The following is a 144179-nucleotide window of genomic DNA, read 5'->3' as shown; positions in this document are numbered from 1 at the left end:
TATTGCATGAAATGTTCCTATTCATTAATATGTTTTAGCTGCTCATTACTGTTTTCTTGAATACCAGTCATCATCCTTCAGTAATTTTTTTCATGAGTTAAAGTAGATTTTAAAAAAGTAAACTTTTAGGAGTTCCCAATGTAGATCAGCAGTAATGAACCCAACTAGTATTCATGAGGATGCAGGTTTGATCCCTGGCCTCGCTCTGTGGGTTAAGATTCAGCATTGCCATGAGCAATGATGTAGGTCACAGATGCTGCTCAGGTCTGGTGCTGCTGTGGCTGTGGTGTAGGCTTGGCAGCCACAGTTCTAATTCTACCCCTAGCCTGGGAACTTCCATATACTATGGGTACAGGTCTAAAAAGACAAACAATAAAAATAAAAAAGTAAGCTTTTAGCCATTACTAATTGTGAAATACATAAGTATAATACCTTGAAATTCAACTTTGTACTTTATAATTTATTAATTTTTAAGGCTTCTAAAAAGACAAACAATAAAAATAAAAAAGTAAGCTTTTGGCCATTACTAATTGTGAAATATGTAAGTATAATACCTTGAAATTCTACTTTGTACTTTATAATTTATTAATTTTTAAGGTTTCTTGTTTCGTTTCTCATATTTTAAGATAATCTCTTACCTGTTTTTACATTTATCTCTTTTCAACTTACTCTATGTGTTAATTGTAGCATTTGACTCTGGTAACTGAATGTCTACATCTCCTGTCATCTATTGCTGATCTTTGCTATTTCTACTGACTCTTATTCAGGGTATTTACTAACCCATGCCTTTTCTTTTTTAAACCAAAGACTTGAGCTCATGTTTATTTGCTGTTAATTGGTAGAAATCAGGATGGTCAAGTTTGGAGGCTCTTCCATTAGAAAGAAACTGTTTTTCTTCTACTGAGATGTTATTCTGCGGTGTTATAGTCAGTAGCATTACCTTAAGTAATGAAGATGTTACATGTATACATTTGGCCATTGTGATTACTTAATGTTCTTAATTGCCCTCTAAAATTCCATCAGTCATATTTTATAATTTCCTGGCATAGGGAGTTAATTAGAAGTAACTGTATAAGGTATAGATTCTGATTTATATTACCATTTTAAAGATAACATATGTGTAATATATGTTCTTAGTACTTATTTGAGAAAAAATAAATAGGTAACTTCCATTTTCAACTGGTATTGTATAAAGGAATATTGAATTCAGTAAGTCTGGGTATCATAGTTTTCTTATTCATAGACATTTGTCCATTTACTTTTGTAACAATATTTTGAGGAAAAAATTAAAGGCTAGCATGAACCTCACTAAATAATTCCTTATTGATGGCCTCCCCTTACAATAATCATCATTTATTAATTTAATATTACATAAAATTACATAAAATTGCCTATATATACACTTTTATTCTCTTATTGCCAACATATCTATAATGATCCAGTAATAGGCGACATAATTTATTCTTTTAATGGCTGCACCCATAGTGTATTCCTGGGCTAGGGGCTGAATTGGAGCTACATGTGCCAGCCTACACCACAGCTACAGCAACGCAGGATTTGAGTTGCATCTGTGAGCTATGCTCCAGTTTAGGTAATGCTGTATCCTTAACCTACTGATCAAGGCCAGAAGTTAAACCCCTGTCCTCACAGAGGCAATGTCAGGTCCTTAACCCACTGAGCCACAACAGCAACTACCAGAAGCCATATTTTAATCATAGGTTTAATAGTTCAAATCAAAGCAGGAATTTTTAAATGTCATGAAAATGGTAAAAGATGTGGTTTGATTGATGATGATGTTAATGCTGTATACAGAACGTCATATATTATAGATTAAAAATTAACATCAAATGGTTGAGAAAACTAAAAGAAATCTCTACCTGTAGGAGTAATGTAATCTTATATACATTTAACATGATTCCAAATCTCTTATATTTAAAAGACCCACAACACTGGGTTTTCATGCTTTCAATCTGTTCCTAGGTTTGGTTGAATAAAATAAAATTACAAAATTCATACTGTAATATTTCTTTCAGAGAAACTTGCCAGCGAATTTCACAATTAAAGTATATATTAATATGTCTAGAGTAGCATGAAAACCTATAAAAGGAGAATGATGTGTGGATGTGTTGCTTTTGCTGAATCTTCTAAGATAAATTGCTAAAGTGGAAGTGTCAGATAGGATCACATATCTAAAGGTCTAAAGAACAATACATTGTCACCAGGGTGACTTCTGAAGCCACATTTTGAAGTTGGTATCTTAGAAAAAGCAAAGAAGACAGAGTGGCTATTACATAGATATCAAGGGCAGTACAACACAAGGTCAAGCTACTGAGAAAGCAAGAAACAGACTAAAGTTTTTTAGGCTTTTGAGGAATTTTGCCACTAATTTTAGAAAGTGTTTTTAAGTATGAAAACTATCTAATGTCCTATAACTGCATATTAAATAGACAACTGCATATAATTTGTACATACAAATTATTGCCTGTAATTTAAGACATTATTTTCTTCTTTTCCTATACCATTAAATGTATTCATTGAACAAGATTCTTTTCCTGATTCTGTATGAAAATTCTAACAGTCTTGCAAAATTTCTAACTACTGTTATGTTAAAAAAAGACTACTGTCAATTAATATCACCAAATGTACTCTGAATTCAGATATCCTGCCTTGTTAAAGAGTAATACTTAAATCTTCACGGGCAGGTGAATTTCTCTACTTAAGGAAGGTCATTAAGCAGATAAATGCAGAGCAGTTCCGGCTAAAGCAGATGGCTGGCTGCCTAGAGTTCTGCTCGGTTGACTCTGGCCTTACTCTCAGAGGTGACATAGAGACACCATAGAGGAAGTCACGGTAGAAAGTTTGAAAATACTAATATGGAGGAAGGTATAAAGGGAAATATTAAGATAAGTACAAATTATCTCATAATGTCCTTGCTGTATGAGTAATGAATTACGGAATGAATGATGTCTGTTAACTGTAGCTAATCCTGGAAAATAAACTGAGAAGAAATACTCAGAAAAGCAGCTTTGACTCCCATCCTAAACTGGCTGTTAGACTTTTAAAACTCTGGATGAAGTCCTTTTTGACATATTTTTAAAAATTATTCATCCTCTTCTCATCGATGAGATGGTATGTTCCTTGTGTATCTATTTCTTATACCTACTGGTTTTTATTTCATAACCATTGACTTGATTGTATTTTACCTCTAACTGGCTACCCTTATTCCAGTAGTGTCTTATTATAATTCTTGTACGTTTTATATGTATTTTAACATCGAGTAGGACAAATCTGTTTCAGTTGCTCTTAGGTATAAGAACTCATTTTTATTAAATGATTTATCCTTTCTGGAGAATTTCTCTAAGGTCAAAAAAGTGCCTGGGGTTTTCATTTGACTTACATGTCAACAAATACATTCCTATATATTAAGTGTGAAAGCATTTGATCTAATTATAATGACTTGATTCCATTTTAGAAACTGATATATGTCCTTATTTACTTGGTTAAACTGATTCTAAGATAGTTTTTTAAATAATATCCCTATACAAGGATGAATTTAAAATGAAAGCCATTACCATTTTATTAGGTTTTGGGTTCTATGATATTAGTAGTATATAGAATAATGGTGCCTCTCACAAAAAAAGTGCTTTAAGTAAAATAAAATGAGTAATTTCTTTCTTAATTTCTGGAAAGCTTTACAATTTTGATCCTATCTTCTATCTTCTACATAGTGTTTACATTTTCCTCTGCATTTATACTATCATTGCTACTATGAATAGAATCTAGATATGTGTGTTTGTATGTGTGCATGTGTGTGTGTGTGTGTGTGTGTGTGTGTGTGTGTGTGTGTGCAGGCATCCACACACAGACAGCAGTGGATTCTTTTTGCTTATAGTTGCTTTGAATCCTTTTAACAATATAAATTAGACATTAAAAATCTTTTACATTTATTTTCTCACTTTATCTCAAAAGGACACAATCTTCTCAATTCTGTATATTCTGAAATTTTTAATCAGAGTATTTTAAAATATCTCTTGAGTATTTTCTCTGCAGAAATTTTGGGGCAGAATATACACATGTGTTCATAATGCCATCTTGACCAGTTTTTTTCAACAAGAAAAAGAAATAAATATAGCCAACTTTTTTCTTCATTTTCTAGCATGGAGTTAAGGGTTGCTGTTGTTTACCTCACAACTGAATGAAATTGATCTAATAACTAATGAGACCACCTCGTATTTATAATCTCAAGACAGGGGTACTGACTGACATGCTTCTATTCCAGCATGGTGAGTGTCAAGGGCTTCCTTTTGGCAGTGTCTACTTACATATTGGTCTTGTCCGGGTCTTGTTTGAGAATACTATGGCAACTGTGTGTTTCTATTTTGTGTCCTAGTGTCAGTATTCTTCTCTCAGTGCTATCACCCAGAGATTAATGCAAAAATGCACTCACTCCTCTCCATTATGTCACTAGGCAATGGAAAGAAAAAGCGATACGGTCCCCGTGAAAACAGGTTTACATTTCTTGCTGAGTAAGTTGTGTAAAGTAAGATTCTTGAAACATTTCTTCTTTTGTTCCTATAAGTTTAGAAGCAGTCATGATAAAATAAAACATAAATAATGTGCAATTATATGGTGATTGAGAGAAACCCTAAGATAGGTTTCTTCTTTTGATGGACAGTTACTCATTTAGAGTGGGTTATCACTTGACCAGTGCTTATGCTGCTATTGGCAATAGCATTAATGATCTAGGTGGTGTTGGTCCATTCTTTATTAATCACAAATTCAAACACCTATGCCAAAATTACTACGAGATGTTTCTAAATGACTGAAGAGAGAGAATTTAACTAAACTTCAGACTATTATAGATTAGAGACTAGCTAGGAACTCCCAGTGCTGATCTCCTTCAAGCCGAATAAACCAAGTCTCTTATGGAATATCAGTTTGATTTATGGAAAACAGGAAATTTCTACTCAGTTTAAACATTCCAAGTTCCTTAAACAATTGTGATCAGGCAAGGTGTGTGTTGGAACTCTGTCTTTTTGGTTTTGTTACGCGATTTGATTTTTATGTGGCTTTAGCCTCTCTGTAGTGGATCTGGTATTCGGTGTGCTTTGACCATAGCAAGGATGTTATGCTATTATGGTCCCATCATTATGTCAAAACTCCACAAATAGAAAAATTCGAAAAAGCAGATCAACAAAATAGTGTTCAGTGAGAGTTTGTTGTGCACATATGAATGTTTTGTGAATTGGAAGTTCTCAAACCAACAGAGGAATGAGGCTGAGAGGTACACTGATATAGTGAGGTTTATACAGTGAAATTGCAAATCGGCCAATTCTTTCCAAAGATTGGTTGTAGCAATAAAGTAGGAAAAGCTTAATTTTATTTCATTATTTTCAGAGATCTTTAGAAGAAATAACTTGAATTTCATTTATGTTCACGAAATAAGCTAAATTTAGTTTTGCTTATGTGGCTTAAATGGTTTTGTCTACTCAGAGAATTTTCAGGCCTGGTCTTCATTTTGCATTTAATTTTTACAAAATACTGCAGATTGTCTTACTTTTCTTTTCTTTCTTTCTTTTTCTTTTTTCTTTTTAGGGCCATATCTGCAGCATATGGAAGTCCCCAGGCTCTGGAACCAATCAGAGCTGCAGCTAGACCCTACACCCCAGCCACAGCAACGTGAGATCCAAGCCAAATCTGCAATCTGTGCAGCAGCATCAGATTCCTTAATCCACTGAGCAAGGCTAGGGATTGAACCTGAATCCTCAGGGACACTATGTCAGGTTCTTAACCTGCTGAGCTATGACAAGAACTCCTTTTTCATGCTTTTCTGATTTATGGTTTACTTTTTCCTTGATAATAGCCTTGCCCTGAAGCCCGACCTTCTTTATTGATCCTGGAAGCCTGCTTGGCTCTCCCTTTTTCCCCATTCCCCATAGTCTCAGCCTAGTTTAATTTTAAGTTGGAGCCTTATCCCGGTTATGTTTTTGATCACCACAATGAATTGTACTGCCACCCATCTTACTTTAGTATTGTCTGCTGACCATAATTTCCACTAACCTCTACTTATTAAGCCTACTGGATATAAATCAAGCAAAAAAAGTCAACCAAAAGTACCAAATCAAGAGGTGACAAAGTGGAAGTAAGATTTATACAACTTAAAGTCCAGCCCAAGAGTTGGTTTAGTTCCTATAATCTCAATTCTTTCTATTCCTAATTTTTCCTCTTTTCATGTCTAAATGAGGAGTCCCAGAAATGTTTTTAGTCAAGGACTGGTTACACCTCTTTTTTGTATCTTTTATGTTTGAGAATATTAATTCCATGGCCCCTATCCAGAGCCCTAATGTTCCCTCAGTGACTTTCCAATGTGTGACATAAAATTTTCTTATCGTTTCTTTTTATGTTTTTACATAGCCTACCTGCAATACTATACAATTCTTACAGTAAATGTGTTGCACATAAAAACTGCAACATAGTAACTTAAGGTTTTTTTGTTTTGTTTTTTAACAAATAACAGAAACAGTTTATGGATAAAATCTGTTTTTTAACATTTACAAATGCAGCCTATACATGTTTTATTTGATATCACATTTATTAACAGAAAAAAAATAGCAAGTATAAAATATGATGATTTTGTAATTTTATTTTACATTAAAAGATGAGAGAATAAATCTGCAAGCTTTCATCCATTCACTTATGTCTGCTTTTGAAATTTATTTAGGGTCTTTAGTGATGTGGATCAGGAGTTAGGGAAATCCAGAGCCCCAGTGTTACAATTTTTAATCTAGATCTTTAATAGCAGAATATCTATTCCTCTATTTGTAGTCATAATTGGTTTTAATCTTTTGGCCAAAGGTTCTCTTGTGATTTATTTCTGTTACAAATAAATGTCCATCCTTTGGCATCTTCATCCCTCTGAACACAACCCAGAGTTGTTTTACAGTTTCTATATATCAGTGCATTAAGAGCATGCAACCTGGAAAATATTAAAATTTTAAAAAAATGTATGTTTGATTCATTCTCAAGACCATCAAGCACCATCAGATTTTGGTTTTGTTTGATGGGTACATTTAATTAATAGAAATATTTATTATGAATACATCTTACTTGTAATATTTCAAAAAGAGAACATTTTTGTTTCCATTTAGAGATTCACTTTAATCTTGACAGATAATTTTCAACCAAATAACCCAAGAGTACTGAAAATGACAACATAGATTATGTATACTATATATACAGCATGTGTATACATATTTTTCTTTCAGTTTTATTGAGATGGAATCTATATCTAGCTCTGCATAAGTTTAAGGTGTACAGCATAGTGATTTGATTTACATACCTCATTAAATGATTACCACCATAATTTTAGTGAACATCCACCATCACAAAATGAAAGAAAAAGGAAAAAAAAATTTTTTCCTTGTAATAAGAACTCTTAGGATTTACTCTCTAAACAATTTACATGTATAACAATACAGTAGTCATATTTATCATGTTGTACATTACATTCCTAGTATGTATTTGTCTTATAAGTGGAAGGTTATATGAGGTTATCTTAGAACATTTTGACCACCTTCATCCAATTCTTCTCCCCAACCCAGGCCCACACCCTGCCTCCGGTAACCACAAACCTGATCTCTTTTTCCATGAATTTTTGTTTGTTTGTTCATTTGTTTGTCTTTAAGGTATGATTGACCTAGAATACTATGTTATGTCTTGTATGTATATTTAAGATGAGAAACTGACAAAGGTGTTTTTAATAAAATACCACAAGCCAACTGTCTCTCTCTATATATATCCAAATATTTAATGTAAAAGGATTAAATATAAGAAATGATTAAATATTAGCTAATTGATTTTCTATGGGGTCTCCTCTATAAGTATTTTTACAAAGCATACTCTATAAATTAAATCTGAAAATACTTATATATTGTAACAGCAATTAAAAAAATAATTAATTGGAGTATAATTGACTTGCAAGGTTGTGTTAGTTTCAGGTGTACAGAAAAGTGAATCAGTTATACATATATGTCTAAAATAGCAATTTTATTTTATTTTTTTTGAAATAGCAATTTTATATCAATGCTTCATCAATAAAGGTTTTTGTTTGTTTGTTTTTTTGTCTTTTTGCCATTTATTGGGCCGCTCTTGCGGCATATGGAGGTTCCCAGGCTAGGGGTCTAATCGGAGCTGTAGCCACCGGCCTACGCCAGAGCCACAGCAACACGGGTTCCGAGCTGCGTCTGCAACCTACACCACAGCTCACGGCAACGCCGTATTTTTAACCCACTGAGCAAGGCCAGGGACTGAACCCGCAACCTCACGGTTCCTAGTAGGATTCGTTAACCACTGTGCCACGACGGGAACTCCCATCAATAAAGTTTTCAAGAAAAAAATTTAGGGCGTTCCCATTGTGGCACAGCGGAAACGAATCTGACTAGTATCCATGAGGATGCGGGATCTATCCTTGGCTTCACTCAGTGGTTTAAGGATCCAGCATTGCTTTGAGCAGTGGTGTGGGTCGCAGATGTGGCTTGGATCCCACGTTGCTGTGGCTGGGGTGTAGGCCAGCGGCTGTACTGCCAGTTCAATCCCTGGCCTGGGAACTTCCATATGCTGCAGGTTCGGCCCCCCAAAAAAATAGATTAAAATGCTCTATATCATTCTGTTAAGTGAAAGATAATATGATATATCTGCATTATAACATTTCTAAATGAATCTAACATAGGTTAATTTTATTGATCTGCTTTTAGGTCTTAGAATTAAACTGGGGAATATAAAATATCACCTTTATTTTCTTTAAGTTGTAAAAATTACAGTGTTTCTAATGCACACTGGCTATGTGGTAAATCCCTTTCTCTTCTATTAAAAAATCTGTTTTGTAGCACCAGGGAGCTACTTTCATTTACATATTAATTGAAAATAGTGGGAAAATGTTAGCAAGATGATAAAAAGAAGCCTATTTATCCCACCCAAACTTAGGTGTCACTTGCTCATTCCAGTTAGATAGAAAAATAACAAGACTATCCAATTAATTACTCACATAGATTGCAATTTTGCAGCTATCTCCTGGCAAAAATGAGAAATCTATTAATCAATGAAAATAGAATGAATCATAAGCTCCCCTGTCCCTTACACACAACTTTAATTTTTGTCTGATATGGGCTAGAATTTTTGTATAGATTTGCAGATGAATAAGCTCATTTATTTAGACAGATTTCATTCATCAAATTGTTCCATTCGCCTCTGCCATTATGAAATCAAAACTATTCTATAGAAAATCTAGTTTAGTTTTCAAGATGACAGGTTTGCTATTCCCAAAGAATGTCTAGAATGCTGTGATATGTTTATAACTCCCTTGTTTTTAATGTAATTGAGAAAATACTATTTAGAAAGCTGAGGGAGCCATATTACTTTACATATTTAATCATATTGAAAAATATCTGGTGAAAATTAGAGTAATATTTCCTAGTCAATAAACTTTGAGTGAGAGAGTAGAATAGCTAACTGTTTAGCTAAAAAAAAAAAAAAAACCCTATGTATTAGTTTTATTTTTGTGGGAAAATATAATATTTGTAAGAACATACTTATTTTAGGTTGATTGTCTTCTAGACTCCTGCATATTTTTTTCTTGAGTTTTGGGATTATCCGATCAAATGTCTCTTATTCAAATCCGTAGAGGATACTATGCCTGATTGAAATTATTATTTTAATATTCTATAAAAATAATTAAACTACATACTTATGATTCATTTTAAGTGTATTACAAAAATCACTGGATTGAGAAAGGGGACAAACAAGAAAATACCAAATTTTTCCACTGCATTAAAAGTAATATTATTAACTTAAGCAAACTGTATCAAAAATCAAGTTGAGAGGATAATGGATAAATATTAGTTGTCATGAAATAAAATTTGAATAGTAGTATTAAATTTCTATCTTTATAATTTCATAAAAACATATTAACCCTATATCTAAAAATAGATTTTTGAGGTTTACATTAAACCCATTAGGAACATTTCCACAAACCAGACATCTGAACTCTGAAGGAGTTTTGAAATTTAACAGCAATAAGGAGGAAAACAATTGCAAAATCATTCCCCAGTCATTTCATCCTATATCATGGAAAATTTTATTAAGCCAAAACTGGACGAAATGTATCCAGCTCTACTTAATACTAATAATAACACCTGAAGAGGTTTTCTGAGAAATCCATTGCCTCGCGCCTAACTCCTTCATCTCCACCATCAATCCAAAAAGATCTCAATGGGATTCCCTTTATTGCACCCCCTCTGCCTACTTCAACTCTCTTTGTTATTTCTATGCTACTTTTTAAGCTTAAAACAATTCTTCTAGCTGAGGATTGGTAAGCCTGTGAGGCTAAGATCTGTCTTCATAAATGCATAATAAGCCAACTTTTATCTGAAATCTCACTTTATCCTCAGAGCTTTCATTCCTGTAATTGGAATAATATCCTCTGTTTCAAATTTCACAAGAGCTTCTACAAGTTTTACTTACTCCTTGATGTTTGGTCTGTGGAGTAGTATAAAGGTTTCTAACTCTGATACTACAATATAACTCTCATCTGTCCATTCATCCATCTATCTATCTATTATTTTAACATTTTTATTGAACATCTGCTGAGTGTTAAGTAGTGTCCCTGGTACAGGGAATGCATCATTAAACAAAACAGATAAAGCCAGAGCCACCACCGATCTCCCATTCCCAGGAGTTAAGAAACAAATAAATCAAGTGTATTGTGTAGTCATATGATGCCTGGTAACAGGGACGGGGAATCTTGGGTAAGTCTGACTATTTAACAGAGAGTAACCAGGAAAAGTCTTTATGGAAAATTCACTAGAGCAGATAATGGAGAGGAGTGTGGGGGTGGACATCTCCCACATGATTTCAGGAAGAGGAAAGATCAAGTACAGAGGACATGATATCGGAATTTGCTTGGCGTGTTCAATGCCCATAAGGGAAGTCAATCTTACTGTAAGAGAATTAATCACAGAGGGAGAGGTTGAAAATGAAGTCAGAACACCATATATGTGGTTGGGGGAGATCACCTGTAGCTTTGCACACACTGTAAAGACTTTGACTTGTACTCTGAATAAGATAGGAAGACATCACAATGCTTCAGAAAGTCTGTTGATAGGATTTCATCACGTTCCTTTGTGGAGACTTCATGCTGGAATCAGGGAGAAAAGGTAAGAGAATATTGAAATAATCCAGGTGACATGTTATTTTTAGATTTACCAGAGTAGTGGGCATGATTTGATTGTGTGTGTGTGTGTGTGTGTGTATGTTTGTGTGTTGTAAATTTTAAAGGAAAAATTTACTAGATATTAACATGGAGTGAAATATATGGATACAGAGTGAATAAAAAAGAGAGAAGTGAGAGATAGATGCAATTTGTTTGTGTTTGTAACATGTGCCGCAGAAACTAGTTAATGCAGTTTTTATCAACTGAAGTGGTAAGAGAATAGTTTAATAGAAAAATGTATCTTTTGTTTTGGATTTATTAAGTCTGAGATAAGTTCTAAATGGAAATATTATATTTGCAGTTTGACATAGAAGCCTGGGTTTAAAGGGAAAGTCTAGGTTAAAGATATAAGTTTGAAATACTCATCATGTTCATGGTATTTAAAACCATGAGCGTAAAACTTTTTGTGTCGAGTGTAAATAATGCTAACCTTTCCACAGATAAAGAAACTCACGGACTTGGAGAACAGACTTGTGGTTGCCAAGGGGAGGAGGAGGGGGAGGGAGTTGGATGGATAGGGAATCTGGGGTTAATAAATGCAAACTATTGCCTTTGGAATGGATAAGCAATGAGATCCTGCTGTATAGCACTGCGAACTATATCTAGTCACTTAGGATAGAGCATGATAATGTGAGAAAAAAGAATATATACATGTATGTGAGACTGGGTCACTTTGCTGTACAGTAGAAAATTGACAGAACACTGTATACCAGCTATAGCGGAAAAAAATAAAAATCATTACAAAATAAAATAAGTAAAATAAGAGAAGCACCTCTTTCCTAGCCTTAGACATCACTAATATTTAGAAGCCTGAATCCTCAAAGTTGGAAAATGATGCCAACTAAAGAATGCCACTCGTCATGTGTTTCTGCAAGAATTCGATCTTTAGCTACCACAGTCACTGCTTTCAATACACCCTGAAAAATATTTAGGGTAGGGACCAGGAATGAGGCCCTTAGTGCTCTGGGGAAACTGGCAGACCAAGCCTTCAGATAGGTAGATATTTTTAGGAGAAATTTTTTATGAACATGAATTCTTGCGTTTCCTATATTTCAAAAGCACTAAAACCATTAACTAAGATGTCTTTTTTTTGTGACTACTAGCAGCTTCCTACCAAGATGTGTCCTTGGTTTCACACACCTCTTCATCAAAATCACACAAATACTAACCTCTCCACCTATCTCTTCAGAGTTTCTCAGTGCTATCTGATAGACTGCCTACCAGGCTATGGTCCTCAGTATGACACTGAATAAACTCAATTCACTGCTTCCATGTTGTGCTTTTTTTTTTTTTTTTTTTTTTTTTTCAGTCAACACTGAGTAGAAGTTACTCATGAGACAGAAAGAGAACCAAAAGAGACTAGTATTCCAGAAATCACATGAAAAAAAAAAAATCAAGAAGGAGGGAGTGATGAACTCCATCAAATGCTTCTTATAGTTTAAGTGAGACGAACACTAAAAGTTTTGCATCAGACTTGGCAATATAGAAGCCACTTGTGATCGTGACAGAAGCTTTCTTTGAACTTGTAACATGAAAGTCTGATGAGTGAATTCAGGAAATAATTGTAGTTGAAGAAATGGAGTCAGTGAGTGTGACAGTGTTTATCTAGGAATTTTAGTTTCAAAGGAGAAGGAAAAATGAGATAGTTACTAAAGGGGAATATGAGATCAAGAAGTTATTTTTTGGTAAATAAAAATGTTATAGTATCTTTTGCTGTTATGTCTATAGTATTAGTTTGTTCTACCAGAATGATACACTAGAGAAACAAAATGGTGGATGAGAAAGGCTATCCTACCTGGAGAAATATCTTTGCTATGCAAGAAGAAGGTTGGCCTTGTAAAGGACTATAGGAGTTTACTCATCTAACAGAACAGCAGTTAAAGCACTTTAGCTGGAAGCAAATGTTTTTACCTATGAGTAGAAGAAATATATTTCTTTTGATTGCTTCTGTTTTCACCGAGAAATGGCAGCATTTTCATCTATTGATAACTTGGAGTTGGAAGAAGAACTTCAAGAGTCTTGAATAGATGAAGAAAGTGGAAAAAGGCATCTAGGAAAGTGAAAGTGGAGTAAGAAAATGTAGCTGCCAAGTTGGAAAACGCTTAGAACTTAATAGACATCAGTGGTCCTGAATTTAAAGTGAGTACAATAATTAAGCTTTATGAGTTTTTAAAACATATACACCTAAAATTCTGATTACTAACTACCATGTCTAGAGGGGTTTTCCCCCACACTGCCAAGAAATTCACCCATACCACCTGGTGTCCTACAATTTAACTCAATTCTGACACTCTCTATCCAGAGATACCCTGAGATTCTACAGGGTGAGGACTTAGTCCTACAACACTGTCCCCCAACACTCACACTTCAGAAGCTGGTCACAAGTCCAGGGTATCACCTGGATTTCTGGACTACCTGCTATAGATAGGGGATTCCAACAGTCATCCTTGGGTTCAATTAATTAGCTGGGGAAGATCACAGAACCCAGAGAAACATCTTACTTACTAGATCATTGGCTTACTATAAAAGGATATAATTCAAGAACGGTCAGATGGAAAAGATGCGTAAGGCAAGGCATGGGGAAATGGTGTGGAGTTTTCGTGTCCTCTCTGAAAGCATCATTCTCCCTAAATCTCCATATTTTCACCAAACCCAGTCTTTCTGGGTTCTTATAGGGATTCACTACACAGGCAAGTTTTACCAAATGACTGGTCATTGACAAGGGGTTTGACTTCCAACCTGTCTTCCCTTCCAGGGGAACTTCCTTGGGGGAGGGGGTGAGATTGAAGTTCTCTAATCATATGATTGGTTCTTTTGGTGTTTTCCAAAAGTTACCTCATTTACATAAACCAAGTATGGTGGAAAGGAGGTTATTATGAATAAGATGCCCATTTCAACTTACTGATTTTTTCTGAAGATAGAATTTCTGTTTCCCTAAATTTGGATTATCTTAAGGTCGATTGAAGCAAATAATAATTTCCCTCAGCAGACTTTGCATGTAGGGCTAGAATATCTGCCTATATGAAATGATTAATTTTATGTGTCAACTTGGCCATGATGGACAGATATTTGGTCAAATACTATCCTAGATTTTTCTGTAAAGGCATTTTTTAAATATAAGATTAACATTTAAACCAGTAAATTTTGAGTAGAGAAGACTACACTTCATTTGTGATTAGGTCTTGTGAAACAAAGAATGTTCCCTGCAGTGAAGTCATTAGCCATTACAATCACTGACCTATAGGAATTCAGAATGAAGCATTCTGTGCTTTGGATATATGAGTCTCTAGATAATTAAGATGCATATCCAAGGAAGAATTTCAGTAATCCCGGATTCTTGTGTCTGCATGTACATAAAAAGCACTAAAATGATTAACCTGAGATATCTGTTTTCTGACTAGAAGTAATTATTTTTATGCCTGACTACATGTATGTTTATATCAAAATATCAAAATCTGCTTGGTCTTTTTTCCTTTTTTTTTTTTTTTTTTTGTCTTTTATCTATTTAGGGCTGCACTCACAGTATATGGAGGTTCCCAGGCTAGGGGTCCAATCTGAGCTGTATCTGCCAGCCTACGCCACAGCCATAGCAATGCCAGATCCGAGCCAAGTCTGCGAGCTATACCACAGATCCTTAATGCCAGAACCTTAACCCACTGAGAGAGGCCAGAGATTGAACCCGCAACCTCATGGTTCCTAGTTGGATTTGTTTCCACTGCGCCTTGATGGGAGTCCTGCTTGGTCTTTCATAAAGCCCCTTGTCTAAACTTGACATGACAGAGAAAATAATTATCTCCCTTTATCTATTGTGAGACAAGAGAGTATATCATACAGTTGTAATATTTACCAAAAAATTCTAAAATTCCAAATTCTTGAGACTTAAATTTAAATAATTTTATATCCATAATCTGAATGAGCCATTAGGGCTATGAAATATAATTGTTTAAACTAAGTGAAACTAAATGTTTTCTTTTGATATTTTCTGTTTTCCTCTGCATATCTCTGTTATAAATTCTAATTCTAATGATATAATACATAATTCTAAACATAAATATTTATATAATCTTTTCTATTCCAAATAAGAATACTAATTATAAAGTATTGCTGTTGAGGAGATTTTTTTGGTGCAGATTTCCTTTTTCTTTTTTTGCTTTATAGGGCTGCACCTGTGGCATATGGAGTTCCAACACTTCAGGTTGAATCAGAGCCATAGCTGTGGGCCTACACCATAGCCACAGCAATGCAGGATCCAAGCCAAGTCTGTGACCTACCCCATAGCTCATAGCAATGTAGGATCCTCAGTCTACTGAGTAAGGCCAAGGATTGAACCTGCATCCTTATGGATACTAGTTGGATTTGTTTCTGCTGCACCACAATGGGAACTCTTGATTTCCCACTTTAGGTTTGCTCATTTTGGGTATAGAATTAATCTCCTTTATTCCTTTATGATTTAATTATGCAACTCCATCAAGCAGTTGAAAGAAAAGTACATAAATACATAATGAATTAACTTACATAGTTTAACAATTGTGTAAGGATCCTAATGGTTTATGCTGATGAACTGAAGTTTGGATGAACCCAAATGAGTGACTTCCTGGCCCCTCAAATAAGATAATAAATGTGAAGAAGTTTACATGAACAAAGATTTGTATTCATTAACTAAGAAATTCAGAATGAATCTTTGTTGGATTCTAAAATGAACATTTCTTTTTGAGTGTTAAGAATATGTTTTTTTTTTTTCAGAAATTTTCATACAAATTTTTGAAAGGATTTTTTAACCAGGGACTTTTGGTGCCTACATTCCCTGAAACTTATTTTCTTATTTCTTTGCTGATATTTTAATGGAAAAAAATTCTCAGTTGAAGAAAATCACTAATAAAATGTATTATGAACATGATCTCTTAAAACAAAATGTAGTTGTTTGCCCTCATAGCCTGTATTTTTATGAGAAAGTATCCAGATGACTTATGGTGTGAATTTCCTGGAAAGACAGCCTGTTTGTCGACCACATTGCTATGTTAGTATCAACTCCTACTTTCCTGGTATTTCGAGTTTTGACAGTAATATTAGTATTTAATTTTTTTTCTTTTCTTTTTAACAAGAAAAAAAAAATCAAATTGTCCAACCCCACAGTCATATGCCATATCATTGGCTGCAATCTTCTCTCTGTCTCACATTTTCTTTCTCAAAAGTAACCACATTTTATTTTTTACTTTTATTTGTTGCTTTTTAGGGCTGTACCTGTGCATATGGAAGTTCCCAGGCTAGGGGTTGAATTAGAGCTGTAGCTGTCAGCCCACACCCACAGCAACGTGGAATCCAAGCTGCATCTGTGACCTACACCACAGCTCACCACAAGGCCAGATTGTTAACCCACTGAGTGAAGCCAGGGATCAAATCCGCATCCTTATAGAAACTAGTCAGATTTGTTTCTGCTGCACTACAAAGGAGACTCTAAAAGTAACCAAATTTTCATTTTGTCTTATGATTGATCATTTAGTGAGGATCTTAGTCTTTGTTCCATGTGGCTTAACAGAAGTATTTCTTCACAGTACATGCAATGCTTTCATCAAGAAGAATTCTAATAATAAAAATATCCTTGCCACACTAAAGTACCAAACAACTACAATATGCAAGAATCATTTTCAGTCTAGCGGGGTACTGTGGTCAGTACCAGTCAGGGTTCTTGCTTCCAAGTCACAGAATTTAACTCTGGCTGAAGTAAGAAAAAAAGTGGAAAAATATTGTGTCCAATCAAAATTAAATAAATTTTACTATATGCCAAAACAAATGGAATGATAAGGTTTGACGACGTCATATCTAATAATTGGTGACCATTTTCTTCTATTGGAATATACTTTCACTGCATGCATGAATATATCAAAATCTCAGAAAAAGAATGGGAGAAAATGCAAATCACAGAAGAATGAGCACTGCTTAAATAAATATCAAAAAATGTCTCTCCAAACCCCACACAATACTACATTGTTTAGGAATTAATAATCCAAAACTATGGGAAATGGTTAAGGAGGAAGTAAGATGCTTTTATGGAAGGGCACAAAGAGTACTTTAAATATTATTTTTAATGCTATGTCAGATACTTGAGTTTTGTTTTATTAGTGGACTTTAAACATTAAAGATATGTTATATGGATCATTTTGTATTCATAGTACATTTTAAAAATAAAATGATAAAAGCACAATATACAATCATGTTTAAGTATGTATATTTCTTTTTATATAGATGCAGTAGCCACCATATAAATATGCACAAACACAAAGTTTGAAGCCTGTTAGGATTAAATCTCTAATATACCTCTCCTGTTATACAACAAAATCTCTATACTGCTTGTGAAAATTTCCACTTCTCTTATTGTTTTCTATGAATAAAATTGTAGGTTGAAATACTTTCTATCAAAGAGTGATTACATTTACTTCAGAAGGCTTGGGATCAAGGCCGGTTGTGCCCTCTTTATAACTTTTTCAAGTTGTTTAACCATCCTATCCAGTTCTGTTTAATGAAGATTAAAACCTATCATACCTGATTGTTTTGAGGAGTAACTAAGGTTATTGGAAAGTGTATGAAATGCATTAGAAAAAAATGTGCTGGAGTTCCTGCAGTGGCTTAGCAGAAATGAGTCCGACTGCATGAGGATGAGTGTTAGATCCCTGGCCTAGGGGGTCAGTTGGTCTGTGATCTGATGGTGCTGTGAGCTGTGGTATAGATCGCAGATGCAGTTCCAATCCCACGTTGCTGTTGCCTGGGACCTCTAGCCTGCGAATTTCCATATGCTGCTGGTGTGGTCCTAAAAAAGCCAAAAAAAAAAAAAGAGTTCCTGTCATGTTTCAGTGGTGAATGAACCCGACTACACGACTAGCATCCATGAGGATGCAGGTTCGATCCCTGGCCTTGCTCATTGGCTTAAGGATCCCGCATTGCTGTGAGCTGTGGTGTAGGTAGCAGATGTGGCTTGGATCACACTTTGCTGTGGCTGTGGTGTAGGCCAGTGGCTATAGCTCCGATTAGACCCCCAGCCTGGGAACCTCCATATGCTATGAGTGCGGCTCTAAAGAGTGACAAAAGCCAAAAAAATTGAAAAAAATTTTAAATGTGCTACTTTATTTGCTGTTTGTTTTCCAAAATAACACCCAGCAATATGACCTATATGCTTTTCTGAAGTAAATCCTGAAATTGTATTAATGTAATTTGAAGCAAGAGCGTGGTTATTCTCTGTCCCTCTATAATAAAAACAAGCATTATCTCATAGCATATGACTTAGTCATTTGCTAAACTAATGATGACACAGTCAAAATAACACAATGTGCTAGGAGCTTTTCCACATAATGTAGCTCTCCTATCCAACATGACCTGCCACAGACAATTTAAGATTATGATTAATGACAGTGCCAGAGAATATACTAGAAATATCAAATTAAGTGTTTCATGCCATCATTGGATCTTTAATTAAAGTATGTAATTACTAAATAGAAAATGAATCAAAATTATATTTCAGTTTTCAAAAATATATATTCAATGAAGTAAATATACAACCAAGTATGATGATTACACAATATTTTAAAATGAGCTTAGTTATTTCTTAGTCAAATTCAAACCAGGAGTGCAAGATCCTATGACTCTGAAATGTCTTCCTGATATCTCTTCATATACAGAATTGATTAATTTATAAAATACAGTATAAATTGACATCAACTGATCCAGTAATCTAAAAAGCATATCTTAAAAATTAGCCAGGCTCTCCAAAGTTGACATGAAAAGTACCATAGAATAAATACGTGAGTCTGGGCAGCATGAATGTACAATGAATATGTTATTTTACTGATGTAAAACTTTAACACTTTATGTCACATAATGCCAAGAGAGACCAAAAACGCTTCTAGGCTGAGCACATAACGGAAGCACATTTTAAGAGAAAACACCAAATATCAGTTTACTAAAGCAGCATCAGTATACTAGTTTTTATGCTAAAAATATATTGTCACTTTGCAAAAGGTAAAGAGTCTCTATAGTGCTTAGAAAAAGTTTTATTCCCCCATGTGTTCCTTATTATGTCAGGTAGTACATTTATTTTCCATTCTATATTGATTATAAATATTCATGTCAATATTCTATTCAATACTACTCTTTATCAGAGTAACTGGATTAATAGATCATTGAGTTTTGCAAATCCAGAAAGCATCAATGTGGAGAATATGAAATCCTGAAGAATGGCATAGGTTGATTTTTATTATAAAGATGAGTATTTATAAATTTGACAGAAGTACTATTATATGGTTATGACATGATTAGGGGAAAATGAGAGCCTGTGAGACTTTGCATTAAACAAAATATGCATAATTTAGTTGAAAGAATAGTCTCCTGATTACTAAAAAAATTTTTTCAAGAATTGTGACATATATACATACTCATTTTTATTATTTGAACTGTTGCTGAATGCATTAGCTAGTCAGTGTTTGTTCTCAAGACTGGGATCGTCTGCATGTATGCTTTTTCCCACTTACTTTTCTTTGGAAAATTCAAGATAACTATTTAGATTGACAACCAAGAAATATTAGTTATTCTATATCATCCTCTTGCATAATATATCCAACCTGCAGAAACAAACAAAAAAATATCCTAGAAACATTGAAGAAGAGCTTCTGGTCTAAAAGTTTTCCTAATGTAGAGGTAAATATATGTATGTTTACATATGCATATATCATTGTGCCTCATGTCCACTTAGATATTGATAGCTAGCTACAAAACAAATACATTTTTTTTGTCATTTGTTTATTTAGGGCCACACCTACGGCATATGGAGGTTCCCAGGCTAGGGGTCCAAACAGAGCTGTAGCCACGAGGCTACACCACAGCCACAGCAACACGGGATCCGAGCCACATCTGTGACCTACACTACAACTCACAGCAACACCAGATCCTTAACTCACTGAGAGAGGCCAGGGATCAAACACGCAACCTCATGGTTCCTAGTCGGATTTGGCTCCTCTGCGCCACGACGGGGACGCCTCTTTTTTTAATTAGAGTTGACTTAAAATATTGTACCAATTTCCACTGTACAGCAAAGTACTCCGCCATATATATATATGACTCTATATAAACTTTGAGGTCCTAGTGGGCAGGTGAGGAAATACACTTATCTGTGTGTCCACCAAAAAAATGCGTCTAAGTAAATTCCCTTACTTTTTAAAAGTGCCACCTACCAATCTGGAGTGGCCTACCTTTTTCTTAGGTTTTTTTTCTATTCTCTGAATAGTGGAGCTGGTTTCAGGTAATATACAGAAAGATCCCAGAAGTTTTTGAGGCAACACTCAGCATAGTGCCTGGCAAAGAGCAGGTGCTAAATAAATATTTGTTGCATAAAGGAAAAGCCATAAAACAGAATAATGTTATTTAGAAAGTGTGCATGGAGAAAACGAGAGTTTTTGGACTAACACAAGGGAAGAGTAGCGGCATTTAGGGGTTCAGGAAGAATTCTAGAAAGAAATCCTTGGGACACCATGCAAGTGATAAAAGAACAAAGGGAGATGAAGTATCAGAGGCCAAATATTGAAAATGCTTTAGAGATTATGAGTTAGTCTCTTAAACACTGCAGACTTGTTTGAAAACTAAAGACTGAGAATGGAAAATTTCATTTATAAGAAGCAGGGAGTGGGATAAGGATTTCAGATAAAATTTGTAAGAGTTTCTATACAGAGAGGAACATAGAAATAAGGGGTAGTTAGAAGACGATAAGGGGTAAAAAGATGTTGCTTATTTTTTAATATAAGGGGTATTATGACATTTATAGACTGATATTAAGCATATTACAAAAATATTAAAATGATGATACAGAAAACAAAGGAGTAATTGCTGGAACAATGTTCTTCATTAGCAAAAGGAAATAGGGGTTCAAGAACAATTGGAGCCTCTGACCTTAGGTGCAAGGTCAGTTTTGCAATATGAGTGCAAGGCAGTAGGAATCAATGGTACAAAGGCAGGTTTATTGGCAGATGTGAAACTTCTTTTACCACTACTTATATTTCTTATTGATATGTGAAGAAAATTCAACAGCTGAGAGAGAGAGGAGTGAGGTAAAAGTGTTAGAAGAATTAAAAAGAGGAAGTTTCAGACACTCAGACATGTCAGGTAAATACAGATGTGTAGGGAGTAGGTGGCGTGTCTATTAGCCCTTTCCAGTCTTTCATTCAGTTAAGGAGAAAATAGGTGATTTTATAACATAATAATTTTTGTTAGCTTTTATTATTAAGAAAACTTTTTTACTTTTTTTTTTTTTTTTTTTTTTTGGCCGCAGTGTGCAGCAGCTTGACTTGATGTGGATCTCAATTCCCAGACCAGATATTAAACCCAGGCTGCAGCAGAGAAAACACCAAATTTTAATCACTAGGCCACCAGGGAACTCCCTATTTGCTTTTTAGGGCCACACTTTCAGTATATGGAAATTCCCAGGCTAGGGGTTGAATCAGAGCCACAGCTGCTGGCCTACACCACAGCCACAGTAGCACTAGACCTGAGCTGCGTCTGCAAACTACAGCACACTCATGGCAATGCCAGACCCTGACCCACTGAATGAGGTCAAGGATCAAACCCGCATCCTCATAGATACTAGTCAGATTTGTTTCTGCTGTGCCACACAACAGGAATTTCCCCTAAGAAATGATTTTTATCTATAGTTCAATATATATGAATATTTTCACATTTGCATATATACATATGTGCAGTTTTTCATTAGCATTTAACTTTCAAAAATTTTGGCTTACTTTTCAGTGACTTTTCATTTTAACTGCTTTTAAGGTCAATGGGCGTAAAAGTAAGATTTGTTAACAAGTTAATAAATATGAGAGTCTCTAGTTCCATCCATGTTGCTGTAAATGGCATTATTTTGTTCTTTTTATGGATGAGTAGCATTACATTGTGTATATATATCACATCTTCTTAATCCATTCATCTGTTGATGGACTTTGAGGTTGTTTCCATGTCTTGCTCTTGTGAATAGTGCTACAATGAACATAGGGGTACATGTATCTTTTTCAAGGAAAGTTTTGTCTGGATGTATGCCCAACATGAGTCAACATGGATGGAACTAGAGACTCTCATACTAAGTAAAATAAGTCAGAAACAGAAAGACAAATACCATATGATTTTCACTTATATCTGGACTCTAATATATGACACAAGTAAACCTTTTCATAGAAAAGAAACTCATGGACTTATAGAACAGACTTGTGGGTTGCCAAGGGGGAGGGGAAAGAGTGGGGTGGACTGGGAATCTGGGGTTAATAGATGCAAACTATTGCCTTTGGAATAGAAAAGCAATGAGATCCTGCTGTATAGCACTGGGTACTATATCTAGTCACTTGTGATGGAGCATGATGCAGGATAATGTGAGAAAAAAATGTATAGATGTATGTATGACTGGATCACTTTACTGTACAGTAGAATATTGACAGTACGCTGTAAAACAACTATAATGGAAAAATAAAAATCATTTAAAAATAATAAATATAATACCTGTTTGATATATAAACTTGAATAATTTAAAATAATGTTAAGAGAAACATACTTGTTTATAGAAAGATTTTAAATTATGTTATATCAATCAAGAATTAAATAATAAGCACATTAATATTCATCATTTAGCAGATAATCTATGTGATATTTAGTACCAAATCTTAGGGTCTTTATAAAATCATCCTACAGATTTACTAAAATTTATAAACAAAAGAAGAGAATCAAGAGAAATAATTCTAAAATTAAGAGGAAAACGGTGATTATTTTTACAGTATCTTTTTCATAGTTCCTGGTATAAGGTACTGGTGCAACACAAAATTTATAGTACTTTCATATAATTATTTATTTCTAAAACTTATTCAGTGTCCTCTATGTGTAGACTGCACTAAAATATAAATGATGTAATGTCAGAACAGTGAAACTCATTTCTCTGAAGACGAGCCAGGAAACAAAGCTACTAATACATGTATCAGGAGGTTAAGAGTTGCAGGATACCATAGGGCCCTGGAGGAAATCTCTTTATTTTGTTCATTTAATATCATTGCAAATAAGAAATATACTTTAAATTAAAAGCTTGTCTCCTTATATATTTTCCTTCATTTCTTTTGAGTCATATAGTTTGAGATTTTTCATTTATAACAAAAATATTATTTATGTACTTACAAGGTTGAAGATTAATAATAATAACATAATGAACATCCTTCACCCAGATTTACCATTTTTTTAAATTGTATGAATATATCATATTTTCTTAAAACTATCATAAAGTTAGTTTCAGACATGAAGGCTCTTTCTCCCTAAATAATTCCGCACTTATTTCCCAAGTACACTTTCTTTCATAACTACACTAAAAATTATCCAAGTTGGCACTTTAAATATTTATACAAAGATATTATGTAATACACAGTTCAATGTGTCTTAAATTATCTCAAATTCATCCTTTATAGCATTACACAAATTTCTACCTGACCCTGCATTCAATTGGGAAGTAAATACAAATTCTTATTCATATTTCTTTAGTCTTTCTTCATCTGGAACAGTTATTTAGTAATTCAGTTATTTAGAATTTTGCAGAACGTAGTTCAGTTTTTTTTGCTTATTTTTATATTTTCTTATGATTAAAGTAAACAATTAGTTTTAGAAGGAATACTACAGAATATATCATTCTCATTATATGATATCAAGAGTTACAATATATTAATTTATCATATTTTGTTGATGTTAATGTAGCTCACTCATGGTGTTCTTGCCAGAAAAAAAAATTAACATGATGTTAGCAAAATGGTATTTTTTGGTTCTGTTATTCCTTATTAGTTCATGCTCTACTGTAAAGAATTGACCACTCTTTGCTATTTATGTGATTGCATAGACCAATAACAGAGGTAATACAAAAATTTCTGAATTTCATATCTTTCCAATATATTTCTTAATTCATCTATTGCCAGTATCTTCTATCAAGAGACAGATATGGCAGAGTTTCAGTATGACTATTCCTGACTGAATCTTTCTTTGCTAATGTAATCAAAGGAATATTCTGGTTCCACCTACATTCTTACCCAATGCTGATATTCACTGTATTTAGTAATATAAAACTATATTTTCCCATTGTTTTTATACTGTCTTAAACATAATTTTTATATTGCCATATTTTTGTTCATTCATTAAATCGCATTGAGCACCTACACACTACACACTAGGTAGTGTGCTGTATTCTTTCAAAAACAGATTAAGATAAATCCTAAGGTTTGAATAAAATATAATTCCTTTATAAAACTGTGTCACATATCAAATCAGAAGAAAAAATAATATGACTTTCAGTATGTGCAGTTTCATTTCCTTATATGGTAAACAAACTGATCCTGTGGTGACCTATTTCAGTCCTTAAGGACATTATGTAATTCTAGGTATCACGATGGCCCAAGTAAATTCCAGAATGGCTAGGATGTAGGAATGGCAAAAAAATTGACTAAGGGTGCAAATTTAGAGTGAATGAAAGTCAGAGAAGCATAGCCTATGTATCTGTTAAGGTACTAAGACATCTCACAGACACACACACACACACATATTTGTAAGCATAAATATACGAGCACCTACATGACATTGTGTTTGCCATTGAAAAATGTGTCTATCATTTTTCAGTCACAATTATGTGTGATTGTATATGTGTGTATGTGTGTGTGTTGAATGATTTTAACTATGTAATGATAAATAACAGACCCCTACATATACACTTAGCTCAGTATGTGCATCCTGAAAAGTGATGCTGGACAGTGATTGAGACCTGAGACTGTTTGTGACTAGTTATGTCACTGTTCGACTACATCACTTTGGTCAAGTTACTTAAACCTTTTGTACCTCAGTTTCTACATCTACAATAAAAACCATCTTAAATAGCTGCTACATGGATATGCACTGAGCACATTGTCTGAACCACAATAAGCTTCACATGGTCATTTTCTGCTATTCTATGAATGCCAAATACTTCACTATGGGCATCATTTTATTGTTTTCCAAGTAGATTAAACTTCAAATCTCTTGTGGCATAAGGCGTATAAAAATGAAATTATCATAGCATTGCAAATGAACTATACTTCAGTAAAACTATTAAAAAATGAAAAAAGGTATGAAAATGAAAATGACATGACAATCCCAGAGAATCATAAGACTAAATAAAGTTTCAAATACTGATGGTCGATTTCTCTGCTTCCAGGTGAAAATGTATTTCAAACAAATTATTTGAAATGTGCATTAAAAACCTAAATAAACATAACATTACTAAACTTTAAATTATGCGGGTAAAGAGTTACAACCCTTATTCTGTTTTTACTTTCTCTTTGTTTTCTCTCTGATGTTTTTAAGTTTTCTTGAAAATCTATGAAGCCAAAGAAATGTACTGGCCTCAAATCCCGACTCCAATGGAAAAAGAATCTGTATATAATAAAAAATGAATAAACTGAGGCTTTTTTTTTTTTCCAAATAGAACCTTAACTTTTTGTTTGACCATGATTTCTTCATACCTTAGCAAAGGAGAGCTAACACTGCATAGGAAGTGTGTGCACTTGTTTCTAAATATATAGATCCCGAGTATTGGGATTTTGTTCTTTCAACATTGAGAAAGAAACTCTGTGGTCCACAGCATTCATGGAGATAAAATGCTGAAAGGAGGAGAAACAGGCATGGCCTAGGCTCCCAAAATAAAGGGCAGCATTTGCCAGCACACATCAGAGAACAACTGCAAAGGCCTGGCAGACTCTGGGAAGGGCAGGCTGGAAAGTCTGGAAGCCCTCCAGGGACGATTCAGAGAACACAGTGCAGCACACTAGGAAAACTCAGTGTGTAATCAAGGAAAAATGAGGCAGGCAGAGCGAAGTTAAAGGCTAAGATTGAATGGTTTGTGGTGAGTTTGTAATTGACATAAATGGCTCAAAGAAGACATTTTGTTAAATATTCAACTCAAAATTAAAAAACAATAAAGGACAGAAATGGGTAGTCTGTTTAAAACTGAATAGGAAGTAAGTTCTGTCACCTCCTTTTTACTTTTCTTCTTCTGTGGTTATTTTTTATTCTTTTTAGGACTGCACCTACAGCACATGGAAGTTCCCAGGCTAGGTGCTGAATCAGAGCTGCAGCTGTCAGCCTACACCACAGCCACAGCAAAGCCAGATCCAGATCCAAGCCACATCTGTGACCTACGCCTCAACTTGCAGCAATGCCAGATCCTTAACCCTCTGAGAGAGGCCAGGGATCCAACTCGCATCTTCATGGATACTAGTCAGATTCTAACCTGCTAAGCCACAACAGGAACTCCTCAATGGTTATTTTAAGTTTACAAGAAATTTGAATGTTTTACATACAAGATGAGACTATGCTTTCTTTAATTAAAGAAAAAGATTCAATATCAGTTCAACTGATTTGGTTTTCAGGAAACCATTCAATTTTACCATACTGTTACTGAGATAAAGAGAATTGCAATCTGGTCTAATTTATTAATTAATAATAGTATCATAGGATTTCACAAATCATTTTCACGAACATTAACAGTACAATAATGTGAGGAAGAGACTATAATGCAGGTCTTATTTCTATTTCTCGTTTTTTTTTTTTTATTATGGCTGATATTAAACAGCAAACAAACTTTTACATATTGCTTGGAAATTATAGTTAGAAGGATCATTACATAGCACGTTGAGAATCTGCTTATTTCATGAATGATACAACTAGTATTAAGAGAGGTTACTCAGTTTATTTAGTATAGCACAGCATACACTGCCAGAGTTTGACCAATAATCTACATCTCTGAATTTAATTCCAGAGTTCTTTCCGTTAAATTTCAGCTACGTTTCTTTTCAATAGAGCAACTATTATTTATCTATAATATGGAATGATTTATTCATCATGTTCGGTGGTTGTTTTAGATCAACTATCCTAATCTGTTGGTGAAATATGTAAAACCAAAACTTTTTTTCATTGTAAGAACACCTGTTTTTCTCTCCTAATCCTTTCCTCGATTACAAGTAATTTATTTCATGTAACCAAAATAAATATTCAATTATTGTATACAAGTTTTCAATTATTATGTATTAGTTGAAATGTTAAAATCAGTGGTTTCAGCCACTCAGTAGTTTCAGGACTTTAAGAAGCTTAGGTAACAACTCAGTATATAAAATATTCTTTTGGGAAAACTCATATCCTTTGGAGATTCAGCAAATAATTTATTTTCACATTACTAAGGTGTTTTCTATCTGCCTTTAGCCTGTTGATTCAGAGCCCATTTCATAGCTCATTGGTATCACTAAAATTGAGAAAACTGGAGAAAAATAAGACCACATAAACTTTCAAGGGGAAGAGGATAATAAATATACTTGCAGATATTTTAGGTAGACAGTTAAACTAGGATAGAACTCTGCCCATCGGTGTGGTTATTATGAGTAAATTTGATTTTCTAGTGAAGCAGTGCTATAACCATTTATATTTGGAAAAATAGAGAAGAGGACTGATCTGAATACTTGAGTCAGGTGGATGGGGTAATGAAAAGCATAGAACTGATTTTGGGAGGCATAAATCTGATTTTGCAGAACAGCATTTAAAAAATACATTATATACATATATGAATGCCCTCCATTTTTCAGAAACTTCTCTATTTACTTAGTAGATATTGTTTTATTATGTTTCTTAAAAGTCTTTTGAAATTCATGTTACCAAAATATGATAGATAATGGAAAGTTTGATATTACATAACTATTTAATTATGACAAGGAACTTCTTCAACCCACATTGTTTCCACTAAACAATATTATCTCCTAGACACATATTATTTGTTTATATATTTGTCTAGGTCCAAGAAGAGTATACTTTGATATTTATTTTCCTATTCTCCTCCAACCTTAATTTCCAAAACTCAAAATTTTTGTACCTAATATTTAAGACTTTCTGATGAAAACTGATCAAAAAATAGCCATAACAAGTGTTTGGTTTTTGGCTTACTATTACTTTCTCTTTCACCCACCTAACTCTGTTTACTGTCTTCAAGGATATAATTTGGAACAGATTAAAAACATGGTTCTTATCATGAGGTTCTTTCTATTATCAATGGTAGTCCAGAGGATGCCTTATTGTGAGATCACTGATTAGTATCTTAACTTCAAGAGGAAAATTTATTCATATGATGATTTATTCATCCAAAAAACTATGTTGAGTACTTACTATATGCCAAGAGTTATGCTATGCCTTGAAGGCAGTGTGATGGACAAAATTAGATCCAACCTTTGCCCCACAAATGTGGTCTAGTTAAACATCACAAACATGTATGGATGATTACAATTTCCATTACGTGCCTAAAGTAGTGACAAACAATGTAAATATAGAGACAATGTTATGAGAGTAGTTCAAGTATATGAACTACCTCTAGAAAAATGTCCAAGAACAATTCATGTAATGATGGGCATAATGTCCTTTCTTTTTGTATTTTCCATCAATTCAGAGCAAACGCATATCAATTCTGGAGATTCCAAATATTATAATCTATGAGAATATTCATTGTTAACATTCAGATGTTCAAATGTGAGAGACTATGATTTCAAAAATCCATAATGCAATTTTGGAAACACAAGGAGTATCTATCATAAAAATTGAAGTAAGGAGTAGAAGACCATGATTAATCCCTGAAATACTGAAGAAGGACAGAGTCAGATGGCCAACATTATCAGACATCAAGGCTTATTATGAAGCAGCCATAATAAGGACAATCTGATGCTGGCAAAGGAATAGAGAGATGTATCAATGGAACAGAATAGACAGCCTAGAAATAGACCCACACAAGTGTAAGCTAGCAATTATAGGCAGGCCAATGGAGAAAAGATACTTTTTTCAACAAATGGTACTGGAGCAGCTAGATACTCACATGCAAAAAAGAAAGTGAGTATATTCACAGACCTTTTATATTTCACATAAATTAACTCAAAGTGGATCACTGTACTAAATGTAAAATAAAAACATACTGTTTGTAGAAAATAAGACAGCAAAAGCACAGTTCATGAATGAAAAAAATTATGCATTGGACTTCATTAAATTTTAAAACTTTTGCTCTGCAAAAGATACTCTTAAGAGAATCAGAAGACAAGCCAGACAGGAAAAAGTTATTTGGAAAACACATATCTGACAAAGGGGTTATATCCAAAATATAAAAAGAACTCATAACCCAACAGTGGGGGGGGGGGAGGAAAGCAATTATAAAATGAACAAGAAATCTGAACAAACACCAAAGATGTACAAATGGTAAATAAACATAAAAGGTATTCTACATAGTTTGTAATTAGAGAATTGCATATTTAAACAATGAAATACGAAGTTCCCGTCATGGCTCAGTGGTTAACAAATCCGACTAGGAACCATGAGGTTGAGGGTTCATTCCCTGGCCTCACTCAGTGGGTTAAGGATTTGGTGTTGCTGTGAGCTGTGGGGTAGGTCACAGATGCAGCCTAGATCCCTCATTGCTGTGGCTCTGGCGAAGGCCAGCGGCTACAGCTCCGATTAGACCTGTAGCCTGGAACTTCTGTATGCCATGGGTGTGGCCTCAGAAAAGACAAAAAGACAAAAAAATAAAAAAATAAATAAACAATGAAATACCACATCATGCCTATTAGAATGTCCAAGTTCCAGAACACTGGGTAATATCGAATGCTGTCTAATCCTGTTGAGGATGAGCAACAGGAACCCTCATGCATTGCTGCTGGGAATGCAAAATGGTAAAACCTCTTTGGAAAGCAGCCTAACAGTTTCTTACAAGGCTAACCAGAGGCCTACTATTCAATCTAGCAATCATAATTTTGTTAGTTCTTTTTTTTTTTTTTTTGTCTTTTGGTTGTTGTTGTTGCTATTTCTTGGGCCGCTCCCGCGGCATATGGAGGTTCCCAGGCTAGGGGTCCAATCGGAGCTGCAGCTGCTGGCCTACGCCAGAGCCACAGCAACGCGGGATCCGAGCCGCGTCTGCAACCTACACCACAGCTCACAGCAACGCCGAATCGTTAACCCACTGAGCAAGGGCAGGGACCGAACCCGCAACCTCATGGTTCCTAGTCGGATTCGTTAACCACTGCGCCACGACGGGAACTCCGATAATTTTGTTAGTTCTTTACCCAAATAAACTGAAAATTGTATCCACTCCAACTTGAACACACATGTTTATGGCAACAACCTAGATGTCCTTCAACAGATAAATGAATAAGTAAACTGTGTTGCATCCATATAGTGGGGTAGTGTTCAGTGATGATTAAAAACAAAAACAAAACAAAAGCTCTCAAGCTATGGAAAAGTATTGAGGATCTTTAAATGCATGTTGTTAAATGAAAAAAGCCAGTCTGAAAACACCACATACTGTATAATTTCAACTAATAATATTCTGGAAAAGGCAAACATATGAAGGCAGTAAAAATGTCAGTGGTTACGAGGAATTCAGAAAGAGTGAAGAGAAGGATGAATAGGTAGAGTGTAGGACATTCTCAGGCCAGAGAATATTTTGTATGTTATCATGAAGGACACACAAATTTATCCATTTGTGAAAACTCATAGAACTATAAAACATAAAGACTAAACCCTAAGATAAAGTATGGACCTTAATTCATAAACATGTATCAACGTTTATCAATTGTAACAAATAGTTCACACTAATACAAGATAGTAATAGGAGATATATAGTGTATTGGGAGGGAAGAAATACATATATGGGAATTCTGTACTTTTAATTACTCAATTTTTATATAAACTAAAACTTTTTTAAGCCTATTAATTATTTAAAATTATTTCATAAGAAGCAGCATTTCAAACAAAATAAATTGAAATGAGTAGTTCCTATTGTGGCTCAGTGGTAATGCATCTGACTAGTATCCGTGAGGATGCATGTTCAATCCCTGTCCTCACTCAGTGGGTTAAAGATCCAGCATCACTGTGAGCTGTGGTGTAGGTTACAGATGCGGCTCGGATCCTGCATTGCTGTGGCTGTGACGTAGGCTGTAGCTCTGAGAACTTCCATGTGCCAGAGTTGCAGCCCTAAAAAGCAAAAAAAAAAAAAAAAAAAAAAAGAAAGAAAAAAGATAAAATATGAATTGATATGCTCTGTCAAAAAGAAATGAAAAAATGTGAGGGTAGGAAAGATGATATCCTAAGCACCACTTCACATTTTACTATAAGTAATTGCAATTGGAATAAAGATTCCTGTTTTACACTGTGTTGTTTTATAATAATTTTCTATTCTAAATGTATTTTAAATTTCAATCTGGTTTAAAGTACTATCGTAGGTCTAGTGTTAAATAGTAATTCAAGGTGTTATTTTCATTAAAATCTATTTAGCAATAACCTTATAGGTCCACCTTAGCAGATACGAAACATTTCATTTTTAAAACTACTTCAAAATACAAAATGAAATAACAAATAGCACAATATCGGAAATGATTTTTATTATCTTCCAAAATTTTTAACTTAGTGACAAGCACAGATGAAAATCTGTAATTTTCTCCTTTCAAATAATGCAATTTACAGCCATTTTTTCTTTCTCCACTCCTTTTGTGTTGGTATGTATTTACATCACACGTTTTATTTTGGAATAAATTTATAAAAATATTGAAAAGCAAGTACAGAGGGTTTTTTGTGTATTTTTCACCCAGTTTCCCCTAGTTCTAACATCTTGCATAAACAGTTTTTCTATAAATTAATTTATAAATTTATTTTCTCTTTCAGAAAACAAGCAGGATACCACCTTGCATTTTCTACTAATGTATTTATATAGTCTCTTTTAATCTGTCACATTGCCTCAATTTTTCCTCATTTTTCATATTCTTGAGAGTTTGGTAGAGTACTAGACATTTTTGTAGAATGTCCCTCAGTTTGTGTCTGATGTTTTCTCATGGGTAGACTGAGGTAGTTCACTTTTGGAAGAATACCACAGAGGTGAAGTGTCCTCACCTCATGATATCAGAGGGTACATGATATCAGCATGACACCTCATGATGGTATTAGACTTGGCCTCTAGTTAAAATGCTGTCTGCCCTGTCAGTTTTCTCCACTATAAAATGCTATTTTCCCTTTCCATTTACTGCTTTTTGTAAGTGTGTCACTTAACTGAAACCCACACTCAAGGGGAGACCATCTATACACACAGTTTGGAATTCTTATGTATGAAAATTTCCACCCTTGTCCCTATTTATTATTTATTCAATCATTTATTGATAACATTATGGACTCATGACTATTTATGTTGTTCTTTGATTTAGAATCCTTTATCATCAGTATTTAATTTCTTACTTTCTAATGTTGGCAATGGGAACTCTTTCAGTTTGGCACCTGTGTCATTTGACTATTCTATTTTTTTATAGAAACCATCTCTGAAGATGTATGGGTTGCACCGTTGGTTATTTTAATATAATGCAATATTAATTTAACTCAGCATGCAAGCAACAGACATCATCCTGCCTATACCTTCAAGTTACATTTATTGATTATCTATTAGTTTATTATTTATTTAATGCATGTGTATTGGACACCTACTCTGTGACAGAACACTGTGGATATATCAAGGGGTGAGATCAATATAAAACAAAGTGCTGATGGTGCAGAGCCTTGTGAACCTTTTTGGAGAACTTTGGCTTTTTCATTATATATAATAGGACTCCCCAAGCAGTGTGTTGAGCAGACCATTGCACTACCTGTTTTAATATAAAGACTGATTACTTTAGCTTCTGTGTTAAAAAGAGACTAGAGTTTGACCACTGTTGACACAGGAAAACTAGTTTGGAAAAGCAATACCATGAGAGCAGTGCTTTGAAGGGTAGCTACAGGGATGGTGATCCAGTTATGTTTCGGTTTTCTGATGGATCAGGTCTAAGATGTGGGAGAATGGGAGATGTTAAGTATAATCCCAAGTATGGAGTCCCAAACCACTGGAGCGATAAAGCTGATACCACGTGTGTGTGTGCATGCACATGAACACATAAATACACACATAATACCTATATTTTAGTTTTTCTCTATTAACTATTGGGTGTAATGATGGTCTAGAGCATGAAAATAGTAATTAAACATTTGTAAGTGAATCTCCAGTGCATAATGCTAAATCCAAATTAAAAATAAATATTGCATTTGTTTTTAATCAGAAAAGATTAGCCTCATATAGAAATATAGATTTCCCCTTCTATAATTTTAGCCATTTTCCTTTCCATGTTTTCATTAACATCCAAGAATATTTTCCTATAATAAATTTCTTTGAATCAGTTACAATATACTTTAGATTTTTTTTTTCAGTTATTTCTTCACCAGATTTATAGGGTCTGAGGGTACTTGGAGACTTTTTCACAAGCCCCTCTTTCTAGGTTGTTCATCATTTTTTCATTGTTCAGTCAGATTATCTGAATTTGCAATAATTTAGTCTCATAATACTAACTTTGTATATAAATTTAATGATTTCTTAATGATATAATGTGTGTGTATAAATGTTAAAGTTTACTTCCTTTTCCTTAAGCTATAAAATTCCTCTCTACATATTCCAATCTCATAGGTGATTTGCCATGTCTCTACTCCCTATATGGAATGAAGAATTTATCCATTTTTTCTCTCCGATGTATATGTATGTTTTTAAAAACATTGCATAAATATTTATCCTAGGAAGTATTTACAAAAAAAAAGTTGTTATGTAATAATGTACTAAGTATTGTTAAATTTAACTGTAAGATAGCACTGTGCTAATTTTAAATACATCTGCATGTGAATGTGTGGTAATAATATATGTGTTTGAAGATTAGGGCACACAGAATTCAGAGATAATAAAAAACTCTAGTCTATTCTTTTCTTGCTTTGGAATTTCAGATACTAGTGGCCATATTAAGAAGCAGAGATAAAAGGAGAAAACAAGAAATAATTGGAATGCTGGTAAAGTAATCTACATTGCAGCGATTCACAATAGTGTGTTATATATAGAAATAGATCAGTCATTGTTTTCAGCCCTGCTAAATAAAACTGAACTCTTGGAATGGCATGCCACTTGACCTTCCCAGCCTTCACCAGCAGTATTTAACTGGTTCGAAGGCAACACACTTGTGTCTCCTGTTGACATGACAGATTCTCCTGGGAGTTCACACAATGTTCAAAAGGCACAGGTCCCTTGCTTCAGAACGCAAGAGAGAATTAATTTCCCCAGGAGCTACACGGTCCATGCTGAAGAATGACATGAGAAATTTTCATTCTTTGTCGCAATTTATACTCTCAGCAGGCCCTCTAAAATCAATTCCAGCAGTTAAACATGCAAAAACTATTCACTTTGAAATTGAAATACTTGATGCTCAAACCAGAAAGCAGATATGTATTGTGGATAAGGTGAGTTTTATTTACTTTTTAATTTAAACTTCTCTGTTTTGTCCCCAAATTATTGAATACTTTATTAATGCTGATAAGACTATACCAAAATATTTTCCTGGATTTGAATGTTAATTTTATGATGAGTAGAAAGGACTCTCTATAGTATACTTTATGGAGTTTGTTTCAGTAGAAAATATTCACTGCATCTTTCATACTCAGTTTAAATAATAACTAATAATTATTAGGTTCTAGGTTTCCTCTTAACATTGGCCATTGTTAGGAGTTAAGATTTCAGTGCTCACCTTCTCAGCCTATACCACAAAATGTCTAGCTTTTCCTCTTCATGTACTTCCTTACATATTCAAATTTTTATACAGTTTTACTAGTGTTTATAGAAAAAAGCAAGCAAAAGGCACCCAGGTTATTTAAAATTAAATGTTTAGTATATATGCTGAAATCTAATTATTTAAAATTATTTATAAGGATTTAATTGTCTTGAAATATGAACTTGTCAATTTTTATGAAAAGTGTACTTATTTTAAAACTACAGTGCAAGAAGTTCCTAAAGAGAATATCTTGCTTAATATGCTATCCCTCTATAGGCATATCCCCAATGCTTCACTAAGGAGAGATGAGGTATGTACTTCCTAGATAGAAAGTAAACACACAAATACATGTGTACATTGCAGATAAACATGTATATGTACAAAATTACAATCATTTTCAGCTTTTATAAAGTTTGAAAAACACCAGTAGTTCAATTTATTATGAGATGAAAAGATGGACATTTTTAATAAAAACATTATTTTGCTTTACAGACATGTAGAATAAGTTTTTGCTGTGTTCTAAAAATAAAATTCAGTCACCAATCACATTTACCTATGCTCTAGTTGTGTCTCTAGATAAGAGGGAAACAGAAGAAATTGTTTACTTGCTTTTAATTGTCAGAGATAATATATGCTTCTTTAATTAGTAATTATAACACCGTGATCAGTAATTATAATACTATTAGTTGAGTAATATTACTTTTTATTAGCAGATGGAAATGAAAGTTAGAGAAATTTAATAAGTTCATGAAAGTCATAAGTGGAATTATGAAATTTAAAATCATTTCTTTGCAACTCTAAATCATTACTTTTCTGTAGTACCACTGGGACCATATATAAGTGACAAATATGTATTATATACAATAGAACTTTAACTTAAAATTGTCATGCGTCTTACAATTTAAGCATCTTAGTAAATTTCTTTGAATGGTTTTATATCATACAGGAATAAAATAAGTCTAAAAAATAAAATTATCATCCAGAAGTTGTTGATGTTTGAAGTATATCTCAACTGAAAATTTAAAATTTACAAAGAAAATACAATGAAATCAAGGGGAATAAAACAATAAATAAAATGGATATAAAATTGGACATGGATGTCCTAAGACCAATATACTAAAATGAGACTGGTCATTAGGTCTTTCTGATATGTGTCCTGAAATCCACCTTAAAGTATATGAGATGTTGGGGTCCTAATCATTTTCCTAGTACATTTAGTTTTTTGTTATTGAGGTTGTTTTTTTTTTGAAGCTAAGACACGGAACTTTACATTTTTCAGTGTTAATGAAAACTACACAAAATTTAAGCATGCAGAAAGCCAGCATTCTTTAGAGATAAGGATTTGGTTTCAGAATGTCACATTTGAACTGCAAGTGTCCTGGTAATTGTATCTTCAGTGTCAAACCTTTAGGGGAACTCAGTAGGCGAGATAGAGGATTAATTTTGGATTCCTCACACTCTTTATTGCACAATCAACACCATCTGATGTGCAGCTTACTGCTTCCAAATCTCTGACTTGTCAGTAGGACTGGATTTTGTTTTGTCTTGTTTTAGTTTTGTAATTTGGTAAATTATCTTGTAATGATGGTAAGAATTTAAAAGAAAAAAATCTGGATTAGTTTACTTTTTTTTCGCTATTTTTAACAGTTTAAACTTGTAAACATGAGGAAAAATTGTTATTTTGTTTGTTGTTCAGTATATTGTTTTATTCTTAGACAAGTTAGCAGCTATATTAACAGTAAGGTTATGTTAATTGCTTATCATTAATTGCTCTACTCAATATACAAAAGTAGTACTGCTTATAACTTCGTCCCTCAGTAAGCATAGTGCTATAAAGTAGTAAAAGTTAAAGGTCATATACTTTGGGATTCTTATTTAGAACATAGGTTAATAATATCTATTTTGTAAGCCTATAGTGAAGAGTCAAGATTAAGATATGTAACACACTTAGCATACTGTCTTGAACATGATAGGAAAATGTATTTTTTTAGTTTAATAATCATTTGGATAGTAAAATTTAATGTGCACAGAATCCAATAAAAAAATAAGTGATGAACCTTGTGATACTGGCAGTCTGTAAATTTGACTCTTAGTTACCCATTGATATGATTTGTCATAATGCTTAAGTTAGATATTAATTTCAAATATTTTGAGTAGGATGTATGTATCTTAGTAATATATGCTGATCCCTAGTGTAAACTTTGTTTGCATATTGATATTATGTTTACCTTCAGAATGGACAAATATTTTCTTAGGAGATTCATAAGGCAAAAATATCAAAAGAATTCCTTGTATTAAAGAAAATATATTACATTATGTTTCCTCTCTCTCTCTCTCTCTCTCTTGCACTCACGTGTGAACACACAGACACCCAAAGAAACAAAAATCCTTCTATTGCCTTCATTATCTTCAGCTTCTATCTCATTCCTTGTTGTTTTCATCCTGTTCATGTTGTCTGCCCACATTTTCCTCTTATTCTATTCCAAACTCACTGCATTCAGGCAGTTGCCTACCACTTCTCAGAATATGAACTTGCTGAGGTCACCAGTGAGGCAGAGATAAATACTTCGCTAAATCCAAAGGTCAATCTTCATGCTTTACTAGGTATATCAGCAACATTTGCCACTATTAAGCACATCTTCCTCCTGAAAAACCCTTTCGCTATTTGAGCATCAGGGTAATACATGCATTATTTTACACCCATTTCATTGGCTTCTCCCTTTTCTCCTGCTGCTTCTTTATTATCTGACTTACTAGGTGTGGACTGTCACCAACTCAGTCATCAGAATTTTTTTCCCATGTTTAGTCATTTACCTTATGGAGTCCTGTAGCTTAAAATATCATCTGCCTATTGATGACTCATAAACGTGTAATTACAGCTTATCCTTTTCCCATGAAAGGCAAATCCATTGATCTATGTATCTACGTGTGTATCTGTGCATTTATCCACGTATCTATACATCCATCCATCTACCCATCTATTTGGATGTTTGCTAGGCATCTCAAACTTAGTATATCTAAAGCACTTGGACTTCCCCTCAAATTTTTCCACAGAGTTTTCCAAGTCAATCTTCAAATAGCTCAAGTCAAACACTAGAGGGATCATGACTCATCTCTTATTCTCACGGCCCATATGCAATCCGTCTTCAGGGTGATACTTCCAAATACATCCAGATTGACAAATTTTCACCACCTCTACTACTCAGCACTCATAAATCCTTCCTCTGCTCTGTCCTTAGCACGGTCAGTATATTCTCTATATAGCAACCAGAACTAGCCTGTTCAATCATGTCAGATAATATTATTCCCTACTCAAAACCAGTCAATGTCTTCCTTTATGTCTTTACTTACTTTAAACTTTTTCCTCAGGGCATTTCTTGACCACCTATTTAAAACTGCAAAATCTGCCAATATTCTCTATGACTTTTCCCTGTTCTCCTTTGCTAGTACTTATGGTCACCTAACATCCTGTTTATTTTCCTTTTTTTCAATTGGTTTAATATTTGGCCTATTATGCTAGCTTTACAAAAATCAGGGGCTTGAGTTTTTTCTCTTGTCTATCACCAACATTTAAAACAGTGCTTCGCCCAAAGAAAGTGTTCAACCAATATTTGTTGAATAAATTAATGTCTGTTCAAGGGATATGTGGGTTTGATATATTGCCCATGTTTAGCACTGATAGTTTGAGATGGAGAAGAATAATATTTGAAAATACAATTTACTATTTTCTAAATCTAAGTATCTATTAAATAAATTTAAATATATTCACAGGAAGAGACAATTAATTAAATCATTCCACGGAAAGTCCAAATTCCTTCTGGCTTGCTACCAATAAAGATGTACAGAATTTAACTTTGTATTAGTGTATAATTTACTAACAAATAGTCATATTCTGATTAGAAAAAAACTTTTCATAAAGAAGGCAATGCAGATGGGGATGTTTAACTGATTTATTTATTTCCCATGAATAATTAAAAATAGTATGACTATTAAAGATGATAAAATGAAAGGTAGATTATTCAAATATTGTTAGATATCATCTTAATTATTTTTGGAACATTAAAAAATACATGAAAAATACATTTTAAAAAATTAACAATGAGTAATTTCCAGTTGCTAACTATTCCTGTCTTGCTTCTATATTTTAAAATGTCAGAAACTTATCTAGTGACAAGTGGATGATGCAAGAGCAAGGAAAGAACTATAAAAAGCTAGGGTTGATAAACATTTCCAATATCACATTCTTTTTACTTTAATCTTTCTCCGAGGAACTTGACCTCAAGAGCCCTCTTTCTTCTATTGTTTTATATGCTCTATGTCAAAATTCTCAAAATCTTTTTACAGACCTCTTACAAATAAAGTAGTCAATCATTCTCTGATCCTTCTAATGGTAAAAATACCGGTATTTACCAGAAAACAGGAGAGACAATTATAGGGTAGTAAGATTTCATAAAAATTGTACTTTTAACACTTCAGTTAGAAAACTTGAGAATCCTTAATATGTAAGTTTTCCAATTTTGATATTTACCTTGGGTATGCAAGTTAGCATATTTATGTCTTACCTTGCTCATCTGTAAAGTGAGAATGGCACCTGCCTTAAAATGCCCTAGTGGAAGTTTTCAGAATTTCACATACATGCAAGTGACAGTATCTTCTTTCTCCTGGTTTTTCCTCTTCTTTCTCCCTCTCTTCTGTTTTTCTTCTTCTCTTCTTCCTCTATTTTTTAACTCTCTTCTTCCCATTTCTGCACCTTTTTCCTGTCTCCTCCTCCAGCCCTTTACTCCTATTTCTTATAATGTAGCACAATATAATTGAAAGTTTATAACCTTTGAATTCACACATACCAGAATTTTAATATAAATCTGGTCTACTTTCTCTTTTTCCTTGGACATGATCCAATATCTCTTCCCCTTATTATCCTTTTCTCTAAAAGGATTTAGATATCATTATTCCTCCCCTGTATAGAGGAAGAAAGGTGGCACAGAAAAAAGGAAAATTTAGTGTGTGTTAGAACCAAGCTTTGAGCCTGGCCAATACACATTCTGTGCCTTGCTCTTAAATATTATACACTATAATGTGAAAGATGAATGACTTTCATTAGCCAAAATTCTCATGTTCTATTTAATTTCATGACTGTGGCATACAACTCCCAATACAATGCATTTCATGGAAGAGATCCTATTTTAGAAGGATGTCAACTTGCCCTTTGACTTAAGACAAAAAGGAAAGCTTTAAGCATTGTCTTTTATACACATTGTAGACTCAAAATAGCATTAGTTAATATTCAAACCAAAAAATTAAAATATTTTAAAGTCTCTTTAATAAATTAAAGAGGAGATGTGCTCAAGAATGTTTACATCATTAAAAATTTAAAAATTGAAATGAATGTTTCCTCCATAAAGAGGTAATTAACATAATCTTTTTCTTTGTACCCAGATGATCCCCAATGCACACCCCACTTTTTTATATTCTTGAGAATTCCATAATACAGCATGTAATTGTAAGTTTAAAAGGATCAGTGTTTATCTGCCCTGACTTAGATTTCTCTTCAGAAAAGGTACATCTATTGCATATTTTTGCTCATGATAATAGTCCAAATATATAATGAAATTCTGAGAGACAACATGGTGCTCTGATATTTGTGTCTGCATTTGAGCTTTGAAAATCATTAATATTTTATTACCTTAACTTGATATTTAACTACTCTGATTTTTGGTTTTCCAAGTAGGGTAAATATCAAATCAAAGTAGGGTAAATAACTATCTTCCAGGAGTAACTAAGTAATTTATCTTTATATGCAAAATGTAGCACCAGGTCCACCACATAGTTATTTTTCTGTAAATGAACACTGCATTTTAGAGGGTGGAGATACATTTTAAATATAATTACTCCACTGAAGTGGGAATATAACTGAATTGATACTTTTCTATTAAGATTGTAAAAAATCAGGTATTTTTAAATTATATTATTATTCTTTTGAGAAATGATTAGGAAGCATTCTAATTAGAAAGCATTGTCACAGGGACCATCTTTGGAGCATCAGTTTCTAGAATTCCATACCCAACTCTCATACACCAAGTAATATGCATTGGTGATTTATGCCATGTTATACTATTAAAGATGCCAGTTCCTAGAGAAGCTGAATGCCGATTTAATAGTAAAGAAAAGTGAATGTACTCTAGAAAATTTTTAGTGAATAACATTTACAAAACAAATATATACTATTACATATAACCAACAAAGTTATTTCTACATTTTTTTCCATATTCCAATTGTATCACCATGGAGTTCCTGTCGGCTCAGTGGTTAATGAATCTGACTAGGAACCATGAGGTTGTGGGTTCGATCCCTGGCCTTGCTCAGTGGGTTAATGATCTGGCATTGCCGTGAGCTGTGGTGTAGGTTGCAGACGCAGCTCGGATCTGGCGTTGCTGTGGCTCTGACGTAGGCCAGCAGCTGCAGCTCCAATTAGACCTCTAGCCTGGGAACCTCCATATGCCAAGAGTGCAGCCCTAGAAAAGACAAAACAAACAAACAAACAAACAAACAAAACTGTCTTTTTTATAGTTAAGCTAAGAAGATGTCATTTCCACCTACTAATATATAAGATGCAATGATCCTCATTTAAGAGGTCAACATGGATGAATAACTTTTAGAGGAAGCCTCTAGATAGAAAAGAGTTGAAATTTACTAGATTCATTGGTTCTCCAACTCTCTATTTTGACATCCTATAGTGTCACGATTATTCATTCAAAAGGTATTTGTTGAGATATTTATCCAATAGTCTATTATATGTTTGAGATCATGTATTAACATAGGTACAGTTTTTATAATTTTCATAGATTTTATTCTCTTCTATGGAAGACAAGCACTGTAGAAGTAATTTTAGGTGCAAAGATGGGGAGGGTGGATTGAGGGTTTGGGATTGCCTGTGCACACTGTGGTATATGGAATGACTGGCCAACAGGGATCTGCTGTATAGCACAGGGAACTCTACCCAATAGTCTTTAAATTATATGGTTAAATCTGAAAAAAGAAGGGATGCATATGTGTATAACTCAATCACTTTGTGGTACAGCAGAAATTATTACAACATTGTAAATCAACTATATATCAATAAAACTTTAAAAAATGAAAAAAAAGAAAAGTAGGAGGATTTTTATCAGAAATTTAGGAGGTAGAAACAACAGGACCTTTTGGTTGGTTGTAAAGATTGAAAGACAGGAAGAATGCAACTAAGATGTTAAATTGCTATTTTAACAGCTGTAGATCCTGAGAATGGTACAATTTACTGAAATGTTTTGTGGATTTTTATGTTTATTTGTTATTTGTTTGCTCCCTTATTTTTGTTGCAGACAAGTAGTAAGGCAGGGAAGAAGCAAATACTCAGTTTTGCTAATTTTAAGTTGGAGATCTTTATGAGATATCCAGTAGGCATGTGGGTGTAAAGATCTGGGACTCAGAACGGTGGTCATGATGAAATATGCTGAGTTGGAATTTAGAAATATAAAGGTAGTCCTTGCAGCCAGTAGAGCAAAGACAATAAAATTCAGAAAGAACAGTGTGGTAGATGAGAAAAGAACCAACTGCAGAAGCCTGAGGAATTCCAACATGCAAAGGTTTTAAATATAAGTGAGATGAAAAAGAAAAATCACTAGAAAGATCCAGAGAGACAGAAGAAATATAGCAAACATTGCATCACAGAAGCCTAAGAAAGAATATTTGAGTTAGAGGTGAGGGGCCAATAGAATCAAATATGGCCAAGAAATATAGAGAAAGACTCTTAAGTATCCCTTTGTATTAAATTTTGAGATGTTTATCATTGAATTTAATTATATCATTATAGGTACACTGATTCTAGGGAAAATCCAGTATGCAATGGGGGATAACAAGCCACAGGGAATAAGAAATTTGAGTTTCCTGGAAGACCCTCCTTTTGTAGGTAGCTAGAGCCTTGAAAAACTTACTTGTCCCAAAAGAATCTTATAATTTCCAAGCTTTGAGTTTTGTTCAAATATGATTCCTCTGCCCAGAGAGTTCTGTCACAATCTTATATCTAATCTTATGACTGTGGGGTCATTCTTCATAGTCTAGTTGAGATGGTAACCACTTCATGTGCCACTAAGACCTCCTCTAAGCAGATATGTTCTTTGTACCAGTAACAGTTGGTTGAAATCTCCATTATATATATGTACATTATATAATCTAGTAATCAGGAATGAATATTTGTCACCTATCATAAAAATGCAAAAGGGTAAATTTATGCTCATTCAATCCAATCACCTTTTTAAAAATGAGGATTATATTTGGTATAGCAGTATTTCATTTTGTTCTAAAAATTTATTTTCATTGTAGTTGACAAATGCATTAGTCCACAAACAGGTGAAAATTTTTCAAAAATGATACTTTATATAATGTAGTAGTCAGGAATGAGTGTTTGTAACCTATCATAACACAGTCTGGGAAGCACTAAACTAGATGACATGAAAATGATCTTTTCAGCATTGCCACGATTCAAACAGATCAAATAAATATATGTTGGATACAAAATCAGAACATGCCATATCCAGGCTTCTCTTGGATTTCATTCTAAAGATTACATTTTCTTGAAAGGCAATGTAAAATAATAACTCTCAAAGGTTGTGTTGTAAATATTGACACATCTTCAGACAAATCAAAGAGGATAAATCATGTTTTCCTTGGAAATTGAAAGATAAGGAGAAAAAAGAAACGCTAACCCTTAAGGGAAGAAAATCAAGAGGGTTATATTGTTCAATTAAAAAGAGCCTACTTCCAATTAAGTCAAGACTAAATGGAGAAAGTTAATAGTTTGAATCACATGTTTAAAAATATAAAAGATTTATTCAAAAATGTTCTGTGTAAAGAATGTAGCTAGCTGTGAAGAGGTGACCAAATGTCAGAGAGACATGGAAAGTTGAGAGGGTTATGTGTATTTTATTATTCAAATTAGACAAATAGTTACTTTATGAGTGGCTACTATAGGTTACATGGGTTTGAAACCTAAACACATCTTAATCTGGTATGCATGAATCAAATCAGAAAGAACAATTACATATTTTATAACAAATTATAATATGTCAAAGAGCATCGGAGAGTTTAACACAAACTATATGAAAAAGACTAGGAAAAATACTTTTTTTAATAGAGGCTTAGGCAGGGGGATAAGAAACAAAGCAGAATTTGGTAGAAGGAGGGGTTCAACAGGATCTTTAAACTTATGTAATATAATACATTAGTGTGGGCAGGGTACAAGAGCACCCCTGGAAGGAGGATTAGCCTATCAAAGGCAAAGAGGAAGAAAAGTAAGAAGCAAGGTTTCCAGGCCTGATGTAATTAAGTCCAGGATGTGATAATGCAGAATGGAGTCAACTCAGAATAGATGGTGTGAGTGGGAATGGTGTAGGGGTTTATATGCCTTGCAAAGGCGTCTGGAATTTTTCTTCTCTTTCAAACTAGAAGGGTAGTGTTTGAAGATCTGCCATTTGGGAAAATAAATCTTGCAAAGCCATGATGTGTGAAAAGTAGAAAGCCTGAAGACTGAAAGTTCAGAAAATCAGCAGCAAATCTGTTGTGTGTCTGTTCAAGACCAACACTTTGGGAAGCATCATGATGTCGTGGGGTCTGCTGAGGCTTTGAGGACACTCAGCCACCTCTCACACTTAACCAGCTTGTAACATTGGGCAATGGCCTTCTTTTCTTTTCTTTGATACGAGTTGTCTCATTGGAGGCCACCTTCCATGAGGAATTTCCACAAGGAAATGCTATGGTCTGGAGCCTTGAGTAAAGCAGGAAACAGCTACAAACCTTGAAAATTTAATAATACTCTAAGTCTCAAATCATTAAATACATTAAAGAACTCTAAAACGAATGAAGTTTAACAAACTATTTACATTGCACTAAACATACTGAAATTAAATTATTTTTTCCTGAATGTATGTGTATATAGTCCATGTTTGAGGAATAAGTATAAAACAATTCAAATTAAATACAGATCATTAGGCACATCTTTAGGACACACTTGAACTCTTAAGTAAATATATGTATATATTTTTCTAATGTATTTTCTAATCTATACTGTATACCATGTATATAATGAAACAGAATAATTATTTAATAAATAGTAGTTTCTAATAAGTGTATTTACAGCCCACATAGATCAGACCAATAAATGTATCCAGGTTCTTAAAATAGAATGTGGTATTACATGTGAAAAGAATAACCCATTACCATTTAATTTCATTTCACTGGGACTTTGCTGTTCAGATTTGTAATGAATTAGGGCAATCTCTCTAGATATAAACCTGCTATGAATTTGTCAAATTAACACTTGCTAAGTGGAGCACAGGGTGCCAGATGGTAAGCCGAGATTCAACCACAGACCAGGAGAGATACTGAAATAGAGTTTATTACAGGTCCTGGAGGAAGTATCTGGAAGGCCTTCAGGGTACAGACAGAGAGAGACAGGATCTGGAGAACATGCCTTCATTAGGGTCCATAAATGGAGTGCTTTCAGGTTTCTGGGCTAAGGCCAGATGGATCCATTCAAACCACAAGAACAAGATTGTGGTAAACCCTGAGTCCAGGAGTACATAAGGAGGAGGCCTTGGCAGGCAGAGGCAACTGTGATCATAAGAGCTGCTGGGGAATCATTTCAGAAGCTTACATTTACTTGTGGCTCAGGGCTACTGCCCAGGCATCAGCTTGCCTGGGGGGCAAGTCAGTTTAAGGTCACTGCAGGCTGCTTGGTCAATCAATAGGGAAGTCAGGCAGTGATACCACACGTGGATGGCTTAGCTAAACTCCACAAAACCTGAAGATATGCATGCTGTACTATTAGAAAGTTCACAATGAAGGAATTCTTAGTTCTTTCATAATCTAACAGTTAAAACAAAAAAAAAAAAGAGAAAGACTGTGCTTACATAATGTGATTTTGTGAAGTATTTTTGGTGTGACCTTTTTATGCTTGTGATTTTTTTTTTTTTTTTGAGAAATTAAAGGAAATTGTATGTTAAGACTGTACCTTGTCTGGATGAGCATTTTACTGTTCTTTCTGGTAGCCTGACAAAGAATTCTCAAAATCATTATCTAACTTGTTGCTGTGATCTCAAAGTTACTTAAATCTAACATACTTTTTTTTTTTATTGTTCCTTGTACTGACCTCAGTGTTCCAAGTTATCTAATACAACTTTTCTGTAACTATCCCTCATAATGTAAGTATTTAACAAATGAGTGGTAATGTCAGGCAATGTTAAGAAATAAACATTCTATATTTTAGATATATTTTACATTATTTAAGGGATAGAGGACTGAAGGCACAATGCTGCAGCCAGTGGAAACTGATATTTATATCACATTAAGACGTTTAATATCCTCACAATGCATGTTTTTAGCCACATGTTTGTGCTCCTGAAGTCTTCAGTTTGCATTGTTAGAAACATAGGAGTGATGAGATTTATATATATATTTTTTGCTAGAATATGTGTAATGGCAGTATCTAGGCACCACATAGTCCTAAATTATACATAAATGTAGGTGATCTTAGATTTATGTATATTGATATTGCATCTTACTGTCTGCTGTAAAAACTATGCTATTTGTATGACTACATAATAAAAGCTCAAAGGACTGAAGGCAATCATTGTTTGAAGCATTGTTAAAATGCTTTCAATTGATTATTATTATTTTATTTTATTTTTTTGCAGCATATGGAAGTTTCTGAGCCAGGGATCAAACCCTAGCCACATCTGCGAGCTACGCCCAGCTGCAGCAACCCTGGAGCCTTAACCCACTATTCCAGGCTGAGAATGAATCAGCAGTGCCAGAGACAAGCCAGACCATTAACCCATGGCTCCACAGTGGGAACTCATTAAACTGATTCTTACCAAGTAGCCACAGGAATATCTTCCAGGGGCCTGATCTTGAAACACTGCCTACCTTCCACTTCTCTCCTTCTTCCTACCCTCCTTTTTCCCTGTTTATTTTTCTTCATATGCATTGAAAAATATGATCTTCAGTTGGTAGGCCTTGTAATACACACTAGGCAGCATAAACACCATACCACACCTAATCTGTTCCCTCCTCTTCAGATGTTTCCCATATTGTAATGGATAATCGCATGTAAATAGTCCAACACAAGATCACATCAGCTAAAATACACGCAAGGACAAGGTGCTAAACCCATATGGATTTTGTTTTTCTTTTCTTTTCTTTTCTTTTTTTTCTTCTGCTTTTTAGGGCCGCTCCTGCGGCATATGGGGGGTTGCCAGGCTAGGAGTCGAATCAGAGCTGCAGCTGCCAGCCTACACCACAGCAATGTGGGATCCAAGCCACATCTGTAACCTATACCACAGCTCACAGCAACACCAGATCCTTAACCCACGGAGCAAAGCCAGAGATCAAACTGCAACTTTAAGGATCCTAGTTGGATTCGCTTCTTCTGTGCCATGACAGGAACTCCAGATTTTTTTTTTTTTTTTCCTACTGTACAAAGCAGCTCTAACAATTTCTTCCAGTTACAAACAGTCCCAGAAAACTGAAAGATCATCCTGGGGCTATTTCTACCAGTAAATGGCAATTTCTTAGAGCAGAAATTATCTCCTGCAAACGCCTTACATCCTTGGCTTTTCAGGGTTTAACTGAAGGCATATTGCTATAAAGACACCTCTGGAGAATTTAGGAAGGCAGGCAAAGATGAATTCTCTACCTACTTAAGAGTCTCAAATGTGCACACTTTTCAGACTCCAGACCATGATTATATTGTATTTTATTAGTAAATTTTCAAACTGACAGTCATCAAATAATTTTCAATCCCTACTGATCTACTGGGATTCAGCTAAGTAACTTGAGCCAGTCAGTCTGTCACCACATAAAGCCTATGAATGTCACACATATTTATTTTCCTATGAGAAGTTAGTTCTCTTTTAGACAGACTTATTTTGAACTGCTTACTGCATCTAGATAACACATATTTTATTTGAGAACTGATCTTACTCTTTAATCAAGGAATGTTGTACCTCTGCCTTCTTATAAACTCATCATTCTAACATTATTTTGTCAAAACAGTGAATTATTAGCTGTCTGTTCTTACTTATTGCAGTTTTAGTGTTCTCATTACACATTTTTACTGCCTCCCAAATAAACATGCAATATTATTTCATGTTTGGGTATTTCTGATTTTGTAATTATCGGTTATTTGGCTTTTTAAAAGTCAAAATGTAATGTAGTTAGTAATTTCTTTTCATGAAATATTTGATGAATTACTGCCTGTCTAATTGAGCCTTTTATTTGTCAATACTGGTCTGTGTGCCATTGAATATATATTTATTACCTACATCTCCTAAAGTTCATTTAATAAAATTCTGATATAGCTTGGAGTTAATTTAATCAAGACTTTACCATAGAATCCTCAGGCAATCATTCAGATTTATGCTACTCCTTTTTTTATAGATACAGAAATTTCAAAAAGCTCTCACTCTAAAATTCCTGAGAAACTACTCTTATATAAAGAGCTATTTTACATAGAATTCTTTTGACTCTTGACAGAAGAAAATAAAGAGCAAGAATAGTGACAAACATTGAGGTGTTGATTGATAAAATAAAAACTGATTTATTTCAAAGGGAGAAGAAAAAATCAAATAGTTTTTAAAAGTAATATATATATTTTATTATATAAATTTACTTAATTTATAATTACTTATTTGGTACATAAATTTACTCATTTGCTTTTATTTTTCAATCAGCATTTCTGGCATTGCATAGACACAATATCTTCCTAAGCCTTTGTTGATAATAGAATCTAATAACTTAAATTAATGGTCCATATGTGTCACAGTTTAACTATGTAAGTACAATTTGGCTAAAATACCTAATTTTTTTCTAGTTAACTGATGTTGAAGCTATACTGTACTATAACAGAAAAAGATCTGGACTTGATGTTTAGCTTTGCTTTTGTACAGAGAAACACCCATTTCCCCTGTGCCTGATTGTGTTTCCTCTAATTACATACACCACTCACCACCACATCAGTCCTAAAAAGAGAATCTGATGTCTGCGATTCTGTAACACATAGTGTGTATATAATGAAATGTGCCATTTTTTTTCATATCCACTCATGTTGTGGGCTCAAAGTTACTCATTTGGGAGGCTGAAGAGGCCAACACTCCACAATTGACTGCAACGTGATCAAAGTGTCCCCATCAACAGAGATTTCACCTATGAAGATAACTGTTTAATGAATAAAGTCTCAGCTTAGACAGTTTATCAAGCTGCTGAATCTCTAGAATCTCTCCCTCTTTATACTACATCCAATCAATCAATAATTCATTTCATTCTGTATACAATTTGTCTTCTCACTGAACTGTTACCACCCTAGTTTAAATTAGCATCACCTCTAACATATGGGCTGATCTGCACTCTACATGGGTCTTCACTAAACACCCACAGTGTATGTAGTGAAATAGAGTAAATATATAAATACTTTTAATTATACTCTAGTTTCTATTAAAGGTAGTTACAGCCCATATCGTTTCTGCAATATCACCAGGTGAAATAGAATTTGGAATTTGTGGAGTTCCCAATGTGGCTCAATGGTAACAACCCAACTAGGATCCATGGGTTTGATCCCTGGCCTTGATCAGTGGGTTAAGTATCCAGCGTTGCCATGAGCTGTGGTGTAGGTCACAGACACAGCTCACATCTGGCATTGCTGTGGTTGTGGTGTAGGCTGGCAGCGACAGCTCCAATTTGACCTCTATCCTGGGAACTTCCATATGCCATGGGTGCAGCCCTTAAAAAAAAAAAAAAGGATAGAATTTGGAATTTGTTATTACAGGAGAAATAGTTTTGTTAATTGCATTATTGCTTTGTCACCTAGAGTCTGTCTGTTCAATTTATAGAAACCAGAAATCCAGAGGTAGAATTTCTCACCTGGGTCACCTATGTCATACTTCTTGTATCATAGTGTATTTAATAACAACACTTTACTTTTAAAATTGTCTTAAAGAGGACCTTGAATTCTTTGGTTGCCTTTTCTACATTTAAGCTTGTGAGATGAGTACACTCCAGAAGCTTAAGCTATGCACAGCTACTGAAGACTAATTTTTCTACTTTCAAAAATGACTGACAAAAGTTTCTCAAAAATGCTAGCTGCTCAGCATTGAGGAGAATGATGTTGTTATCACGCTTAATAGCTGCCACTTCTGGACTAAGCTGCCTGACATATGCAGTGGGGGAGGGTTTATTGATTATTTGCAATCATAAAGCCAAACTGGTAATGGGAGCAACTTCGTAATTGAGGTAGCAAAACAGTTGATCTTCTATTTATTTAACAGCAGATGTGCTGACCATTTTATCTCTCTCCCGTGCCCATGAAACATGTCTTTATTGTTCAGGTATGGAAAGCAGATGTCTTACTTAAAAGAGAGAAAATGAAATATGTTTAATATCCTATCTCCCCAACTGAAAAAAATCTAAATTTTCCAGCCTCTCTTTATTTATATCTATATATCATGAGAGTAAAATGGCATGCATTGTGTATGGCACTTACTTAAAAGATATAAATGATAGGAATAGTGATATTCTAAAAAAAATTTTAATCATTCTTGAGAATCTGACTTTAGAAACACTAAAATTATTTTTGGTTCTTCAACATCCATGAGCAGGAAGTGGGCTCTTGGAGAGGAGATATCTTGTTTTTGTGTTCATAGGTCTCATATAGTATTTCAAATATTTCAGACACTTTGGACTTTGAGACTGACACCATAATTGAAAGGAATTTTTTCACTGCTTGCATGACATGTATTGTACACTGAAAACACACAATCATGGGTAGAGAATAGTGGATCAAATATTTGCTCAGAAGGGTAGCCTCTGGTGTTGTTTAATAAGATTTTTTTCTGGTTCTCATACAGGAATATAGTAGAATTAAACCTGCCTAACTCTTTGAAGTAACTTGTTTTGTGCTTGGAAATGAGAGTGAAAGGCATGTACTTATTTCCTGATGGAAGCTTTAAGAACCTAATCTAATTTCACCACCATTTCTCCTAGCATCTGCCTTGGAAACAAGCAATGTTCCAAATGATGTCCACTATGTCAGTATAGATCATAGACAAAGGAAAAGGCACAGTAGTTCCACCAGTCAACCTGTGATATACATGTAGTGTGTGTGAAAACATACATATGCTGTTTCAAATCAGTGTGTTTTGCAACATGACCTAGACTGTTCTAACAGGTGCATTCAATGAAACTTGAATTAAAGATGAGATTTATGATTTTGTCACTTCAGTATTAGAGATACTTTCATCATTAGAAAAACATAACAAAGGGACAAAGAGAAAAAGGGGAAGACACATATATATGTTTGTATATATATGTATGGGTGTATATACATAAATGTAATTTTTCCTCTATAAGGCAGGGTTACATCAAACTAAAAAGCTTCTGCATGGTAAAGTAAATAATAAATAACATGAAAAAACAACCTATGAAATGGGATAAAAATTTGCAATCCACCTATCTGAGAAAGCGTTAATATCCAAAATACAGAAGAAGCTCATACAACTCAATAGCAAAAAAATAAATAACCCAACTTTAAAATAGACAAAGGACTAAATGGACTTTTTTTTCCCAAAGACATTCAGATGGCCAGCAGGTAAATGAAAAGGTACTTGAAATTATTGTCAGGGAAATGCAAATCAAAACCATAATGAGATATCATCTCACTCTTGTTAGAATGGCTATCGTCAAAAAGACAAGAGATAACATGTGTTGACCAGGATGTACAAAAAGGGAACCCTGTGGACTAGTTAGTGTGGATGTAAATTGGCACAGTCACTATGGAAAACAGTAAGGAGGTTCCTCAAGAAATTGAGAATGGAACTACCATATAATCCAATAATCCACCTTTTGGTTATACACCCAAATGAAGTGAACATTATCTCAGAGAAATATGTATTCCTACTTTTATAGCAGCATTGTTTACAACAGCCTAAGTATGGAAACAACGTGGGTGTCTGTCTGTAGATGAATGGATAATGTAAATGTGTGTGAAAAAAATCTATATATTACATAACACATGCATTGCATATATAGTCAATGAAATAGTATTCAACCTTTAAAAAGAAGGAAATTCTATCAATTGCAACAGCATGGATGAAACTGAAGAGCATTATACTATGAGAAATAAGTCCAAGAAAAATACTACATGGTCTCACTTACATGTAAAATATTTTTTTAAGTTGGAAAATTAGAGAATAGAAAAGTGATTGTGGTGGATGAAGGTTGGTGGAAATAAAAAGAGGTTGGTAAAAGGGTACCAACTTTAAGTTATAAGGTGAATAAGGCCAGAGGGTCTACTGTATAACATGATGACTATAGCTGAGACCATTATATTGTAAATTGAAATGTGCCAAGAAAGTAGAAGTGTTCTCATCAAAACCAAAAAAGGTAAATATGTAAGATGATGGATTTGTTAATTAGCTCAGTGGGGACATCCTTTAATAATATATATGTATATCATATCATTATACTGTACATTTCAAATATCTTACCATTGAAATTGTTAATTATACCTCAATAAACCTGAAAAATTAAATAAAATAATCTAATAAACATATGTAAAAAAACTGTAAGACAGGTTTATAAAATATTTTATTATGCATATGATTCAATAAATTGATTTTGTTACTCCATCTATCCATTGGATATTAATTTCCAATGGATAATGAATATCCATATATTTAATGAATATCTAATATATTTCTAGTTATTGGTATTGAATAAAATAGGCAGCAGAAGGGAGATGATTCTAAATATAAGATGTTGAATTAATAGAAATCTGAGATTTCTCAGATAATGAGGTTGAAATTCATATTTTCTATAAAGACTCTGGTTTAAAAAACTGTTTGAATATTGGTGTCCTTAACATAGTAGAAGTAGTTCTTGGCTTAACTCATATACCATTCAGTTCTGGATATTTAAATTTGTGACTGCTATGAGACATCCATGTAGATATGTTAAATATCCAGTTGTATATATAAGTTTGCAGCTATGAAAAATGTATGAGATATAAACTTGAGGGCATGAAAATATATGGCAAAGTCATGGGAATACATTAGATTAGCTTTCCAGGTAAAGAATGACTTATTTTTATCCAGGATGTAAAGTGGTGCAATGAAGGTGTTGAAGCTTCATGGCTCATTTAACCACCAACATTTTTCAGATTTTCAGGCACATTAAGTAATAAATTTTTCATTGTTCTAAGATGAAAAATACTGAGAATTTGTTTAATTGTTGGGGATGTATTCGTCCGTGAACATGCCATACACACAGTGAAATTTGAAAAATAATGCAATCACTCTCAGTAGCTGGCACTATATAGTAGCATTTATGAGGGCAGTGAGCCAGTGAAGCATAAATAATTGTAGCATCTATCTCTGTGGTTTGATGTCAAATAATTAATAGTACAAACTTTCTAAAGTTGGTTTTTCTCTAATTACTTTTGCTTAAAGCTGATTTCACATTTTCCATATTTTAAAAGCTGTAGCGTAACTCTTGAAGTAGATAAAAAGAAATGTATGACCATCACTTAAAAATTTGAAGTAATCCCTGATGTTTTGGAAGTCATTTTAAATCTATCTATCAAGGTTATAAGGTATGAGGTCCTTTCACATCAATAGGTTTAATCTAGTTATCTAAAAAAAAAAAGTTCTACCAACATATAACAAATAAGAGTAACTTTGAGTCTAGATTAAGCAATGACTCCAAATAATCAATGGTGGACAACTTTAAACAAATTTTAATTCTCACTCATGGCATGCCAATGTGGATGAGCTGTGCCTGTGCTCTGAGCTCCCAGTCCTGCAACCAGGCTGATGAAACAGCTCTTGTCATTGTCATGTCAGTTTCCACATAGAGTGATCAGGGAAGGGGTATTATAGTCAGTTTAGGCTGCTATAAAAAGTGACATATATGGGGTGCCTTTTAAACAACAGAAATTTACTTCTCACAGTTATGGAGGCTGAAAGTCCAAGTTCAGGGTGCCAGCATGGTCAGATTCTGGTCGGGACTCCCTTTAGGGTTGCAGGCTGCTACTTTTTCAGTGTATCTAGAGAACTAAGGGCTCTGCAGCGTTTCTTCTATAAGGACACCTATTCCATCATGAAAACTCCACCTTCATGAATTAGTTACCTCCCAAAGACCCCTAGCTCCCAATAACATCGTATTGTGGATTAGGATTTCAACACATGAAATTCGCAACACACAACCATTCAGTCCATAACAGTAAGTGAGCAATACTCTGGCTCTTAAAACTTCTGCTTGGACGATAAATACATTTCACTGGTTAGCCTGTGTCAGGCCTGAGTTTAACAAGGTAGAGATACCAATTATTCCCTCTAGGAGGCCTGACCAACGAAAGACAACAAATATTTTGAACAATTATAAATCCACCAGAGTAGGCATAGACTCTTTGCAATGAAGTTATTAACTCCAAAATTTATGTCCCAAAGTTCATTCACTTTAATCATATATGGAACCCTAATTTCTCAAATACTCTTAACTGATTTGCTTAGTTGAAAAAATCGTGGCTGCCAGCGTTCTAAGCAAGAAAGACACGTGTCATCTTTGGCAAGCACATGCAGGGACAAGTCCAAGAAATGACAGCCAGCTTCCAGAACATATACTCATCATGGTGGAAATCAGTAGCTCCCAGATGGTTATGGGAAAGCTCATAATGCCTCTTAAGATCTAAGTCTTGAAATGGACATTGCCTCTTCTGTCCACATTCCATTCACCAAAGTAAGCCAGAGAGCCAAGGCCAGCAGCAGTGAGAGAAGAGATGATGAACAGAACAGATATTTACTAAAATTTGCCACAGATCTTCAGTTCCCAAGAACTATTTAAATTATCCTTCTCTTGGTGGGACAATCAATACGATATATTCAAGGAAGAAAAATATTCAAATTAGATGGATTTAAATATGTGATGCCTAAAGATGTAGGTAAAAATCCTACATTTTTAGAAAACTGGCTAGGCATAATAACTCATTTCCCAGGAGATATTGCAAATCTTAAAATAGGGATTTCCTTGAATCACTAGGGGAATAAACCTAACATTTTAAGATCTTATGCATTATAAATTTTGGTTTTGTTTCTTGTTACCTTTTTTTGGCTGAAATTCAGTTTAACTGCAGTATATACCTTTCAAAAGCAAATGCTGAGTATCTTGAATATTAAGGTTAAATATTTATGTGAGTTACAAATAGCTTAAATTTTATTTTGAAGTTAAATATAGGACATAATTCATAGTGGAACCATGTTAGTTTCATTTTTGCACGTAGAATTTGAAATTTGAGTGTATTATTTAAATGAATCAATATGTCTTTAATATCATCAGTAGAAAAAGTGTAAAAAATCAATGACACAACACAGTTAACATCTCAGGTGATTTACAAACCTGACGTAAATTTTTAAACATTAAACACCACTCTTCTGAATTCGTTTATAATCCTTACAATTAAATGATTGAGCTTTGTATTTCTTTTCCTTGTCCTTTCTCAAGATTAATGTCTTTAATAGTTCTTTACCACTTGAGAGCAAATAATCAAAAACTCAGCAATTAAAACAAAGGCCATTTTTTTATCTCACTATTCTATTATGGGTGATTTAGCTTACAGCTTCTCAGTAGACCTGTTGATGTCTGCTGGGCTCTCCAGGACTTGCAGCCCATTGCCAGGTAGCTGAGTGACTGATCCGGGAGAGTTCTAGGAAAGGGTGCAACAGAGCCATATGTCTGTCATTGCTTGGGAAGCTAACTCAGGCTTCTTTACCTGATCAAGGGTATTAACAGAAAGAATAGAAAAACATGATGTCTTGAGTCTTAGATTTACAACATGCACAGACTCACTTTCAAGTCATGCTTTGGGTTAAAGCGAATCACAAAGCTAGCTTAAACTTAAAATCTGTGGACATAAAATCTTTTTGTTGGGACTTGCAAAATATTGTGGCTATTTTTACAACTGTCACATTAGTACAGGATAAAACATACTCTTATTACTAATAAAAAATATGTATCCATCCATACATACATATACACAAAACAGATTGATAGATACTAACTTATCACTTTCATATTTTCACTATATTTGAGCCTTTATTCAAAATGCATTTTATGGCAATAGTAATTGAAGTATACATAAACGTCACCTTTCCGTTTTACAACTGAAGACAAAACAACTTTGGTAAGTATCCTAATTCACTGTCACTGCAAATCAGTAATTGAAAAGCAATTATGTTTTAATCAATAATTTTTCAATAGATTATAAATTCTTACTTCTCCCAAGAAAGCTTTTGTATTCTGTTTATCACTCAAGATTATAAATTCTTACTTCTCCCAAGAAAGCTTTTGTATTCTGTTTATCACTTGAAATATTTTATCAATTATATTTAAGAACATTCAAACTGAATTTAAAATATATCAGTGACTTTTTATTCCCCATTTAATTTTATTTGCATTTAAATTTTGATGAACTGTGTTATTGATATAGAATTTTTGTATTTATGGAAAAATAACCTTTTTCAAATAAGTGAATATAAGTTAATTCAGATTAAGCATACATAGTCTTTAACCTATGATTATGAAGCTGAATGATAAACCAATAGGTAATAGACTATCATTCATTGGTTAACTATTTTATTTACATAGCATTTGGTTTCATGCAATAATACAACTGACTATTTGGAAAAGAAAGTAATTGTCATTCGATCACTACTGTTTATAACAGATTTTTTTTCTTAATGATAACCTATTAGTTTTCTCATAGATAATACTGTTTTAAGTAGTTCATAGAAGCCACTTCATGATTTGGACTTCATTTCAGTAGTATCAGGTTAAATGTAAACTTTCCTGAGTGCAAGGATTATTTTCTTGAATTCACAAACTTACAATAGGAATGATAATCAAAGTCACCACAGAGGTAATCATAAAAATTAATTTCAACAGGCTTGCTTTTATTCTTAAAAGCATGTTTTCAATTCTGTGGTTTTCATGAGCCTCTACAGTCCTAAAATATTCTTACCTAGGTATAACCTAGGTATATATATAGATTCTAAAAACATTCCAGAAAGCCTATTCACCATGGAAATTTTTGTGTTAAAATCAGAGTTATTTTCTAATTTATAAAACATTTTTATTTATTTTGTTAGAATACCAAAACAATTTCAATTTAAAACTTTTTTCATATTTTCAATATGTGAAAATTTCAAGTTACAAAACTGAAATCAAGTATATAGAAAAAGCCATTTATTCAATAAATAATATATAAAGACTACAATTTTCATATTAAATTGAAATGGCTTGGTGATAGGTATCACAAATAAATATTCTAGTCACTAAAGCACATTAAAGTTTATTGAAAGATTACAAAAGTTAGGTATTAGTCTTAGAGTGGTTATTGAAATCATATTTATTTATATACATCATATTATAATAATATAATAACTATAAAATTATATTTGGTAATATTAGCTATTCAAAGTAATATTTTAATCATATTTCCCTCAACTCTGATATTTATAATATTATATGATCTATATGAACATGTAGTCAGAAAATAATATTTAAGCTGTATCTAAATAAAATTTATATTTGCACATAATTTACTGGAAAGTAAATTATTTATTAAAAAGCTTATTATCCAGATGAATATATTTCTATGGTGAAAATTTTAAATAATTTATGTATTAATGTTTTTTATTTTTGAATTAAAATGGAATTGCCTACATGTGTTATTACAACACATAAATAACCATTTGTTATGATACTAAAATGTGAAATATATGTATATATATATTATGGATATTATTTTGACATAACAAAAACTCATTTAAGATAATTTGTTGTAGTATATAAAGATATAAAATTGATGAATACAAAAAAATTCTAATTTCTTAAATACTAAATGAAATTGTTAGATTTAAAACATTCATAAAAACAAAAATAAACAAATGGGAACTAATTAAACTTAAAACCTTTTGCACAGCAAAGGAAACAAACAAAATGAAAAGACAACCCACAGAATGGGAGAAAATCTTTGCAAATGAAGAAATTGACAAGGTCTTAATCTCCAAGATATAGAAACAGTTCATGCAGCTCTTTATCAAAAACAAACAACACAAACAAAAAAGTCAGAAGATTTAAATAGTCATTTCTCCAAAGAAGACAGATAGCCAAAATGCATGTGCAAATATGCTCAACATCACCGATTATTAGTAAAGCAAATCAAAACTACAGTGAGGCATCACCTCATTCCAGTCAGAATGGCCATCACCAAAAAGTCTAGAAACAATAAATGCTGGAGAGGGTGTGGAGAAAAGGGAACCATCCTTCACTCTTGGTGAGAATAAAAATTTGTGCAATCACTGTGGAGAACAGTATGGAGGTTCCTTTAAAAACAGAGCTACCATATGACCCAGCAAAACCACTCCTGGACAGATAACTGGAGAAAACCATAATGTGAAAAGTTACATGCACCCCAATGTTCATGTCAGTGCTATTTACTATAGCCAAGACATGGAAGCAACCTAAATGTCCACTGACAGCGGAATGAATAACAAAGATGTGCTACATATATACAGTGGAATATTATTCAGCCATAAAAAGAATGAAATAATACCATTTGCAGCAACATGGATGAACCTAGAGATTACCAAACTGAGTGAAGTAAGACAAAGACAAAAATCATATGCTATCATGGATATGTGGAACCAAAAAAAATGATAAAAACAAATCTATTCACAAAACAAAACAGACTCACAGATGTCAAAAATGATCATATGGTTACCAAAGGGGAAACGTTTGGGGGGGGATAAATAAGGAGTTTGGGATTAACATATGCACACTACTATATATAAACAAGATAATCAATCAGGACCTACTGTATAGCACAGGGAATTCTACTCATTATTCTGTAATAACCCATATGGGAAAAGAATCTGAAAAAGAATGGGCACACACACACTCACACATATGTATATCTGAATCACTATGCTGTACTCCTGAAATTAATACATTGTAAATCAATTATACTCCAATATAAAATAAAATTTAATAAAATAAATAAAAATACGTTTTAAAATTTTAATAATAAAAATAAAACATTTAAACCTTATTAAAACTGATATTTCTATATATGTATACTGTTGTGTCATTTTTTTATCCATAAAGAAAGTCCTCGATATTCTACAAAATCACCAAACGTTCTAAATTCGTTAAAGTGTTAACAAAATAGATTGCTTATTTGTATTTTAGTTACAATCTGAAGGTTTTGTTTTGTTTTTAATTTATTTTTTATTGTTATTTTCCCCAACAGTTTTTTTTCCGACTGTACAGCATGGGGACCCAGTTACACATACACGCATACATAACTTTTTCTCCCATTGTCTTGCTGTTTTGTAAGTATCTAGACATAGTGCTCAGTGCTACCCAGCAGGATCTCATTGTTAATCCATTCCAAAGGCAATAGTTTGCATCCATTAACCTCAAGCTCCCAATCCCTCCCACTCCCTCCCCCTCCCCCAGAGCAACCACAAGTCTATTCTCCAAGTCCATGATTTTCTTTTCTATGGAAAGGTTCATTTGTGCTGTATATTAGGTACTGGATATGAGTGATATCATATGGTATTTGTCTTTCTCTGACTTATTTCACACAGGATGAGAGTCTCTAGTTCCATCCATGTTGCTCAAACGGCATTTCGTTCTTTTTTATGGCTGAGTATTATTCCATTGTGTATATATACCATATCTTCTTAATCCAACTGTCTGTTAATGGACATTTGGGTTGTTTCCATGTCTTGGCTATTGTAAACAGAGCTGTAATGAACATGTGGGTGCATGTGTCTTTTTTAAGGAAAGTTTTGTTTTGTTTTGTTTTTGTTTTTGTCCTTTTAAAGCCATACCCCTGGCAGATGGATATTCCCAGGTTAGGGTTCAAATCAGAGCTGTAGCTGCCAACCTATACCACAACCACAGCAATGCCAGATCCGAGCCGTGTCCGTGACATATACCACAGCTCATGGCAACACGGACTCCTTAACCCACTGACTGAGGCCAGGAGTCTAACCCACATCCTCATGGATCTAGTGAGGTTTGTTTTGCCTGATCCACAATGGGAACTCCCACAATCTGAAGAGTATGTACTAATAAAATAATATTTGTTTACTCAGAAACCTCCCTGCCTGTCCATTTTAAGTAATGTATATGCAACTATATATTCTATGTATCTTTGTTTTATATATACTGCACATTCTCTCTGTGTCTTCAGTAGACACATTTCTTTACAAAGTTTACTAACAATTTTTTTTCTTTTTTTTGTCTTTTCTAGGGCCGCACCCCTGGCATATGGAGGTTCCCAGGCTAGGGGTCTAATTGGAGCTGTAGCCGCCGGCCTACACCACAGCCACGGCAACGCAGGATGCTAGCCACATCTGCGACCTACACCACAGCTCACAGCAACACCGGATCCTTAAGCCACTGAGCAAGGCCAGGGACTGAACCTGCAACCTCATGGTTCCTAGTTGGATTCATTAACCATTGAGCCACGACGGGAACTCCAATTTTTTTTTTTTTTTTTTTTTTTACTAACAATTTTTGATTTGCAAATGGAAATTACTCTGTCAAAAAAATTCAAGTTGTTTTTCATTACCATTTAATTTTTATTCTGCTAAGCAGGATAAAGAGTATTCTTGATATATCTGTTCATTTCAAAGAGTTACTGATAAAATGGCTTAGACATTTAAAACATAGTAACAGTGTAATTTTTGTGAAATATTGCAGTATATTCACATGTGGCAAACTTAAGCAAACCCAAAATTTTATTTAAAGTAAAAAGCCTTTTGTAATTGCATCAATTTAAGTGTTGAATAAAGTAACAATGACCCAAAATTGAACTATGATTAGTTGAAATTTAGAAGTAAAATGTTGGTTCAACTAACAAACATTATTTACCTTGTCTACTTAACATTTTAAGATTAATTTCCTTAGATAGGAAAGAAACATTAAAGAAGAGAATGTCAGTATTTCTGATATTGGAATACTTATTTCTCCCATCTGCCACAATTAATTGTGGTTTATAAAAGTGAATAAATTATTATAATGGTAGCCTATCCTTTTAAAGTGGTTGTAAAACCAGCTAAAATGTAGAAGTTATTATGAATAATAAACTTCTTGATGAAGCTACAGAGACATCAATTTAGCAATCAGAAAGTCTCATGTGCTCTGAGACTTTAGGTTAGTTATCATCTTTTCCTCTCTTTGTGCTCTGAGTGTACATAAAGTACTAAAGAGCAGATCAAGCACAGTCTGGTGGCTAATTGAGCAACACTGTCTGAAACATTTAATGGTTAATTACATTTTTTTCTGCTGTATTTGACTAAAATTGCTCCAGAAAGGGCAATTCTCAAGGATTTACTCAAAATCAGCACTTTTTTTTAACATGTGAAAGTCAAATGTAATTTTAGGAAATAAAATATAAATTAAAAACTTTGTGAAAAACTTGCAATAACCCACTTCCCACATGTAGGTTTCTTTCAGGATAGCATAGTCTTGGTTTTGAAAGTTTGCAAATTCAGAAAAATATGCATATGTCATCTTAGAAATTTGTCATTTAATATATTCTAGTTTGGAAAGAAGCAAAAGACTTGACCATATGAAGTCTTTGTCTACTTCTGAACAGATCTTCATAACAGATCAAGATGCTTCTATCTGTTTTAATGGGACTTTTCACTCACACCTTTATTTTTAACTTTAACAAAAGTGATTTAATACTTATTATATGTTATATGGTGTATTAGATGTTGAAATGCAAATTACAATACACAAGGTCATGGTCTTCAAGGACCTCACAGACCGCTGGGACCACCAGCACATAAACACAAGATCATGTGCTCTCATAAAACTGAAGCTGTGAGTATAGGAAAGTCTAACTGGGGAGTTGTTAGTCATGAAAATTATTATCATTTTTTTAAAATTAGGTGGCCCTTGAAAAGACTGATGGGCAGTATTTGTTACTCTAGAGAATAGCATGTGGATTTTAGACATCGCTGTCAGAAGATGCAACTTATAATAGTATTTTGTGATAAAATAACAGTGAGATAAAGCAATGAACATTTTTAAAGGAAAGCATCACATTTTAAAACTATAAATCAAATATCAAAGTTCAATGAGCAAAATTAAAATGAAGGATTCTATGTTCAAGAATACAAATATATATATATATATATGCATATAAATACACTCTCTAAAAACTTTTTCAAGTATTTCCTAACATCTTCCAGAGAAAAACAATGCTATGAAGCATTTAAAATGTTATACTGAGAGAATCATTTAAGATCCTTTTGTTATTTACAGCATAACACAAATGGAACTTAATATCACTCCTCAGTGCTTGAATCTTAGAACTTTCTTGGTTGCGAACTATACACATAGAAAAATAAAAACTATTTTTTCTGAATGTTACAGCACACACTTGGTTACAGGAGGGAGGGGAATATAGTAAAATAAGTGTGTTTATTGTTATACTTGTGGTATATAATACAATATTAAATGTAACATAATAATGTTAATAATAATTGCCTGGGAAAGTGCCACATATAATCCTTTTATGCACTTTTTTCATTTTAGCCATTTTAACATTGCAAAAATATAAAATAAATCATGCATAAAATATTTTATATAGGTTTAGAGAAAGGAAATAAATTTTACTTGCATGATCATAAAAGTGTCTTCGATGTGGAGGACTGTTGGGTTTTTCATAAGCCAGTGGAAGGAATCAGAGGTGGAGGGGGAATTCCAGTTTGCAAGTTCGATCTGAACAAAGTCAGAAAGTCAAAAATTGCTGTGTGGCTTGAGGCATTTGGATAGAATCCTTATGCTCATGAATTTTCTTATTTAGATGAAGAAACAGTTCTTTTATTCACTTTTCTAACGTTAGACAGAGTTAATTTAGAGTTCCTGTCGTGGTGGAGCAGAAACAAATATGACTAGGAACCATGAGGTTGTGTGTTCGATTCCTGGCCTTGCTCAGTGGGTTATGGATCTGGCATTGCCGTGAGCTGTGGTGTAGGCTGCAGATGCGGCTCTGATCCTGTGTTGATGTGGCTCTGGTATATAGGCTGGCAGCTGTAGCTCCGATTGGACCCCTAAACCTGGGAACCTCCATATGCCGCAGGTGCGGCCATAAAAAGCAAAAAAATAAAAATAACAAAAATATTTAATTTTAGTAGATTAGGCTCAAATAATAATAATATACTTAAAGAATCAAAGCATATCTAACATATTTTGGATCGACCTATGGTATTTTTGAATGGAAGTTTTAAAAACATAACTGACTAGGGTACATAGATTGGATTTTTTTTTCTCATACTATTCTGAAGTAAACATTTCTCTCTTTTGTTCATTAAATCAATTTTCTATCCCTGGGCTCCTCTGATAAATTTTTACTTTTTGTCTCTCTTGTGTATTTACTCACCCTTTTCATTGATGGCCTCATTATTTTGGAGATAAAAATTTGGATAAACTCACAGAATTACAGTAGTATTATCACATATAAATATAAAACTGGAAAACTCTATGTTGAGACAATGTTTCAAGGCTGTCAAAGCAGTAGTGATTAAAGAGCTAAACAAAACAAACTGGCTATTTTATACTTATTTTACACTTTAAACAAATTATGTTTTTAAACAAATATATAGCAAACAAATGAACACTTTCTCCTTATAATTCTATCTTCTTTTTTTTTTTTTTCAGGTGACACAAAAGTCTACTATTCAGGATGTTAAACAAAAATTTCACAAAGCATGTAAGTTTTATATACATTTTCAACCTATACTCTTTTTTTCAAATTGGTTCATATTTTATCTGTGAGAAAAAGTTAAAAATTATGATGGAAAGGGTACCTGGAAACCATATCTTTATGTGGAACTCAGAAGTAATATGCTAAATATCTCTTCATCATAACCTTTTCATATCTAACTAATCCATGCTTTAACTTCTTTCAGTTTCTTTCCTTCTGTCCTCCTTTTTCTTCCTTCCTTCCTTCCTTCCTTCCTTCCTCCCTCCCTCCCTTCCTTTTTCTTTCTTTCTTTCTATTTTATTTTATGGTCACACCCACAGCATATGGAAGTTCCTAGACCAGGGAGTGAATCTGAGCCACGGCTGCAACCTAGACAATGCAGATCCTTTAACTCACTGCATGGGGCTGGGGATGGAACCTGTGTCTCTGCAGCAACCCGAGCTGCTGCAGTTGGATTCCTAACCCACCGTGTCACAGCGGGAACTTCAATACCCTTTTAGTTTATTTGAACATGTTTCATTCTAACAAGAAACTTCTTATATATGAAAGGCATTAACCAATACAAAGGTAGTTATTTTTATTTAAGCAAATATAGAGGAGTTCCCATTGTGGCGCAGTGGTTAGCGAATCTGACTAGGAACCATGAGGTTGCGGGTTCGATCCCTGGCCTTGCTCAGTGGGTTAAGGATCCGGCGTTGCCGTGAGCTGTGGTATAGGTCGCAGATGCGGCTCGGATCCCGTGTTGCTGTGGCTCTGGCGTAGGCCGGTGGCTACAGCTCCGATTAGATCCCTAACCTGGGAACCTCCATATGCCGCAGGAGTGGCCCTAGAAAAGGCAAAAAGACACACACACAAAAAAGCAAATATAGAGCAAAATTTTTACTTCATGTGCTTATACTTGTCAAATATCTTCCACACAGGAATTCTTCATACAGTGCACCTAAATTATGTTATTTAATTTTCTAATAGTTAAATTTACCTCATTAAGTGATCTGTTATTATTTATAGGGAAATATTCAATGTATATTAAATTTATAAATATGTTTGGGAAAATCTATTGAGTTTTTAATAGGAACATAAGGCATATGCAGGATGAAAAAGAATTATTTGAAATATGCTAAGCCAGGTTAAGATTCTTGAGGATGGTATATTCTGATATTTTACCCTAAAGACATTTAGGATTTGGATATGCAGATAAGAACCAGAAATGCATTATAGTAGAGAAAGAAGAATAAAATAAGAGAAGCAAAGAGATCTGTCATGGATTATTTCTTTAACTTTTAGTATAGTAATTAAATTCTCTGTATATTTTTGTCAATATTTTCTAAAGCATTGAAAGCTCCAGATTTGTATCTTACTACATAATTGATGTGAAAGAGGTTACCCTGGTTATTTCCACAAGTATTTCCTGTTTATTCATATTCTAAAAGCATTTGTTCTGCTAAACTAGCAACTCAAATGCCATCCTTGGAAAGACACAATAATTTTATAAAGTGCTTTCAGAAAGTTTAGACTGTAATAATAAGTGTGAAGACATTTGGAAAAACTTTTATACTATAAAGTAGAAAGGTGAAAGAAAATGATTTCATTTCAGTTAATAAGGACAGTATAAAAATATATGATTTCTATTATTATCTGGAAACAAGGAAATTAACCTAAAGCAAATGCATGTGTTAGAAAGAGTGCAGTCAACTTGATGTATGACATTATCATGATCTTTTGTATTTTTTTTTTTTTTTTTTTTTGTCTTTTTAGGTTGGCAACCGCAGCATATGGAGGTTCCCAGGCTAGGGGTCCAATTGGAGCTGTAGCTGCCAGCCTACTCCAGAGCCACAGCAACGCGGGATCTGAGCCGCATCTGCGACCTACACAACAGCTCACAGAAATGCCAGATCCTTAACCCACTGAGTGAGGCCAGAGACCAAACCAGCAACCTCATGGTTCCTAGTCGGATTTATTTCCGCTGCACCACAACGGGAACTCCTGATATTATGATGATTTTTATGTTCATTTGTATCTATATAGACATAACAATTATATGGTGACTCAACATTTTAGATCCAGTTCTACATTTATGTGGTCCAGAGCCTATTTCTAGTAATTAAGACAGTAAAGTTAAGTAGCTTGTGAAAAATACTAGAAATATCCATTTTCAGAACTGGACAGTTGAAAATATGACAATAAAGTGGTTATTTTTAATACATATATCAAGACAGGAGTTTCATGACACCTATTATTTGTTCACTTTTCTAGGCACAGTTCTAAACTTTAGCAGCTTTAAGTCAATTGTAACTTTTTCCACTTTTCCAAAATTACCTTTATAAAGTATACCCATCACTTAAATCAAAATAATATTCAGAAAGTTTTGCATTTATTGTAATGTATTTCAAAAATTGCATTAGTCTTTATGTTTTACAAAGTACAGAAACACAAACACATTTTGCTGTATAGCATTAGAGGGAAGTATCTAGAAGCAATTAAATTGGACATTATGCTTAATATATTTGCCAAATGGTGAAAGGAAATTAAAAATATATAATTATACCTAACAATATGTAATTATATATAATGGTTAAAAAAGAGGTAATGATTGCCTTAACAATTTAATCTTTTTAGCACATTGTAAACTTGGGCAACATTGAATACTTTATTCAAATCCATACATTTTTTAAGCAATAAAATATGTGTAATATATGTGTTTATATTCTTATACCTATATTTGTTTCATAACTAATTTTTTATAGTTACTTCTTTACTTTCTGACATAAGATCATTTTTTTTTATTATGTATTTTCTGATGCTGTTTATTTTTAAGCCCTGGAGTTAACACAGTAATTTTTTTCTTGTAAAAAAAAAATATATATATATATATATATATATAAAACTCTTATCAGACGATTGAGTTTCCTGAGGGGAAAATTCTCCTTACATGTCTTTTATCTCTAGCCTTTGTTCTCTCAGGTGTTCTGACTGATCATGATTACTTGTCTTCCTCCTATTTTTTTGACTTGTGTCAGTTTAACATCTTTCTTAGCTCTATTTGAGAACTTTATTTACTGTGATTTTTCTTGTCCTATAAAATGACTATCTTATGCTCTTCTAAGGTTCATAATTTTTCAGTTCTGTTTTGTTATGAGTCATCTTTTAAATTATCCTGGTGACACCACAACAGGCAGACTGGTGAAGAGACAGAAAGGGGGGAAACTACAACTACAACCTTAGCTGCTAAGGCAAAAGGGAAAGAGCAAGGTTTTCATGACAAAGAGATACCTATAAAACTACAAACTATACACATGCGTGCACACACAAATACATACTTTTGCCCATTTCTCAAAGCAAAGGCCTAGTGAATATGCTCTTTCGGGACTGTGTCATCACTTGTTGAAAGCTAAGGAACTTCTAACAGAAATTGAAAAATACCATTGTTGCACAAAGTTTTATAGAGCCAGTATTTCATCTCAATTTCTTTTTCTAATTTTTAAAAATTTCTATAGGTGTCATAGTTAAATTGGGTTTGCAAACACAAGAGAAGGTACCTGAAAGGCATTCCCATACCATGCATAATATCTAAAAAGGAAGCAGCCGCCAACCAGTTATTATGAATGTCCACTTTATGATTGTTTAATGGAGTTAAATACCATATTTTTAAATAAAACCTCAGTTTTATAGATGGGCAAGATATAAATTCCTATGAATGTTTCAAGAATATTTAATGAGGTTCACTCTTTTTATAATAATAGGTTAACAGGTCATATAACATTTACTAAATATCTTCAAAGTTATATATAACCTTACGCTTTCAAAGTTTATATCAAAGCTTATACATATTAGACAGAATTAACTGTGAGATTCTGATGAGTACATGGATCAAACACTTCCAGAATACATCATAAATATTCTGAATCCTTATCTGAGACAAAAGTACTCTATTTTAGAAATTTTTAAGTAGTAAATATTTATTTAGTGTTTTTAGGTTGTATTTCTTTTTAAATTATCAAAATATATGAGGGTACTGTGATATTACAATTTATAATAAAATATATTTAGTCTTTGTCCATTTTTTCTGGCACAGAGCTCCTAAAGCCTTCAAAATTCCCTAAGTGATAACAGCAGTAAAGGTGCTTTTGTCATGTTAATGAAGTGAATTTTGGACCACAGCAAAAAACGGGGGCTGATTATCAGGCTGGGATTAGAGTGTTGGAACTTTCAGAGGGGCTAGAGATGAAATGGAGTGCCAAAGTCTCGTGATTTATTCAATCATGCCCATATAATGAAGCTTCCATAAAAACCCCAAGGATGAGGTTCAGAGAAGTCAGTAAACAAGTGGAGATTAGGAGAGGAAACATTGATGAAACTCCACTAATTTTCCCTATACTTCGTCCTTTGCATCTCTTCCATCTGGATGTTCCATTCTTTTATAAGAAACCCATGATATATTAAGTAAAATATTTGAGTTCTGTGACTTGCACTAGCAAATTAATTGAACCCAAGGAGGGGGTCATGGGGACCTCTAAAGTTACTTGGTCATAAGTATAGGTGAGAATCTGGACTTGCAACTGGCATCTGAATGGTGGGGGGCAGTTTTGTAGAACTGAACATTTAACCTGTGGAATCTCATGCTATCTCTGGGTAGATTGTGTCAGAATCGAGTTATATTGTAGTCCACCATGGGGTGTTCTGAGCATTGCTTCTTGGTGTGGGGGGAAATTCTCTCCTATCACACACTTGTTGGAATTGGGTAATGTCAAAAGAGATGCTTAACTGAGAAACCACCCCCAGTTAAACCAACAGGAGATCTCACCTAAAGCAGTCAACAATGAAACAGACCTCTGCAGTCTGACAGACTTGGAGTTCAAAAGGGAAATAGTGAAAATACTGAAGGAATTAAGAGAGGATATGAACAGTAATGCAGATGCCCTCAGAAAGGAGATAGAAAATATAAGGAGGAGCCAAAAAAACCTAGAAAATTCATTTGCAGAGATACAAACTGAGCTAAGGGCAGTAAAAACCAGAATGAATAATGCAGAAGAAAGAATTAGTGATATGGAAGTCAGAATAATGGAAATCACCCAAACAGGACAACAGACAGAAAACCAAATGAAAAAAACATGAAAGCAATATGAGAGACCTATGGGATAATATAAAGTGGGCCAATCTTCGCATAATAGGAATTCCAGAAGGAGTAGAAAAAGATAAGGGGATGGAAAATATATTTGAAGAAATTATCGCTGGAAACTTCCCAAATCTAAAGGATACTGATTTCAAGATACAGGAATCACAGAGGGCCCCAAACAAGTTGAACCCAAATAGACCCACACCAAGACACATAATAATAAAAACGGCAAAAGTTAATGATAAAGAGAGGATCCTAAAGGCAGCAAGAGAAAAGCAGAATGTTACCTATAAGGGAACCCCCATAAGTTTATCAGCGAACTCTACAGGCCAGGAGGCAATGGCAAGAGATATTTAAAGTGCTAAAAAGGAAAAAATATGCAACCTAGAATACTCTATCCAGCAAGAATATCATTTAAAATAGAAGGGGAAATAAAAATTTTTTCCAACAAAAAAAAGCTAAAAGAATACAGCAATACAAAACCCAGGCTAAAAGAAATATTGAAAGGGCTTCTCTAAACCAAAAAGAAAGGATTGAGGAAGCCACAATCAGGGAGCAGTCACTCAGATAAGCCAGCATACAGATTTAATCATGAACATGTTTAAAACAAAATAAAATTAAAAAAGAAAAAAGAGTCATCAAAATCATAAAATGTGGGCAAGGGATGCGAGGAAATAAATAGACTCTTTTTTTAGTTTTTTTTTTTCCTTTTTTTTGGTCTGTTTCTCTTTTTAATTTTAGTATAGTAATGAAGCGTTAGAACCTACAGGACCATCAGGCTAAGACACATAATTATAGGAAGGGGCTAGCATACTTAAAAAACAGGGCAACCACAAATCAAAACAAAACATTGCATTTGTAAAAAATGAAAAAAAAAAGTACTCAAGCAGAAAATAATCGGAGACCATCCAACCAAACAAAGAAAGGAAGAATGGAGAATCATAGAATCAAGTGGAACACAAGGTTTAAAATGGCAATAAATAATTATATATCAATTACCACCTTAAATGCCAATGGACTGAATGCTCCAATCAAAAGACACAGAGTGGCTGAGTGGATAAAAAAGCAAAAACCTTCAATCTGCTGCCTACAAGAAACCCACCTTAGGACAAAGGACACATATAGATTGAAAGTGAAGGGGTGGGAAAAAATATTTCATGCCAATGGACAAGACAGGAAAGCAGGAGTTTCAATACTCATATCAGACAAAATTGACTTTAAAACAAAAGACATAAAGAAAGACAAAGAAGGACACTATTTAATGATTAAGGGATCCATCCAAGAAGAGGATATTACAATTGTCAACATATATGCCCCAAATATAAGAGCACCCAGATACATACAACAAATATTAACAGGCATAAAGGGAGAAATTGATGGGAATACAATCATGGTAAGAGACTTTAATACCCCACTCACATCAATGGACAGATCCTCTAGACAGAAAACCAATAAACCAACAGAGATCCTAAAGGAAACAATAGAAGTGTTAGACTTAATTTACATCTTCAGGACACTACATCCAAAAAAATCAGAATACACATTCTCTTCAAATGCACATGGAACATTCTCAAGAATCAACCACATATTGGGACACAAAGCTAACCTCAACAAATTTAGAAGCACAGAAACTATTTCAGGTATCTTCTCTGACCACAATGGTGTGAAACTAGAAATCAACCACAGGACAAGAAATGTGAAAAAACCTACTACATGGAGACTAAACAGCATGCTACTAAAAAACCAATGGGTCAATGAGGAAATCAAGAAGGAAATTAAAAAATACCTCAAGACAAATGATAACGAAGGCACAACCTCTCAAAATCTATGGGATGCTGCAAAAGCAGTGCTCAGAGAGAAATTCGTAGTGATACAGGCCTTTCTCAAAAAAGAAGAACGATCTCAAATTGACAACTTAACCCACCACCTAAACAAATTAGAAAAAGAAGAACAAAAAAGACCTAATGTCAGCAGAAGGAAGGAAATTATAAAGATCAAAGAGGAAATCAATAAAATAGAGATTCAAAAAACAACAGAGAAAATTAATAAAACCAAGAGCTGGTTCTTTGAAAAGGTAAACAAAATTGACAAACCCCTGGCTAGACTCACTAAGAAGAGGAGAGAAAGAACACAAATAAACAAAATTAGAAATGAAAAAGGAGAAATCACAACGGATACTGCAGAAATACAAAATACCATAAGAGAATACTATGAAAAACTATATGCCAACAAATTTGACCATCTGGAAGAAATGGACAATTTTCTAGAATCTTGCAGCCTGCCAAAACTGAATCATGAAGAAACAGACCAACTGAACAGACTGATCACTAGAAATGAAATTGAAGAGGTCATAAAAACACTCCCTACAAATAAAAGTCCAGGACCAGATAGCTTCACAGGTGAATTCTACCAAACATACAAAGAGGATCTGGTGCCCATTCTCCTTAAACTTTTTCAAAAGGTTGAAGAAGAAGGAACACTCCCAAAGACATTCTATGATGCCACCATCACCCTAATTCCAAAACCAGATGAAGATACCACCAAAAAAGAAAATTATCTGCCAATATCTTTGACGAATATAGATGCAAAAATTCTCAAAAAAATTTTAGCCAACCGAATCCAACAACATATCAAAAAGATCAGACACCATGACCAGGCAGGGTTCTTCCCAGGTTCACAAAGATGGTTCAACATAGGCAAATCAATCAACGTCATACACCACATTAACAAACGAAAAGTCAAAAACCATATGATCATCTCAATAGATGCATAAAAAGTATTTGATGAAGGCCAAGGATCAAGACCCTCGCCAAAGTGGGTATAGAGGGAACATTCCTGAACATAATCAAGCAATTTATGACAAACCCACAGCAAATATAATACTCAATGGAGAAAAACTGAAAGCCTTCTCACTCAAATCTGGAATAAGACAAGGATGCCCACTCTAACCACTGCTATTCAACATAGTTTTGGAAGTCCTAGCCACAGCAATTAGATGAACAAAAGAAATAAAAGGCATACAAATAGGAAGAGAAGAGGTAAAACTGTATCTGTATGCAATCAACATGATACTGTACATAGAAAACCCTAAGGACTCAACCCAACAACTACTTGAACTGATTAATAAATTCAGCAAAGTAGCAGGATATAAGATTAACATTCAGAAATTGGTCGCATTTCTATATACCAACAATGAAATATTAGAAAAGGAATATAAAAATACAATACCTTTTAAAATTGCACCTCAAAAAATAAAATGCCTGGGAATACACCTGACCAAGGAGGTAAAGGACCTATATGCCGAGAACTATAAAACTTTAATCAAAGAAAATAAAGAAGATGTAAATAAATGGAAATATATTCCATGTTCCTGGATTGGAAAAATCAATATTGTAAAAATGGCCATACTACCCAAAGCAATCTACAGATTCAATGCAATCCCTATCAAATTACCCATGACATTATCACAGAACTAGAACAAACAATCCAAAAACTTATATGGAACAACAAAAGACCCAGAATTGCCAGAGCAATCCTGAGAAACAAAAACCAAGCAGGAGGCATAACTCTCCCAGACTTCAAGCAATATCATAAAGCCACAGTCATCAGAACAGTGTGGTACTGGTATCAAAACAGACAGACAGACCAATGGAACAGAATAGAGAACCCAGGATTAAACCCTGACACCAATGGTCAATTAATCTTTGACAAGGGAGGCAAGAACATAACATAGGAAAAAGAAAGTCTATTCAGTAAGCATTGCTGGGAAACCTGGACAGCTACATGCAAAGCAATGAAATTAGAACACACACTCACACCATGCACCAAAATAAACTCAAAATGGCTGAAAGACTTAAATATACGACAGGACACCATCAAACTCCTAGAAGAGAACATACGCAAAACACTCTCTGACATCAACATCATGAATATTTTCTCAGGTCAGTCTACTGAATCAACAGAAATAAGAGCAAAAATAAACCAATGGGACCTAATCAAACTGAAAAGCTTTTGCACAGCAAAGGAAGCCAAAAAGAAACCAAAAAGACAACTTACAGAATGGGAGAAAATAGTTTCAAATGATGCAACTGACAAGGGCTTAATCTCTGGAATATACAAGCAACTTATACAACTCAACAGCAAAAAAGCCAATCATCCAATGGAAAAATGGGCAAAAGACCTGAATAGACTGTTCTCCAAGGAAGATATAGAAATGACCAATAAACACATGAAAAAATGCTCAACATCACTGATTATTAGAAAAAATGCAAATCAAAATTACCATGAGATACCATCTCACACCAGTCAGAATGGACATGATTAATAAGTCCACAAATAACAAGTGCTGGAGGGGGTGTGGAGAAAAGGCAACCCTCCTGCACTGTTGGTGGGAATGTAAGCTGGCACAGCCACTATGGAGAACAGTTTGGAGATACCTTAGAAATCTATACATAGAACTTCCATATGACCCAGCAATCCCACTCTTGGGCATATATCCAGACAAAACTCTGCTTAAAAGAGACACATGCACCCGCATATTCATTGCAGCACTATTCACAATAGCCAGGACATGGAAACAACCCAAATGTCCATCGACAGATGATTGGATTCGGAAGATGTGGTATATACACACAATGGAATACTACTCAGCCATAAAAAAATAACGACATAGTACCATTTATAGCAACATGGATGTAACTAGAGACTCTCATTCTGAGTGAAATAAGTCAGAAAGAGAAAGACAAATACCATATGATATCACTTATAACTGGAATCTAATATCCAGCACAAATGAACCTTTCCACAGAAAAGAAAATCATGGACTTGGAGAACAGACTTGTGGCTGCCCAGGGGGACAGGGAGGGAGTGGGATGGATCAGGAGCTTGGGGTTATCAAGTACAACTTGGAATGGATTTACAAGGAGATCCTGCTGAGTAGCATTGAGAACTATGTCTAGATACTTATATTGCAACAGAAGAAAGGGTGGAAAAAAAAATGTATACATGTAAGTGTATCTTGGCCCCCATGCTGTACAGCAGAAAAATAAATAAATTAAATAAAAAATATATACTTAAAAATTAAATAAAGAAAACCAGAAATAATACCACCATGAAATTAGAAGAAAAATCTATGGCATTTTTCTATTCACAGAGTTTATGTGGACTAGCAACATATTTATCAAAATTGATGAACATTTGTGTATAAACCTGGGGTAAGTAGATGCAGTATTTTGCCTTTGGGATGCATTATCAATGGGATCCTGCTGTGTAGCACTGGGAACTCTGTCTAGTCAATTATGATGGAACACATAATGTGCGGAAAAAGAATGTATACGTGTATGTATTACTGGGTCACCATGCTGTAAAGTAGAAAAAAATATATATAAAGAAATTTTAAAAAAACAAACAAAAAAGAAAATTGGAAGAAACCATTAAGAAGAAGGAAAAGTAATATTTTTGCCTTGTGACACTTGTCTTATGGTTTACTATTAGAGCCAACATCAAATTTGAACATTTGCTAGGAAATACTGTGCCTTATAATATATTCATATGTCAAATTCTAGCTACCTTGCATTAACATTTATAATAATAAAAATAAATATGGTTAGCTTTTATCATCTGCTTCTTGTCATATGTGTCCTAAGATATTTCCATTAAGCAAAATTTTAAAAATAATCATAGCAAATCTGTGATGATCTAGTAGTATTACAGTTTTCATTTTTCAAATGAAAGTCTTTTAAAAAAAGATTGGATGGCTCACCCAAGGTCACAGAGTTATTAAGTGGCTGATCTGTAAATTAAACTCAAGGAATATGACTAGATACCCTGTACTCTATCCAGGAACTTCCACTGCCTCTATTTTACTGAGTCATAATTTTTGTTAATTTTTTCAGGGAGAAATACAAATAATACTTATTTTACAAGGGGAAGGCTATTGCCAGTCGCCATTTGCAAGTAGAGAACCACCATAAAGTTAGTTTTAGATATTAGGTAATATGGAGTTCCCATCGTGGCTCAGTGGTAACGAGACTGACTAGTATCCATAAGGATGCAAGTTTGATCCCTAACATGAATAAAAGGAAAGGATACAAATATGCTTTGAAATTACTAATAGAATTTTCTACTGTGAGACTAAGAATTAGTAGCATATGAACTAAGGTAAAACAATGAATGCCAATCAGCTGACTGGCACTGACTCTATGTCACAAAATTAGTTTCTGAAAGAAAAAGCAAAATGACTTTGTCCAGAATGCTTTTCTTAAAAAATCCCTCTACTGCTGACTCAAGAAGCAGCTAACATTCTCTAATAGTCTCCTTGGCAAAAGGAATTATGAGCCCTGTCAATAATTTAGATGGAGAAATGGAATAATTTGGCAGGTTATTTATTCTTTGGTAACAGTCAAGGTTACATTTTGTGAAAGCTATGGGAATTAAGTGGCTATTCACCTTCTAGAAATTTAATCACTAAGGTTCTGTAGAATCCTATTAAAAGTAGGCAACAATACCACCAATTTTTTCATATTACATGTAGATTTCAAGACCAATATATGTTGATAAAACCTGTCAGTGTTGATGTTTTGTTCTCTGAAGATATTCTTTTTTTGAAGATATTCTAACAAATGTGCCACTGGACAAAGAGAAAATGGACTATACGGGCCCCCCTAAATTCAAAGGAGATCTGTCAGCAGCATTCTTGATAACCTTCAGAAAAATATTTCAGTAAAGAGTAAAATTTCGTGATTTATATTTCACCCACTTAAATTTTTTTTCTTTTTTCTTTCTTTCTTTTTTTTTTTTTTTTTTTTTTTTTTTTGCCTTTTTGCCTTTTCTAGGGCTTCTCCTACAGCATATGTAGGTTCCCAGGCTAGGGGTTGATTCAGAGATACAGCTGGGGCCTTCAACATAGACACAGCAACCTGGGATCCGAGCCACATCTGTGACCCACACCACAGCTCACAGCAACGCCGGATCCTTAACCCACTGATCAAAGCCAGGGACCCAACCCGCAACCTCATGGTTCCTAGTCTGATTCGTTAACCACTGCGCCACAACGGGAACTCCTCGCCCACTTAAAATTTAACAGAATTTTAAAAATACCTCTTCTTCATTTATCATACTGTATGTATCTTTTACAATTTTAAGCCACGTTTAACTTGTTACTTTTTCTTTGGTTTTAGAGAAAGGATCATTATTTTAAAGCCAATAGCATTAGTAATTTACAAATTCTTTTTCACAGATGTTTTATGTTTCTATATGATTATCTCACAACATGATAGTTTAAATTGTTTATAATTTCAATTTTATCATTTAAAAAACTACTCAAGCAGCAAAAAATACTGATTTAATTGAATTTAATTAAACAAATACTCATTATCAAGTTAAATAATCATAAACTATGCTAAACTAATAAAAAGATGAGTATGCATAGTCTAGCCACGGTAGGCAAAGCAAGCATCTGCTTACCCACATGAACACAAACACACATAAATTGAATGACTGTCTTGAATTTACTAATATTGAATGCATTATGGAAGTTTTACTTTACATTAATGTAAATCAAATTTATTCTTTGGCCACAGATCCTCTCTTGATCCTCAAAAGCAGTTGACAGGATTTTTCTGGCTTTCTTAAGCAAATTTCAGTACAGTTCAATAATGTGTACATGTTGGGGAGTTCCTGTCGTGGCTCAGTGGTTAACGAATCCGACTGGGAACCATGAGGTTGCGGGTTCAATCCCTGGCCTTGATCAGTGGGTTAAGGATCCAGCATTGCCATGAGCTGTGGTGTAGGTCACAGACATGGCTTGGATCTCAAGTTGCTGTGGCTCTGGTGTAGGCCAGTGGCTACAGCTCCAATTAGACCCCTAGCCTGGGAACCTCCATATGCCACGGGAACAGCCCTAGAAATGGCAAAAAGACAAAAAAAAAAAAAAAAGTGTATACGTTAATAAAGAGAAATGCTCAATCTTTTTTAAAAAGTGATGCTCAGAGTACTTGTCATGGCTTAGCGGAATCTAAGCATGGACTAGCATCCATGAGGACACAGGATCGATACTTGGCCTTGCTAAGTGAGTTAAGGATCTGGCTTGCCATGGGCTGTCAGGTAGGTCGCAGATGCAGCTCAGATCTGATATTGCTGTGGCTGTGGTGTAGGCCAGCAACTACGGGTCCGATTTGACCCCTAGCCTGGGGATTTGACTCCATATGCTGTGGGTATGGCTCTAAAGAGACAAAAAAAAAGTGATGCTCTATGAAAATGGCTTTCCTAATCTTGAAATTGCAGGGAAATTATGATTTGTTTGCTCTTAAGATTGGCATTTTGAGATTAAAAAAAAGCTAAATAATGTCTAGTTTGACAACATGCTAAAAACTGCAAACATACTTAAATATCTTGAGAAGAAACTACATTTCAGATATATCCTATTGTGCTATGTAATACACATTCTGTAAGTCACAAATTGTTATTACAATGTGTAATAACATATTGTTCAAAACATGTTTCTTTACAATGCCTCATTAATGTTTTCTAATGAGGGTACAGGGACAAAGAGCAGTACAGGGACTTCCAACTGTGGTGCAGTGGGTTAAGAATCCGACTGCAGTGGCTCTGCTCAATGCTGAGGTCTGGGTTCAACCTCAGCTTGGTGCAATGAGTTAAAGGATCTGGTGCTGCCATAGCTATAGCATAGGTTGCAGCTGCAGCTCAGATTCAATCCCTGGCCAGAGAATTTCCATATGCTGCAAGTACAGCTGTTAAAAAATAGTAATAATAATTTTGTTGTCTTCAAGTCTTCTTGACTGACTAAAAGGACTTTGCCATAAGTTCATCTCTTAAAATCCAGTGATTTCTTTGTGGTTTCAATCTAAAACACAGTATAAACCACTGGCACATATTAATATCCCAGGTATTGAAAATGGACCTCTTCTCATTATGGCTACTTTAAAGTACTGGTCAAATTTACGCTGCTCTACAGTTAATGTCATTAGATACTCACAGAAGTGTTGAGGAGTCTATATATGCATATGATATAATTTTTTGTGGAATCTTATATCAAACAGTTAGGAAAGGATAGCTATTTTGTCAGTCAAGGTTCTTGTAATTAAACTATCATAACTAACAGTAATTCAAAAAATGCAGAAGTGTGACCCTGTGTAAATTGTTTTGTCTCTCATTATGATGCAACATTTAAAACTATATATAGCTATGCAATGTCAGAGTCATTTTAATTCATCTTTCATGACATGCTGGTGCCTCCTGAGCCTGATATTATGAAATATTTTCTTTTATAATCCCCAAGTACTGAAATGGTTGAGTTAGCCATATTTGATCTTCAGCAAGTACCTACATTATAGACATACCAACTATTAGAAGAAATAGTCTATCTATAGCAAATTATTGATTTCTAATTTATATTTGAATATTTGACTATGTGAGGATATTTGAATTTCAAAAGGAGAATCATATCTGAACAGTGACAAGATTGGTTACCATATGCAAAGTAGGAATGCTTTCTATAATACAAATCCAGAAAGCATGCAAAGAACTAATACCACTGATACAAAGTCAAAGATCATCTCTCAAACTTTAATGAACATGCAATTTTCCACTTTTTCCTTTTTTTGTTCATTTTTTAAAACTTTGTTTTGTTTTCAGCAGCATTTCTGACTAAAATGTATTCATTAGCAGGATTATGGAAATACTATAGATAAGTAATATAAAAAAGCAGGATTATGGAAACAATGTACGATAAGTAATATAATAAAGCAGGGGACTTATTAAGTCATAGCTCAGAAGAGCATTACTCTTCTCTCTCTCCTGGTATTTTCTTCCTAAAGGAAATGTTCCAAAAGATTGGGAATTGAGTCACTGTGAAATTCTATGTAAACAATCTAAAACCACAAGAGCTTTTAAAATGTTTTATTAATGATGTTTTCTTATTGCAAGAAAATGTCATGAAGTTGGTTATTTTTTTCTTAAACATTTTCTCATCTATCTGGTTGGTTAAAATATATTCCTTTTTTAACCTAAACCAGGTCATATGCAGATACTCAGATTCTGTTATAAATCTCTTGAAAATTTAATCTAATTGTTACATTCAGGTATGCTAAATACTATAGCACAATACCCTTTATAATCTCATAGATATTAGTGTGCCAATGTCTCAATTTCATGTATGATTTGTTGTTTGTTTTGAATATACTTTGTTGTAAAAATAAGAGATTCAATAAATAAGATTTTTGCAAGATAATAATATCTTTACCTTTTACTATAGTAAAATTATGAATATATAAGATGAACTTCCAAAAACACAAAAACTTAAAAAAATAAAGCATTATCTACCTTTCATTAACATTTTCACTAATATGATGCAGATACTTCTCTATGTCTACATACATAATTTCCCATATTTTACACATTGTTCTCTAATAGGTTTTTTCTGTCAGTATATTTTATAGATAAATTTTTGTGTAAATAATTTATGATCTACATGGTCAATGCTATTGGAGATACACTATACTTTGCTTGGATGAGCAATACATATTATTTGGATATAAATTAACCATTTCCATTAAAAAGCAATATTATATTTATTGAGCAATATTTGTTGAATTTTGAAAAATACTTACTGAGTGTTTACTATGTATCATGCACTGAGGTATTCACTATGATAATTCATGTTTGTGAACTTTGGTCATACTTGCAAGAAAAATATCACAAAAAAAGAAGCTATTGTAAAGAATAAGCTCATTTTAAATCCTAATTTTGTGTTGCAAGATTTTCCCTCCTAATTTACAGACTCAAATCAGTACTTCAGATATATTTTTTCTCTTTTCTCAGTTACACTGGACATTCAGCAGACATTAATTTTTAATAATTGAGGAGTGGGGAAAAAATATTTCATTTAGCGTTAGATTCCACATACTGGATCACAAGTGAAGTTTTTCGTACTCTTATTCGTAAATTAGTTTTTTCTGGATATTGCCTGCTCATGGTGTTTACCCACGTTTTTATTTGGATGTTTTTATTGCTTTGCTAATATAGAAGGTCTTTATGAATCAGTGTACAGTCAATAGATCTTTTTAAAAATTATCTTCTGGATAAAAGCAAATCTTATAAATCTAAGTTTGCCAATTACTCATTTTATATTTTCTGTTTTGCGTGGCCTATTTAGAAATGTTTTTTCTTCTTCTAATTTTTAAAAATGTTATTGATTTTTTTTTCACATTTGTAAGTTATGGTTTTATTTTTTACATAAAGTTTTTTGGATATTTAGAATATATCCTGGTATGAAAAAATGGGATACAGGATTCTCACCATTTCAATTGTCTTTTTCATTTTTTATAATTATAAATCCTATGCATATTTAATAATAAATTTATATAGCTGTTTTCTCTCATATGTATAGATATGTATCTTAGAGAATCAGTTCTTCTTTTAAAATGTTTCCATAGTACTTTATTTTGAGTCACAATTTCTCTGTTCTTTCACTCATAATTCTAATCAGATAACTTTTTGATATCCCTTTCATTTTTTTCTAGGGTTCTATGAATTTTAAACATTTTTGGGGGCATGTGTTACAAATTTTATAATGCAGTTATATTTAATTTCTCAGTAGTTAACAAATATGACACAGAATAGCACTTTTATCTTTCCACCACTGATTTTAGCGAGTACTAGTTATCTCCTGAAATGAACTGGAGCAAAATATTTATAGAATAAAGCCACACTGAAATGGCTTTTATTCACAGTATTACCTAAATAATTAAAGGGTATTATTATGTGGTATTATGTAAGTATTCTGTGCATTTTAATATATAGTACTTAGACATATATGTGTATTTGTGGGATTATGTGGTAGGGCAGGGTGTATATAAAATGAACACACTGAAATATTGACCTTTTCCAATATAAAGCTGGGAGAGTAAAGAGGTGCTCTAAAGTCTTTTCAGAAAATTATTAAATGCATGGAGATGAATTAAGCAATGTTTCCTGGCTAACTTTTTACAGTGTAGACAAAATATTTTCAGAAACTCCAAACAATGTATATAATACAAATATTATATGAGTAACACATTACAACTTGTTATAACTATGTCCTTGACAAGAGAATATCTCAATTCCCTTTTACAGAATAATTTGAGTCTAAAAGCCTATGTACCTAAATAATGTAGGGAAGTAAAAATTAAAATGATTTCAGCTAGAAAGAATATTACAGATAGACATATCTATAGTAAAATGTTGAGCTTGAATGTTTATCAAGTAAAATCCATATATTTTGTCATAATCCACATTACTTCATTTGTCTAGTAAACTTTTAAAATTTATTAAGTTTCCTTTCACATAAAATTTCTTCTCTGACTCAGTTATTCTAGTTTACTACCTTTCATTCATCTTCATTTTGTGCTTACATACCTAACCTTTAGGATCTAGCTCAAAGATTTTACCTTCATTCAAAGTCCTGACATTATTTTGAAAATTACCTCTAAAATAATAAACACCTAGTATGCCCAACTTAAAACTACTTTACTGTCTGGAATTTTCACTTCCACTCTGCCTTAGCTATTTACCACCTTATCCACAACATCATATATGCCACTGGATAGAATTTAATTTTTAAATTTTTTTTAACTTTTTGTCTTTTTAGGGCAGCACCCACGAATATGGAGGTTCCCAGGCTAGGGGATGAATTGGAGCTAGAGCTGGCCTACACCACAGCCACAGCAAGGCCAGGTCTGAGCCACATCTGTGACCTATACACCACAGCTCATGGCAATGCTGGATGCTTAACCCACTGAGCAAGGCCAGGGATCAAAAACCTGTGTCCTCATGGATACTAGTCAGATTCCTTTCCACTGAGCTATGACGGGAATCCCAGAATTTAATTTAATATTAGAAACTCTGAACAAATTTCTTGACCATTTACCACTGTAAATATATCACTCTTTTGCTTTAGGACTTTAAGTTTCTGGAACTCACAAAGATGCACAGTCTCTACAATATCACCTGTCTTCTGATTTACCATCTGGCTTAACAATTTATTTTGTTATCTCCTACAGGTTGATCCATATCAAACTTTTGGCTCCACTGTGCAATCTTATCCTCATATCCTCTGACAAAATATTCACTCACTTTTTCCTATGTCTTCAAATTCTTCCTCTTTATGCTTTTATCAAGACTATCTTGATTTAGAGACCATTTTTAGCAATACCATCACTCCATCCTCTCTCCATCTCTTAGCACTCACTTCAAAATAGTTTCCTTTGTCAGCAGTTCAAAGACCTATCTAAGGTCACAGGTAGTTTCTTTTTTGCTAAAGCAGTGGATTATTTTTGGTCATATGTCACTTGAGGCTTCAATTGCATTTGATATGGTATACCACTCTTTTCTTTGTCTTCTGTTTGTTGGTTTGATTTTAACTCTCTCCCTCCTTGATTCTACGATATTACCCTCACTTTTTGTCTTCTCTGACATCTCATTCTCAGACTCCTTTGAGGACTGCGATCATTCTTTGGCCTCAAATATTATTACTTCTCAGGTTCTATTGTCAACACTTTTCCTTTTTAATTGTACATTTCTTTCTTATTTTGTCCTCTCAAGAATTCCCATGGTTTAGAAAATATCACTAATGGAGTTCCCGTCGTGGAGCAGTGGTTAATGAAACCGACTAGGAACCATGAGGTTGCGGGTTTGATCCCTGGCCTTGCTCAGTGGGTTAAGAATCCGGCATTGTCATCAGCTGTGGTGTAGGTTGCAGATGCAGCTCGGATCCCTTGTTGCTGTGGCTCTGGCATACACCGGCGGCTACAGCTCTGATTAGACCCCCAGCCTGGGAACCTCCATATGCCACAGGAGTGGCCCTAGAGAAGGCAAAAAGACAAAAAAAAAAAGAAAAAAAAAGGAAAATATTACTAATGAATGAAGTCAAAACTGTTTCCTCAGAACTTTCAACTGTATATTAAACAGCCAATGTGGCATTTCAATATCTTGTATAAATTACCACCTCAGAGTGATTCATTAGAATTTTGACATACAAAGCTGGGGGAATGGATTTAATCTGGTAACATTCTGTTTTTGGATCTCTCAGTATTTGTAGTAGTTTGATAATGAGAATCCATATCAATCCTAGGTATTTTGTTTATATTTGAATAAACTAATTAATGTAAACTTTTCCAATCCTCAAACAAGTGAAATATCCCACTTATAAGAGCAACTATTTGTGTATGTATGTATGTAGGTATGGATGTGTAGGTATGTATATATACAGTTATATTATATCTATTACAATTCTTAGATTGGTGCTGCAATGGAATTTTTGTGAAAGGGACCTCTGACTATTAAATAAATGACTACTACTTTAAAATTACCAATTCTATGACATTGGTATATCTGAAATCTGCAAATCACCGTAATTTTCATAGCCACAGTTCAAGTCTTTGTAATTTTTAATCTAGATGCCCATAGAAGCTCTCAAAACATCCCCAAATTAGATAACTTTGTTACCTCTACTCTTTAAAAATATTTTTTTTCTTAAGAGATGAAAACATTAAGATTCAACAATATAACTTGCCCATGACAAACAAGACAACGAATAGATTATCATCTCAGAATTTAAACCTAGTCCACAGACTTTGCAATTAATTAGCGACAAGGCATTGACTCATTACAGGGAGAATGGATTTATCATAAATAACTAATATTTCACTTGATTAAAACTATGGTGCATACATAGCTTCTGCCAATTCTTATCCTTCTTCAATAAGAGGACATACATTTATTCAAATCCTATAAAATCAAACATTCCTCTGTGCTAGGCAGTCTTCTAATCATTGCTTATATAGTGGTCTTAAAAATGATTATAGCTACCTGTTCTCATGAATGTTACTCAACAGTATGGAGAAATACACACTAAATATCTTAGCAGGTAGACAAAGTAATTTCATATAGAAAGATAAACAGGGTAACAGGGAAAGTAACTGGGAATTAGTACTGGGATATCCTCATTCTAATGGTATAAGGAAAGGCAGTGGATGAAATAGTTGAATATAACAAGGTTTAGTGCTTTCCAAGTAATGAGACAGAAAGTTGGGCAAAGTAGTTAAGATCATTGATTAGGTGTGATTAGAGTTATGGATACTTGAATTAAGTATAGAGACAAATAAAAAAGTAGGAATAATAAGAAACTTACCATAGTGAAAATGGCTAACATAGATAATTGTTGGGAAACTCTTGGAGAATCAAAAGATATCTATTTGCAGCAACATCGATAGAAGTAGAGACTCTCATACTGAGTGAAGTACACAAAAGGAGAAAGACAAACACCATATGATATCACTTATATCTGGAATCTAATATACGCACAAATGAACCTTTCCACATAAAAGAAAATCATGGACTTGGAGAAGAGACTTGTGGTTGCCGAGGGGGAGGGGAAAGGAGTGGGATGGATTGGGAATTTGGGTTAACAGATGCAGATTACTGCCTTTGGAATGGATTAGCAATAAGATCCTGCTGTGTAGCACTGAAAACTATGTCTAGTCACTTATGATGGAGCCTCATAATATGAGAAAAAAAAATGTATACATGTATGTGTAACTCGGTCAACATGCTGTACAGTAGAAAATTGACAGAACACCATCAACCAGCTATAATGGAAAAAAATAAAAATCATTAACAAAAAAGATACCTAAGCTAGAAATACTAAAGTAACTAGGAAGGAATGGTAGTGACAATGAGAAAGTAAAAGGTTTGAAATATGTTTTGGGGAGGTGATGCATCTATTGGTGAGCAAGAAACTCTGGGGAAAAGTGAGAGAGTAAACAGAGAACATTTGGATGAATAGATCAAGGTACTAAATGGCAGGGAATTAAAGTGATATTAAAATCACCTACAATGGGAGTTCCCTTCATGGCTCAGCAGTTAATGAACAAGACTAGGATCCATGAGGATGCAAGTTTGATCCCTGGCCTTGCTCAGTGGGTCAAGGATCTGGTGTTGCCATGAGCTGTGGTGTAGTTCACAGATATGGCTCAGATCTGGTGTTGCCATGGCTGTGGTATAGGCTAGCCGCTGACGCTTTAATTTGACCCCTAGCCTGGGAAACTCCATATGCCACAAGTGCAGCCCTAAAAAGCAAAAAATAAAAATAAAAATAAAAAAAATCACCTAAAATGATAAATGAGCAGAAGTGGAGAGAATGTGCAGAGTTATCTCTTCAGTGATTTAGATGGAAATACCAGACCATCAAAAATGGCAACAAGAAGAAATCATACTATTTAGTGAAGTCTAATGACAGGCATTCTCTTAGGAGAATGAAGAACAGATGTTTTGGATTTAATAGTACGGAGGATTTTTAATGTATTTTTAGGCCCACAATTGGGTGGGTTTGGCATAAAGAGTAAACTCCAGTTGAAGAAGATGCAGAAAAGTTTGATATGAAAGTACAAAGAGGAAGGGATTTTGAGTGAAAGTTCTTAATTTAAAAGTTGTTGTTAATGACAGACTATAAATGCCCTACAATACACGGAAGGAGTCTGAAGAGGCATGGAGAGGCGGACAGTCAGGTCTGATGAGCCGCTGTGCAAAGCTAAAATGGTAGAAATATTATGTCATGATGGATTCTGTAGAACACGTGAACAGTTAATGGTATCTAAAGTAAATAGGAAAGTAAGTCTGACGATCAATCCTGATGGCTTTATATGTATGGCAAGTAATCAGGTGAACAAGCTGGTTACAAACTTAAACCAGGGAAGACAAAGAAATAGCTCTGCTGTATTCGGTATACTCCTCTTCCTATCTCACATTTTCTTGCTCTGTGCCTTGTGTTTTACTGTGAGATTGGCTTGTTACTTTATGTCTCTTGCTTTCATAGTCTTTATTTTATAATCCTAAATATTTGTTTATACAGGTCAGGTTTTAAATATTCCATTTTTAGAATCATGCCTGTGTTCTATAGAAGGCTTGCTTTGTGGTTGCTGATTATACAGTGTTATTGCACTTTGTTTTTCTTGTTTGAGAACTTTGTAATATCAGACTCTAGCAGATGCATTTTCTTTTCAAGGTCAGCAAATTTATACGCATTGGTGGATGCTAGTTTGAGTGTTAAAATTTTTGTTGTTGTTCTTGAGTGTTAGATAGGAAATGGTTCTGTTATTTTTCAAACACCATCACATATTTTTACTGGTTTCCTTGGTTCCATTTTAGCTTTATCACTTAATTATTGAGGTGTCATTTATAAGACTGCAAAGAAATGCTCTACAGGGAATAAAATGGTTCATTTAGTTCTAGTGAAATACTGTACTAAATGAATCATTTTTTCACAAATAAAACAACTGATTCAACAATATTAAATCACCAGAAAGTATTTTAGTAGATCAAGGAAGAGCTGTGTATGATACTTCATGTTTATTTCTCATGAAAAAAGAAACATAATTCACATGCCTTCCTTTTTGTTCATACTTTGAGGCTTTTACTGTTTGGAAAGAGAATAGCAGCACTAATTAATAAGGCAATATAACTAAATTTAAAATGCAATGTACAGAGGACCTTTTGTGCCATCAGTTCTCCTACTGAGCATTCCATGGCCTGGTCAATACTTCCTGTCCCTTAATTTTGTTCTGTACACATGAAAACTTCCCATTGGAACAGGGCATTTGCCAGATAGGAAGGGAGAAAGTTGATACAACTTTGGATGCTAGAACAAGGAAAATAGGTGTCCAATATTAAGAAAAAGTTTTGCTTCATAGATGTATAAAATTATACTAATAAAACATAAAAAAATTTAAAAATACTTTTATCAAAATCTGATATTAATCATTACTATTTTTACATTCTTCCTAAATTTTATGAGGCATTCAGAATGTTTTAAATCCATAGAATACTTTCCACTTTGTACATTACTGTTGTCCAGTGTTTTGGTTTTGTATATGAATATATATTATTTTTAATCATTATATTATATACTCAAATTATATATTCTGCTATGTTATATATAATATTTACAAATGTGCTAGTTTCTTTGCTCAATATTGTTTAATTTATCTCATCTCAGTCCTGGAGTCATTTCTCTTTCTCACAGTTAATTCTTCAGAGGTTCATCTACTAAAAGACAGGAAGGGTCTATTGAGTGTTAGACTTATCACTCTAATAAATAATTTTATTTTATATTTTCTTTAAAATACACTATATTTAGGAGTTATTTGGCCAATATTTCTTATTACTATCATATAGAGAACAAACTAGTTTTATCAGTAGGGAGAAGGTAGCAGGGAGGGACAATATAATGGCAGGGGAGTAAGAGGTACAAACTGTTACAGATAAAATAAGTTACAAGGAAATATTGTACAACATAGGGAATACAGTCAATATTTTATAATTATAAAGGAGTAAAAACTTTAAAAATTGTGACTCACTATATTGTACATCTGTAAATCTTATGATATTATAAATATCATGGTTAAATCTTAGAATAATCAAGGAATTAGGGAGTAAGAGGGGCTATGTGTATTCATTTTCCTTTTCTTCACTTATAATCTTTCTTTCTTTTTTTTTTTTTTTTGTCTTTTTGCCATTTCTTGGGCCGCTCACGAGGTATATGGAGGTTCCCAGGCTAGAGGTCTAATCGGAGCTGTAGCCACCAGCCTACACCAGAGCCACAGCAACGTGGGATCTGAGACGCGTCTGCGACCTACACCACACCTCACGGCAATGCTGGATCCTTAACCTACTGAGCAAGGCCAGGGATCGAACCCGCAACCTCATGGTTCTTAGTCGGATTCATTAACCACTGCGCCACGAAGGGAACTCCTGTAATCTTTCTTTTACTCCTCTTTGCCTGAGATTTACCAGGCTTAGCCACCAAATCATTGATTTAACGTAGGCAAGTGATTTAATCATTTTCGGTGTTACCTTTTTCATAGTTCAAGTATAAATTAATAGTAGATATGTTTCACAGATTTTTTTTTTTTGTCTTTTGTCATTTTTTAGGACCGCACCCACAGTATATGGAGGTTCCTAGGCTAGGGGTCTAATAGGAGCTGTAGCTGCCGGCCTACGCCACAGTCACAGCAATACCATATCCGAGCTACATCTGCAACCTACACCACAGCTCACGGCAATGGCGGATCCCTAACCCACTGAGTGAGGCCAGGGATGGAACCCGCAATCTCATGGTTCCTAGTCGGATTTGTTACTGCTGTACCACAATGGGAACTCCTCAAAGATTTTTACAGTATTAATATTCTATGATGAAAAAGGGTCTGCTTATTATGCATAATAAGCATTATGCATATTACATGTGGTAGTCCATGATTATTTTACAAATCATTTTTCTTAATTTAATTTACCTTAAACAAGGATTAAAAATATATATTATTAAGACGACTGACAAACCCCGATGCAAAATTTCAAGTATTCATTCTGTAAATAATATGGAATTAAATGCTTGTTTGAGAAGTGATATGTATCAAAATTTTTCAGCCTCCTTCCCACCATATACAGGAATTTATGTTACATTATCTTTTAAATACTCACATGGCAAATATCTATGAGAAGAAAGCAATGGTTAACTACTTTCAATGAAATTCTTATCTTGGACAAATACTCTGTCTTCTAATTAGCTCAAAAGCTATTTTAATAGCTCTTCTCTTTATTCTACTTAACAATATTTCAATTTTGAAAATCACTTTCATTTTCCCCTAAATCTCTTTTTCTTTAGATAAAATACATACAATGTTTCAGAATCATCTCATGAAAAGCAACATTTCAAGACCAATCATCAACATTTCAAGAGGCTATTAATAGCCTCTTGCCTATTAGCTTTTTTCAGTGTTGAGTCTAGATGATGTTCAAAACTCAGATCTGGTTTCATAGCACAAGAGACTTCTATCACCTCTTTTCTGGAAAATTAATTTCTTTATTTTAACCATGTGCTTATAGTTCCTTTAATTTATTCACATTACACTCTTGCTTTATTTGCTTGTTTTAGATGATTATCCTGAAATGGGATATTTGAAATGCACCTAGCAACTATTAGTCTCACAATTGTTTTTCAATTACATTTGCAGTTATTTTGGTTCATTTAAGGAAGTAATTTTAGACTAAATCAACTTCATTTCATGAGTTTAAGAGATTATTTTAAGTGTTTCTTTCCTATAGAATTTTAATGGCCTTCTAACTATGTTTATTTTAGCATTAAAAATTATTAGTGTCAGTTTCTTTGGTAAGAAAAAAAATCCACTGAAGGTAAAATGCAGTGTCCTATGCTCAACAATTTACTATCCAAACCTCTTTATCAACTATTGGTGATAAACTTCCTTTATATTCATTTTTATACAGGAAATGTCAATAAGAATTTCTACTTCATATTATTTTTTGTGCACATTCACATTATGCCAGACTTTATTATTCCAGATTATTCCAGATACAATTCTAAGCATAAACATTTCTTTTGAAGTAATGTCTGGTTATTTATAAATCCATATAACTTTTTTCTATTTTTCACTTTTTTTAAAACCTTAAAATGAAAAATATTATTTATATATATAAAATCCATGGATTTCAAGCTTTTTTGTTTATGCTTTATAATAAGGAATGCATATTAGTCTTCTAAAGACACAGATGTATCTATATAATTTAAGCTATTGAAATGAAAGTTCAAAAAACAATAGTTAACCTGTTTATCCAGAATTCTATTCTAATATAATTCATTTCTAATCTATTCTATTTCTTTACATAATGCTGAGAATAATCCTAATTCTATTTTTCAACTTACTAATGGGTCACAACCAGCAGTTTAGAAAACCCTATCTTATTAAAATAAATATATTTTAATTACATGAAGACATTACTTATTTAGGATGTATTACATAGTGATATTAACATTTCCAATCATCAAGGCTATAACTGCAGGTCATGACTAGAATATGATAAGTGTTACACAAGTCCAACATTTTAAGTAATTTAAGATACTGGCAGATGCATTAGGTCTACTACATGGTTATAATTCAGCTGTGAGCCAGTTGTCCAAGTTCAGTGTACTCAGCATTTTAAATAATCTTCTATACTATTTATGCATGCTAAAAATCCTTATGAAACATATGTCCTTTATCCTTTATAAACTTTTTTTTCTCTGCTGTTCTTTGATCCTATTTCATCTCACCCCAACAAGCAAAGAACATTTCAGAAAATGTATGTTTTGCTTTTTGAAAAGATGATGGAAACTAATCTAAAGGCTTACAAAGGTAGATAATAACTCTTTTCACTAGGACACAGTGTTCAAAGATCACGACTTTAAATACCAGGCTTATTTCCTAAGTAGATTTATAGTGCATCCTTGTTGAGAAAGTTGGAAGGACAGGGCTTTCCCTGAAGGTGTTTAGAGCTTCTAACTTCTCGGACCATTGTGAATTCGGCCAGTATTGACTCATCTAGTTCATAGACAGATCTATTTGCTTAGAATGATAGGGTTAGTTTTGCACTGGCATTTCCAACATTAAAGGCATCATAAAGTGCTATTGAAAATGATGTCTTACATGAATATTATTAAAATGGACAGAACTTGACAGCTTATGCACACTCATCATAGGTGTTCAATGACTATTTGTCAAACATAAATGGATTCTCATAAGTTTTGTATTTTCTCCAATATGCATAGTTAGAAATTCAATTAAAAACTGTAGACCTCTATTTTGCATTCATTTCCATGATATTTTCTTTGGCAGCAGATTTTCGGTATGAATAATAAAGGTAGCATTTTTAAATACTTTCAATGAATAATTCAGCATGCATCTGGAACATAAATAGCAATTATTAGTAAATACAAAACAAAACAAAAATACTCTTTACTTTCATATTTTCTAATTATAAAAAAGTATTAAGTGTTAAATGTGCCTTTCTCATTTGCCATGCTATTACTGCATTTTGTTTAGATATAATTCTAAACAGCTTTTAAGTTGTGATTACAAGTTTTGAGTTATGAGTATTTTGTCCTTGAGAATTTGCATGTATAAGACGTCTTTTTGCAGTAAATTTAGGAAGAATTGATTGCAATCATCCAGTTACGTCACATTACTCTTACTGACAGTTTAAAAAGTAATGTTTTGAAAATGAAATAACAATTGTGGAATATTCCTTTGACAATACTCCTCTTTTAATTTATTAGTTATCAAGTAAATTTGCATAAAACTGTACCTCAAAATTTAAAATTAAATATTCAATAAAATTAAATATTCAATATGGAGTTTAAAATAATAACAAAATTCAGTTTAAGAGAATATCATTATATTGTGATAACTGTGAATCAACTTTTATATGGCAGTATGTAATATTTTGATTTTCCTCTTCAAATAGAATTTTTAGTAATCTGTTTACTCCTGATAGTAGTATAGGTAGGAGATACTAAAGTGATGTTTCTACTATAATTAATATGCACATAATATTAAAAGTCGACAGTTTGCATTATTCTGATGGAGTGCTTTACTCCTAAGAAAATAACCCTTTTTCACATGCTAACATTAAATAAATTCTAAGGGAAGTTAAAATTCTCTAGTTTTAAATGAAGATATTTATGCTTTTTTAAAGAATTATTTTCAAAAAAATACATGTCAAGTCACTTATCTCAGTATGTGTCCACAAATTGAATGCATCTATACAACCAGTCCACAGATCAAAAAGGCAGAAAATCACCATCCCTCAAGCTCTTATCATGCTTTCTTCCAGAATTTCCACAGTGCTTGTCAGCCTTCTGCAAAGGGTAATCACTCTCTCCAATTCTGACTCTGCATAATCATTTTATTCACTTGCCAAGATCTAATCTGTCTTCCAATGAAAACTACTGCTTTTAAAATGTGTTTAAATCTGTGCTTTTAGGAGTTCCTGTCATGGCATAGTGGAAACAAATGCGACTAGGAACCATGAGGTCTTGGGTTCGATTCCCTGCCTTGCTCAGTGAATTAAGGATCCAGTGTTGCCATGAGCTGTGGTGCAGGTTGCAGACACGGCTTGGATTTGGCATTGCTCTGGCTCTGGTGTAGGCCAGCAGCTGTAGCTCAGATTAGACTCCTAGCCTGGGAACTTCCATATGCCATGGATGTGGCCCTCAAAAGACCAAAAAAAAAAAACTGCGCTTTTAAAATGTGTTTACGTCTGTGCTGACAATTAAATGTCATTTTTTCATTGACTAGGTCCAAAGTGGTATCCATCTCGAGTAGGCCTGCAGCTAGAACGTGGTAAGAGTCAATATCGCTGATCTACTTATTTAATTTAGAATCCCTTTTCTGTCATCAACAGCTAATATGTATTTATCACTTACTCAGTGGCTAGTATTATAATAAATTTTTAGACATATTATCTCATTTGATCCTCCCAACAAGCTAGTGGTCCACTTTTATGGGAATTTTAGTCTCAAAAATATAAGTTTCTCATATTCACTGTCTGTATATTGGAGGCAGGATATTTCTGTATCAAAACTTTTACTGTTGTTTCCTTATTCTATTGTCTCCTACTATATTCTAAAAAATACAGATAACTCTTTTCCAGTTTTTTTCCTGTTCAAAGTAGAATAAGGGAGGTAAGAGGAACAAAATGAATGAATTATAGGGAGGTGTATTATATCCATTAATAAGCCTCAAGTATTTCAAAATTTCAAACCCTATTCTCCATTCAGAAACATTTTAAATAAATAGACAAAAAATGAGTCCTGATAAAACTCATTGTTATTGACATTGCATCAACTTGACCTCAAATTTGGACTTGTTAACTAAAAGCTGCAGGTAGAATGTAAATTTTGGAGGATATTCAGCTCAGGTCCATGATAGTAAATCTACAAGAGGCATCTATTAAGGAATTTCAGTCTCTAAGTATTTCCATTCAATCATGTTCTGAATTTTATTTTTCTGGTGCTTTTGTTAACATTCAGGCTACCATTTCTTATCCAAGGACAAGTGATGAATTCCTTGGATTTCTTTAGGATGTTATGTTGGTTTTCACTGCTATCTTAAATATTCCATCTTTCTCTGAGACTCCACGTTGAAAACATAGGAGTCCATGACATTTTTTTTAAGTTGCATTTAATGGTCTCAAATTTTTCCAAACTCAAACGTTCAAAACAAGTTTAGAAGAGAAGGATCATTGTCTTGTTTATTTTTGCTTCTGCAGGGCATAGTATGTGTCCAGTACATAAATGCCTTTCAACACATGGATGCTGAAATAAAATTAAATGAAATCGTGGTATTGTTTTCTGAACTTGACTCTAATATAAAGAAAATAGAAATGCCATAGGCATCAATGTCAACTGTAATTTCACTTTGAAGGACACTATAAAGGACTAGGGAATTTGTTAGTTCAACCTTTCTGGTGAATGTGACTTTTTGCTTTCCCTTTACTCATATACTTGGTTGAGTTTACCAAGGAGTGTTCTGAATAAAGTATAATCCTTTAAGTGTCCCTGGATGGGAACGTGATGACATATTTGAAAAAAAAAAAAGAATCAATTAATTTCATAATGTAAGAAGGATACGTTACAAAGAAAGTTATTCAGAGTAACTCAGAATTTTAAACTTGACTCTCCTACTTACTTTTTTTTAAAGTCTTCTTTTGTAAAGTAGAGCTAATTAAGAAGCTAACACATGTTTTTGTTTGTTTTTTGTAGGGGAGAAGGTTGTAAGTATTAAGTGTGATTATGTTTATAAAGCACTACAATGATTTGTACATGGTGGATCCTTCATTAAACATAGATGTAACTATTAATATTAAGAAAAAGACTTGACACCCAAACAGCACAAGGCATGAATATGTACATATATTTGCTGCTAGGATATATCTGCCAGAATGACTGTGCTAGGAGTAGTGACACCATATAAATTTAGAGTCTTTTACAGTTTCCTCACACAAAAGACTGCTAAAACACAAATAAAAGAGCAAGCAATTGATTTTTATGGGGAAAAGAGCAAACATTTATTTAGCTTGGTGATTCTGCTTAGCTGAACTGAACCTGGCCTTACTTGGCTGATCTCACTTAAACAGTGGCAGTCAGCTAATAGATTGGAGAGGACTGACTGGTCTAGGGTGGCCATGACTACAGTCACCCCTCTATTGGTCTCATGCTTAATCAGAATATTCTGGGCTTGTTATCTGGTGGAATTAGTGGTACACATAAATGAGCACAAGCACTCAAGAATTCATGAGCTCCAGGCTTAGAACTGTCATATGATCCCTTGTCCCACATTCTATTGGTCAAAACAAGACACTAGGCTCAAGGAGTGAGGAAACAGACACCAACTCTTAATAGAACTCTTAAAAGTCATATTATAAATGGTGTTTATATAGTAACAGTGAAAAACTGCAGCAAATAACTGCAATAAATCTGGCATACAAACTGGTAACTAAAATGTCTTTATTTTACTATGATTAATATACTTCATAATGTCCTAGAAGTGCAGGGTCGAATTTCTAATTCTTAGAATCATTAAATTTGTATAAGAGAAAGTTGCAGCATGAGTAGAGTTGATCCTTTTCTTTCCATCCCTTACTCCAACCATCTATACCCTTTATAAACAGCTTTATCAAATCCCTAGGACTAGAATGTGTACTTTAGTGTCTGGTCCATTCTCGGGAGAAGATGCCTCCTGCCCCAAGATGTATTACTTGAATTAATTTAGGCAGAAAATTCAGGGGCCTTAAATGAAGTATAACATAGAAAGATGGCATGAGCTCCCATTAGGCATTCAATTCTTTGACCCCCACATATTTCACTCCCACTGGGAAAGGACATGAATATGGAATGCCAAAGAAAGAGGTCCCTGAGTACCGTATCTAAGAGTAGTGTGATTAACTATATGTCTACATTCTGTCAGGTTGTTTTTTCCAAATATTGTAATGATGGATCCACATTAAAAAAATATAATACTAATATCCTTTAAGTCAATAGGGGTGATAAAGCAGTGGAAACTATTCCCTCCCCAAAGATGTCAATATGTGCATTTTGGAAAGATGTTTTTGGTACATTTTTAAGTGGTACAAAGTCATCATAAATTTTTGTCCTTAACATTTCTTGTTATATGTGATTGCCACAATGACATTACTGACCATCTGGATGTCAAAGTCTTTACCTTGAACCATGTTGCATCAGCTTTCTAATGTTGTGTAATAAATTGCCACAAACTTAGCAATTTAAAACAACACTCATTTATTAACATGAAGATGTAGTATGGCTGAATTCTCTACTCAGAGTATCACAAATCCAGAATCAAGGCATCAGCTGAGTTGAATTCTCACTGAAAGACGTTTGAGAAAAATCCTACTTTCATCTTCAATCTTGTTAGCAGAAGCCATCTTTTTTTATTGTGGTACAAAGATCTTTATTTTCTTACTGGCTGTCAGTTCCTAGAGGCCACCTGAATTATTGGTCATGTGGTCTTCTCTATTTTTAAACCAGCAATGGTACCATGATTCTTCCTAGTATATCGAATCACAATGTTCCTCTTCCTAACTCCTTCATGCCAATTTAAAGAATTTGTTATTAGCAGGGCCATTTGAATAATTTCTTTTTATTTTCCTTTTTTTTTTAGGAACACACCTAGAGCATATGGAAGTTCCCAGGCTAGGGGTTGAATCAGAGCTGTAGCTGCTGGCCTACACCACAAACATAGCAATATGGGATCTGAACTGTGTCTGCAACCTACACCACAGCTCACAGCAACAACAGGTCTTTAACCCACCGAGTGGGATATCAGTTGGGTTTGTTACTGCTGAACCACAGTGGGAACTCCTGTATAATCACTTTTGGAGCCATATATCATAACCTAATCAAGGAAGTGATGGCTGTTGTATGCATGTTGGATTTATCATCATTAATATAAAAAATCATATATTTTCTCTTTTAAATATCTGTAACTATAACTGTAAATCTATGTCTTGGATTTTGAAAATCATCTAATTATCATCATTATTAACATTTTACTCTTTCAATAATAGAAAATGTAAGAACATCTGTTCATGATTGGAGATAATATAAATCAAAAATATATTAGCATAAAGTATTTTATAAATAACAACAAAAACAACAATGAAAACAACACTAATAGCATTATACTTGTGAGCTATATCCATGCTGGTACATAGACCTCTAAGCTACTCATTTTTCTATATGTGCAGTATAATTTTGTTTGAATAAAACTAAATATAGTTATTTGTGTCTCATTTATGAACACAAGATGTTACAGTGTTTTTGCTATCATGAATAATGCTAAAAAGAACATCTTTGTACATATCTTTTAGTACACACATTCCAGATGTACCTAACGTTTACTGTTAAGAATGCAACATTTCTTTTGCATCTCTTCTGATATAAGCTTTGTTTATTTTCATCTTATTTCATAAGAAACCCATTCTCCATAATCTTTGTTGTATGTTTTCTTACTTCGAATGCCTGGAGTGCTAGAAAGCTTAGTCTGTTTCCATTCCCTTATTTTCAAACTAAATGTACAAATATTCTTGTCCTGCCCAAGGTTTTAAATGTTAATGACTATCCAACTGCCAAATTGAGAGCTCCCACTTGAAATTCTAATAGATATCACACATCACCCACATCCTAGCTAAAAACCTTTATTTCTCCCCCAAATCCTGTATCTTCCTCAATCTTCTTCATGATTGTTAATGAGATTACAACATACTTAAGTACTCAGGTCAAAAATCTATAAGCACTGTCTATATCTCACTGAATCCTCTCAAGTTGAACTTGCTTGCTGTTCAAAGTATGTCTGGAACTGATGAATTTTTAACATTTCCAACAGTGCCATCTTAATCCAAACAAACTTTATCTGCTAGTTGATGAATTTTTACTTCCCCCTAAGGGATCTTGCTTCCTTCCTTCACAGTTACCACACAGCATCCATCATGATCCTTTAAAAAGTTGAATCATGCCCATCCCCAGTAGAGTGGCTTTTGACATCACTGTACTCCAAATGATGTATCCCATTGTAAAATAATTTATAGAACAGTTGATATGTATATCTACTGACATGCAAAATCATACTTTAAAATACCTTATATCATTTGATTATGATATCATTTTAGATTACATTTCTCAGAACACAGTACAATAATAGCTAATAGTAGTCCGTCCTGTGTTTAGATAGCAATGGGAAACCACTGTGTACTTGAAAATTTGCCAGATATACTTTATAAAATGGGTTTATTCACATTTTATTTTACTTTAAAGATTATGCATTGCAATTAATAAGTAAAACTCACCCTTAGTTCTTACCAGGTTAATATTAAAAATCATTTATAATTATGCCTTGAAATTGTATTAAAATGATATTTCCTTTTCGTTTAAGGTGGGCCCTTTTTGAAGGACTACAGAACCATTCAAAGTATTGCAGTTTCCTCCATTATCACACTCTATTTTACAGACCTAGGTCAACAAGTCAGTTGGACCACAGTAAGTATCAATTTGAAATGTAACATACATGCCCTACATTTTGATGTGATTTTTTTGTTGACAGAGAAGACATTCCCCATCAAATTAATTCATAGTGAAACAAAATACCTCACTAATAATATTTTAAATTTTCCATTCTTGCTATTATGATCAGGGGCCAAAATTCCACTCAAGTGTTGGAAAAATAGAAATACATGGTTGAAAGAAGGAAGGTAAATTCCTTTTTAAATGTCAATCTGTCTTATGACAGCTCATTTCTTCAACTTTTCCTTCTATGAGCCTCAGCATAATGGAACCCATTTGTCATTGGAAAGAGGGGAGATAGAATATTCAGTAAAAATGTTCCAAGGCAATGTGGAGGGCATTTTGAAAACTAAGAGTGAAGGCAGAAGACTTCTTTGTGTTGCAGGGAGTGGGGTATACTTTTGGCTCTCTTAAAGGAGGAATTTTAGAAGTGATGGCAACTGAATCCAATAACACTAGAAGAATGAACACTACATTGAAAAAAACAAGGGGGGGCTAAGAAACAGAAAATACTTGACACTACTCCACAAGTACTGAGCTATTCATGAGAAATGGAATAGATGTAATAGCTTCAGTAGCAAGAGGAAATATAGTGTGGTATTTTGTGACAGGCAGTGAAGGAGTTAATGTGATAAATAATTTTGACACTGATATACAAAAAATAGTGTAATCATTCTATTTTTCAATTAAATTAAGCCTATTTTCCTCATATTATTCAGACTATTAAAGTTGCTCCTGATTATATTCTATTTTGTATTGTGATGTGATTATACTTTTAATATTTTCTATTCAAATGGCTTTCTTTTTGCCAGCATATGCTTTAAATTTTCCTTTTATAAGTAATCAATTTTTAAAATTATTCCAGACACAGGATAATTTATAATATTCTCAAAAAGATAAATTCAAGTTCTCATTTACTAATCAAAATTGTTGTCATATGCTTTGCTTTCCTGGCAATCTTTCCTTTAACGTGCATTATTCCTATATTTAGATAATTACTTTTAGTATGTTTGGTTAAATGGTTGCTTTCATTTCCAAGATTTGTTGAGCTTTCGAGGACTAATTTTTGCACTAAAAACTAAGTTTGGAGTATTCTGAATCCTTGTGAAGTAATGTTATAATATTTACAAAACAACCTACTAATGCATATATCATGTAAGCAAAGGGTTTAATGTTTAAACGTGCTATCTACAGACCATTGCTTTTAGAGATTTTAGACTAGCAGATTTTGATCTTCAAAGGTTGAAAATATTCAGGGTCTTTGTTCACGTTTATGATTGAAAGGGAATTCTGTCTACCGAAGTTGTGTCAGAGTGAGAAGCAATAACTGTGAGTTCATTAGAAATTCCAGCTGCATCATTTGGATAAGCACTGAGCAGAAAAAGTGCTAAGGTGGAATTCTATGAGAATTGTACTAGAAAATTATAGCTTATTTGAGAGGAAAGTCATTTAGGTGACAAAGAGAACTCTGAAAATAGGCTGGATATTTTAAAATCAACCCTATGGTTCACACATTTTTCTTCAAATGAGTCAGTCCTATTAAATGCTAAAAATATACACATTATATTGCAATCATAGCACTTTATATCAACTAAATTATACAATAAAAGCAACATTTTACCTCACATACCATACTTGCACATTTATAAAACATTAAAGTGTCTTTAATAAAAGCATTATCATAAGTTTTCCCTTTTGTAAGAAATAGTCTCTTTTAATTTAACAAGGTCAAAATTAAGACTTTAATAATATTTTTCATGAAGTAAGAGTGTATTGTTACAGAGTACTGAGAAAATTCTTGCCTCGTGGAACTTACTGGAAGATTAAGGAGAAAGGCTTAATATATAATAGTGTAATCCCTATCATAAAAATCCTATTAAAAAAAGATCTAATTCTATTTTCACCATTTACATTCATTCATGTGTGTATAGTCCTAAGCAACTTATCTCTTGTATAGATTCATGTATCTATCACCAAAATAGATACAGAACTGCTCATTCCCAGAAAAGAATTCCCCATGTTTTTCCTCTATTCATTATTATTCACATGCATTTTCCTATCCTGGGGTAACTACCAATCTTCTTTTCATCTCTTTATTTTTGTCATGTGTGCTATGTAAACAGAATCAAATTTTTTTGTGAGATCGATATTTCTTTTTTTCTAAGCATAGTGCCTTGGTATTTATCCTAATCGTTGCATCAATATCAATATTCAGCTTCTTTTTATTGGTGAATGATACTCCGCTGTATGTATGTACCTGAGAGTTTGTTTAATTATTCACCTACTGACAGACATTTGAGTGGTTTTCAGTATTTCGTTGTTACAAATAAAGCTACCTCCTGTATCTGTAAAGGTATTTGTGTGAATAGGTTTTTATTTTTCTGGTAACACTGTTGAGTTTTACATACGAGTTCTTTGTCTGATATGTGGTTTGCAAACATTTTCTCTCAGTTTTAACTTGTCTTTTAATCCTCTTAACAGGATTTTTATGCAAAAAGTTTTCAATTTTAATGCAGCCTAATTCATTAATACCTTCTTTTAAAGATCTCGCCCTTACTATCAAATGTAAGAATCCTTTGCCTAGCCCTAGCCTGGGAGATTTTCTTCTATGATTCTTCTAACAGTTTAATAGTTCTATATTTTACACTTTTTAGATTTTTTTTTAATCATTCAAGCTTAATACTTTCTTTTCGTTTGCCTCATGCATCCTATAATCCATTTTCTGCTTTTTGTTGTTGTTTTTTTCTTATCCCATTTGGACTGTCATGTTTTCTTTTCTCTTAGCCTCTCTTATTTTGGTAGTTATATCTTCCTTTTCACTAACTCTAGAGATTACCTAAGAGATTACAATATGCATTTTTAAAATATTAAACACTAATAAAAATGTTTAAGTTTATGAATGTGAAGATACTGAAAGGACAGCTGAATACTTTTAAGATATTTGGACTCCTCCTAACTTTCTATTGTTGTGGTATATTTTAATTTTCTATAGATTTTAAAGCCAAAATCCACTACTATAAATTCATATGGTCAATATTTATTTAGATTTAACTTTTTTACTGGAATTTAATTTTTCCCTTTAAAACTGAACTGACATTTGATATTATGATCTTTCTTCCTGAAAATACCTTTAGCACTTTACTCTGATTCTAACTCAATGAGTTTTCATTCTTGTTCATTGTAAATGTATCTTACTTAACTTTTCATTTTTTTAAAAAAATTAATTATACTTGAATTACATTGTTCTGTTAATTCCTACTGTACAGCAAAGTGACCCTGTCATACATACATCTATACACACTTTCTCATATTATCTTTCATCATGTCCCATCACAAGTGATTGGACATATTTCCCTGTGCTATACAGCAGGACCTCACTGTCCATCCATTCTAAATTTAACTGTTTGCATCTATTAACCCCAAACTCCCAGTCCATCCCACCCCCTCCCCCTCCCTCTTGGCAAACACAAGTCTGCTGTCCATGTCCATGAGTTTGTTTCTGTTGTGTAGATATGTTCATCTTCACCATATCTTAGATTCCGCATTTAAGTGATATCATATAGTATTTGTCTTTCTCTTTCTGGCTTACTTCGCTTAACATGAGAGTCTCTACTTGCATCCATGTTGCTGCAAATGGCATTATTTTGTTCTTTTTTTATGGCTGGGTAGTATTCCATTGTGTATATATACCACATCTTCTTAATCCGTTCATCTGTCGATGGGCATTTAGGTTGTTTCCATGTCTTGGCTGTTGTGAACAGTGCTGCAATGAACATAGGGGTGCATTTATCTTTTACAATGAGAGTTTTATCTGGATATACGCCAGGAGTGGGATTGCTGGATCGTATGGTAGTTTTATATTTAGTTTTCTGAGGAACCTCCACACTGCTTTCCATGGTGGTTGTTCCAATTTACATTCCCACCAACAGTGCAGGAGGGTTCCCTTTTCTCCAAGCCCTCTCCGGCACTTGTTATTGATAGTCTTATTAATGATAGCCATTTGGACAGGTGTGAGGTAATACCTCATTAGAGTTTTGATTTGCATTTCTCTAATAATTAGTGATGCTGAGCATTTGTTCATGTGCTTGTTAGCCATGTGTCTATCTTCTTTGGAGAAGTGTCTATTCAGGGCTTTTGCCCAATTTTTAATTTTTTTTTTTTTTTTTTTTTTTGCTGTTGAGTTGTATGAGTTGGTTGTATATTTTGAAGATTAAGCCCTTGTTGGTTGCATCCTTTGCAACTATTTTCTCCCATTCCACAGGTTGTCTTTTCATATTTTTCTGTTTTTTTGTTTCCTTTGCTTTGCAGAATCTTCTAAGTTTGATTAGGCTCCACTGGTTTATTTTTGTTTTTATTTCTATTGCCTTGGGAGAATGGCCTAAGAAAAACTGGTATGGTTGATGTCAGAGAATGTTTTGCTTTTATTCTCTTCTAGGAGTTTTATGCTGTCTTGTCTTATGTTTAAGTCTTGAAGCCATTTTGAGCTTATTTTTGTGCATGGTGTGAGAATGTGTTCTAGTGTCATTGATTTATATGCAGCCATCCAGTTTTCCCAGCACCAATTGCTGAAGAGACTGTCTTTTTCCCATTTTATATTCTTGGTTCCTTTGTCAAAGATTAATTGACCGTTAAGTGTCTGGGTTGATTTCTGGGCTTTGTATTCTGTTCCATTGATCTGTATGTCTGTTTTTGCACCAGTATCACACTCTCTTGATTACTGTAGCTTTGAAGTATTGTATGAAGTGTGGGAGAATTATGCCTTCTGTTTTTTTTGTTGTTGTTGTTGTTTTTCCCCTCAGGATTGCTTTGGAAATTCTGGTTCTTCTTGGTTCCATATAAATTTTTGGATTGTTTTTTCTAGTTCTGTGAAAAAATGCCATGGGTAATTTGATGGATATCACATTAAATATGTAGTTGCTTTGTGTTATATTCCCATTTTAATGATATTAATCCTTCCAATCCAGAACCATGGGATATCTTCCATTTCTTTGAATCATTTTAAATTTCCTTAATTAATGTTTTATAGTTCTCAGTATATAAGACTTTCACTTCCTTGGTCTGGTTTATTCCTAGTATTTAATTTTGGGGGGGTATGATTTTAAAAGACATTGCTTTTTGTATCAATTTTCTAATATTTCATTGTTAGTATACAGAAAGGCAACCAATCTATGAACATTAATCTTGTATCCTGCTACTTGGCTGAATTCATTGATTAGTTTGAGGTTTGAGTAGTTTCTGTGTGGAGTCCTTAGGGTTTTCTATTTATACTGTCATGTCATGTACGTAGAATGGCAATTTTACCGCTTTTCCAACTTAGATATCTTTTATTCTTTTGTTTGTCTGATTGCTGTGGTTAGGATTTCCAATATTATGTTGAATAAAGGTGGTGAGAGTGGAAATCCTTGTCTTTTTCCAGATTTTAGTGGGAAGGCTTTTAGCTTTTCTCCATTGAGTATAACATTGGTTGTGGTTTTGTCATAAATGGATTTCATTATGGTATGATATGTTCCCTCTGTATCCACTTTGGTAAGAGATTTTATCATAAATTGATGTTCAATTTTGTCAAATGTCTTTTCTGCATCTATTGAAATGATCATGTTGTTTTTGACTATTCTTTTGCTGATGTGGTGGATGACATTGATTTGTGCATGCTGAACTATTCTTGGGAACTTTGGATGAAACCCATTTGGTCATGATGTATGGTCTTCTTTATGTGTTGGATTCAGTTGGCTAAATTTTTGTTGAGAATATTTGTCTATATTCATCAAAGATATCAGCCTATAATTTTCTTTTTTGGTAGCATCTTTTTCTGGTTTTGGTATTAGGATAGTGATAGCTTCATAGAAAGTCTTTCAGAGTATTCCTTCTTCTTCAATCTTTTGGAAAAGTTTAAGGAGGATGAGTATAAGTCCTTTGTATTTTGGTAGAATTCACCTGAAAAGCCATTTGGTCCTGGACTTTTGTTTGTAGGGAGTGTTTTTATTAGAAAAAAACTAGCTATGTTTTTTCATATCTCGTGAGGCATCTGTTTAAAAGATCTTTTTCTTCTTGATTCAGTTTTGGTGGGATGTATGTCTATAGGAAATTGTTCATTTCTTCTGGGTTGTCAAATTTGTTGGCATATAATTGTTCATAGTATTCTTTTATGATTTTTGTATCTCTGCAGTATCCTTTGAGGATTCTCCTTTTTCTTTTTTTCTTTTTTTTTTTTTTTTTTTTTTTTTTTTGGTCTTTTTGCCTTTTCTTAAGCTGCTCCCATGGCATATGGAGGTTACAAGGCTAGGGGTCAAATTGGAGCTGGAGCTGCCAGACTACGCCAGAGCCACAGCAATGCAGGATCCGAGCCACGTCTGTGACCCACACCACAGCTCAGGGCAACGCCAGATCCTTAACCCACTGAGCAAGGCCGGGGATTGGACCCACAACCTCACGGTTCCTAGTTGGATTCATTAACCACTGTGCCACAACAGGAACTCTGGATTCTCCTTTTTCATTTCTTATTTTATTTTGATTCTCTCTCTCTTCTTGGTGAGTATGACCAGAGGTTTGTCAATTTCGTTTATCCTTTCAAAGAACCAGCTCTTGGTTTTATTGATTTTTTTCTATTGTTTTTTAAATCTCTATTTTCTTGATTTCTTCTCTGATCTTTATGATTTCCTTCCTTCTACTGAATTTAGGTTTTATTTTTCTTTTTTCCATTCCTTTAGATGGTAGGTTAAGTTTTTGATTCAAGATTTTTCACCTTTTTTGAAGAAGGCCTGTATCACTATGAACTTCCCTCTAAAAACTACATTTGCAGACTCCCATAGATTTTGAATGATTGCAATTTCATTGTCCTTTGTCTCAAGGTATTTTTTTTTAATTTCACTTTTGATTTCATCATTGAGCCATTGGTTTTTTAGTTGCATGCTTTTTAGTTTCCATGCAATTAGTTTTTTTCTCATTTCTTTTCCTGTGGTTGAGTTATAGTTTCATGCCATTGTGGTCAGAGAAGATGCTTGAAATAATTCCCATACTCTTAAACTTGTTGAAGTTAGTTCTGTGACCTAGTATGTGGTCAATCTTTGAGTTATTCCATATGGACTTGAAAAGAATGCATATTCTGATTTTTTTTGTAAAGTAATGTCCTGAATATATCAACTAAGTCTAACTGTTCTATTGTGTCATTTAGGATTTCTGTTGCCTTATTGATTTTCTGTTTAGAGGATCTGTCCATTGATGTATGGTGTTAAAATCTCCTACTATTATTGTAGTCCCATCAATTTCTCCTTTTATGAATGTTAGTATTTGTTGTACTTATTTGGGTGCTCCTGTATTAGGGGCATATATAGTGAAAAGTGTAATATCCTCTTCTTGAATGGATCATTTTATCATTAAATAGTGTCTTTCTTTGTGGCCTTTGTTTTAAGGTCTATTTTGTCTGATATAAGTATTGCAACTCCTACTTTCCTGTCATTTCCATTCACATGAAATATCTTTTTCCATCCCTTCACTTTCAAGGTATATGTGTTCTTTGCCCTAAGGTGAGTCTCTTGTAGGCAGCATATTGTAGGCTCTTATTTTTTTTTTTTATCCAGTTTGCTGCTCTATGACTTTTAATTGGAGAAATCAGACCATTTACATTTAAGGAAATTGTTGATAAATATGTGTTTATTGCCATTTTAAACTTTGTTTTCCAGTTGATTCTATGTTTCTCCTTTGTTCCTTTAATTCTTTTGTTGGATGATTTCCTTTTACTTTATGCTTGTGTCCTCTTCTTTTTAGTTCTTGTGAATTTATTTTTTGGCTTTGATTTATGGTTGCCTTGTTTTTCAAGTATGTTAACCCTTTCCTATATCTGCTTGTTTTAGCCTAATACTCATATAGGTTCATACACATTAAAAAAAAAAAAAAGAATCTAGATTTTCTTATTTTCCATCCTCATATTTATGATTTTGATGTCCCTTTTTACATCTTCACATGTATACTTTTGCAGTTCCTTGTGTTTATTGTCACTTTTACAATAGCTGTGGTTTTTTTCTCCTTTTAGATCTGTATAATGGCTTATTTAAGTGACTACTTTCCAGTTGTGATTTCCTCTATCCTATATCATCTTACTTCATTCTTAGAGGAGACCTTTCAGTATATCTTTTAGAATAGGTGTAGTATTTCCCTGAAAAAAAATGACATTATTTTGATTTTTGACTCCCATAGCCTTTGCTGAAAAGTCTGCTATACTCCTTAAACTAAATTTGCTTTTCTCTGGCTTATTTAAAATTTAATATTTGTTTGACTATAGCAGAGTGATTATAATATGCATAGTTACGAATGTAGTTTCATTTACCCTGCTTTGGGCTTTTAGTGTTATCTGAGTCTACAGTTTGATGATGTATTTAATTTGAAATATTAGTATAATATCTTCATCTTTTGAGTCTCCATTATTCTTTTGTATACTCCATCTGGATTCAAATTATGTTTTCATGTTTTATTTTTAGAGTTTCAAATATATGCTTAATTTTTAGTATTTTCTTTTCTTTGAACATTAAAAGATTGTTTTCTAAAAGTATATAGTTGATAATTCTGTATTTGAAACTTTAGTTCACTTGTTTTCAATGTTTGCTGTTGGTTTTATGTTTATGGTCACCATATCTTCCCTCCTTATATACCTTCATATTTCTTACTTAGTGCAGGAAAATTTACGTAAAAAATTTAAAGATAACTTGAGGCCTATGATGATGTCATCATCTTTCAAAAAAGAAAAGATAGTTTATCATTCTACAGATGGATTAATGATACTATTGAGTATAGGTCATTTAATCCAATCCACGGCTGAAATGATTTCAGGCTGAATTCAATACTTATGAAGACAGATTATTTCTGCCTCATCTTCACTTCTAATATATAGCTCTGCTAGGTCCTAACCCAAATCCTAGAGGTTTTATAAAGTGACCTCTTTGTATCTATTTTATAAGGTGACCTTTGTATCTATCATTGAAAGATACAAAGCAATAATTTTTTTTACTTCACTTCTCAGACATTCTTAAGAGATTTCATCTTTTAAGCAGACTCCTACAAGGCTCCATATCCCAGAATAATCACTACTTTGGAGCCCAATTTAAAACACCCTGACCTACAGTGACTCAGTAGCCTTTTGGAACCTGAAAAACATTTCAATTGATTTTTCTTCCTTATCTCATTAGGATGGTTTGTTTGAATTACATGGGGATAGAATTCTCCATTATATGTTATTCATATAACAGTTGATTTTTTAAAACCTCTCTAGTATTATATTAGCTTCAGGAGTACTCACTGAGTACACAGTGATATTACTATTAGGAAATGTTCCCATAATTTTTCTTAGTAGCTCTCCTATCTTTAGAAAGTTAAGTTTGGCACTACTTAATTTTCGTCAGTAAAATTTTCAACAGCTATGAAATGTGCGATTCATTTTTTTAACTGCTAGTTGCAATTTTAGAAGACAAGTAAAGCCAACACCACCCTAATAATTATAGGACTAAAAAAAAAAAAAATTAAGGAAGGATAAAATGCATTAAGTGCAGTTTAAGCATAAGGTCCTAATCACTTAACAACTATTTGCAGCTGCACATTTGAATTTCTGTTTTCTAAAAGAGCCTATTGCCTTATTCCTTTTCTTATAGACATACAGCAAGTTGAAGATGCTACAGAAGTTTCAAAAAATCCTAATTACAGAGCTTCCCCAGTAAAAACTGACTTTTACATTTAAAGCAACTCATTAGTTTAAAACTGAGAATTTCCACAAAAGGGGAAGCATGGAAATAATTTGATGTTAGAAATTGACTGGAATTTAAATGTAGTATATATCATCAAAGTGAAAATAAAGTATATATGCTGGTTTTGAATTTAGACTATCCACTAAACTTTAGGATTATAATGGAGCTCCTAGTCTTTGTAAATACATCTGCTTTGTTTAGGCTGTGTACCTGTAAGTATATGTTTATATGTTTATTTTGGCTTTAGTTTTGTTTTCACTCTCTTTTTTAGTAGAAGAAGAGCAATTCCTCTTTCAGAAGTCTATTTTATTAATATTTGTCTACCTGGCCCTTGTTTCTAAAACTATTTTCTGATTACTTTCTAAGTTTAATCAAACATCTCTGTTCCTTCTATTTGCACCCAAATAGACATTTTGCCTGAAAGATGCATTGTCCAAAAGTTATTCCTTATTATTCTCCAGTGCTTTCATGTCAGGATATGTCCTTCATACTTTGACACTCTTTTAACCCCCATGTTTCAGCATGAACAATACCTGTGATAAAGTATTGGGTCTCCAAGAAGATATTACTATAAGGTAGCAGGCTATCCTGATTTTTTTAGGCAATGATGGAGATAAGATTGCAGTTTAATTTCCTCTGATCCAAAAAAGCTTCATATTTCTGATAGAATTTTTATTAACTTAATAAAGAGTGATCTTGGCCCAGGTTAACTATTATTTACAGCATTTTTCATTTCTGACATATTACTAAAGAATTTGCTCAAAACTGACTTGACTAAGATCAGAGGCATTGAAATAGATTTTAAACTTTTTGTTGTAATAAAACCATCATTTTTAAAAATTATTCTAGAGTACTAGCTAGATTCTATTATCAGACATTCAAAAGTAGTAAAATCTTTTTTATATACCTGAATAATCAGGCATGTTGTATGCCATAAATTAATATTAACTCTTCTCAGTGAAAAGGTTGCTTTAATACTGAATTCATCAGATGTTGCATGGTTTTTACCTTCACATAAAAGACTTTCTTGGCTCATAATGAATATTGTTAAAAAATGTATAACTGAAGAAACAAGTATATATAAATAGCTATTTATATATGTGTGTATATATACATATATATGTAATTATATATGTATGTGCATATGTATCATATATTTTAACCATGTAGCTACATAAAATTCTCACCAGAGGTAAGAGCATAATGATCAAGGTGCACACATGCATTTTTGAGTAAAACATGTAAGCTTCAAGTTATCTTCTTTTGGAAATGATGAAAATTGGCAAAGGCAAAGCCAAGTAGTAATGGCAGTGGAATTTATCATTGCCATGTTTGTATTCTTTCTCTTCTAACACCTGTAAGGAAATTATTTTCCCTTCTCTGTCTGAAAATTTCAGAGTATGACTTTAATATGGTTTTAGCATCAAAACAAAACCAAATAATGGATATTCAGCAGATTCAGAAGACTATCAGAAAACTAATCAGTCAATTAATTTTTCTGCAATCACACAATCTCATTTCCAATTATCTTTCCACATCTTAGGGTTGTCTCTCTATAGATTGTATATCTCTCTCCACATACATTATTGCCCCTCAGTTCCAGAATTCAAAAAGCAACCCTTTAAACTACTCACTCAGAACTCATTATTCTAAAATTTCTAAATGACAGAAATAAATTATTCAATTTGAATAAGGGTCAAATTGATTGAGTTCAAGACGACATTGGCCATAAAAATATTTTTTTAAAAAAAGCCAGGAACTACAGCCCATTCCATTCAGTAGCAGGGACAGTCAACATAGAAAACGAAGTGTGTATGGGGCTGGAGAGATATGAGAAATGCATTTATAATAGTCTGGCTAAATAAATATTCTGTGTACTATTTATTAAGTAATCATTATATTATGATTAATGTTTATTTTTATTTTATAGTTATTATTTTTCTTAACTCTTGGCTAATTCTTCCAAGAAAGATCTCTCACTATTTACATCAGTACCTAGTCTAGTTCTTTTCAAAGACTAGATGCTCACCTGTCCATTTCAGCAGTTCATGTAGCAAGAGAAGCCTGTGCACATGCTTATTATGGTCCTAAGTAAAACATGTAAAATGCATTGTTTAATCTAAATCACCTTCTTATTTTCAGGTATTTTTGGCTGAATACACAGGACCTCTGCTAATATATCTCCTCTTTTATTTGAGGATCCCATACATATACGACATCAAAGAGAGCTCTAGAAGATTACGCCACCCAGTGGTGCAGTAAGTAATACATACACAAGGTACATAGAAATTAAGGAATAGACAAACTAGTACACAGATATTATGTCAATAAAGATTGCTTTTAAAACCAACTAAAGTGGATTTAACATTGGGGAAATTTATTTCTCCAGAAATAATATATACACACCAACCTGTACATTTATAAACAAGGAGCTATTACTTAATATGTTTAATACTTCAAGTATTTTACTTCAAGTATACCTTAAAGTAGGGATAATTTCAGTTAATTAGGATCACAATCAGCAAAAGAAAAATAAGCTTAAAATTAGAAAGTTGAGAGGCCATACATAGAGCTCAAACTATAAATACTTCTCTAAGGACATGGGCAACATTCATATGAAAAATATAATGACTGAACTAATAAACTGGAGGAAAACAGTTCTTTTTTAAACTTACTGTTAGTAAATCAAAAGACAAAAAAATTACTTTGCATTAAAAAAGGAGGGGGTTGTTATCAAAGCAGAATATATAACTACACTTCTTAGCATACTGTGGAAATAATCTCTATGTCTTTCTCCCCCCACCCTCATATCAAATATAGAGAAAGGAAAATCATTCAGGAAGCATGCAGGGTTAGAAATTTGTTTAAGAACAATGAACCTGAGCAAATGATTAAACCTCAAGTGAATTAAGAAGCAAAACTTAGGTCATGGGACACTAGGAGATAGAGAATAATTTGACTCCTGGATTGCTCATCTCAAATTGATCTTTTCTTTATTCTCAATTCCGTTCCGAAGCTACAATGACTACCCTTCTTGTCCTGAACCTACCTTTCACACAGGGCATTTACACCTGCCATCCCTCCTCCATCCTCCCTCCATTGTCTCCCTCTTATCTCTTATTCAGACTTCAAATACAGCTCAATATTTCTTATTAGCCATTCCTTTTCCTTCCATGAGGAATATACTACTAAAATGTTTTCCTTTATACAAATTATTACTTTAAAATTATATATTTAGCCATTTCTGTCTTTCCCTCTATAGAGTTTAAGTTCCTTAATGAATGTATTTTGATGTTCACTCAATCTTTGCTCCTTTACACATTACCTGATTTACAAAAAAAAAAAAAAAAATGCTTAATAAAAACATTGTTTTTGAAGGTATGTGTCAGATTTTAAATAGTAATTTTCAGGAATCTCCGAATGAAGATTATTTGTGGTACAAAGCAATTTGGTGCTTGATAGGAGCAGAGAGAAAGCTAGTGTTGCAGGGGCACAGAGAGGCAAGAGATGAATGATCTCAGGGATGATGGTCAGGTTAGTAGTGGGCAAGTTGTTTAGAACCTTTTGGGACATTGAAGTGTAGCTTTCTTTTTCTTTCTTTTTTACGCAGCTGCACCTGCAGCATTTAGAAGTTCCCAGGCTAGCGGTTGAGTTGGAGCTGTAGCTGCCGGCCACAGACACATCTCTGACCTCGGTAGTAGCTTGTGGCAACACTGGGTCCTTAACCCACAGAGCGAGGCCAGGGATTGAACTCAGATCCTCATAGAGAAAACATGGGGTCCTTAACCCACAACAGAACTCTTATTTTTCTTTTTCTTAAGTGAACAAAAGAGGCAATTCATTTTGAAAGAGTCTGGTGCAGAGAGTTCATAGGAGAATGTAATTGCCCTTATTTTTTAGACCAAACATATAATGTATAACAGATACATACCACAGCATGAAGAAAAGAACAAATTTATCAGAGTGGCATTCTTAAAGGAATTGACTAATGGTTGGTTACTAATCGTAAACAGAAATACATGTTTTATAACATCTCAGGAATAAATGTATCTGTGCCACATTGTTACAAAAGAGCAAATATGTTAAGTTTACATGAAGTCCTTCCCAGCAGATACACATAAACAACTTTTTTTTTTTTTTTTTTTTTTTAATGGCTGCACCTGTGGCATATGTAAGTTCCCAGGTTAGGGGTCTTATCAGAGGTGTGATTCCTAACCACAGCCTAAAGCACAGCCACAGCAACCAGCCATATCAGAGCTGTGTCAGAGACCTACCCCACAGCTCACGGCAATGCTGGATCCTTAACCCACTGAGCAAGGCCAGGGATTGAACCCACGTCCTCATGGATACTAGTTGGATTCATTACTGCTGAGGCATGACTAGAACTTCCCACAAACTACTTTTGAAATTTAAGTGTCTAGTAGAAGTCTATAAAATAATTACAAGATTCCTAAGGAAATTTCAGGATAGATGATTTATCAAGGTTAAAAAGATAAATTTCAAATATTATGTCCGTTTGCCACACAGTCCATCATTGTTAATCTTCCCAAGTTGTTTGGAATCACATCATAGAGTCAAAGGCATTTTTCTGCTAGTTCAGATCTATATGTGACTCAACTGCCCCAAAATTCTTTGGATCTCTTAGAAACCTCTGTACACTAGGACTAAGGCCAAATCTCCTGCAGGATTTCTATCCCCATCAAGTAATGCAACGGTGGTCCAGAGCTTGATGTAAGGTAGATGTATTCAATAAATGGTATTTGATCTAGGGAGTACATACTCAAAAGTGTCATAGTCCCTCCCACTTGAGAGATCTAATGAATTAGATGAACTGTGGCAAAGGCCATACCTCCCTAAGACCTCTAACTCCATCATCGTGAATGGAAGAGTACCCAGAGTAAACTTTCCTGTGTTCAGCATTTAGTTTGACTATCTCCCTTAAATGTAAAACAAACAAACAAAAACTTTAGGTATTTGGATACTTGATCCCTGTTTAGGTCACTGACCTCATTACTTCATACTTTTTGTGTCATCCCTCATATCTCACACTCCATCTAAATAAACTCTACAATCTTCTGTTGGTTGCCTTTCCTGAGCCCTCCTCAATTCCTAAAATCCTTCCACTGTGCCCCTGCAATCCAAAGTCCACTATTAGCAAAATCTCTTGCATCTTCAACCTTCTATCTGAACATGACCTTCATATTCTTCCTCAATAGAAACCTGACACTCTGCCTCCCTTGCAGCTCTATAAAGTATCTCCTTTCACAGTCCTCATTACTTGAAACTTAATGAAACATATTTTCAAATATTACAATTGGAAAAAAAGAAACAGATGCAAACCTATTTGTGAATGCCCAATTAATTTAGCACTGAAAAGAAAACGAGTTAATGTTTGAAGCCAACCATAATTAAACAGAAAAAATATTTTGTAATAAAAACAAACTTGATAATGAGTTACCAATAATGTGCAAAGTGGTATACATCCAAATATTAAGACACAGGTAGCTGTTATTCTGATCTCTATGAGCTCATGGTATAATAAAATTAAATAAGTAAACTACTTCAATCACAGCTTAAACTAAAATTTCCCATTCAACGTTCTGCTACATTTCTGGGCATAAGGTAATTTTTCTAGCTTCTTACAAAATGGGAAACATTATTACTCTGGTGCTTATATAAATACTTCTACAAAAGAAGAAACAAGTGAGGAGAGATATCAATTCCCTTATCAATCATTTGAACCCATAAGGCAACCTCCTATTTTAGGACCTTTGCTTCTGCTTGTCTTACCATCTAAAAAGCTCTGTCACCAAATATCTACACTTTGTTCTCTCTCTAAGAATTTGCTTACTGTTCATAGATATACACATTCACACATAGGACCTGTCTCTCCTATAATAGGTATATGATTATATTTTTATAGATTAATAATAAATTCCCTGATGTTTAGCCAGGTTGGTTTGTTTTGTTTGTTTTCCCTAAACTCACTATTATTAATGCCAGAAATCATTAATTCTTTGTGGTTAATATAAACTCAGTGTAGACTCAATGTTTCTTTTTATGTACTGCAAATGGCATGTTGATTTTTATGCTCAACCTTTTTTAGTTTGAGTATGCAATCTTTGATTCATATTGATTTTCTTGATTAGTAATGATAGCTTTTGAAATCTTACAGCCTAATTTATAATAAAATAAGTGCATATTTTAATGGAAATGTATTTTAAGTATAAATAAGAAGATATACTACTGTAAACCACATTTGACATTTACTTTTAAAATTATACATATATAAATAACAAGAAGAGGTGATAAGTTAGAATAACAGCAACAAAAACAAGCACAAAAAGAGACATACAATGCATTGCAATATGTTAGGAAAACCAACATCAAACAAACTAAACAAAACAAAAGCTACATTGACTCCATAGGAAATGAAACTTTCCAATCTATGGTACTTGTTAAAGGGCAACCAGACAATGACAAAGTTATTTTGCATATTATTAAATGTCAAATGCATTGTAAGTAGGTTTTGGATACTTTAAAAAGTTGTAAATTTTCTGCTTCGATACTGAGGCATTTTGATATGAGCACATTTACAATTATTTATATATATTTCTTGCACAGATGTGAACATACAGTCTATGGTATTATAAAATAACTTGTGTTTCATCAGAAGCAAATGTATAGAAAATGTTGTAACAGTCCTTTTATTATTAAATAAATTTAGAACATTTCTAGAATAAAGATATTGAAATATTTTGTTTCAACAATATTTCCTGATACATACAATGCTGTAGTAAATGAAAACAATACAAAAATTTAAAAAGTGAAACATCTTATGCATAGCGTAAGTCAGATTTCTGGAAAGAAATTTAATGTTTATATCTTATTTTCTTTCTAGCTTGGCCTGCTTCTGCCATTGTATACATTATCTCCGATATCTTTTGGAAACATTATTTGTTCACAAGGTTTCTGCAGGTCATACACCCTTGAAAAATTTGATAAAGGTGGGAGCTGATATGTTTTGTAATTTTTATTATAGGGAAGTTTTATGTATTAGATCATCTGTAAAATCATTTAATATGTCTCAAGTATAGATTTGTCTACTTGGTTTTATCAGCATATCTTAAACATTCTGCTCTTGAAATATCATTTCTTGAGTGATCTAGGTCATTCGAGCTGACTTTAACCAGTAACATTACATGCAAGATATGCCATGACCTTATGTTTCAAACTGCGTACTTTTAGTTGCCTTTAATCTTGGAAATACTTTTAGCACTGAATTCAGAGTAAGTGCCACTTGAAGAGGAAGACCTCATAAATAAACCCTCTCATAATTATACATTTGTGTGATTAAAGTGATAATGTTACACCCTATATTTATGACTGTCATCAGTGTAATGACTGTCTTTTGCTCTTCCAAAAAATGATCAATACAAGTGTTACTAAGCATCAAACATTATTTATCTTGATAAACAACTCTGAAGAAAATGGGAAATTTTCTGGAACATCGAAATGGAAATATACATTAGATAATATGGTGTAATTCAAGTTAAAATTTATTTTATTTTCCAATTTAAAATTTAGTTTCCAAAAGAATTATATCCTAACTAAAATCATCCTGGGTTTTGGGCAAATATCTGTTTTCTAAAAGTCTCAATGAGGCAGATATTCTATTGCTATCATTGTACTGACAGAGTAAACTCAAGAACTCTTAGAAATGTTAAAAAATTATTTAGACTTGCTAAATAATTTTAAAATTTATCATGTTAGTACAATATCAGCAATATAGCCAAGCACATCTAAAAACAGTCCATTTCCCTTTGTAATCAGTCAAGAAACATTATTTTTTTTTTTTTTTTTTTTTTTTTTTTTTTTTTTGTCTTTTTGTTGTTGTTGTTGTTGTTGCTATTTCTTGGGCCGCTCCCGCGGCATATGGAGGTTCCCAGGCTAGGGGTTGAATCGGAGCTGTAGCCACCGGCCTACGCCAGAGCCACAGCAACGCGGGATCCGAGCCGCGTCTGCAACCTACACCACAGCTCACGGCAACGCCAGATCGTTAACCCACTGAGCAAGGGCAGGGACCGAACCCGCAACCTCATGGTTCCTAGTCGGATTCGTTAACCACTGCGCCACAACGGGAACTCCAAGAAACATTATTACTAATGATTAGATAATTCATTCTTTTATTCATTTACTGTTGGATAATGGCTATTGGTAAATCTTATGTAATAGATTATTATTTTTATTATTTCACTTATGTTTATTACTTGATAGACAAAAACTGTTCTTGAAAAATCTTCTTAAACACATTGTTACATTTCTCTATATCCTAAATACTCATATCCTCATTTATATTAATAAGGGTTGAGCAAAAAATGTGTTTTTCTCAATGATATCAAGTAGGTGCTTTTAAAGTACTATTTTACTGGGTGAAGAAGTACTCCATTTTTTTATCTTAGAAAATTTATAAATTTTTTCTTTTATAAAAATGCTGCAGTATGGCATGTACATTATAGTTTGGCTTCAAATGATGTGTGGTGATATATATATATATATGTATACACACACACACATATATACACATATATATATTCTCTAACTTTGATCTTGTTTTATTTGTAGAGTTGTGCCTTTTATTGGGGATTCACTTCTTGGATTGCCTACTACATTAATCACCCACGGTATACACCACCATGTATGTAGAATTTCTTCTTAACTAACCCCATACTAAAACTGTCAACTTCAAAACTCTGTTCTAAACTATATAGAAATGAGGAACATATGGTACACATAAAGGAATTAGCAACTAATGAAAATGTGTCAATTGTAAATTGCTTTCATGTACATTACATTTTTATGTAGGCCTAAAAGACCAAAGTTTACTAATGTATTTTGATTTATTTTCTCTCCAGAGAAATTCTAGCTTAAAACGTGTTGAATATAAACCCCCAAATAAATGATAAAAAAATGAAAGAGTAAAGATGAAATATAAACAGTTTATATCCTCACATAATCATGTGAAATCAACTATCAGGATTTTTTAATAAAGAATTACTCTTTTAAATGTAACTCAAAAAGAAGGAAGAAAGGCATTTTTTTCATGGGACCTATTATTTCCTAGTTACAATTTTATTAAATATGTTGGCCCTTGACTCAGATGAAGCAATTCAGGGAAATGCACACTATACCAATACTAAATCTTCAGTTCCTAATCTTGGGGGGTAAGTACTGGCCCCAATCAGAGAATTCCATTTCTTTTAACTTCTGTGGAGTTTTCTCTCTTCAGCTTTTACTGAAGCCTCAAGGTACACACAGCAGAGCCCTAATGTTATGTGTTTAGGTTTTATATATAATTGACAGCTATTTTTTGTGGTCTATTTCTAGTTTGTAAGTTTGAAATAAATGGCTGTGACATATTCAAGTTTTATTTTAAATTTTATAAAATAATGTAAACCTTAAAGATATTAGTAATCTATTTGCTTGAAGTACAGACATAGAGAATTACATTATTCAAGGTCATAACCAAGATAAACAAATCTAGTTCAGCAATCACAGTATATGATTGCAATGTTCAGAATTTTAACTCTTCTAAATACTAACAAATTAACTATGAATATTGAAGGAGAAAATTCCTTGATCTCACAAAACTCATTTTTCAAAGTATTTTATCATAAGATGTACTTGCTAACTTTAGAATATTAACAGAAAAAATATTTAATAGATATTTTAGATCCATGACATGTTTAAGAAGAGGAACCTCTGAAAAATGCCGCATTCATATATCTGATACAAAATAATATAAGTTGACTGTGTTAATATGCAAAAAATATTTATAACATACATTATTTGTCAAGAACTATAAAAAAGCTAGTTCTTTTGTAATTAGAAACAATATAATTGTGTAAGAGTTAATATTCCCCAATATATGTTAAGAAAATAAAGGCCTCAAATATTAATTTGACTGTGTTCAAGACTCTTAAATGCATATGATATAAGCAGGAATCAAATTCCATGAAAATGTGTAGAAGAGTAAAATACCAATTCCAACTTAAGTGAATATCATGCATAGAAATTCCATGTTTTGCATTACTCTGATATGCATGGATTTCAGTTTTTATGGTTTAGCTAAATAATACCAGCCCTCAGCACCATACATCAAATTTCTGTTACCATATGCTAATTGTAGTTTCATAAAGTATAAACTTTGCAGGTAGCTTTTCAGTCCACATATCACTCTGTAAATAACAGATGCACATCATAGTCAGTGACATTTGATGACCATTAGTAACTGCACATCTGTTATTCAGTTCCCTCACAACCAACAAATAACTGGAACAGACCCTGTAGTTTAGACACAGAAATCTGTAATCTGAGCAAAAGCCTAGCCAACCCCCAGTCAGCCAGACAGATATATTCTAGATAGACATCTTTATGGAGAAAAAGGAAAAGTGACATCAACTTGACTTTGACTTATGGTCTAGGCAGGAGAAGCTTCTGTTTCTTAAATTGCTAATGGTTTTGGTCAGCCTTGGCTGGTATAACAAAATACCACAGACTGAATGGCTTAAACAAGAGTAATTTCTCAGAGTTCCCATCGTGGTGCACTGGTTAACGAATCTGACTAGGAACAATGAGGTTGCAGGTTCAATCTCTGGCCTTGCTCAGTGGGTTAAGGATCTGGTGTTGCCATGAGCTATGGTGTAGGTTGCAGACGTAGCTCAGATCTGGCATTGCTGTGTCTGTGGCATAGGCTGGTGGCTATAATCCAATTAGACTCCTAGCCTGGGAACCTCCATGTGCCACAGGAGCAGCCCTAGAAAAAGCAAAAAAAAAAAAAAAAGAGAGAAGAAAAAAAAAAAAGAGAGAGAGAGAGAAAAAAAAAGAGTAATTTCTCTCTCACAGTTGTGGAGGCTGGTAAGTCCACCATCAAGTTTCTGCCAGATTGAGTCTCCCGGTGCAGACTCTCTTCCTGACTTGCTGGTAGCTCCCACTTCACTGTGTACCCACATGGTGGAGAGAGTGGGGAACAAGCTCTCTGGGATCTCTTTTCACAAGGACACTAAATCCCATCCCAAGGACCCTATCCTCATGACCTCATCTAAACTTAATTACACCCAAAGCTCCATCTCAAAATACTACAATATTGAAGGTGATGGCTTCAACAACTAAATGTTAGGGGGCACCAATCCATTTATAGCAATAATGGTAGGGGCCTAGGATTATTAGCCCACACTTGAGGCAAAAATAAATGGGATCAATAGATCTAATTTGTCATATGATTACAACATTTATTAGATTTAATTTTTTCCTTAGATTTTCACTTTTCTTTTCCACAGTGATGCAATGCAAAGGTCTTTCCTTGCATTCATTATCTTTGCCTAGGATTTTTAAAGGTTGATTTCTCTCCTTTTATAATTTATTGATCATAACCTATAGACTAAACATTTTATGGATTATATATTGGATCATAAAAATTCAATGATGTCCATCCAAAGTAGAAATAGTACAAAATACACTATCTTTAGATGAGATGAAATAAACCTGAAAACAGATAAGTAAAAAATTTTTAAACAAAATTTTTAAAACTAAATGCTTAAAAACCTACTCCTAAATAACTATTGAATCTATAAGTGAAAATATTAACATTACAGAAAAGACTATGACAAAATGACAAAAAAGGAAAATGGCACATATTAAAACTTTTTTGGCAAAGTAGTTATAATCTTATTGGGTAATCTTATTTAAGGGGAGTGAAACAAACATACTAATTAAACGTTAGAAATTCCCTTATATTAAAACATTGTACTCAAATTGTGTGCTGTACTAAATTCAGGTTCTTGGAGTTATAGAATAATTGAGCCAGTTTTTACCTTGTTCCCCTTGAAATATTCTTTAAAACCTGAATGCTTAGGATACAATCTTCCTTTATCTTACCCTCAGAATTAGAATAAGAAAAAAGAACAGTGGTTACATTTTATGTGTCTAATTCCTTTCGTATTTCTCTGTGCTATCACTTGGTATATACTCTTCAATTTACATGCTTAAAACTTTAGTTCAGGATATTTTTAATTATACATGGTTATTAATTTTGTGTTCTTTTTATGCTGTCATAACTTACACCACTGTTCTTTGCCCTTTATGTCAACTGATTTTTTTCTGCCTGTTTCTGTATTCTTAGTACTAAGTTTCACAGTTTTTATAGCTCTATTCTCAACAGACTTTGCTGCATAAAGTAAATAGCATCTGCACTTTAAACACATAAACTAACTTAAATGAAAAACAAGTTATTGATACGTATTTCCAACACACATACTACTAGGGAAGTCATTTTTCATACTTCTTGAGCAATATTTAAAATAAATAAGAAAAATATATTATCATAATTGAACTGCCCAATGGCAGGAATATTTCATTAACCGCAAACCAGAATGCATATGTTCAGAAAACTTAATACATAAATGTTTCAGTATCAAAAACAGTCAAGGAAAAATGAGCTACTTTTTTGTCTGTTTAAATGTGAAATACCCAAATTACCAAAATACTATAAAAAGTTTTAACAGTTGCTATTTCTTCTAGAAATATTGTATATTATTTATAACTTTGGTTTTTTGAAATAAATATAAAAACATTTAAAATTATAATCATGACCCACTATATTTTTATCACATTAACTAAAAATGAAAACAAGTCATCTCTTCACAGCCCTGATACACAAAATGTTCTGAACTCCTTTTTTCTCTGTATTATTTTCTATTCATCTCTTTAGATAAAAGTGCAGTTATATACTCAAAGTCCTCCCTGATCACAATAAATCCTTCTTTTGAGCTCTTATATTAAATATGTCATAGAGCCTTCCTAGTAACAGTTATTAAAGTTGCAAACTTCCATTGGTTAGCATGTGATGAATATTTGTTTCCTTGTCAGAAACTAATTTCTATTAACATAGGGTTGCATTTGGCTTTGTTTATAATTAATTTCACAAACACATAGTCTGCCTTATAAATTTCTAAAAACCAGTGTTGACTTAGTAAAGTTTAGTCTAGTAGTAGGTACAAATTCAAAAAATTATTGTATATAGGGATGAATATCACCTAAATACTATGATTTAGCTAGAGAAGAATCTTTCAATACATGGCAAAATGTGTATAAGGGAATACATGATCACAAAATTATTCTATCAAATATTATTTAAAAATTTCCTAACATATATGTATGTTTTCAAAGGGAAAAATCTGAATATTAACTGATTTTCCATGGATGATGGGACTTTAAATGCATTTTATTTCCTTTAACACTCTTATCTCTTTGCCAAATTTCTCCATCAATATATTTTATTTTATAATTATGGATATGCACTTTATAAAAACAAAACTTCTAATACATGTATATGCCTTATGTATGTAATTTATACATATATTCATACATAAATATTTATAACTTTTAACTAAATAATACTTTTAAGTTTCTCGCCCATGAAAACAGAACTTCAGTGGAACATTAATACAGAAAGATGTTTGAAGCACTGTTTTCTATTATACATAAAATCAAGGTGACCTTAAACATGTAGCAAATGGATAATATTTAATGTTTTAAGAGCTAGCCACATTGTATACTATGATGCAGTTTCTATCAGAGCTTTGGCAAGAATGTTTAATAATATTGGAAAAGACTTTAAATATATTCTTATGTAAAAATTCCAATATTCATTTTTAAAAGTCTAATTTTTTTTCATGTTTTAAAGTTTGTAAGTCTGTTTCTATTCTGCAAATAAGTTCATTTGCATCCTTTTTTTTTAGATTACACATATAAGTGATGTCATAGGATGTTTGTCTTTCACTATCTAACCTCACTTAATATGACAATCTCTAGGTCCATCCATGCTGGTGCAATTGGGATTTGATTCTTTTTATGTCTGAGTAATAGTCCACTACAATATTCAAAATGCAGTATTAAATTAATTTTTATTTGTAGGTGTGCTTTTATAAATAAATAAATACAATTTGCATGTACACATACATAAAACTAGAAGAAATGCAACTGTGAATAAGATAACGAGCTTATAAGATAATTATTTTTTCATTATTTTTGTTTATTCCAACTTCCAACATAAACAAGGTGAATTTACACCCCTGTTTCAAACTTGATTTTGTCCATTACTCATTATATGATTTGGCAAGTTTTATCTCTTTACTATAAGGTGAGAACAACAATACTTGCTCCATATATTAGTTTCTATGATGCAAAAAGATAAAACTATTGCCTGTTGCAAAACCTGATGCAAAAATTAAAAATTACTATTTTTGGCATTTTTCTTTTTATTGTTGAACATTCAAAAAGAAGAGATATTTTTGAGCATATTACATACTAGGTCAGATGAACCTGCTTTTAAGGCGACAAAAAGATAAAGTCTGCTTACAAAAAGTTTAATAATACAAATTAAAAAGAGATTCATTTGTAGTCTAAATATTATTAGAATACTGGAAGAAAAGTACACGTGGAAGGGACTCGTCATCTTTTTAGATTACAAAAGTATCATGCCAAAAAGTCAATCATATATCCACATAGTATGTCTGATTAGAGTGTTGTGGTATTCAATAACCCTTGCATGAATTATGTCTATAGTATGCCATTTCAAAAAATGAGTGTTCACATAACATCTTTTTCTGCTTTCTAGCATTTGGAAACAAGCAAATTACGGTATCTGCTATCAATTTTCTGGTATGTATAATATTGCTATTCATGCTCTAGTTGTGGCATTATTAAGAATTCAAGCAGATTGTATTTGAGGATTTGTCATGTAGAAAATATGACCTATTTTTACATCATATATATAAAATGATATTAAATGAAATAAATCAAATGACTTCCCATAATCACATCATTAGCTCTCTAAATCTTTTAATCAAAATGTTCTTCTCATCTATAAAAGATGATTTTAATTATTTAAAATAAAGTAACTTTTGAAGAAAATTAAAAAGTCAGTAATTTTTCCTATTATCTGAACATTTACCAAATTATGAACATCTAAGAACTAAAAGTTTTACAAGTCTACATAATGGTCATTCAACAAACACTTTGGCGTAATTATTCAGTAATTCTGGATGAAAAAAAAAGTCTACTTTTGTGAATGAAACAGGGCTCTCTGTTAATTGTTCTCAGTCCAGTTCTTTATACCATTCTATTTAATTACATACAAGCATTGTCTGAATCTGATACAAACATGAGTAATAACAAATTCTTTATTACTTCTAAAATAGATTAATTATGTTATTATATATATATTTACCTCTATACACATAGAATTCCATGTTTTTTTGTTTGTTTGTTTTGTTTGTTTGTTTTGTTTTTTGTTTTGTTTTTGTTTTTTTATGGCCACACCTGCAGCATATGGAAGTTTCCAGACTACAAGTTGAATCAGAGCTGTACCTGGCAGCCATATGCCACAGCCACAGTAAGGCTGGATTCAAGCCAAGTCTGCAGCCTACACCACAACACATGGCAACTCTGGATGTTTAACCCAATGAGCAAGGCGAGGGATCAAACTTGCGTTCTCATGGATACTAGTTATGTTCCTAACCTGCTGAGCCACAATATGAACTCCCTACATGCTTTCATTGTTATTCATGTTTTCCTTCATTCCTACCCTTGATATATTAACTCCCACAATTCCTGTCCTTGATACGTTGATAAAGTCCCACGGTTCATGTACAGATACTAATTTTTTGTGAAATTGGAACAATTATATCCTGCCATTTCATTCAAGGCCAATCTATACACCACACTTTGTAAAAAGATCTCATATGAATCTGTGTGTGTGTGAGTATGCACACACGCACATTCATATATATACAGATATTACATATATAACTAATGAATACATATATGCATACATATATATTAACCTAATAATAGCCACTACTGTGTTGGCAGTGAGAGGAGAAGTTTACGCTTTTATCTTCTAGCACCTAGTGTTGTACGTAGTAGGACCTCACCATTTGCTTGAATGAATGAATGACACAAATCAGTTTATTTAGAATTTTTAAGCTAACATGTTGTAAATATATCAAATTTCCATGTGTGGATATTTTTTATAGGCAGCAATCCTGTAATTTATTTATTTTGATATATTTATTGCTCACCTGTGTTATACCAAGTCTGATGTTCTCTGTATAGTAACTCTGTCCTTTTTATTAAGCTACTAGTGCCTACTCCTCATACAAGTCTTTATTAGTCAATGCTATTTTACACACTACCTATTGGAGAACATTTATCAAATAATAATAAGAAATAGGCAAATAAAAATTTTTATCACGGTTGCTGGCTTGTAGGGGCCAAGATGTCAAATTACACGAATACTAATTAATAGTAGCATAGATTTTATATCCTGTACAGACATAGTAGGTAAATGTAGTAACCTTAATTCCACATTTCAAGATATAGAAGTTCCACTGTGACCCTGTTAAAATTGTAAATTGTGATGACAAACTAAAAGGGCTTGCTAATATAATTCTCCCAGACTGTAAATGAGACTGAGTAATCAAAACAGTGTGGGGCTGGAACAAAAATAGACATATAGATCCATGGAACAGAATAGAGAGCCCAGAAATAAACCCAAACAACTACAGTCAATTAATCTTTGACAAAGGAGGCAAGAATATACAATGGAGAAAAGACAGTCTTTTCAGCAAGTAGTATTAGGAGAGCCAGAGAGCTGTGTGTAAATGAAGTTAAAACACCCCCTCAGACCATACACAAAAACAAACTCAAATGGCTTCAAGATTTAACTATAAAACATGAATTCATGAAACTCCTAGAAGAGAACATAGGGAAAATATTCTCTGACATAAATCACAGCAATGTTTCCTTAGGTTAGTCTCTAAAGGCAAGAGAAACATAAGCAAAAATAAACAAATGGGAGCTAATCAAATTCATAAGCTTCTGCACAGCCAAAGAAACCATAAAAAATGAAAAAAAAAAAAAACAACCCACCGAATGAGAGAAAATCTTTGCAGATGATGTTACTGACAAGGGCTTAATTTCCAAAATATACAAACAGTTCATGCAGATCAATAAAAACAAAACAAACAAAATCAACTCAACTAAAAATGGACAGAAGACTTGAATAGACATTTCTAGAAAAAAAGACACATGGATGCCCAATGAGCACATGAAGAGATGTTCAACTTCACTATTTATTAGAGAAATGCAAATCAAAACTAGAATTTGGGGTTTATAGATGCAAACTATTGCCTTTGGAATAGACAAGCAATGAGAACCTGCTGTATAGCACTGGGAACTGTATCTAATCACTTATGATGGAACATAATAATGTGAGAAAAAAGAATATATACATGTATGTGTGACTGGGTCACCTTGCTGTACAGTAGAAAATTGAGAACACTGTAAATCAGCTGTAATGGAAAAAAATAAAAATCATTATTAAAAAAAAAAAAAAAACTGCAATGAGGTACCGCCTCACACCAGTCAGAATGGCCATCATTAACAAACCTACAAATAACAAATGCTGGAGACAGTGTGGCGCAAAGGGAATACTACTGCTCTCTTGATGGGAATGTAAACTGGTGCATCCAGCAATTTTTTGCTAATAGAATGTTATGCTTGCAAAATTTTTTATTCTTCATTTATTGATCTATAAATCTTCTAAACAGGAACATCTAGTGGAATATACATGATCAAGGGGTGAGGTGTCCAACAAGCAACAAGTGACATTATGGGGCAGTGCTACTAAAATAGGTTTTCTAAATTGACTGAAGCCAGCTGGGAACCACACTACTATCCCTGCAGTAGAAGGGTCACTACTGTGTTAGTAAACTTGGATATTTAAATCTATGCCAAATCTATCTTCAGTCATGTTTCTTCATGCTGTGAAATTTTACTTATTACATCAATACAAAGCAGATAATCAACAAGACATGATTAACAAGGCAGTTTGAACATAGTTGTCAAAAGGGGTCAATGATATCTTCAAAACCTCTATCTCAATGTGACTCATTCCTATGATTCTATATATATGTCCATAAAAGCTTCTGTCACTGTTATAATACAGAATTTCTTCTTACAATTAGAGAAACATATTTTTAGATCTTTAGAATTAATATATTACATGGATATCTGTACATGTATATATGTATATGTATACGTGTGTGTGTGTGTGTGTATATGTATATATATATATACTTTTTAAGGAAGTCCAAGAATATCACGCTAAGAGGTTTGAACTATTTTGCAGATTTGTGAAGCTGGAAATCATTTCATCAATGTAATGTTGGCTCATCCCAATCACACAGGTCAGTAACTTTATCTTTTATCTTCTCTAGAATGAATTGTGTTAATTATTATTTTTTAAACCAATGGTTGGAAAAATTTAAGATTATTATTCCCCAATTCTTGCCTTTTTGTGTCTCAGTTTTCAAAATATTTGAGCTAAATTATATTTCCTAATAACGGCTTCTCTAAAATGAAGTGAGCATTCATAGAGAAGCCCTCTCTCTCCCTCTTTCATAAATATATGAAAAAACAGATTATTAGTAAGTAAAGAAATATGAAATTCATTGTTGAATATCCAAATTTCTCATCTCTACTTTCTAGCTTAACTTTCTACTTTTATTAGGGTATAGTTGATTTGCAACATTTCTTCAATTTCTGTTTTACAGCAAAGTGACCCAATAACTTTTGCACAATAACTGTTACAATCCCAAAATATTTCAAATGACTACTTAAATTTTTTCTAATAAAAGTGAATTTTCTTTGATAAATTCAATGGTGTGACAGTAGCAATGCCTGAGATAATATTTTGAATTTAGTAGTTAGCAAAAAGAAGTTGAAAATGTTAGTGTCTATATAATTTAAAGATATTTTTGGAAAATCAGTGCTCTCATTCGGGGTCAATAATAGGTATGGATTCAGAATGGCTCATTGTATACTGTATATAATTTAACTGTAATTTCAAATAGCAATGGTCAACTTTGGACTTCATGCTTTATGAATATAGTTGTAAATATAAAAGTGTTTTTGTCTCTTCAAGTTTTTTTTTTTAACATCCGTTCAAATTTCTTAACATTTTCTTTTCTCACATATTTCTAGCATGCTGGGGAAACACATGAAATACTTTACAGAATATTTTTCATATAATAAAATAACTAAAATTAAAAGGAAATTTATTATATTAGAATATTTGTGAACTGAAATATAATAATGATATATAGTATTTTTTATTATACTACATAACATGCTGATAACTACTTAACTTTTTGAGTTGATGGCCATAAATTATACATATGGATATCTAAAACATCTATAATATCATTTAAAAATATCTGTACTTTATCTTGCTAAAAAATTAACAAAATAATACAAACACTGCTGTGATTTGTTGTTTGCATTTGTATTGAAGTAAACCCTATATTTTATTAAGAAGTTGAATGCCATTCATTTTTATATGATCCAAATTTATAGATCTACTGAATTCTCTTTGGGACTATATGAAGTTCAAATAAAAACTCCTGATAGTCTTGATCTTTTTCAAGCATAGAAGCAGGATACAAAACAATCTTACAAAAATACTAACATTGCCAAAGTTATGAATATCACAAATTTAGTCTTAACTCTGACTCTCTAACAATGGGATTTTGCTCAGGTTTCTTCATCTATCTGGAATATGCTGTCATTATCTGAAAATGAAAATTTTAAATCTCCATGTTTTCAAAGTCAAACTTTGCAAATGTTATGTGAGAAAGACTCTGTGTGTGTGTGTGTGTGTGTTTAGTCCATGCTTTACCTAGTTTTGTCAAGTCAGAAGCCAATCTTAGCTTCTCTCCTTAGCTAATTGGTGTGGTCTTTTGCATCTAGGCTTAGAAGACTTCTTTATCACTATAGTCTATTCATTTTGAAGGGAATTTTATAGGATGTGTTTTAGAGTTGATAATTCCAGTTCAATTTCCCAGAAATATGATGTAATCTTCTAGTAGGTTTACTCATGTCTTTTTTTTAGTTCTAGAATGTTTTCCTGCATTATAATCTAAAATTCAGTTTGTTACACTGTGGACTCTGAAGAGATAGTGCGGTTATATTACATGCATGTTACATATGCCTTCATCTTATATACCTATTACTTTCCATTTTTAGCTTTTTTTGTTGAATGCTTTTGTTCATGTACTAAATACCCCCATTCTACTGAACGTCCACCCCTAGGCAAACTGAAATATGTCCCATAATATTAAGATGATTTTTTCTTTTTCTATAATTTAATTCTTGAGAACAATCTACTCTTTTTAAAAATTTTCTTCCTGTTTTTTTTCCATACCTATTTTGAGTTCTGAGATTTATTAATGGCTATAATCTTTGTTATCTGCAAATGCTTCCCTCTGTTTGTTCATTAAAATTTTTCTCTGTTTTCTTTTTGGGGGGTTATCTTATCGTTTGGAAAAAAACACTGGTTTTCTATTTTATTCACGTAGAAGCTCTATGTGGATGTCAATCACTTTATATTCATTTTAAGTGTGTGGCCTGTCCTTGAAGAGAAATAACAAATATTTTTACAGATGGGGTGACGAAGTCAAGTCTCTAAAGAATTAAGTGTGCTCTAGAAGGCCCGGGGTGTTGCATTGTGTCTTTTAATTCTCTATATACTCTTTTGTTTTCTAAAGCCCTTAATTCCCAGAAAGATTTCCTTCTTTACCTTCCCTTTGAATCCTCTAAGCATTGTCTCCTCTTGTGGAAGCAGTCCCTTCTAAGATAAAAACTTCCAGACTCACTACTTTCAAATAATTTCATTTCACTTCTCTGTATGAATTGTGGATATCTATACATACTGCATTCTTTTTTCCCTACGTAAAATCCTTATTAATGATCAATTCCTGAGTCAAGTCTAAAGGAGTTTCTGTTGCTCTTGGGGTTTTATTTCCTCACTTACATATTAATTGTAGTTTGTAGTAATATCCATATCTTAGATATGCTTTAGGCATGAATTACAGATGGGGGACCATTTAATATTGATTGTGTGAGCAAGCTGTCATGAAAATGTTCCTCAGGAAATACAATGTGATGTAGAACAAGTATTTTAAAAGCATTTTACAAAGGATTGGGGAAAAAGGAAGAATTGTGCCAAGTAGGAAACTGAGCTGTGATGCTGTCTCAAGGGTGGCCTCAGTCTCTTCCACAGGGTTATCTGAAGCTTGGATAACCTTTCTGAGTTGACCTAAATTGGAATGACTAAAAAGGAAAGGTAGAGGGATTTGTGGCTCCCTGCAAATGGGGAAACGCTCTAGGATAAGGCAACTCTCTTTTGTCAAGACTGTTTTTTCAAGGGGAATTATCGTTGACAGTTTTCTGCTACCAGCAAGTTTAAAAGAGACAGTAGTGGGAAATTAAACAGACTTCAGTTCTGCACAGGGTCTTGGTCTAACAACTGATTTGCACCATCTTCCTTTCCACAAACTTCTAGGTCCTTCATCTTCACCTGGCACATTTAACATCTCAGAGATTATCTGAAGCATGATATGGACCCTCATCTTGAGGGTCTAGGATTCTGTCTCCATGTGGTCCTTGTCCATGGATTGACAGAGTATCAGAGATGTCTAAGTACTCGAGGCAAATCATACTGTCCTTACTCCACTGTATAACAGCAGGTATACCTCCTTTTCATCATTAGACTCAATCACCCCACCAAGAGTAGTGATTCAGTCCCCATGACACTGGGGTCTTCAGGCTTTAAGATCCTTGTTTCCAAATGGTGGATTTTCTGTCACTGGACACAGCAGATTGATTCTTGTTTGACTGTAAACTGAGGGTTTTAGTTGATTTAAAGGTGTACTTTGCCTCTATGTCAGCACTTCAACTGTGCCTTCAACAGACCTTTCCTCAATCCATCTGGTTGGCACCTTTTTTTCTTTTTTTTTTTTTGCCTTCTCTAGGGCCATTCCCAGGCTAGGGGTCCAACTGAAGCTGTAGCCACCGGCCTACTCCAGAGCCACAGCAACGCCAGGTCCTTAACCCTCTGAGCAAGGCCAAGGATCGAACCCGCAACTTCATGGTTCCTAGTTGGATTTGTTAACCACTGAGCCACGACGGGAACTCCAAGGTTGGCAACTTATTGATGATGCTATATTTAAGATTTTTCCTTTGGTTATGGACCCATTTCTGTACCTCCTTTTTGAAAAATGGATTCCTTAAAATAACAGTATATCGTGGAGGATATGTGTTAATTGATCAAATTTTGTATAAATCCTTAGATAATAGGATTGACTCAGGACCTATAGAAAGGAAAGGAAAAACCATTCACAGAGTATATGTCATTTCCTGCAAATATGAATTGCTGTATCGTTCAAAACAGTAGGGGCTCCGTAAATCACCTTGCCATCAGGTTACTAGTTAGTCTCTATGAGGAGTGGTGCCATACTATGGTCTCACTGTTGTTCTTTATTGGTAGAAGTCTGGACACTTGGCAGTAGCAGTAGTTATAACTGCCCTGGTAAGTGGGAGCCCATGCTACTGAGCTCAAGGATAGCTTTCATCCCTGCCGCCATACTCCGCTCATGCACCCATGTTAGCAATGAGTAGTAGTCCATTACAGAATCTAGCCAACACTGACTTGCTACACCAACTTTTCCACCTGTTTTAAATTGTCTTTTCCATCGTATAAGCTCCATTTTATGTATTCACATGTGATACAAAGATCTTCATCCTTCTTACCCACTCATATTCATGGACATACTTCCAATCCTAACTTGTTTGTCTATTTGACCCTGCCTGTTAGTCTATGCATATTGTAGCTTGGATGCATCTTGTCCAACTCCAGACACTCTGCCCATTGGGAGGATTTACCCCTTACTACTGCCTTTTAGGGTGACCCTTAAATGTGACTATTCTGTAGCTGCTCTGCATTTTTGGCCTAGTCCCACATAACAGCCAACTCATCCATGAACTAAGCTCAAAATCTCCCTCCTTTTTCAGGAGGCCCAAAGTGATACCTAAAGTTGCCATGCATGTAAGTTAAAGGAGATACATTGGTTCAAAAGTGGTGGATGAAACGGTTGTCTGGAATACCTGGCAATGCTTATCTTTCCGCCTATTTTTGTATCACTCTGAATATACCGCTTTCATCTTACAATGGAGATTTATTAGTCTCACCCAAAGTTATGATGTGGTAAATCTAACAGAACTCAGATTTCAATGCTCAGGACAACATGGTCACTTGATGACCCTAGAGTAGAGTCTTCATCTTCACCAGGACTCAGTGGCATTCCAGAACTATTTTGTCAAAGAGATATAAGTCTTCACTACAAAGTCATGGCCTTCTCTAGATTGCCTAGGTTCAGAATTGTAATTATTCCACTGGGGTTAGCCATAATCTCCACACATTGACTCTTCTCATCATTCATAAATTTAACATGTAGAGACTCTCTGATCAAAAGGAGTCCTTCACTAAAATTTGAACCTGCTGCAATTTTCTGCCTTGAGCCCTACTATACTTTTATAGTTTTTTGTGTGCATAGTGTACAGTTCAAAGGAGATTCCGGGAGTTCTCTTCATGGCTCAGTGGTTAACGAACCTGACTAGGATCTATGAGGATGCAGGTTCCATCCCTGGCATTGCTCAGTGGGTTAAGGATCTGGTGTTGCTGTGAGTTTTGGTATAGGTCATAGACTCAGCTCATACCCTGAGTTGCTGTGATTGTGGTGTAGGCCAGCAGCTGCAGCAGCTCCCATTTGACCCCTAGCCTGGGAACCTCCATATGCCATGGGTGTGACCAAAAAAAAAATAAAATAAAATAAAATAAAATAAAATAAGGGAGAGACTTTCCTGGTGTGTAATATGGTGCCTCCCAAACTGGAATATGCCTACAAGGTATTCTGCTTCCTTCTTAATGATGGGAGTTACAAATTTCAATACATTTTCTCTGTTTTGGAGAGGATATCCCACAATCATTTGGACTCTAAATCTTTGAATTGATTAGCAACTCCCTCTGCTGTGGACCATAGGGATCTTCACAGGATCTGCCAAGAAACACTGGTCATTTCTTACTCATTCGATATGAATAGCATAATGCTATTGATACAGAAATTTTTCAGTGAGATGTCTAACCAGTCTGGGTTTTCTTCAACTATTTTATGGAAAAGAGTAGGAGTATTAAAATAGTAATAGAAAAAAATTGAAACTATGTTATTGCCCATTTTATTTTATTTATTTATGTCTTTTTGCCATTTCTTGGGCCGCTCCCACAGCATGTGGAGGTTCCCAGGCTAGGGGTCTAATCAGAGCTGTAGCCGCCGGCCTATGCCAGAGCCACAGCAACGCGGGATCTGAGCCACATCTATGACCTACACCACAGCTCATTGCAATGCTGTATCTTTAACCCACTGAGCAAGGCCAGGGATCGAACCCGAAACCTCATGGTTCCTCGATAACCACTGAGGCACGATGGGAACTCCTTATTGCCCGTTTTAAAGAAAAGCAAACTATTCTGATCCACCTTTCCAATAGAAATGAAAAAATACACTTGTCAATCAGTGGCTATATCCATAGACCCCAGGCTGGATGAATCTGCTTTAGCAAAGATATCATATCTGGTAATCAGTTGCAATGATGGACAAAATTTGATCAAGTTTGCAGTACTCCACTGTCACCCTCCTAGAAAAGTGAATTAGATGCCACTACAATAGAAAATATCATAGAAGCATACTTTAGATCTGAAATACAGCACTAATCTCACTCTTGGGATGCAGATTGTTTTATATGTACAGAAGAATGGGTATACTTTCAGAGGCTTCTACTTCATTTTCCCTATGGCGACAGATCTTGCCCCAAAGGCCAGTAAATAAATGGAGGAGGTTGGCAAACCACAGAGTATCTATATTCCAGTTACTTGCTGTCTGAGGAAATTACGCATATGGAGTAATGGACTCACTATGCTATAGTGAGTGCTTAAAATGTAGGCATAGTCTATTCTCATTAGTATACAGTTCCCTGAACAGATGACCATAGATCATTTAGTGAAGTTCTTTAAATGAGTAATTGTGGGCCTCCTTATACATGTACAGTTATTTCCATGCTGCAGAGTCTTTCTCCCTAGGGTCCCTGACTGTTCTCTCAATGAGTTTCATGCCTTGCAACTGGTTCAAGTCAAAAAACTGGGAAAGAAATAGGGAATTTTATATTAAACCAGCTGTCCCATGTCTCTGGACTAATAATCTCTCATTTTTTTTTAATCTAAATTTGGAAATAGAATTTTGAGGTATCCATCAGTTCTAGCCTCTAGGAACACTGTGCTCTTAACCAGCCCTAGCTTTCTGTGGATGAATCTTCTTCTAAACTTACCACTCACTTTGGCTTATGACAAGTGCTGCAACTAGAAATGGCCTTGATTTGGGAAAGGGAAAAGAATCTTTTTTATCCAAATTGCTTCTAGTTGTCCCAGTGCTAAGATGCCATCACTTACATTGAACCTGGAACTGCAGAGAGCTAATACTGCTCTTAATGATAGTGTGCCCTTTGTCAATAACACATTCCTTATAGCTTTTGAAAGAAGGCATAGAACATGGGAAAGAAGATGGGAATATGAAATATGGGGGGAACCTTTTTCTCCCATGGAAAGGGACCTTCCTTTTTGGCCTTACATAGACTGTTTACTCAACGATCTCCATTTTTCTTTTTCTTTTTTTGGTCTTTTTGTATTTTTAGGGCTGCACCTGTAGCATATGGAGGTTCCCAGGCTAGGTGTCCAATCAGAGCTGTAGCCACTGGCCTAAACCACAGCCATAGCAATGAAGGATCCAAGCCACATCTTCGACCTACACCACAGCTTATGGCAACGCCGGATCTTAACCCACTCAGCAAGGCCAAGGATCGAACCCGCATCATCATAAATACTAGTTGGGTTCGTTAACTGCTGAGCCATGACGGGAACTCCAAGATCTCCATTTTTCTAAACCATTTAACACCTTCTTTCCCTGCTTGCCAATGGAATTATAATATTTTTGCCTCACTTACTGAAGGATATTGCTTTGTTCTTTCTTTCAGGGGCATTTTACTGTATTTGTTTCATCTTAGTGAGATATTATATCCTCTAATTTAGAAGGGGGATCTGACAATAGAAACCAGCTCTTATCCAATTTTAAATTTTGTCTTTCTTATCAGTCACCTTCAGAATCTAGTCACAACTGTGTTATCCCATAATTTTCTAGTTCCTGCTGGCTGGGTTCTGTAGCTCCGCTGGGGAACAATTTTTTTTTCCCTTAACAAGCCCAGAATAACCTCAGGTGGGTTATATTGTACTGTAGCTATCACACAGAGGATAAGAGAGGACCTGAGAAGATTATAGAGGGGGTTTTATTGCAACTTAGTCTAACTCCTGTGTTACATTTAAGGATGGAGGTGTGCTGATTTTTATCAGGGAAGAGCAGTCTACTTCTACAGGCCCAGGGAGTTCTTGAAAATCTGTATATCTAGATAGTCTGCGGACAATGACATTTCTTAGCAGACTTAGATTGGATTAGAGTTGTATTTTCTTTGGAACTTGACTGCTCTTGCAGTTAAGTCCTGAGCCTGGTCTTCAGTTTACTCCTTCTCTCATTGCAGCTTAGGGCCTCTTCATATGTTACAAAGGGGTCCTCCACTTTCACAGTTGGTTTTTAACCACCAATTGTCAGTTTCAGTTTTAACTACTTTGTCAAGAACAATGATATTAATCACCACTTAATTCCTTTGAACCAAATAAAGCATTTCTTTCCACCAGTATAAAATACCAGTACACCACTTGTGAAAAGTTTTACACGTGCACAACTACCTTGTATCAGTATCTCTCTGTTCTGCATGGGCCATCAGTGATGGGAATCTCTTTGCCTGCTCTTCAGAAGGTCATTCAACTCTTAAATACTATTTTAGTATCTGCTTGGGGGTCATTCCTAATGACAACTATTGTAGGTTCAGTTTTCTGGGATGCAGACACTGAGATGATCTGCATTCCAGGAGGTTGGTTAGGGTGATTTTTTTCTTTTCTTTCTTTTTTTTTTTTTTTTAATGGATGGAAAGAAAGAAATGTTTGGGTAGGAAACTGAGAGTAATACAGTTTCACTGAGAGTCTCAGATGAGCCCAGGGGGCATTCTAAAGCTGGGATGAACAATCAGTGCTGTTCTGAGTTGAATCATCAATTTGCCACATTGACCCAGTACTGGATTAGGGGTAGACCTGGGAAGAGATTGCTCCTTTGAGCCACATTCTTCATGGCGGGTGCTGAGAGTTGAAAGTTTTCTGCCAGCAGTAATCCCTGAAGCTGTGCAATAAATCCGTTATGCCTGAAGAATAACCTTGGTGGTACAAAATTGTAATGTAAAGAATCTTCAGGATTTTGTTTAATAGAAGCTCTATTATAAATAGTAACTATAGGTTGAGACAACATATGATGTGAATGTATCGTATTAATAACAGCTAAACTTACATATAATTACAATAAATAGCCACTATTTACACTTGAGAAAGCATCTATCTATCTATCTATCTATCTATCTATCTATCTATCTATCTATGTCACAAGGCACATTGGTTATTTAATCTACAAATTACATCTAGAAGAAATGTGTATTTGTGGATGCTAATCATTCCACCTCCTGAAGAAACTGAACAGTCATAAATCGGCTTTAACCGAGATTATCTTGTGAATATCTTCTGCCTCTGAAATTCAGTTACTATAACATGGGTAAATTCCTTAATTATCTTTCTTTTGATGAATATACATGGATGTTACACAAAGATGTTTACATAAATGTCACCAAAAGAATCCGTACTATTAAATGACATACATATTTATCCTTATCTTGAAAGGAGCAGTGCATGAAATCTGGACAGTGCCTAATACATTTTTCCTTTGATAGTTCAACAACAGTTACAATTTTGAAAACAACATACTGACATTTCATTATGACTTTAGAATTATAACTAAAAGAGATTAGTTGATGTCTTATCTGATTAAATTTTGCTATGGAGAATAAACAGTAATTTTATAACTCATATTTACTTTTACAAATGTCACAGCTCAAAGTTCAACTAGAAATCATTATAGATTTGTTATCCGAAATGTTTCTTAAAAAAAAATTTAAAAGGTGAAAAGTAACTAACAAAAATAAAATGACAATGTGCTAAGTATAATGAGAGTTGTAAATAATAATCCTGATTACTGAGCAGAAATAATTTATGTTTATTTCTGAATATTAACTATACTGATATTCACTGTAATCCTCTTATGAGAGATTTTCACACTTTTCTGATATAAATGACATCCTTTTAAAATTCCCTTTGGATGTCCACTTAATAGAAAGAGAGATTTGAGGTATTTAATAATCTGAACAAAAAATATATTATTTGACACTAGAGGAGAATAGGAAGAGGCATGCAAATGTTAAAACGCATTTATGAATCTCAGTATCCAATACTGCTGTGACTATTATAATACACAAAGTAATGTTTATATATTGTTTCATTTAAAAACTTAAAGAATTGATTATTGGGGTGTATTCTGTAATTGTACAGAAACATAGATGTGGACATGGTCAGAAAATGATAGGGATTCTGTTCGAGTCAAAAGATCATAACATTTGAAACTGGGTCTCTTCTGAGTAATTTGTGAAACAAGGTTTCTTCAAATATATGATGACATTTCATGTGGAAAATAGTTATTCTAGGGAATTTAGAACTATATTATTCTAAGGAATTTAGAACTATATAATAAGTATGTGATCAAATTTGCAATATGTGACATCACTGATATTTTACTCTACTTTCAAAAAGGAAGTAATGCCTGTTTTCCAAGTCCAAATTATAACCCCTTTACATGGATGTTTTTCCTGGTTTCATGTCCTAACTACACCTATGAGGTATGTTATTTATGTATGCAAATAACTGAACTTTATTTGATAATATACTAAATGCATATGTTTATGTATTTACATGTCTTATAGATTTATATATGATAAAATATATTTGTTTTGTCTGTAAATATAGGCATAGATAGAGATATAGATAATATGGATTTCAGTGTAAGTTATAGGCAAAGGAAAATAGAATATTCAACCACAATTTTCTCTGCAGAATAAAGTATATTTGTATATACACTTATTTATATTAAAACAAACTTTTACAATCATCATATAAATATCTTGAGAAGTTTCAGGATTTTATCATAACCAAAATTTTTGGAACAATGTCTCTCATTTGTTCATGAATATTATTCTCTTTTACGGGGTTGTTTAATGACTTTATCATATTTAACAATGAAATTATTATATTTGGGGAATTTATTTTTATTTATAAAAATAAGTGTTTGAAGTTTTTAAATTACCTAATTAATTCCAGAAGTAAACAAGTTACTAGATTAACCATAGACATTTGTTAATTTATGTTTTAATCTAATAGATTGGATCATGGATTAGTTTCACAGTCATGACACAAACATTGCCAGGTAAGACCTAGGTTTACTGATAATTAATTGAAGTAAATTCACCTTTAGGAGAAGTGGTTTCTGAGAACAAATTGCTATAGTACTAAAATTAGTCATGTTTGTACAGGGATTCGATGCTTTTATTTTTATTTTGGATTTTTTTAGCAGTATTAAAATTTATTGGAACATTATTTACTATGCATCTCTATATAATTGTGGTTTAATCCAGGCTAGAAAAAAGCAGTCCAAATATATTTATTAAGCAACAAGATTTTGTTATAAAAAGCAATAACAATAGCACACCTCCCTTGAAACTCTCTTGTGCATGTGCACAGTCTTGTATGTACTGTATCTTCAAGTATTCATACATGTCTGCGAAGGGAAGGCTAGGATCATGAGTGTATAATCTTGAATGCTGGTCATTTTAACACACAAGGAAGTTAAACTGCAATGAACTGCATGTATTAGAAGGTATATATGTTATATCCATTTCACCCTTTCTTTATTTCACTGTACAAAAGTGTGGATTAAAATTAATATAGTTTGTCACACACATGTATATATATGTGTGTATATGTTTATAAAAGTATTTTATATGTATATAGAAAACCATCATCAAAAAATTCAGATATTTTTAAAAATTCCTATTGGAGAATATTTTTTGGCAGTGGGATATAAAAATATAGATTTATTTTGTTCTCTATGTAGTTTTTATGTGTATTCAACCATGCAATAAATATTGATTGAATTCATATCACGCTAGTCAATAAGTATGAGTAAAGAGAACTATGCAACATTTGAGAAATATTTTAAGAGCTATATATGTTTTTTTTTTCCTAATGTAATAATTAGATTAATTATTTCCTTTTTCTTCTAGTTGGGATTTTTACGCTTCTGATCAGTATCCAGATGTCTTTGTGGGCACAAAAGAAACACAAGAATTATCTAAAGAAATTCAACTCTTATATACATAAGAAATCAGCAATGATTCCATTTATACTGTGAGAAAAAAATGTCATCTTATATTAAAAAAAGAAGTATAAACTCATTAAATCAAACTTGATCAAGGATGTATGTCTACTATGTTCCAGAAATTCACACACAACAGTATTTTTGCTTTGTATAAATATAAAATGGAAGAATCTAGCTGAATTTAGAGAATATACTTGAGACAAATGAAAAGTAGAAATTATAGATATGACAAATGAAAAATGGCACCCAATGTTTGCAAAGGATTTATTCTTTGAGATTTTCTTTATTAAATATTTAATAATACTATTTACTTGAGACAGTTCAAAAATCTGAATTCTAAAGTAAATATTTTAAGTTATAACATTTAAATCACTTGAATTTTACATATTATTTGATAGTAATTATTTCTTTATTGTTTAATATGTCATGAGAATTTCAAATATTTTTTTTTTTTTGTCTCTTCTGGGGCCGCATCCACGGCATATGGAGGCTCCCAGGCTAGGGGTCTAATCGGAGCTGTAGCTACCAGCCTACACCAGAGCCACAGCAATGACAGATCTGAGCCATGTCTGTGACCTACACCACAGCTCAAGGCAATGCTGGATCCTTAACTCACTGAGCAAGGCCAGGGATCGAACCCACAACCTCATGGTTCCTAGTCAATTCGTTAACCATTGAGTCATGATGTGAACTCCTGAATTTCAAATGTTTTATGCTAGTAGTTCAATTCCTTGTGAAAATTCTACCTATAATAAAAGGAAACATTTTTTAATTCTTGTGTTTTCTCAAAGCCTGTGTGTGTATGCATGTGTATGAATATGCATGTGAACAGCATATATATTTTGACAATAACATGAAAGATTTTACATAAGTTAAATATATATTAGATAAATATTTATAAGAAATCTTAGTTTCTTCATATTTAAATTACAATACTTCATATTTGTTAATTTCTAGAGACTTTCTAATTTTCAGATCTAAATATATCTCTCAGATAGACACATGTACATATATCAAAATATCCTCATTAAGGCCCTTAGATATACACATATATGACAAAATATCCTTAATAAATGTAGTGTCTATATGCATTCTGTGGATGTTTATTGTTAGTATATATGAACAACTATTCAAGTAATAACAAAAGCATACCTTTAAAAGCTTTATTATCATTCCCAAATGCATAGTATTAAAATATCTCATGAGATGGCAACAACAAAATTTAACTCACTAATACTCATTTGGCAAAATGGAATAGAATAATAATTATCTGTTGATGTAATATCCTATCCCAAATATGCTTCATTTTAGTATATCTCCCAAAGAGTCCATATTCTCACTTTATAATAAGATGCCCTTACATTCTTACATTCTCAAGTTCAAAAATTCTTGTGTGTGTATTTTCAACAACTGTGATTTTCATATCAATGTAAAAACTATGATGATTATTAGCAACTCATAAATCCCATGCTTTTAATGAAGACAAATTGGCCTTTCTAATTTAAATGAGGTATATATACACATGATATCATAAAAATATTATAGGATTGATCAAGAAGTTTTGTAGTTTGAAAAAGGAACTATTTAAATGCTATAATCATCCACATCAACTGGGAAACAGTCCTAAGATACCATCACTTATCATCCAAGTTTTACTACTCCATATATTGGTGGATTTATTAAAGGAATTAAATAGCTGTAGGCACACAGGAGATGAGAGGAGAAAAGGGAATAAAGTGGCCCCTGATTTAGACAGTTTGCTTATTTAGAGACAATATAATTCATAAATAGAAAACAAATCATTGGTAGAATTAATTGAAATTAATTAAAAATGTGTATGAAAACAATATTAGATGTTATCTATGTACCTGTTATTTTATCCCTCAGCTACATGGGATATAAATCATGGACAGCACCTCAACAGGTACATGCCTGTTGAAAATTATATGCCCTGGTTGTATTAAATATCTTGGTTCACATGACTGGTCTCATCTCAGACCATTTCTCCATTATAATATCTTAGAATGCTTTTGCTCTCTGTTTCTATCACTTTTGCAGGAAAAACAAACAAAAAACACCCAAAAGTTTAAAAACTGAAATATATCATTACTGGTTGGTATATAAAAATATACCATAAATATTTCTTCTGAGAAATGCATCGATTTGTGAAGTAATGCTCGATGATATCTACATAGATTGAACCATCCACTGGTTTTACTTGTTGTTTCATAAGTCTTTTCTACATGTCTATACATGAACCAGTTTACAAGGTCATCAAGAGAAGGAAACTACTCAAAGAAGACTAGACCAGGTAAGGAATGATTTTTTCACATAAATCTGCCACTCATCAAAGCAGAAATAACTATATCTCTACCAATAAAGGCCCCATTCCAAACACAGGATGTAAACAATCTTAAGCAGGAAAGGAAAAATATGATCCAGATCACAGATCTTAGCTTCTTTTCCAAATCACTTGATTTACCAACTATGATCTCGACAAGCTACAGTCTCACCGCTGCCATTTGGAGTATAAGAATGGTAGCCAAGAATGTGTTTAAAGTTTATGAACATAATTAGGCATTCAAGATTTAATAAATTAACATTAGAATTTTATGACAGATATAGATTTGTGATTATGTATAATATTAAAAAGAAACATCACAGTTAAATTAATCTAATCGTTGGTAGATACTCTTTAAATAATTGTTTGGAATAACACTTTTTCTATCCAAAAAAAAAAAATTGTAAACAATGTCTTTAAAATACCACATATTAATTTATGCATATTTCTTATTAAAATGTAGCTGGGGAGGGAAAGAAATCAAAACAAAAGCTAAACAACAAAAACTGAATCAGCTGCTACACCACCCCACATTATCACAGCCCCTTGCTTCTCTCCCCCTCCTTCATCTTTCACCTCAAGCTGCTACTTTAAAGGTGTTTTGGGTTTGTTTGCATGTTTTTTCATAAACTTCTGGCTAAGTTTGGATAAAAATAGACCCTTAAAACCCTTAGGGCATTTTGTATTTTTAGCAAAAGTTTTGTGGAAACAAACATTATTTTCTAACTGTTATGCAGACAAACACAATGATTTTAAGCAATTATCATTTCTTAAAAGAGAAAGTAAAAATACAGGAGCATCAAGTTTTTGAAATGCCTACAATATACTAATTTTCAAAATGTGCATGTTCAATCTTACTTCTCTATAAAAAATGTTATGCCTAATATTGAAGGGTAATCAAATCATAAATTTCAACATTATAGTTGAATATGTTATATATTGACCTTTAATCTTCTTCCAGTAATTAAACATTTTCAAGATGTTTTAAGTTCAATTTTAAGTAACTGCGCTCAATATATATTAAATTTTAGCAGTTGATATGTTTCAATTATAACATTTGTACTCATAAAATAAAATGACCTGTGAATCAATAATGAGAGCTCCTTTTTTTATTTTAACAAAAAAAAAAGAAAACCCTTGTGGTTGCTCCTGGATATTAGAGGTGATTATAGCAAATGTTACTTTATAAGTACAATTAAAGGCATTTATGTAGCTTCTGCATAATGATAATAATTAAAAACCATTTATTTTAAAGGCTGCTTAAAAGTTAATTTTCACCCAGGTGCATATTGAAGCCTATAATTAGCCTTCTTTCAGAGGAGGTTTGATCATGGAAATGTACAAAAGCATTTTTGGAGGTAGATGTTCCCTGCTAAAATGAAATTTTGGTTCTTAACTGTAGTGTGATAATGGTGCTTAAAACACATAAGAAAAAATTGCTCAGAAATATTTAAAAAATAGAAGTATAGTCATAACATCTATTTTCTTGAGAATACAGAAGATATATTTTCATATTATTCAACTCTGAGAACTGACTGGTACCTAAAATTTTTATTTTTTACATCGAATATAAGAAATGTTCACAACAATCACAAAGCACAATTGTCTGAGTATCACTTCATCTACTGACCTGGAAATCAATGTTGTTTCTATGATAAATTCATACAATTCATTCCTCCACTATTAATGACCTCCTACTGGCTGTCCATTCACCAAATAGCTTATTTTTCAAAAGCTCTCTTCTACTTCCTAGTAGAATCTACAAGTAGAGGGAATGGCTACACTTTAATTATCTATTGTTTAATTCAACAGAAAATACAATAGGATATATAATCCCAGTAAGGATTTTTTTTTTTTTTAAATCTAAGTACTGTTACACTAAGAAGAATTTCTAGAAATAAAAAGTCTAAAATTTAGGACTTATTATTGTAAAATATCAGACATTAGCTAAGTGTTTTTAACCTGTTTAGATATGTGTTTTCTTATCTATAAAATTAGAATTTGGGGAAGTTCTCCTTGTGGCTCAATGGTAAGGAACCCGACTAGTACCCATGAGGATGCAGATTCGATCCCTGGCCTCGCTTATTAGGTTAAGGATCTGGCGTTGCCTTGACCTGAATTGTAGGTCACAGGTGAAGCTTGGATCTGGCACTGCTGTGGCTGTGGCACAGGCCAGCAGTTGCAGCTCTTATTTAACCCCCAGCCTAGGAACTTCCATATGCTGCAAGTGTACCCCTAACAGGCAATAAATAAATAAATAAATAAATAAATAAATAATAAAATTGGATTTTTGAACTAAGCAACCTATAATATCCTTTCCCTATAAATTCTTTCAGGAAATGGTTTTAGATTCAAATAACAGTCAATCCCACTGCTTCTATATTATATAACACCTGTGTTTAAATTATATTACAAATGTTTATTTTTTATATAACATAATTTCTAGGAAATTCTGAAGAATATTTATTGGTATTTGGTATCTAAAAAACAAATCTAGGAGTTCCTGCTGCATAGCAGTGGGTTAAGAATCTGGCTTCAGCAGCTTGGGAAGTTGTGGGGTCTTGGGTCCAATTCCCTAGCCCAGGAACTTCTATATGCCACAGGTGCAGCCATAACAAGTAAACAAATATACAAATGAATGAATAAGTGACAGATCTGAGGACTCCTGAATAAACAGGCCTTCTTCTTTCTTTGAGCCCCCTCTGAGACAGAAAATGAGAATATAACGATTAAATAAATGGGTGGCAAAGTAATTTTAGTCTGTGTTCATTTTATATGGAAATGAACTGTGTGCTGTGACAGAGTAAAGAGTAACATGAAGGGCAGGATGAGGTAGATGGTGAGATTGTGAATTTCCTCTCTAATTGGGTGACCTTTCAGCTGGCACTTGTAGAATATTTAGTCAGGTGAAGGAATGCTGGAGGAATATTTTAGACAAATATTATGCATTTATAAAAGGCACTGAGACAGGAAAACCTCAGTATACTTGAGACCAGCAAGTCACCCAGTGTAGTTAGAACATCCTGAGTAAGAGAGTCATTTGCGCTGGCTTTCGAAAGATAACAAGAGGACACGTCATGCACAGATCTTAGGCCAGTCTACATCTAATGTTGCTTTGATATATAATTTAAGAATATTCATTTCTGTCATAGAATACAGGATGAAGAGGAGTTGGAGAAGACACATAAAACAGAATCATGATAATTTCCAAAAGGATAGTAAAGACTTTATATTTTACTCTAATTGAAAGGAAAATTTTATGAAGGGCAATAAACATTATAATGCAATCTGATATGCTTTTTAAAATATATTATTCTGTCTATTATCTGGACAAATTATGGCACAGAAGAACATTTAGAAGAATCCAGTAATATCCAAGAGGAGGAATGCTTAACTATTATGGATCCTCTGGGTTTTGCTTTTATTACTATTAGAAGAAATTTTATAGGATCCCTACCACCACCTATGGGACATTCTAGGTTCCAGGGAAGGACTGGAGTGAGGGCAAGATGGGGCTAGGGCTAGATTTAGAGTCTTATTTAAAGATCCCTTTTATTGCCCTGAGTAAACAGACCAAAAATCATTTCAGTGTCAATAAGTATAATCTCCTTTAGGAGTTAATAAGAGCTTCCCATGCCCATTCACATCTGGATTTACCAAAAATGCCCCAAAACAACATTTCTGGGTTAGAATATGTAGGATTTTATCAAAGATGCATTTTTACACAAATGCATCTTTCCAAAAAGACTGAAAAGACCCGAACCATGGAGTTCCCGTCGTGGCGCAGTGGTTAACGAATCCGACTAGGAACCATGAGGTTGCGGGTTCGGTCCTTGCCCTTGCTCAGTGGGTTAATGATCCGGCGTTGCCGTGAGCTGTGGTGTAGGTTGCAGACGCGGCTCGGATCCCGCGTTGCTGTGGCTCTGGCGTGGGCCGGTGGCTACAGCTCCGATTCAACCCCTAGCTTGGGAACCTCCATATGCCGCGGGAGCGGCCCAAGAAATAGCAACAACAACAACAAAAAAGACAAAAGACAAAAAAAAAAAAAAAAAAAAAAAAGACCCAAACCCTGATTTTTCCAGATACATGAACTAGACTCGAGGAAGGTACTACTACAGAAAATTTTGATGAGTCCCACATACAAACAATTTAATAGGTACTGATCAGTCTGAATGGTGCAACCAATAAGACAAACTGTTCTGATCTTATTCGCTGTATGAGACTGCAGCACAAAAAGCTGAACACACTGAATGCACAAATTGCCATAGCAGGTTCAGAGGTGGA

At 33.5% G+C, this 144179-nt stretch overlaps 1 protein-coding gene across 4 annotated transcripts; it reads left to right on the top strand.

Moving 5' to 3' along the window:
• The first annotated feature begins 34374 nt into the window (after window positions 1-34374).
• On the top strand, window positions 34375-138326 carry TECRL (trans-2,3-enoyl-CoA reductase like). 4 transcript variants are annotated; one of them, XR_014813767.1, is made up of 12 exons: window positions 34375-34651; window positions 63778-63829; window positions 92117-92161; window positions 97271-97374; window positions 109272-109387; window positions 114031-114136; window positions 115755-115827; window positions 121807-121850; window positions 125383-129076; window positions 132862-136019; window positions 136558-136603; window positions 137460-138326. XR_014813767.1 is itself a non-coding variant. In XM_021101380.2 (12 exons), the coding sequence occupies exons 1-12, from the start codon at window positions 34418-34420 to the stop codon at window positions 137585-137587; spliced, it is 1092 nt and encodes a 363-aa protein (XP_020957039.1). In that variant the 5' UTR covers window positions 34375-34417; the 3' UTR covers window positions 137588-138326. The 4 variants fall into 4 exon arrangements, 1 of the variants encoding a protein (XP_020957039.1); XR_014813768.1 differs by having other exon boundaries at window positions 114031-114971; window positions 115285-115827; window positions 125383-125440; window positions 135934-136019; XR_014813766.1 differs by having other exon boundaries at window positions 125383-129065; window positions 131384-136019; window positions 137460-137652.
• Window positions 138327-144179: the final 5853 nt, after the last annotated feature.

Source organism: Sus scrofa, chromosome 8, assembly GCF_054392235.1.
Source record: "Sus scrofa isolate SSC_HxYL_T2T_F1_AM1 chromosome 8, Sscrofa_HxYL_maternal_Yorkshire_Landrace_v2.0, whole genome shotgun sequence".
NCBI lineage: Eukaryota > Metazoa > Chordata > Mammalia > Artiodactyla > Suidae > Sus > Sus scrofa.
Note: the sequence above shows the minus strand (reverse complement) of the source record. Positions and strands in the feature narration are given on the sequence as shown.

Excerpts from the sequence above, each read along its gene's own strand:
- TECRL (XM_021101380.2), top strand. The coding sequence starts at position 34,418 with ATGTTCAAAAGGCACAGGTCCCTTGCTTCAGAACGCAAGAGAGAATTA. Across the intron at positions 34,652-63,777 it reads AGATATGTATTGTGGATAAG|GTGACACAAAAGTCTACTAT; the intron begins GTGAGTTTTATT and ends TTTTTTTTTCAG. Across the intron at positions 121,851-125,382 it reads TATCTGCTATCAATTTTCTG|ATTTGTGAAGCTGGAAATCA; the intron begins GTATGTATAATA and ends ACTATTTTGCAG.